The 117772-nt window shown below is 40.1% G+C and overlaps 5 protein-coding genes across 7 annotated transcripts; 3 read left to right on the top strand and 2 right to left on the bottom strand.

The window, feature by feature from the left end:
• Positions 1-1494: 1494 nt before the first annotated feature.
• Positions 1495-54660, top strand: LOC128736436 (tyrosine-protein kinase receptor torso-like). Its single transcript, XM_053830919.1, has 15 exons — positions 1495-1668; positions 1768-2196; positions 41082-41319; positions 41385-41458; positions 41533-41704; positions 41770-41960; positions 42161-42250; positions 52555-52701; positions 52768-53020; positions 53086-53257; positions 53326-53869; positions 53927-54021; positions 54084-54341; positions 54405-54554; positions 54609-54660. The coding sequence occupies exons 1-15, from the start codon at positions 1495-1497 to the stop codon at positions 54658-54660; spliced, it is 3039 nt and encodes a 1012-aa protein (XP_053686894.1).
• On the top strand, positions 7648-13307 carry LOC128738581 (heparan-alpha-glucosaminide N-acetyltransferase). Its single transcript, XM_053833827.1, has 6 exons — positions 7648-8041; positions 8100-8230; positions 8319-8443; positions 11757-12148; positions 12204-12487; positions 12546-13307. Exons 1-6 carry the CDS (start codon positions 7907-7909, stop codon positions 13195-13197), a joined length of 1719 nt encoding a protein of 572 aa, XP_053689802.1. The 5' UTR covers positions 7648-7906; the 3' UTR covers positions 13198-13307.
• LOC128738582 (uncharacterized) lies at positions 13281-32971 on the bottom strand. The gene is made up of 4 exons (XM_053833828.1): positions 32728-32971; positions 32425-32619; positions 23011-23263; positions 13281-13968 (listed from the first exon to the last, which is right to left on the bottom strand). Exons 2-4 carry the CDS (start codon positions 32613-32615, stop codon positions 13513-13515), a joined length of 900 nt encoding a protein of 299 aa, XP_053689803.1. The 5' UTR covers positions 32616-32619; positions 32728-32971; the 3' UTR covers positions 13281-13512.
• A 5411-nt stretch (positions 54661-60071) lies between the features above and the next one.
• LOC128733598 (uncharacterized) lies at positions 60072-100672 on the top strand. Of its 3 annotated transcripts, XM_053827308.1 has the most exons (9): positions 60072-60520; positions 69534-69878; positions 84683-88034; positions 88087-88212; positions 88471-88868; positions 88922-89113; positions 89179-90370; positions 97062-98247; positions 98396-100672. In XM_053827308.1, exons 3-8 carry the CDS (start codon positions 84818-84820, stop codon positions 98180-98182), a joined length of 6246 nt encoding a protein of 2081 aa, XP_053683283.1. In that variant the 5' UTR covers positions 60072-60520; positions 69534-69878; positions 84683-84817; the 3' UTR covers positions 98183-98247; positions 98396-100672. The 3 variants fall into 3 exon arrangements, with proteins under 3 accessions (XP_053683283.1, XP_053683282.1, XP_053683284.1); XM_053827307.1 differs by lacking the exon at positions 69534-69878; XM_053827309.1 differs by lacking the exon at positions 69534-69878 and having other exon boundaries at positions 60072-60531.
• Positions 100673-111512: 10840 nt separating this feature from the next.
• On the bottom strand, positions 111513-113732 carry LOC128736991 (hexamerin-1.1-like). The gene is made up of 3 exons (XM_053831515.1): positions 113639-113732; positions 113436-113563; positions 111513-113375 (listed from the first exon to the last, which is right to left on the bottom strand). The coding sequence occupies exons 1-3, from the start codon at positions 113730-113732 to the stop codon at positions 111513-111515; spliced, it is 2085 nt and encodes a 694-aa protein (XP_053687490.1).
• Positions 113733-117772: the final 4040 nt, after the last annotated feature.

Raw genomic sequence — 117772 nt, 5'->3', positions numbered from 1 at the left:
ACAAAGGTCGATTTCTAGTTAATTTTTTAACTAACAATACTGATTCCCAATACACTCTGAAACATTTCTATAGATTCGAACATGAGTAAGGAGGAGACGTATGTATTGAGTAAACGAAAAAATGGTTTTGTTTTTGACGGTATTGCCCACAAGACAAAACATTCCCATCGTTGTTCTATATCTACTAGACAAAATATGCGTAGTCAAACTATACCAATCGTTCCTACAATTATCCTACACAAGACAATTTTTGGGCGCGAACCTAGAACAGACTCATACCTATATGCAGCTATTATGACGCGCAAACACAATACCGACAATTGTCGCATTCGGCGCAAAAAAGAACAGTGAACAATATACCACACCGCCGCCCGATCGCACCGAGCCAATCTACATATCATCAGAACCGGATACTTGTCTATTGACCGTCTAGTGTGATGACTCCGAACAACAACGGCTCGGTTCGTCAGTCTTGAGCGCGTAATCGAACAGTCCGGGTCAAAAGGAGCAAAGCGGACGCCTAGGCGGTCCAACGTGTGCGGGTTTTGGTGTGACACCTTTCGAAATTAAGGTACTTGAAAGCAGAGCTCGATTAATTATTAGGGGTTTTTTGTACGACAGTAGATTGGCAGGATAAAAGGATCAAATTAGGGTTTAGTTCACTGATCGATATTTAATAACTGAACAGGACAAAAGAGACTGGCAACGTGTGTGGATTGAACTCGAACAAAAGAATGGTGACGGGAGACAAATAAAAGGTGAATTTAAATTTCTGAATTAATTCAGTTGGAATAAATAAGTTGCGTAGGTACTGATAGTTTGGAAAAAATGTAAACCCATCGAATTGCGTCTGTCGTGAATGGGCTAGTTTCGATCGATGTAAATGCTACAAACTGCCCAATGCTAGCATATCGAAGAAGATTGAAAATGATAAACTATTCTCCAGTGGCCTTCAGTTTAGGGTAGCGATAGGTCCAACGGCTAAAAAGAGTTGTAAAACAGTTCGATGTAAATGATTGTAAGCTGTGATTGAAGTAAGGTCCGTTTATTAGGAACTAGAACCGTGATGGCGGAGGATGCCATCGAACGCGCGAGTGTTTTGACCGTTTCCTTCGCCTGAAATACTACTATAACCATAGACGGTGCGGTGCAGACAGACAACACGCTGTATAGTGAAATTAGGAATCAATTAACCTCTGGTGATAGATCAAACGTGTGTATTTTGATAGCAGCAATCATTTACCGAGCTTCGAGTAACGCTCTTGAAAAGTGATACATATTCAATAGTTTGTACGATCGCGAAAACAGGACTAGTCGTATTTGAGCGGAAAATTTTCCCCTAATGATCCAAATAATGTTGAAAACTTTTTTCCTTTTCACGTTTTTAATAAAATAATTTTTTTTTGCTTTTTGGGAAGGTAGAACAAGTGCTATCGAATTTAAGGCACATTCTGTAAATTTTTAACGTTGAGTAAAAGTGAATTACCAAACACGATGCACGTGATTATTCTCAAATACGTGCAAGTTCTTTGCATAACGGTTTTCTTCTCCAACAACGTCAACTGTGACAAATTGTTGCTTCACAACAATCAAGAAGATCAGCACCTATATCGAATCGGTTCCTGTGCAGCGCAATGTATGGCAAAACAAAATGCTTCCACAGAGCAGGTTAGTACTCATATTTTTCGATTGTAACGTAACAAATCACAAAAGATAATGTAAATGTTAACTGTTCAATCATTGCTTTCCTATCCTCTCAACTTCCAGTCCCTGGAGTCCTGCTACAAGCTCTGCTCGGAGGGCGCTGCGGAACAAGAATCAACGCTTGTGCAAGGTTCCGATCAGGATTTCAACATTAACCTGATTTGTCGCGATAGTACTAGTATGGTAGTTGGAATTGAACAGCCCCAGGATGGCACTGTTGAAGGAAAGCCAAATTCACGCGTTCTTCAGCGCGATCCGAAAACAAGACCACACACTGCGATCAATCGGCTGGCGGATATTCCCATACGCCGTTGGACCCAGGAAGACGCAGAAAGATTCTCGACTAAAGTTCGAAGAAGCATTTCGAACAGTAAAGGTCAGCTCAATAACCGCAACGACAGTGATGTGAGCCACAAGGGAGCCAAACATTACATATATCTAATCAAAGTTCAAGAGAGCGGAACAGATCTAGGCGATAGGATCGTTTATATGGTGAGTGCTTTTACTTTTATACTTTGTACTGGATAAAAATGAAACTAAAACTCATTTAGGGGGTTATGGACCAAGACAATTACTACTGAATAATTTTCTGATCGAACGTTTTCATTCATTGACGTAAAAACATTGCAATTGAATTTTCTATTAGGCGACCCAAGGCATTGGATGGTATTTTCCTCTGAGTTCTAACTCTAATGACTTGGCACCCTCTTCTATTGCTGTGTTTCATTAAATTGGAAAACTGATTTACAACCATGCAACGGATGTGCACACAAAGTAGTAATTATTAGCAAAAAAAATGGTATTTCCTTCAGGATAAGGGTAGGTTGGGCCTCGTAGCCTAATCAACTCTACCTACATTCCCGAATCTCTGTTTCTATCGAATGCTGGTGATTCCGCAGTTCTGAATTGGAGATCCACTTTTTAGGCCATGCCATCCATGCCCAAATAATATATCGCAGGCAACGGTCAAGTTCGTGTTTTGTTCGGTAAGGCGATCTGATTTTAGTGCCAAGCATTCCGAAGATCTAGAAAGATATCCCTGACCTTTCTTATCCGTGCTGGTCCGTTATCCTCTTTATCATATTGTTCTGCAATTGCAGGAATTTGTGGTTCGAATCGTTAGGGTTCATTTCCATCGGCTTGTTCTATCATTAACTTGTATCATTGTTTTGCAGAACTGGATTAATTCCTAATTTTTAAAAAATAATTTTGCACTAGTGTCCGTAAATCAAGACTGAAATAGAACAATTTTTCTAAAAAATTAAGTTCAATAATCAAGATGGCAATTCAACCAGGAAAACTATGAAATGGCCAGGATTTATTTTTGCAACAGGAAAAGCCGTGGTTCGCATCAATAGCCTGAATATAGTTGGCTAGACTACGCTGCCACTAGCCTCTAGATCTGCCTCTTCTGTGTTGTCCATGCTGATTCCAGTGAAGTGTCTTTCTACAGATTTCATTCCCTCTTCTCATCAAAATATGCCAGATCCACGACGAAGACCTGAAGTTGTCTCCACCGATACGTACTACGTCTTGCAGGCAATAGAACAGATTTCACGTTTGAATTGAAAATTCATGTTATGGTCGGTAAGGTGATTTGATTTGAGTGCCGATCATTTCGTAAATCCATAACAGACCTGCTATCTGGAGCTGTCGCAAAGATTATCAAGCGTGCTGCGTGATCAGATTGACGTTGGCAATAGAATAAGCAAAAGAAGAGCAAAAGAATATCGTCGGCCAGGTCGAGGTCAATTAACTGCTCCATTGTCAAAGGACTCCAAGGTAATTCTTGGTTTGGTTTACTATCAATAGGTCCATCTTCGTTATTTAAATCCATAAGTCGTTATTTAAATCCATTCTCCGATACTTCGTTGATTCCCAGTGCTTACCACCGGCAAGGAACTGTTTTCTAGAGAGCGACCATCCGTTATCGATCCTGTGTCGAACGAATTATGGTCCTACAGTACTGTCGCTCATCCATCGGGTGGGGTGTCTGCCCCGATGTCTGCGGCCTTTTCTTGGTTCTCTGCTGAAATGGGCACATTGCCAACCCACCGTAACCTGCCACATTGCACAACCTTTATTATATTACCATATCTGTATACTTGATACAGCTCGTGGTTCATGCGTCTGCGTCACAATGCATTTTCCATTTTGCCACTAAGTATCGATCGCAGGATTTAACGCTCCAAAACGCCAAGCACTCGTCGATCAGTTTCATTTAGCGTCCATGATTCATGTCCGTACAGGGCTACCGGGAGGATTAGTGTTTTGTAGAGGACCAGTTTTGTACGGCACTTCAACTGGCTATATAATCCGTAGAAAAAGCCCGATTCACAGTTGCAATTCATCGTTTAATTGCGCGACTTACATCGTTTTCACCTGGTATATAAATTCCTCAACTACTTCATATCATTCTCCATCCGACTTCACCTTGGCACCTACACCATTTGGATTCCCACGTTTCCTGCCAGCAACCATGTACTTCGTTTTGGCGATGTTAATGCCTATTCCATTGCTCTACACTTGATTCCGATGATATTAATGTCATCCGCAAAACCAAAAAACATGTGAGATTTCGTATTGCACCTTACAAGGCAATGTTGAATAGCAGGTTAAAGATGACAGCGACTGAGGTCTCACCCGCTATTCTGACGATTGATTTTGATCCATGCAGCGTCGTACGAATCAGCATAACATCTAGCATCATCTACCGCAGCTCATTTCATTTGACTGAATCATACACCGTCTTACAATCCACAAACAGATGATGAGCCTGCAAGTTGTCCTTTTGGAAATTGTCTAGTAACTGACACAAGGTAAACATCTGAGCCGTCGTAGAGCGACTCTCACGAAAACCAGTTTGGTACTCGCTGACTAAGGTCTCCGCTAACGATCTCATTCTCTATAGAACAGGATACGGGAAAGCACCTAATAGTCAGAATTGAGCAATGCAATGCTTCGATAGTTTTTACACTCGAGTCGATGTCCTTTTTTGATAGTATAATATGTTGGTCATTAACCCATTATGACCCAGCGTATGATATATCATACCTCGTCTTCAAAACCTGTTTACTGCTGAATTTCAATAGTTAGCATTATTAATATATCACTACAAGAGAGATAAGACATCAATCTGATGTGTGTGTGATATAATTTGTCAGTTTTTGTCATTTCATCTGTATTTTCAACAGTGCAAAGTTGTGACAAATGGCGGAAAAAAAGTTGAAAAAATGGCGAAAAAATTTTTGTCTCCAAAACGCATGAAAAAGTCTACATTTAGTGACGAAACATTACCTGACATGTAAATTAGTATTTATATGTAAAGTCTATTACAAAATTCGGTAAGAAATCTGTAAAAAACTTTGTAATTTGTTTGTTTGAAACTGAGCCTATAAAATATTTAACCTTCGATATTTTGGACTTGAAAGCATTCCAAATGACGATTTTGCGTTTCCCGACACATTCGAGCCATAATATAATAGATTACAGAGTTTCACTTCATTTGGTCCAAATTTAGGTATACCCGGGTCATAATGGGTTAATCTACGGCGAAAGTTATTTAGGTAATCAAAAGAGACGCATATCCGTGAGTGTTTTTAAACCTGATTAACCTGAGTTTGTGTACTGTACCAAAAAAAAACTAGCTGATTCCCCGACCTTACTTGGGGCTCTTTTGTCTTTCAGCTCCTTGTAACGAGAATTCTCGGAATGCAAGAAACAAAACCCTTTTTCTTCATTTGAATGTGTCTACTCCCTTTGTCAGGCCTTCCTCTTGTTATCCACTAGCTACTTGTAAATATGTCTTCTTTTCGGTAATCCCTATAAAGCGGCACAAAGCCTTTTTTATCCTTTATCATCTCCCCCTAGTTAATGACCACCCTATCTAGCCCCAAAACCCTCTTCTTGTCATCCAGCCACTTGTACTACTGCTATCGGTTCAAATGCAAGAGAAACGGTCCCTTTTCTCATTTTAAACTTACCCGCCCCCCTTATATATTTAGACGGCTCAACTTGATCCTAGTTTTTTCGCAATAGACAAACAAGACACAACACTTATGGTTCTTACAAAACATTGAAAATACCTTTCACGCTAACTGGTTTCGGGTCGTTCGGGAGAAATCAAATTATAAGTTGAGAGAGTAGAGTTTTTCTAAAAATCTCGTCATCCACCGCCGATGATCCATAAGGCCTGGAAGGATGAGTGGGTTCGAATCCGGTTATGATTGGCTCCAATTATAGCTTGGTTCGATTCGCGGACTTCCCAGCTTGGATTAAATGGAGTGGTACACAACTTCTTAAACTTTGCCCCAATGGCCCTAATTTTCCGCGCTTTCCCCTTTACGCCTCGCCTTATTCTGTTGGGTCCTATAAACATCTTTGTTTCATTACTGTCTTCTAACATCCCCTACGTTAATTGTAAAAAAAAACTACCGTTATAAAGATTCAACCGAATATTTTCAATTTTTTGTAGCCATTAAAAGTGCTATGCCTCTGTATTTTTTTTCTAAAATGCTTATTAAAATAGCTCTCATTTGCAACCAAAATCAATCAAAATTGATCAGTAGTTGAAAAGTCATGCATTTTTAAAGAAAAAAGGGACGACAAAAATGATACTTTTTGCGAATTTCCTTTCTCAAAGCAGCACCCTAAGTAGCAAAGCGAAAAATAAGAGTCAAATTGTTCCAAAAAGGAACAAGTATATCAAATTTGAAAAAAAATTTTAAACGTCAATAATACTTTTTCATGGAATTGCTAATTTGTTGTAGATGAATATACAGACAAGAAAGTTTCAAACGAGTGAAATAACAATAAATATCGATGTAACCAGCATCACTGCTCATGACTTCACACACTTCGATATGCGTTCACTGGACTACTGGAGGAAAGTTCATTTCTGCAATTTGTTAGACTGTGTCATTATTAAAATTTTCTTTACTTCAAAAATAGTCTGGTTTCGTCGGTTTGGTTAAAGTTGTAGTACTAAGATTTCTGTTTATTTACGCGCTAATAAAAACTCGAGTAAAAACTATATAAATACAAAGAGAAGCGTGTTAGTATAGGGCAATTTTCGATTAAAATAAATAAATTTAATTAGCGTTATGACAGCACGGATTTTTGTCGAAAAATACTAGAATGGAGACCAAGGTTGCAGCCCTCAGTTTGGCTTACTTGCGGCCATTGGACTGTACTGCCTCATAGAAGCAGAATCTGTAAATGCTGTGCATTTAACGTTTGAAGAGCTGAGTGTAATCTATAATCTTCCTGGGTGGAGTACTTCATTATTTAATCAATTTCTGCTGCTAAAGGTCTGTAAACTTCATGATTGATAAATGAACGCTCGTTTGCCAATGAAAAAAATACAGCCTTACTACAGCGTAAATACACAAAATTATACAGTACTTTATTTAGAAAGATTGTAGATTACACCCAACTGTACAAATGTTACATAAATGATTTTTACAAATTCTTGCATTTGTTCAAAGACTATTATATTACCTTAAATTTAACAAGTACAATAATTCTTTTGTAAACCTATGAACCGCACAGTGAAGTTACTTGAGAAGTTCCATGCGCGAAACATCATATGTAATAGTTAATCAAGATATAACATTAAAACTATTACACAAGCTTTATAATGCTTATAAAGCGTATAATTTATAATGTGAATATCACACGCTAGTTTCAACTATCTTGACATTTTTGCAAGAGCTTGAATAAAAAGATATAAAAATATGGATTGTTTTAGGCCTTAGCGAATTTGAGTTTAGGCGACGCATTTTTCCTCGTCTTGCTCTATTCTATAGTAGTTGCAAACGTTTGTACCTAACTGAATCACGTTTCCATTCAATTTCTGACCCGTCCTAATGCTGATGAGTGGTGCTGACGGAACATATTTAACAGGGACAAGGCAGACAGGTAGACCGTCCGTCCGGCTGCTCAAGAGGAGATTTGTTTTGGTTGTGTTATCGCTCGCAGTTTAAGCTCAAGCACCGTCACATACTTTCGCCCAATAGGCTGATTGAACTTGAACGTATTGTATTGAACGTACAGTATCTGATCTGCCTGCTGGCTATAGATTGTGCTGTGCTGTGCCAGAAAGTTTTGGGTGTATTGTGTGGGTGAAATGGTTTCAATGCCGCCTTGAAAGTGGTAAGATTTCAGCTCAACTCAGTCGCATCCATCCAGGCAGCAGCGCAGGATGATTGAATATACCGAGCGATATTTTCGTGGGCTTGACCTGTGGTCACTGTCGGTAGATCAGGCTTTCGTCAATGCCAGCATCGAAGGATTAAAGAATTACTATTTGTATTCACTGTCCGAGGAATGTGAAAAGGTATTAGGTTGAGGTATCGTACAAAAAGTTTGTGTTTTAATCGTTTTGATGATTGCAGTGTCCCTATACTAGGCTACATGAAATTAAAAGTGAAACGGACAGTGGTAACATACTCAAACTAGACGTATCAAGAAGGCTGAATTTCAAAGTTTTTGAGCGCAATCTCGGAAAATATGCATTTGATAATGAGTATGTTCGGATTTGAATAACAATTCATTCTCTTATCAATCCATTCGATTTCATTTAACGAATGTTTTTATCGTCTGCATTATTCAAGATCTTTTGTATGTCAATTAAGCGGAGATTTGGGAGAATTTGGTGTGTATGATTTGCGTGTCGAAGATGGAAGCACAACATCTTGTACGATTGAAACTGCTAAAGAACCCGTCAACATTTATCTGTGTAAGTCCATTTCGATAATTCTAGCATATTAGCGTATTTCATGTCGTTAGAAATTAACGCTGCTTTCACTTTCGATTCACTTTGGCGATAACACTGCATACTAAGATTCTGGGTTTCCACTAATTTCTCTAAACTCTCACATTGGATTAAGCATTATAACAGCAATTAGGAAATTAGAGAAACGGGAACAAGATAATAATGAAGTATTTGATTCGTCAAACCGAGGTTAAGATCAATGAAGGCAAAAAACAGATATTTTGAAAGTAACATATTTTTTGTATTGAGAAGATCAATACCTAATACGAACACAGTTATCTATCCTCGACTATATTTAGTTTGATCTATTTGAGAGTATTTTCGAATATTTATTTCGTTAAATTTTGCTACAAGATTAGTAGGCAGTAAGAAATCCCATTCAATTCTACTACTATTGAAGCAGAGTTCAATATAATGATAAAAAGCCCCATAAAATTCACCCATAAATAATATCATTCTTATAGAAGTTTGGTATCTTAAGCATTTCATAGGAGCAAAGTTTCAATGACTCTCTTCTGAAGCCTGTTTATTGTGCTTCATGAGTTTTAATATATACATTTTTATGCAATCGTATAATTTCATCTAAGATGTGTTTATTCTGATAAACAAAAATCGAACAGAGGCGAACACCATGCAGAATACATTTGGAATTTCACGTATGAGATCATTCTGCGTCTATATTGCTGAATATGAAGTTGCGAGGTGTGAAAATTGCGTTGTAGTCTTGCTTTTTCAGGTGCGTACAGCAAAGCTACGCCTGTGGTTTAGAACAGCGTTTCGCAAAGGAGGGTTCATAAATTTAGCTCGCAGCAAAATAGTAGGTATACGGAATTCCGCCAAAGGGTTCGCGAATCAAAAAAAGGTTGAGAACAATTGATATAGAACATTTAATGTTAATGAACGATGTTGTAGTGCTCAACGTACTCAAAAAATGAGCCTATTTCATTCGTACTCGGTTGTCGAAACAATCAGTTTCGTCATAACAATCAGTTTCGTCATAACCAAAAATAAGCAGCCAAGCTACAAGAACAACCATGCTTATGCCTATCACATTCAGAAAAAGTCTTGTGAATTTCACTTTCGAAAATGAATTATTTTTCTTAGTCATGGCTACTACAGCGCACAATACATGTCTAGATTATACAAATTTTAATTACCATGACCAACTGACGGCTCGGAGAGAGAAAGTTCGGTTCACAAAGCGGAAAATTTCTATTTAGAAATAAATAGTTCGTATTCAGCCATGGATAAAATAAAAGTAAAATGGGTTTCGTCGTTGCTTACGCTATCACTGCAGTAATTTAAAACAGTTCTGCAGCTCTACTCTTCTTTTCCGCAGTAGTGGCCGGTTTCCACTCCGTGGGAACGGTAGTGACGACATTGTCGTTATACCGTTTTATTTGAAAAAGTTCATTTATCTCGAAATATTGAGAATGCCGCCGAGCTAAATTCAATCTTGTTCTCCTGTAGCAGCTTAGATGCGGGGTGACTCGCATTGTATCAAGATCCTGTGCTAGTCTTGCAGCATCCTTATAACGTGGTATGCTTCCAGCTCGAATGCGTCGTTGAATTATTGTCGTATTATTGTCGGCGGTGATCCAGGCGATACGAAATATATGAACTCCAATTCCGTCAGAGGCGAACGTTCTTCTCTCTGGATCCTGTCCCTACCATATATTTGATTTTTAATTTGTAGCTCAATGCTGCTAGCCCCCTTTTTTAGTCTGGGGTAGATCTGCTCCGCCGTTCTAAAGTTTCTAGTAATAATAAGTCGTCTGCAAAGGCTAGGAGTTGGCTAATTTTGCTGAAGATCGTTCCTCTCGTTTCGATGTCCACTTGCCGGATCACACCTTTAATTGCTACGTTAAGTAACATACAGTACAGCAAATCCGGTTCCGGCAACCCTCTTCGCACTTTGAAGTGCCCACGAAACACACACGTAGCACATCACTCTCTCCAGGGTAGCTTTGATAAGCCGCATTAGTTTGTCTGTATCATGCTGTCATGCTTTCGTTAAATCATCAAAAATATGAATCGTGGGCGCGTTGTATTCTCGACAAAGCCCGCCTCTAGCTACTGGGGATAGACGACGTAAAATCTGAAAGAACCCCTAGTATGCAGCGTTGATCAGCTTAATGCCATGGTAATTACAGCAATCGAGACGACCGCCCTTTTGTAGATGGGACAAACCACACCTTTCATGCAGTCCTCTGGTAGTTCTCCTTCTCCCAAATCATTGAAATTATCCAGTGAAGTACCATTGCTAGTGGTTTTTTGCTCCTTGTCCCTATACACATGTCAGGCTTAAAAGATTGTTTCACATTCTCAAAGAACTTCCGCGTTTCGTTAGCCCGGAATACCTAGTTGTTTTAGTGCTTCACGATCTCTGCTCTCGTTCTGGCGTTTTTTCCGCCTCAGGATCGTGGTCAACTCATTCCGCGCTCACCGGCATTTGGCTTAACTTTTTCGTTGTGGTAATGCTTAGATAATCTTTCCTAGGTATATTTTTCTTCTCCCTCGTATCAAGAGTTTTTAGTTCGTCAAAATTTGCATTTTTCATTCCGTGCGGCCGCACGGTAATTGGCCGAAACCTTGGCGGATAATCGGCATGTACTTCAGCCCTTACATGACATTGGCGATCTGCTGTTTCATCGTTATGACAAAAAAATTACTGGAGTAGATCCTCCGGTCGAAATTCTTCCGAAAATGTTTTATCGATCGCATTATTTTGGCATAATGGGCCGAGGCCCGATCCCGCTGAAAAGACTCCGTCAAATGATTCTCCGCTAAATAATACTTTCCGCCAAACGGGTTCCCACAAAATAGTGCTTTCCGCAAAAAAAAAAAAATAATCTTCTGGGCCACCCTACTAACGAAGCCTAGGCTATTGTAAATAACACAATGAAAATTTTTTGGGTTTAAGGCGCCATGTTTTCCCATTATTTCGGAATATACACTGCAGGGCAGAGCTAACCTTTCTGATTATTGAATCATAGTGTGTGTTTAAAGTTAGATCAGCATATAGGAATAAATTCAAATATTTATCTGCGACATTGTAGTAGCGAGTATTTCAGGCACCACTCAAATGATTCGTTTATTTATTGGATTAGGAATTACAAACTTTGAACTCTGCTTTTTACCTTCATAATCATAGTTCAGGTCTAACCTTGGGTGGGGCAAATCAAATACTATATTATTTTTCACCCGATGAGTATGAAATGACAAACATGAAAGAAACAAGTTTTTTGGATCTTACCAATCTGATTCCTTCCGGCAGCTTTTGTCACGATTGCACTGATCGGCCTTTGCTTTCTGTTGTTAATCGTATGCGGCAGAAAACTATTCCAACGGTTTCGCCAAACCGCCGTCGATACCGAACTGGATCCAGCCAGTCCGACGGAGAGCACCAAAACGCTCACGAATCCAGCCAAACCGCGTCTTCGCAGTTTGGATACCTTTCGCGGGATCGCAATCATGCTGATGATCTTCGTCAACAGTGGCGGTGGCCATTACTGGTGGATCGAACATGCCACCTGGAACGGGTTGCACGTAGCAGATTTGGTTTTTCCCTGGTTTCTGTTCATAATGGGCGTGTGCATTCCGATCTCGCTACGCTCGCAACTCAATCGGAACGTCCCTAAGACTGCAATTCTCAAAAATATTACCATTGTGAGTAGAAAGATGGACTACTTTTGCATGCGGATCTTAACAAGCTTGGTTTTAGAGATCGATTAAATTGTTCCTTATTGGATTGTGTCTTAACTCCATGAACGGACCCACATTCTCAGAACTGCGTATCTTTGGAGTTCTGCAAAGATTTGGCATAGCGTACTTTGCTGTATCAGCTATTCATCTATATTGTTATCAGGAAAACGCGCAGTTTGAACATCCCTTGGTGAAACGCAACATCGACATTGCTCGACTTTGGAAGCATTATCTTGTTATCGGATCACTTATACTGGTCTATCTGTTGATAGTTTTCTTAGTACCAGCACCAGGTTGTCCGAGGTATACCTAAATACCCTAGTGTTAGTATTTCCGAAACAAAATTTTTATTTGTTTTTAGTGGTTACTTCGGACCAGGAGGAAAACACCTAATGGTTGCCTATCAGAACTGTACAGGTGGCATTACTGGCTACATAGATAGAGCGATTCTCGGTGATAGTCACTTGTACCAACATCCAACGGCTCGTTACATGTACGACGCTCTATCATTCGATCCAGAAGGACCGTTTGGATGTTTGCCAACAATTATCCAAGTTTTCCTCGGACTGCAGTGCGGAGTTCTCATCCTTACGCATACGGAACCGTTGCCGCGAATACGGAGATTGATTGTGTGGGCCACGGTACTAGGCTTACTCGGTGGGATCCTGTGCGGATTCAGCAAAAATGACGGATGGATTCCGGTTAATAAAAATCTCTGGTCACTGTCGTACGTTTTAGCAACGGCGTCGTTGGCTTTCCTCTTGCTCTTAATCTGCTACGTTCTCGTCGATGTGAAAGGATTCTGGAATGGAGCTCCTTTCTTGGTTGCCGGAATGAACGCCATCATTTTGTATGTTGGACACACCATTTTCCACAAGATGCTGCCTTGGCACTGGAGGATTGGTAGAATGAATACTCACTTTATGCTAACACTGGAATCCCTCTGGAATGCTGCACTGTGGAACGTCATTGCGTTCGTACTTTATAGGAAAAAAATATTCTACAGTTTGTAACCATTGTACCAGAGTCGAGAATATATACAAACTTTATCTTAATTACAGTATTTGTGGTGTTTCACAAGTCCTTAAAAACTCCGTTCAAAGTGTATCATGTATATAATTTATCTTACGCCCTAACAGTGGATTTTGCTTTACCACTAAAAATATTAATGGCTGCATTTTTATATTAATATTCTCCAATTGTAAAAAGATCGATAAAAAATACTGTGAGCTCAATACGGTTCACGTAAAAAACCCGGCAACAACTAAGTAGAGTAGTCTTTTTTTAGTAGCTAAAGTGCGTTTCGTTCCAGCTTCTTTCTGAGCTTCCTATGAAATGCTACAATCCCAGCAAACAAGCGAATAGTACAGACAGGTTACCAATTTATCGTCCTTCTTAGATTCCTCTTCGTCATCCATTTGTTTTTGACCGGGCTGGTACTGCTTTTTGTAGCTTTTCTTCTTCGATCGAAACGTGTCCAAGCGAGTGCCATCCGCGGTTGGGTGCAGTTTAACCGCATCGGGCACGTCACTATCGTTGATGTGATCGATGGAGTCAATGTTTTCGCAGCTGTTCTTCTTGGAATTGTTGTAGCTATTGCGGCGCAGCCGTCGTCTGCTCTCGCCGATGGCCAACGTTGCCGAATTGTGCATGAAGTCAGCGGATCGGCTATCGTTGTTCGAGGACAGCAGCGAAGAGGATGACTCCGCGTTGGAGTAGTTTCGGTCCTTCTCCTCGTCGATCAGTTCCAGCGTCTCGAACTGATTGTTGCTTGGAATGTCTTTCTGCGAAACGAAATTAGTAAGCAAAAAAATTTGTTTATTATTTTGGTTTGTATGAATCATTGGGCAATTGTATTCGAAGGTTTGGTTGATTTTTTTTCGGTGACGAATTCGTAAACATAATTTATGGTTTTCTGCGTTACACGCTACACCCAACCACGAATTGTGTTTAATTTTTGACGGAAAACAAATCCAATATGCTTATACTGAGAACATAATTTCAAACATTCAAACAGAAAAAAACCATTGGCTTATTTTTTACCGCAAATGCTATTATTACGAATGGTTCGTATGTGGTACGAGTACACATTCGTAGAACATTTTGCACCAGAAAACTTTTATTGGACGGGCATCATCTGGCATCGTTATTCACGAGATCGGGTTGCAAATATTGTATGAAAGAGAATATATACTTGTTCAATTATGACCTGCTTAGTATGCACTCAACGTGATTCTGTGGTTTGCAGTGTCGTCGATCTTTTTTACGGTGATATGACAAACGAGCTCAACCTCAATTCCCGATTGTAGAAGTTTTCTTTTTGAAAAAAAAAAAAGATTTCACTGTTTCTCGATAGGAGCCAGCTTTTAATATTTAGGACAACTTCGGGTTTGCGATTCTATCGAGTCTGTCGCTTTCTGTCGTGTTTCAAATATATGACGACTGGTTTGTTTTAAGGTGAAATGAGTTGCCATTGATTTTGTACATTTCAAAAGCAGTTTTCTTGTTTGAAAAAAAAAAAATCTGTTCATGAAAATATATTCGCTGTGTTCAGATTTACAAGGAGAATGCAGTGAATACATTGTTAAATATAGAACCCCTGTTTTGTGCCCAAAAACTGCTTCCGAAATTGGACTTTCCGACGAAAAGTTAATGACTGCTACTTTCCCGTTAAACCAGTCAGGATTTTAACTAAATCAGGACTTCAAAACAGAAATGGTCTCTCCTCCGAAAACGTGTCACGATATCAGAACAAAAATTGAAATACGCTTTCCAGCCATTTCCGGCTAAATATCGCAACGAATTTTCAAAGTTGAACTTTGGTTCAATTCGATTCGTCTTCGTTCCGGTTACAAATTTGGACAATTTTTGACACGGTGCTGGTTATCATGGCACACCAAACAAGCCGGTCCACCTGTAGGGGATATCTTCCAATGTTTTCACACTTCTTCGAGGTTTTGATAATGCTCCCACTGCTTCATCTCTTATCAGGTTCATAGTCGAATCGTCTGCGGCGTGTGTCTCACAAAATTCCTTGCCTTTGGTGCTTCGTTCCTTCGTCTCGGCTCGACTTTCATGAATTTTGATATCTATGGCCACACAGATTATGACAAACCTCATATCAGATCATGTTCGTTGTTTGATTGCGATGAGAAATATAACAGATACAGCCGATCGGTTGTGTACAATGCGTGAATCTCAAAGCAAACAACATGTAGGATATCATTTTTTTCTCGCAGCTCGCAGCTAAAATCTAACACTGTGATCGACTGCTGAGAATTGGTAAGAGAACAAAATCTTGCGGTTAACGCTAAAACTGTTTGTCGTGAACTGTACAAATCATGATCTGTGCATGTGGTGATAACTCACAGATTTGATCAAAATTCCCGATTTTCTATCTGTGCTCCAGAGTAATTCCAAGAAATTAGAAGTCCGTACTACTATAATTATATCCAAAAACATAAAAACCGGAATTCCGAATTCAAGGAAAACAAATGAATCGGAAGCGGGTCTGTTGTCACCACAGCGGGAGTAAATAAGTTTTTGAATCTTTGCGTACTGAAAGAATCCAAATTGATCAAAAATAGTTAAAATTACAAGGATTTTAATTTATTTGGGTACCCGGCTAGCCTGATTGAGGTCTTAAAGGTGTTTTTTTGTCGAACACATAATGGTTAAAGAAGGTAATACAATCTGGAATGCGTTTACGTCCGAAATTTGAATTAACGTCCTCTTTTTTTACGACCGATTTTTTAAGTCCCCCCAATAGTAAACGTAAAACGAAATTTGAGTGTACCAACAGCCTTGAAATTGAAAATATGGCCCTTTTCGTATTTCGAAGTAAATCTGTTCCTGTTTCTGTTTGCAGCACGAGGTGGGGCACTTAGAGCCAAGTCTGTCCAATGCTGAGAGAAGGTGATTGTGATAATGATAAAAGAGTCCGTGCGGACAACGCTAGCGCCATAATGTGTTGATGATGATGAATTAATGAGTAGGAAAAAGAGATGACAGAACTTGACTCTTTGCAGATCCGCTACAATTGTATAAGCAATAACAATGAATGTACTTATCTTGATCTTCTCCTTCCTTTTGTTTATCCGCTTCTCTGTATGTGTCAGACTTGTTCGTACATTCGTAATAACTTAGGGCATACGTTGACTTCACGTCGTCCGCTCCAACGTATTCAACCTATAGCTGATCCCTCGTTGCCCCCCACGACAACGTTAGGCTCGCCGTGAAGAACAACGACCGAAATCAGACAACGAACAAGAGAACAAAAAGAAAACGGGGAAAATTTTAATCAACATGTTGATTGCAATTTTCGGGTTAGTAATATCACGAGAATTCTATGTCTGTCCATCATCTATGCTACTACCGACTAACTACTCGCTAGGATGGACGCTACTCATCTCTCCAACTACCCATGTCATCACGGTCGGCAACCCAGCGCTGTTCAACCACCTATGCTCATTACAAGCCAGAGCCGCTTCTTTACCTACCATCTTTGCAGTATTGTAGGTGTTGCTGTTAATCTTCGAATATTTTGTGCGGAATAACTATCTAAAAACTACTTAAACTTCCGAAAAATAGTGCCGATGCGATATAATGGGGCTGGTACTCGCTCGTATTATTCCCGGTGGCAGTAATTGCCTATTTGTAGCGGTAGTCAACCGATTTGTCGGTATGTTCTTCAGACCGTGGTCAAATTGAACCAATTCTGTTACTAAGAAAGGATGAGGTAGATCATGTAGAACTTCACTTGGAGATATGTATATATGCCGTGTTAAGTCTTAAGTGCAAGCTGTCACTGAAGCAAGACTTAATAAGATGTTAACGAAGTTGATAATTCTGTGAGGATGGTATTGAATCGAAAAAATCCTCATACCATGGTCATATATTATGTACTATGACCATATTTTAGGAAGTGGGAATGATAGTATATTGAGGACAGCCCTTCGCTATCGCTTGAATCAGCCAGAGAATCGAATACCTGTTTTTACTTGAAGAGCTATACTCTATAAAGATTTAGTTAGAAGTAGAATTCCAGTTGAAGTCTGCCAGGATTGGGCAATGGACAGAACAAAATGTATATCGAGGCTATAAAGCTTTTCGAGAGATCCACTAAGTCCGACCGCGACGACAGCAGCAAGAATGGAGAGGAGCAGACCGCCGGTGAGTTGCCACCGTCCGACTTGATGGACTCTCCGACAGAGGCTCATCAGCATTAGGAGAGTCCTTGGGAGACAAACAGCGTCATTCATGATCATTTTATATTGTTAGTTGAATACCGTTAACGCGTTTAGTCACAAGACATGCAAATCATTCTAAGGAGGGAAATAAGAAAATAACAATAATAATTATAATTAATTACATCCAAAACAATACAATAGAGGTGACAGTAACAACAACGATAGCAATATTAGTAGTAATAGTAATAACATAGGAAACTGATACAGCAAACACAGCTACTGACTATAACTTCCTGTCCATTATCAATTGTAGTTTGGCAGCATAGGTATAAGAAAAAATTCCGACTCATCATAGAGCACTCAAACATATATTCATTCATACCTATACACCCATGCACACTCATACATGCATACACATGTATACATGTACGTGTGTGTATATTTTTCAGTGCTGTGCTGTCCATAATCGCATAACAGCCACAAATTCTATGGCAATCTCATAGAAAATGTCTCAATTACGCAAATAAAGACATCACATCATTTTTGAACACTCGTTCGTTCTAACTAGCGATATTTTAAAATTTTCATGAGTAAGTCAAAATCTCATGAATCGTGGGTAGGATTTGGTTTCAGTATCCTAGAGAAATTTCTGTGCATACCAGCATTTCATCTAGGGAACTGAGTAAGCCCTCCCGGTGCTTCGGCCTAAACGGATTGAATTTAAAATCAAATCCGTTCAATTCCGCTCCATTCCGCTTTACGAGACACATGCTACACATATATCTAACTTAAACTATATTATATTCTACATGCGGAACTAAGCTTAGGAGTGTGCCGAAGTGCGCGACAAACCACCTTCCCATGGGAGGGCTTTTCGTATTTCGAAGTAAATCAGACTTTTAAAATCGGATTCACTGTTTCGGAATCGGCTCTCTTAGGTTCATGGATAGTCCACAGGGAACTTAATATCATATTAAAATCTAATGAATAAAAATTCAAAACATTTCGAAACGTTAAAGGATGGCCCGCTGAACCCATTCTCAGAACTTTGGTATCCATACTGTTAGATTTAATGTTAATCCTGAAGCGCCGTCATTGACCCCTAGATCCAGAATGGTCAAACCGCTTCATCTCTTTATAGGTATGTGAGAAGTCCACTGTACTGTTCAACAGTATTAAGGGAAGGTGAACGACCAAAAATTTGGAAAAAAAATTATTTTTTAATTTCATATTTTGATTCTGCAGTCTTTTCCGCTTATTTTGATACTAAATTTGTAATAATCCGATTACGGAAAGTGACCGAAAAACGATCATAGACATAAGCATTCCAGTGCGGCGTGGAACAAATTCGGTGAAATAAAACGCCGCTCCTGGAAAACTATGATTTTCAAACTTTATGTACCTTTTTCTCAGAAACTACACAACAAATAAAAAAATAATGATTTTTTCAAAATTTTTAGTCGTTTATGTCCCCTTAATACTCACATGACTGATATTTTTGCGAATTAAAAAATAACTCAGTCTATCTCATATCAGATATTCCTTAGGAATTTTGATTTTCCAGCCACCGTATTTCGTTTATTGGCCAAAAGGTTTAATGGATCAAAACTAGAAAAAATAACGAATCAAATGTCACTGGTTTCGTGAAAATTGGTTCAATAATTGACAACAAATTTCAATAACTCGGGACTGAGACTGGTGTGCGAGTATATTTTAAGCTTAGGTAACAAGTACCCACATATGAGTCCCATTTATTTCAGTCATTGTTTACTGCAACAAAATATTAAGACAGACTTCTAATTTTAGTTGCAATGATTAACAAAGGTGGGACGTATAACTACGCGCAATACGGAATAAATAACAAGTAATCATAGTAATTTCAATCGTCTTCTTCTCAGTATAGTAATTTTCGTTATAGGACTGATATGTGGATACCGGTAGTATAGCAAAAATCAATCCAGAAATTGAAAAATCCGTTAAAGATGATAGCCAGTGATGAATGTCTCATCTCTCAAGATCAAAAGACACATTCCAGCGTTACGAGACACCATGAGCAACCGTTTATTTTTAAGCAAATTTGTTCATATTTTACCAACAGTCTGACGAATATCAAAATAGGTGTTTTGAGCTGCTATTTAGTAGTACTTTCTCAATACGTGGGCGAAATATTTATTATAATAAGCATCATTGAATAGTGGCGGAATACTTTTCGTTACGGGACACCATCGCAGAAAATGCGTATTCTGAACATGATTCAAACATTTACAAAACTCTGCACTGTTTCAAGTTTTTCAAAGTCGATATGTTCCGAAAATTTTTAGCTGAAGGCAGCCTGAAACTCAAAATGTAAAAGTATTTTCAGGTTTTGTGTTTAGTTTCTAAGATATAATAAAAACCATTTCGTTACGGGACACCATGCGTTGGGCAAACGGTATTCTGCAAATGGTGTCCCGTAACGAAAAAAGTAAACTGCAATATATGGTTTATTTTCTCTAGATTTCTGTTCAGGCCGTCATATTTTCTATATCTTGTCTATATTCACTATATTTTGTAACAATAATGTACTGATTTGGTGTATTATAGACTGGTAATAAGACATACGTAACGAAGTATATGTAAGGTAAAGTTTACTTCCAGGTAAAGAGAAATACCCATGGGAGAACTATACTGAAGTATCATAATGAAATGCTCGAAACCCTAATCTTAGAGTTTGGAGACATTAGTTATTAAAATGTAGGGGCTGTGCATTAATTATTTAACAAGTTTTCCCCATTGTTCACTAATCGCCCCCTCCCCCTATGTAAGATTTTGCATGATTTTGGCCAAAATAACCAAATTCAAAAATTTTATTTAAAAAAATTTAAAACGGTAAAAAAGGTTCTTCTTGATGCGAAAGGTATGATTTATTTGCGCTGCACGCCAAAATGAGTTTAAATAGCAATTATTCGAAAATTAGGTATTTTGTTTTACTTCAGACGTATCAGTTAACGTATCATAACTCATAAATTTAAAAGTTTTTATGCAACATTAGCAACTCATGTTGCGAACTATAACTATAACATAAGTTGCTACAAAAGACGAACACATAAATTTGAAACTAATTTTTCCTATTCATTAAAATAACTCTGTTGATAACTTGCAAATTATTCTAAAGTTATAAAACAGTTATATAAAATATAAAAAAATAAAACAGTTGAGAAAGGTCAAGAAAACTTTCAAAAAAGAAACGCCAGAAAAAGTAGCTGAAAATGATGCCGTTCGAAGTATGAACGTACACTTACTATGCATCTTGCAAGCTAAAAACCCGAATTAATCCACCTAGCGGCGTGACCTAGCCTTTCTACTGCCACAATAATCATTATTTAATTTCTAAGGAACTTAATTGTAGATGTATAGATGTTATATTAGACTATATTTTTAAATATTTAAATATATTTAAATTTTAAAAATCCTTATTTGCCAGTAAAATTCACAACGTATTGTGTAGAATAATTATATTTTCTTTCCTTGGGTGCGTAAATACATGTAAGCGTCATTTATGTTACTTGATGAACACCTTATAATATTTATAGAAAAATAATGTAAACACAAAAGATAATTTTTACAGACATGAATGAATATGTATAGAAAATTGGAAATTAACCCTCTAACGGGTCTACAGACGGCCTTAACTTTCGGGCTTCAGAGCCACATACGAAACTTGTTTTGAATTGACAATATGAAGTATTTGTTCATAGCAGATTTTTTGATATTTTGATATTAATACCATGCATTCAAAAGTTAGCATCTTTGAAAAACAAGAGTTCAGAAAAATTATTATTATATTTCACTTATGAAGAAAAAGGATATCTACAACAAAATGATTGATCTCAAAATTTTACTATTAGTTTGCTTGGCTTCAATTTTGCAATATATCTGAATTAGACAAAAATTACTGAATAGAGCATTAGATATGAAAACGAGAAATGGAACTATTTCTTAGCTAGCGCTCCTTCAGATAATTATTTTTGCATGAAAATCAAAACTTAAGCTTCTTTTGAATGTACTTTCATGAAAAGATAGTCATTAGCTTGATCGCTTCGTTTTTACAATGTTAGAGGGTTAGGAAAACAAGACGAGGTCGAAAAATAGTGCCAAAGCTGCGCCATAAACATGCTTGAGAATGGGAAATACGATCGATATGATTCCCAGTGCTTGTTTTTTTTGATTTATTTATTAAAACATGATACATGACATAAGACATCTGTCCTTTAAAATATCACTAACGAAAACAAATCTTACAAAATTTCTACCGTGCAACGTTTACTTCCTATTTTTCATATAATTCTAAGCTCTCGTGATTGAAAAGAGCATCTATTGATGTGCAGAATTTGTTTGGAATTTGTACAAATTTATTTGGAAAAATCAACTAACTTGTATTTTTGATTCAATACACCACTATACCTACATGCTTAAATAAACTGCTTTTCTTCGCTTTTTGCTTTTCTTGTACAATTGTGAGTAACAGCAAGTGAAGAAAATGACAATTGAAATCTGAAATCAAAGAAAAGAAAAAACTTTTCGATTGAATCCCACTACTACAATTTACTACTTTCAAAATTTGCTCTCATGGGATAGATGCGCGTGGAATGTGTCAAACGCAGGCACGGCAACGCACAGTTTGATTCAATTTCGCTCTTTTTTACTGTAGGTACCACCTCAGCCAAGTAGAATTTACAAAAGTTGTTTATGGGTCAGTTGTAGAGTTAGTTATAATCTGCAATATTGCTGAATTAAGCATTGCATCGAGAGCAAATATTTTCGTGAATCATCGTTAAAAAATTATCTACGAAACGTTCCTCTTGTTAGTCATAATGGATTCTCAAAAAATAACTACATTAGTTTTAACGGGCTGCCGATTAAACCTTATCGAGTATGAGAAGCAGTGCTTTTTGACTTGTTTTGGCTCGAAGACTATTCGGAACAACTAACACTACGATAACATCTTTCGATATTAGTGCTTTTCTCTTCCAGTTCTCCTAGTGCCAGGTAAGACACAGGTGGTCAAATTTGAACTGGGACTCAATAGAGACGCAATTGTCTCGTGCTCTAACAACTGCCTGCAACAACCGAAAATTGTCGAAAAACAAAAACCGAAAGTGAAGTTCCGAAAACGGTATGCACCTGGGTTTCGCTTTGTTGCTTATCTCAAAGCAAAAAGGCACATGCGGGAATGGAATGCAAAGTGAACTCTATTCGACAAAAGTTGAACAAAAGATGGAAGTTTGAATTTGGAAGTTTATATATGGTACTCTATTGTGGTAATGTTGACGTAGTATATAGAGACAGTATATAGGTACAACTGTAAACCAAGTTCGCAGTAGAATGCCCAATTCTGTGCTTTATTCGAAAAGTCCAAGACAGGGCCCATCAAATGACTAAACTTGGATATTGTTGTTTACATTACTGAACGTTTGAGGTCACAATCTCATAAGTTTCTAGTGAGACTTGTAGGGTGTTAACAAATTTCTTCGAAAAGCGCGGTATAAGGCGCTGCACGGTATTAGAGCATGGCACGGCACCTATTGCTTATAATTAAGACCAATTAAAAAGTAAACTAAAGTTCAAATAAAACGAAGAAAGCGGAATTCTACGTACCTTGTTATTATCACCATTCAAGTCGTTGAGAACGACCAATTCCACAGACTGTGCGCCTCCTTCGCCACCATTGCACATTATATCATTGTCTGCTGCTGATGCTGCTGCTCCTACTAACGGTGGTGCTGGTGGTAATGGATCACCTAAATGATTGCTGCCACTAGTTTCGCCCACTTTATTGGATGCTATCGTGGCCAAACTCATGGTGCCCGTTGCAGTGGCCATTCCAACGTCCAGGTTCGAATGAAGATCCCTGAAAAATATATTCCGGTGAAGTAAAATTCCTTACAATGCACCGTACACTACACACAAGGGAATCGAACGACGTTTGACTTCAGCTGAAGCTAATCACGACATTCTAACGCGAACTCGAGCGAGGGCGCGAGTGACCGGAATGACCCACTTGCTGTGCAGTAAACAATTTAGTAAACTATCTCGAAAGTCACAACACAAACTACTGGTACGACCGCGGTATGCGATTAGCTTCTAGATGTCAGTGGCGCTGGCGCTGACAATGGGTCATTTCAGCGATCCCAACAATGCGATAGGAATTAATTTTCGGTCTGACGACAACGATGTGGTTCAAGGTCCCACTAGTCCAATATGGGCAATGGGCACACGCAAACCAAACTAAGTTTTTGTTTTTCGATTGGTATGCAAATTCTTTTGCACTCTCTTGCACTAATACAAATCGCGTACTTTGCCGATTCGTCGAAACTGTCAATATCTCTGCACGACGGCACGCAGCAGCAGCAATTGATGATGACGGCAGTGAAAACTGAGCAATGAACGAGCGATGTACGGCACGGGCACCCGGCACAGGGCATCGTCGCGCCGGGTTTGGGGAAAAATGAAATGTAAATGGTCCACGCAATGGCCCTTTTGGACAGCGGGAGCTGTGCGTGCGAACGAGGGTTTACAGTGGATGATATTGAATTGATTCGAGCCTCAAAAATTTTCATTAACGTAATAATTTCTCTCTAATCAGAATCGGTGGTTAGTCGAACAGTTTGCTTATAGTTCCATAAATTTCTACAAAGTGAGTCGACTTGCTTTAAAGTAAACAAAATTTTCGCTTATGTAATAAATCAGTGCCTTCTGTTTACTAATATAACCTTTGATATTTGAAAACAAAAGTACAAAATATTGATCTGGAGCCAAAAGCCCCACTTTTTGCCTAGCACCCAATGCAGTTCGACCAATGTGTTTATTAATGTCCGCATGCAATAAAATAATTATCACTTGTTTTGTCGCACCCGGTTGAACTGATTTGCACGCTCTTAGTCTCTTCTGAAAGATGCTAAAGTTGACAGTTGCGTACTATCAATTTTTTTAGGTGGAAGTTTCATTAAAAAGTTACCATTTGTAGTGCCGTAATGAAAAGAATATTGAGTGACATAAAAAAGTTCTACCATGTTTAATAGAAGAATTAAATAGGAAAAAATTCTTCAATTCATATTTGAGATTCTCAAAAATATCTTTTGATTATAGAAGAGTGATCAAAAAATTATTAGAAAATTGCAAATTAAATACCAAATAATACGATAACTTGGAGTTGTAATGAGAAATTGGGTCAAAAGTGTCAAAAAAGTTTGAACAGGTTTTTAGAGGTTTAGAACACTACTCGACCTTAAAGTAAATTTTAATTATAATTAAAAAATTTCTGATTTTTTAAAATACGCAATACTCAACAAATTCGCAACAAATTGTGAAAATTTAAATCATATGAAAATTCCCGTCAAGATGGAAAAACTTCAACGAATGTAAATAACTGGAACGAAAGCGTAAAAAACGGAGATTTTTTCGAAATATTTTGAATGTACAATCGCAATTTATATCTTACCGATGACCCGCGCCTATGCGGTTAGCATTGACAGTGGGATATCTGAATTAACTTTAAAGCGTAGTAACACATTAAGTATTATTTCTATTATTCTCTGTTATCACACTTCTAAAAAAATTCCGACACTCCCAGCAGTGACCTAATCAATTTGTCACCATAAGAGGGATTTTACAATTTAAATTTTCACTGCATTTTGAAGTACCTGAACGGATTGTTATCCACCATAAACCACGTGTCAGTTTCTATCCTTGATGATATCATGACGAAACTCTCCAGTAACACTCGCTGCCAGTAAGTCATTGAAATGCACTTTCCTCCACCAGGAGCAATCACACTCGATTCAGCAAGACGTATTTCCCTAGCAAAACTGAACGAGGTTAAAACGCTTTACAGACGTTAATCGTGTCGATATCTAAATCTTATCATACGGGCTTCCTAAAAAAGATATATACCTGCTTATATCTTTGGTTTATCGTCATGTGTCAATTTTTTTCTATTTATTCCTTTGTTTCATCGAGTCACTTAGTGGATCTTTTTTTACATCGGTACGATAAAAGTTAATTGACCAATAAAAAGTAAACAAGACTGCACAGATAATTTTGTGCATCCAAAATTTGTTTTTATTATGGTGTGCATCAAACTTGCGTTTCTAGAATTTTTAAACTTAACATTTATTGAGAAAACGTCTGAATTTTGGCCTTTTTCTTGCTGAGTAATTGATTTCTGAACTCGACGTATGATTCATACAACAATAAAGACGACTGATTCATTTATCCCTAATTAGTGTTCTACTTGTCTGACAATGTCGAATGTCTGTCTTAAGTAACAGGGTATTTTTCAAAATTATGGTATAAAATGGACCGAAAGGTCTCAACATTTCATGAAGTTTCGCATACGAGCAAAGTTTATGGACTCATTAATAATGAAAACAATATTTAAAAAATTCTAGAGCTTCTAGGTATTTTCCCAGCAAAGTCAAAGGGAAATTTTTCAATTTTCTCTGACATCGCTCATTTTAAAAGTTCATAACTGTTGAACTCTTGAACCATATTTTTTTAAAGATACAAGAAAATTTTCTCAGCAACCTAGGAAACATATTAGTTGGAAAAACATGTTTTAATTCTTAGAAAATTAACAAAATATATTTAATTCATTATTTTTTATGTTTATCACTATAGCGTTTTTGGTATTCTAGAGTTATTGCCGGAAAACTCAAATTCGCTAAACATATATTTCTTTTAAACAACATCTCAAGAACCAAACATGATAGGTAGGCTTGGCACGCTCTTTTCGCTTCGATTTTGCTCTTTTGATTACTTTTGATACTTTTTGATTACCTTTTTTGATTATTGATAATATTGTTGAAGGAAGCATTCTATATCTTTTGTATTTATGACCCGATAAGGCTTATACCAATTGCCCTATAGCCCCGTAAATCAAAAGATAAAACTTTCTTTCTTCAGCAAAATTGTAGATAATTACTACTACTTCTTCAAATGCCCCTTACAAAACTTTTTCATTTTCTGCTTAGTTGAGGTGCAGCAATCAAAGAGCAAAATCAATGCGAAATGAGCATGTCAAGCCTGGCCACATCATACATAATGCTACAATTTCATTTTTTGAGTATTCTTCGATTGTGGAACATTTCGTGGAAAACATTTTCCTGATAATATTTTTTCCGAAAGAGGAAATTTGCTGACATTTTCTTGAAACAATGTTTGTTTTACGATGCTTGGTTCATTTTAACGAGGTCCATGTAAATCGTAAAATTTTCATTAAAGTTTTCTCAGAAAATAGGAAACATCGAATTTTTTAATTATAAGTCAATGACTATACCTGTGATACAGAGCACTGGCACTGGCATGCATGTGATTCACCTTTTCTCAAAAATTTATTTCAAAACAAAAAAAACTGAAGGAGAAACTCAAAATTCTGGAATTTTTAATTAGTTAATAGGGGATTGAATGGTATTTTTAGCATGCTTCTAATTTTTCGGCCTGCTCTGTTTTCGTGTTACTTGTACCTGAAGAACCTATTTATCTCCACGAAACGAATGTGTAACCAAAATAGTGTATATTGGTAAAAATCAGTGATGATTTTCCCCCTAGGCTGTGGAGAACAGACGGTAGCCCGAAAGAGAAACATTGAATGGTAGAATGTTATTTATTTAAATATTAGCTGAGTGCCCGATCTTACTCGGGGAGCCTTTGTCTTACAGCCACTTGTACATCGGTTATTGTAACCGAAATGCTTATAATGCAAAAATACAACGCTTGTTTCACTTTCGGACGTTCCTCCCCATTTGTCAGCTCCCCCTCTTTTGTCTACCCGGCCACTTGCACATCTGTTTTCTTTACGGAAATCCCTATAAAACCCTATAAAGAAAGAAAAACAAAGCCATTTTTCCTATTTGCACCTTCCGCTTTTAACAATGGCCACCCCTCCCATAGGAAATGAATAGTTTTGTTATTGTATTTTTCTAAACACAGCTTTTTATTTTTTATTAGTTTAGTATTACTTGCTATCCTAATAAAAAAAGTAGAAGGTGCAACAGTGTTTCTTCCATGGATACAAAAAACCTGTCATTCCTTTCATCTCACTTCAAGACAAAACTTCCCGGTCAACACTGAATGTAACACAATGTTGCTGTTATGTAACACAGAAGCAACATTGTAATGTAACAAAGTTATCAAAATTTGACGTAACATTTAAATAAAAAAATGGTAGCATTGTTACGTTAAAAGGTTACCTGTAGGTTATGTAACAATAACATTAAGTTTGTTACATTACAAACTTAATGTTCTTGTAACATAACCTACAGGTAACATTTTAACGTAACAATGCTACCAGTTTTTCATTTAAATGTAACGTCAAATTTTGATAAAAGTTGTAATGTTACACATTTAATGTTATTGCTACATAACCTACAGGTAACATTTTAATGTAACAATGCTACCATTTTTTTATTTAAATGTTACGTCAAATTTTGATAACTTTGTAACATTACAATGTTACTTAACAGCAACATTGTGTTACTTTCAGTGTTGACCGGGTAATTACTATATATAGTTTCCTTGTGAAATGTTACAAAGTTATCAAAAATTTGACGTAACATTTAAATAAAAAAAATGGTAGATTTGTTACATTAAAATGTTACCTGTAGGTTATGTAGCAATAACATTAAATATGTAACATTACAACTTTTATCAAAATTTGACGTAACATTTAAATGAAAAAATGGTAGCATTGTTACGTTAAAATGTTACCTGTAGGTTATGTTACAAGAACATTAAGTTTGTAATGTAACAAACTTAATGTTATTGTTACATAACCTACAGGTAACATTTTAACGTAACAATGCTACCATTTTTTTATTTAAATGTTACGTCAAATTTTGATAACCTTGTAACATTACATTGTTACTTCTGTGTTACTAAACAGCAACATTGTGTTACTTTCAGTGTTGAACACCGTGTGTTCACCACAGAGGTGCTAGACAAAATAAACTGCAAACCCCCCTTATTAAGCTAGCGACATGGGTTGGGTTATTTTTAGACACAAACTGTGCCTCTTCCTTCGTCTACTGTAGAACCACCGACCGAGAAGTTTAATCTAACTTTGTTTTTACTGGCGGGACGACGACACTATGCAGGCCCTTGCGACTTACAAGGCACTGCGTGTGACGTTTGATACTTGCCAAATGAAACTTGTACTGGTATATCGATACTTGTCAAACTGTACCAAAATCTGTAAAAATAACGGAATATTTAAAGTTTCCACCACTATAGGTACTACCACAACTACTCGAGCATCTACTCTACATGAATTAAAAGGAATCGAATAATATTGTACCTTGCAGAAATTTTACGAGTCCTACGCAAATACGTTTTTTAATAATAATTATCCTGTACCTACTTAATACACTGAAATTATGCTTGTCAAGCAAGGAGGGGTGCAGTGGGGAGGCAATAACGACCAACTGATGGTTTAAATTGCTAAATTGCAAATATATGTGGTAAACGCAGAAAATAACCACGCTAATAATTTTCGCGTGGGACTCTAAATAGGTGGAAACTCCGCAATAAATGATTTGGAATCTAAATGTACTTTTTATTTGTCGATTATTTAAGGAACAAAGATTGGTGACGGAGGCCTGAATATATGTAAAGTCTCGAAAATACTAGGTGAATTGACTATGTAGCTGCTAGTAAATGCGCTTGCAAGCTAATCGTAAGCTGCGTGAGTTTACGATCAGCTTTTAAGTGCACTTGCTAGCAGTTAGTTAATTCGCATAGTATTTTCGAGGCTGTACATACATTCTGGTGGCAAGTATTATTGAGGTGTCACAGTTAAGTATTTTTTGTGACGTTACAAAAACATTTATATTGTTACATAACAGAAATAATAGGATTGTTACATAACAATGGCAATAATGTAACGCAACGTTACATTGCTTTAATGTTATTGCAATGTTACATAAACATTATCGCAATGTTACATTGTAATATAACAATGTTATGTAAAAAAGTGGGAAATTTCAACCATCCTGTTACCCTCAGGCTACGTAACTACAACCTCACATCATAAACATTACCGCAATGTTACATTGTAATGTAACAATGTTATGTAAAAAAGTGGGAAATTTCAACCATCATGTTACTCTCAGGTTACGTAACTTCAACGTCACATCATAACACAGTTACGTAACAATCTGGTTAATGTTATGTAACAATGTTGACCGGGTTGTTTGTAAACAATGTTTTTAGTGTCACCACCAGGAGCAAGTATGCACAAATTATTGCCTGAGTCCACTCTGCAGTATGCCACATAAAGTTTACCAAGGAAAAACATGGTGTTCTCAGATGAACTCCACGCTATCTGAATGATTGCCCCTGGGACTCAAACAGAGTCGGCCAACAGCAATTAGCACTAATGATCGAACACTTTTTATACCGGTCACTTTGATTCGGTGCATAATTACACTTGACAAATCTACAGCTGCGAGCATTGCAGTTTAGTGTTTCGTATTTTGATTTTTTCTGTTGTACGGATAAATTGTTATAGTCATGTGGGCGTTACTCCCCCCTTCTCGTCAGCAACCTCCGGTCATCAGGTCCTCCTTCTGTCCTGTCCTTATGGGAGAACCGTCTAAACATTTCCCTGTTGCCAACCCCTTCAGCGCTGATTCTCTTATGTCAAGGAACATGTGTGCCAAGTTTGGTGAAGAACGGTCAAGCCGTGTCGGAGTTATGACCTCCCCCTATTAGGGACCCTCCCCCACCTATTAGGGAACCTCCTCCCCTTTCTGTTGACCCCCCTGTGCTGATTCTCTTATGTCAAGGAACATGTGTGCCAAGTTTGATGAAAAACGGTCAAGGCGTTTCGGAGTTAAGGGCTCCCCCTGTTATGGACCCCCATTTTTTTGTCAACCCCCCAGTGCTGATTCTCTTATATCAAGGAACATGTGTGCCAAGTTTGGTGGAGATCGGTCAAGGCGTTCTGGAGTTATGGTGGAACATACAAACAAACATACAAACATACTCACGCTCACTTTTATATAAGATTTCACTGATTTCCAACAAACTACTGCGAACAATCAGGAATTTGGAACGTTTTCTTTCTCGAAGTATTCCGATTTATTCATGCTTTACAACCGCAATCGCCTAATAAGCCATGAGAGAGTAAATTTATCCGGTTGGGAGTCTCATGACAAAAAAGGTGGATCAAATCCAAGATGAACGTCAAAAATGTTTTTACTCCATTTGAAAGTTCTGTAGTAAAGAAGACTTTACTCGGTAACCTTGCGGCTACAGGGCCCCCTGTAGCTACAGTCTTTGATGATCTGATGTAGTCCTACGTCACCCATTCGTTCAACCCTTAAGGCTGTATACCTTGTAGTTTTATCTTTTGAATTTCGTCTTTCGATTTTTGACTTTTAATTTTGACTTCTGATTTTTAGTCTGCTACTTTTGAGTTTCATCTTTTCATTTTTCACATTGAAGTAAAAATGATTTTTGACTTTTGGCTTTCAATTTTCAGTATTTAACTTTTGATTTTTGAATTTATTGTTGACTTTTTGTCTTGATTTTTGACATTTTACTTCTGATTTTTGACTTTTAGTCTTCAAACTTTGATTCAGTCTGTTGATTTTTAATTTTTGGTTATCGAGATTTAACTCTTTTAATTTCGGACATTCGACTTTTAAACTTTTCATATTCAACATTTGACTTTTGACTCTGCTTGTGAATTTTCACTTTTCACTTTCAACTTAAATTATGACTTTTGAGCAGGCCTTCAATTTATTCTCTCAATTGCGCGATAATTGGTGAAACGAGAATGTTTTATACGCATTAAATATCGCTCGTGAGCGTAGGCTAGCTATACCTACTTTCATCAATCCAAAGAAACAAACGATCATGGTTTCTTGCGTAACTTTTTAAAAGGACCTAAGTGTCTATAAATAAATATACATGAATTCCATTAACAAGCATAGGATAATAATAATCCTGTTCCATTGGTATGTTCTGACAATGCTGCCAATGCATGCCAATGCAAAATATAGTCCAATACGGCAACTGCTCGTCAATTGGAAAATATGCTGCCGAGTGATACTATATAAGCAGAAGCCCGCCGAACAGATGCTCATTCTTGTGACGGATTTCGGAGAGGAAGGATCTCACCCTCATGGACCAGCAGCAGAAGCAGAAGCGGCAACAGCAGCAGGCAGCGAAACCAGTGGCCCCTTTAAGGGTAAGACCACTGCTCAACCGAAGGAGGTAGAACCACACCGGCGGCGAGGTACTCTGGAGTGGACAACAGCAAATCTGTCTCGGAGCACGACACTAAGTAACATTGAGAGACTCTCTTTGGTTCTTTTTGGTGGTCTTTCCTTTCTTCCGTCTATTACGCTAATATAAATGCATTTCAACGACAATTTGCTTAACGTTTAGCTAAATAGTGACGCTAGTAACCGATTAATGCAAAGCTGATGATGAGCCATATGACATTCTTCCCGTTTCTTAACTTAGCTTTTTTTATAAAAGTTAAAATAAATCGCGCATTTTTACTGCAAATCATTACTATTACGAGTTATACTGTTATGCATGACTCTTGGATGTATTTCAGGCAGACATTTCAGATTCACAATCTCCTATTTCAACAGTTTTGTCACAAAGTGCCAACCAACCCAGCACAGAAAACAAAGACATAGTCCTACGTCAAAATATTCCTCTCCATCCCTTTCTCACATAAAATTCGCACGAAAACATTAGCAACGACGTCAACATGAATCGGCACATCCCTCGATTATTATTTTTGTCATTTGACAGCGTTCAGCCCCACTAGCGCGACAGACTTTCACTGTGCTACGTTCACAGCCAAACCAGCGGGATTTTCGTTACATTTTGTTGCAACAATTCTGTTTTTCGCAGATCTGCGTTCATTGGGAAATGATTTACAAACGTCGAAATACTATTTGAGACTAATTTGTACACGAAAAATGACATAGAATTGCTATGCTGAAAGCGACAGCATAACATCCCACCCATTGGCTGCTAAGCTACTGCACTTACGCGTTAATGATCTTAGCATGGGTGCTGGTGCCTCCCATTGTCCAGGGTTCGGTTTTACGCTGCTGATTGGCGTGATACTGTGGAATGTTGTTTTTGGTCGGATTGTATACACCCTTACGGTTGTGCTTTTTTCTGCCTGGAATCCACAAAATCCGCAAGCCGCTGGACGTTTTGCCTTTGCTCGACGACATTATACTGTTCGATGAGGAATAGAGTCATAGAACAATAGTCGTCTGGTGAGTTGCACGAATTTAACTGTAGTTGAAGTGTGAGACCGTTTTTATTAAAAAAAACTCAGTATACCTTTTAGTTTAAAACTATTAAATTCGATGAAATCAATATTAGATATTTCATTCACTTTTTGCTATTCATCATTTTTTTCGTGTACTACGTAGCAATAATCACATTCATTTCACAACTTCTTTATCAACCAACGAAGAACAGGATAACACAGTAATGAACTCAAACAATATAATATCGAGATTACAAACCAAATTCGACAAAAAAATAATAATAAAACAATCACAGATTAATTCAACTGAACCGTGTCACCATATTCCATTTTATGCTGCAGCAGCATGCAGCGCTGGCAAACGTCAAACTACGTAATAGATATGTTTGGCAGCATGACTTCATTCATTCAGCCCTCGAGCGAGGCTCGAGCAAAGATGCCAGATATGACGGTATTTGTGCATGGATAGAAATTTGGGGCCTGTTGATATACTGAATGAGGCGTTCATATTAGGTTAAAGGCAAAGGTTGTGTTAACAATTTCAATGTTTGGGATAAAATTACGTCGCCTAAATTTACGTTTGCATAAATACGGCAGCGCGTAATTGCGTGTAGAGAAGCTCGTAATTGCAGGTGATGTCATGGAAGGTGTTACGCAGCATACAGCGGCTCATTGAAATTCAACGTTTCGTTGTTATTTATTCCGCATCGTTATTCATTTACAGTTTTTTTCTCAATGATATTTTTCATTTGAATGTGTTTCATATATTCTCAATTGTTCTTGAAAAACTGAAAATTTTTATCAGAGAAACCGTCCGTTATATTTTTCTAGTTGGTTTTAATGTTTATGACGTAGGACTTAGTTTAATGGGATGGCATGCTGCGAAAACAAAAATTATGGTGACACTAAAAAATGAAAGACTGACCAATATTAGCTCAGTCGATTCTGAACAAATTTTGCTGGTATGCATACCAATCGATTCATAATAGATGTGCCTTTTGAATCTTTCTTATAGGTAACTAGTAGAATTTTCACAAAAAGTTGAACAATTATAGCAAATTTACATAAGGTTTCAGTCAATCACGGATGAGCATTTTCAGTAGAGAAACTGCTACTTCAATTGCACTTGCCAGATACATGTAGAATGACAACCATCCTGTATATTGCCCGAAAAACCGGGTAGAAGCATAATAACAACAACAATATCATAAAACGTCTTTCAATAATACCAACATAGTCATACTTATTTACTTAGTTGGACCTACCGGGAACTTTCGTTGTAGCTCCTCGTCATACATGACGTTCCACAACACCGGGCCCAGTATGGAACCTTGCGGAACCCCTGCGAGGATTGGAACGCACTTCTCGCCCTCCGCCGTATTGTAGCATAGCACACCAATCTGGAAATAATTTTCCAGAATCCTATACAGCGACACCAGCACTTGAACGTTCCGAAGCGAATTGGCTATGGAGTCCCAACTAGCACTGTTAAATGCATTTCTCACGTCGAGCGTGACAACTGCGCAATAGCGGATACCCGTCCTCTTGCGCTGGATTGCCACCTCGGCTGTCTTAGTGACAGACAAGATGGCATCCACCGTAGATTTGCCTTTACGGAGGCCGAATTGGTTCCTTGACAGACCGTTTGTTCCCTCCGTGTCCCGGCTTCGGCAACAGGACCAGTTTCTGTCGCTTCCATCTGTCCGGAAAGTGGCTATCTTTTAGGCATCTACTCATTACTGCCCCGAATAATTCGAGAGTCTCTCAAATAGCCGCTTTAGCGGCCGAATTCGGGATTCGGTTTAGTCTCGGTGCCTTGCTTACCTTTATGGATTTAGCGATCTCAATGAGTTCCTCGCTCGTAACCGTCGCTTCCTCCCCGACCTCTGAACCGCCGTCGTCCACGTTACTTTGGATGTTCGGCAGGGAGGCCGACCATCTTACGCCATGGTCTGAGATGCTGGAACGACTTAGGGGCCAGAGGCCAGGGTCTTGGCTCATGGCGCGGAAAGAGGCCCTCGATGATCCGCTCCAGCATCTCTGGCGATCGCTCTGCGGACGCCATCACACCCTTGGTCTTTGCCATTACAATCCATTCATCACCCCATGGGTTCACATTGACACTAACACATAACCTTTCAAAGCAGGCTCGTTTACTAAATTTTATCCCACCCCTAAGCGCTGCGCGTGCAGCAACAAGTGCTACTCGACATTCAGCCCTGCCTTCGTCCGAACGAGCTCTTTGCATAATTCTTCTCGCACGAAAGCAGGTTCCGCGGAGTTCCACAATTTCATCTGTCCACCAGTAAGCCGGTGACCTCCCATACCTAGGTCGGCCTTTCCTAGGCATGGTGGCATCACACTCTCGCGACAGTACCTCAACCAAATGATCAGCGTTTGGATCGGACTTACCGCGATCACCGCACTCTCTTCGGATCGCTTCCACAAATACTTCGGGATCGAGGCATGATGTCTTCCATCCACGGGTGGTTGGAGTGTCGGTTCTACCCGCCGGCTGGCGTCTCGTTATCTGACCGACACCATAGCGGACCGCCTGACGGTCACTATGAGTGAAGCCATTAGGCCGTATGAATAAAACAGTTTGCTCTACTTTTCCAATTTAAATCTTATGGGAGAGTTTGCTTCAACGCTTTTATTCATATGGCCTACTGTCTACCCTCCAGTCTTCTATCAGACTAGGACTGCCGAGTGTCACGTCAATGGTAGACTCCGCACCACTCCTACTGATGGTACTTATGGTGCCGACGTTGGCCAGATCTACGTTGAGCTTTGCCAGAGCCTCAAGCAGAATCCGACCCCTATGTTTCGTGCGACGACTTCCCCATTCTACCGCTCAAGCGTTAAAGGCGTCCGCCACAAGCACCGGCCTTAGACCAGTCAGCACAACTGATACTCAGTCTACCATCCACGTGAACTGCTCGATAGACCAACTCGGCGGAGCATAACAGCTGCAGTAGAACACTTCACCCACTTTGGCAACCGCATATCCCTCGTCTGCGGTTGACACAACCTCTTGAACCGGGAACATGCTTGTCGTCCATATAGCTGCTGTCCCGAACTTATCCGAGACCCGGTTACCGTTTTCGGCAGGGACGCGATATGGGTTCGAGATGACGGAAATTTTCCGGGACAGATCGAGCACTTGGGAGGCTCCGCGCAGTCCCTCGCTTTATGGCCAGCACTGCCACATCTCCTGCACAAATGGGTCCTATCTGGCCCCTTGCAGATCCAGGCTTTATGTCCGGCCTCGAAGCACTGGAAGCAAGCTTCCGACTGCTTGAGCATGCTCAGTGGGCATACCGACCACTCCACTTTTAGACTAGCAGCTTTCAGGGCTTCGTTTCCGTCCGCCAGTCGTATGATGGCTACCTGGGTCCCGGCCGGACCCGGCGAACCACCTCAATTGCCTCGTCCACTCCACTTTGATCTTTGAGATACGTACGTACGTATCACGAGCACGTACCTGCACTCCCTCCCCGAGCACTCCTTCCGCTATCGACTTGTATGCGGAACTCTTCTTGGTGGCGTCCTTCTTTAACTCAAGGATCATATCGTCCCTGCGTGAGCGGCGGATACTCCTTTAAAATCCTCGAAAATACGATGTGTACTCGGTGTGGGCATATTGCACTCCCGATATTTCTGAAGGATTTGTCATATAAGCAATAAACCATCAACTCATCCGGTACTTTATCTTCCTCCTAAGTTCTGAAAATTATCCAGTGAAATGCCGTTGTTAATGATTCCTTACCGTTTTTGCAAAGTTCTACCGGAGGTCGGTCCTTTTCGACGGCACTATTAGCCTTCAGTTGTCCAATTTCTCGCCGGATCTGTTCGAGATCGGGAGCAGGGACACTGTTTTCTAGGTTAATTTCCATTTTGTCTCCTTCTGTTATATCGCCATTGACCGTTGACCGTCTTTATTTCCCCTCAATCGCTTACTGGCATTTTCCGTCAAACCAGTTATTTCATGCAATCGGAGTTTCTTCACCTAGTAGTACGGTTGCAGTCTCATTGACCTGCTCTATCTGTCTTCCTTCGATGATCGAAGCACCTAGCTCCACAGAGAAAGGGGAAGCTTTATTCAGTAGTCGCGCGTAGTTCTCGGCAGCTTACGGGTTATCTAATTGCCGACTGTTTAACCGTGTAGGACGACTTTACCGTCGATAGTTTTGCGCCCACACCTAAGGGTAAACGGGGTAACAACGCCCGCCGGGGTAAAACCGCCCACCATGGTTTTACAGGGCCTTGCTCAAATTGGTGTTAAATGTTGATGACAGTCATATTACTGAATGCGTACGCAATATTTTACAATACCTTGTACAGCAATATCGTATAAACTATCGGAGAAATAAATAAAAATAGATTTTTCGTTGTAATCGTTTCGTTTTTTATAACTTTGTTCCCGCAGAACTTAGGGTTTATTTTATTCAAAACGTTAAAACTTTCAGTAAATCCAACCCACATCGCTTCTCTGATCCTGTCTTCATCCGACAGTACCTAAATTAGGTAACTGTTCATGCAGTTTTGTTGAAATAAATAGTGAAATGTGTAAATCGGTCATTTGGGGGTAAAACCGCCCACAACGAACGGCGCAAGACCGTCGTGTATAATGCTAGTGCGATAAGGAGATTTTTAAAATAATTGCATAGTTTGGACCAAAGGATCTCAGATTTACATAAAACAATATAAATGTGCTTAGTTTATAGCTGGTGGACTGTTTGGAAAAATCTAAATCGCCAATTTTTCCTGGGGGCGTTATGGACATTTTCTTGTTTTCTCGGATAGAGCTTTTTTTAATAATTCCTCCCTCTTGGGACAAATAACATAGAATAAACACATAGAAAAAACATAGAAGACCCGGCAAACTTCGTACTGCCACAAATTGGGCTAAATATACGATATGTAAACTTCAGATGAACTCCTGCTGCGTTTTAGAAAAAGGGATATTTTCTAGGTATAAGTCAAGTTTTGCCGTTGTCTAAGGAGTTCTGCGTTTGGTTTATTAAACGGTGGGATTTCAGAGAATGTCTAAATTTAACAACTGTATTAAGTCATTAGTACACTCAAAATATTCTGCACATAACTAATGGTAAATTTCCATATGAAATTCTAGATGATTATCATGTGCCGCATATAAACACAATCCGCCTAGAAATACACATAGAAATTATACGGATATGAATAGTATGTGCAATTATACACATAAAAAATATACGCATATGAATAGTATGTGCAAAAGTTTCGCGTACCCATAAATTATAACTGTGTGGCATATAAAGTTCATTGACTAGGCACATTGCAAAAATCTATGTGTGGGACACATAGAAACTATATGAAAAGTTTTCTCAGTGTAAGAAATGCATATCGGTGTAAAAGTTGGTTTGCCAATCCCAGGAATATCAACAGTCGTGTTTGTGGTAGTTGCATTGAGTCTTGTTTTATAAACTCTGCTGGTTAAAAATAGTAATACTGGATGTTAATATATTTGTTGTAAAATTTGGAACGACGGCTAATATCGTCGGCTGCAACTTTGGAATTTCTCGATAATTTAAGGGCCAATTTTGTATTCTGATATGTATTCAATATCAATAGTCATCAGATTTTTTTTTTTTTTGATTCATAAATCTATTGATAAGAATTACCCAAAGGAATTGTATCGCTGAATCTCGATAACTGTTATTCTCAATTCTCAAAACAAACTAAATTTTATTATTCCACAAAATCAATTGATCGCTGTATTGTTCCTTTGGTAATTCACGCACTAAAACAATTTAACATAAAAGTGTCATTTTATAAACCTTTTTACACTTCTAAAGAGTCTAATACGAAATGAAATCGACTGAGAGTTAAATACGATTGTTTTTTGTTTTGATTATAGTCACTTTAACCAGCTTGGGTCATTCGTGACTTCTGCGGGGTTGGGATTTGAACCCGGGTCCTCGGCGTGAAAGGCGTGAATGACAACCACTACGCCGGGACTGATCCCTTAAATACGATGTATAATAGTTGCTTCGTTCACTATTTTTTTAAAATTCTAAATCATATGCTCTTACTGTTGATTTATTAGCTTGATATTCAGTTAAACCGAATATGCTCATAATCCGTTAACATATGCAAAATGTATTCTTCATTTGACGATTGGGAAGTGGCAATTCAGTGAATTTAGTGCTTAAACCTTTTGTTAACCTGCATCTTCTGGCTACGCATCCGATGTAAAAAGGAATGAAAATGATTCGTGTTTGTTTCATAAATTTGATAAATGAATGAACGAATGAATGAAATCAACGAATTTTACTGCTGACACTTTAGGCTTGAGTTTAGGTTGATTAATAAGTTGGACCTATTGATTGGTTATTTTCTGAAATTGTAAACCCCCAAAATGTTTAATAGCATTGTTAGATGTGGCGATTCCAATGAAGGTAACCACGTGTTTGTTTGAATACGACAACGGTGCTGCAAAAAATCGTACGATGATCATAGCAGCCAACGACATGGCGCATACAATGCGTGGCGGGTTTTATATGGAAAACTAATTTTTGGAGTTTTCCTATCTTCCGAGTAAATTTTTCAACTTTTCTCGCCCTAAAAACATAGCAGTGGTGGAAACGAACACAATAAAGAAAAGACGGCTCAAATCGGACGCTCCGTTCTCAAGTGATGCGCGGTCGAACTTTTTCACTTCCATTTTTATATATAAGAAGATTATCTTAGCAATGGAAAAGTAATATGTATCTGCTTTATCAATCAGAACAATTTGAAATGTCAAAAAATGACCTACCGGATCAATTGCAGGAACTTTAATACCCATATTGTTATATTTTATCTTAGATCCTCTCTAGTCCTTAAAGATTGACTCCAGGATGCCTAACCCGATCCATCTTGTTGTCTAAGGAAACTACACGGTATCAATTTCAAGACTGTCGGTACCTATATTACTGATATTCTTCCAATACGAGTGGTTGCCGGACACTCTTTCGAACTTGCGAATCTCGGGGAACTATGTATTGTTTGATAGCAAACTGATTCAATTTGTTTAAATTAGATAAATTCATGAATCCAATGCCACCAGTTTCATTCAAATCGGTTGAATATTGTTAAAGTTATATGCTATGGCGGTTTTACCCCGTTAGTGGGCGTGTTTCACCCCGCATGGAAAAAATACTCTATTTTTTGGACGTGTTTCCAAATCGCAATAAAAAATAGAAAATCATTACAGATATTTATGATTTTATTTTTATATATGTAGGTAATAGATCAATTGTTCATTTAAAGCAGATAAATTAGAAATTGAGCTACAACTTTTTTTTATACAGGTGGTTTTGCTTAGGCGGGCGGTCTTGCCCCGCTTACCCTTACTGCTACGAGATAATGTTTCGAACTGATATCCGCAATCCGTAGCGAGTGTATGCTAGTGATGCTCGAAAAAGAGCGGCCAGCGATCGATTTGGTTCAATGCTCGTTGGTCAGGCAATCTCCAGGTGGCTTTGTGGATATCTTAACGGGGAAAGAAAGTGCTGATCACCAGGCCTTGGGAAGCTACAAAGATGATGCATCGTTGACCGTTATCGTTCGTATAAGTGTGCAGGCTATGGGACTCGATCACCAGTCTTTACATTGCTTTCCCGCCGACCGGAGTGTTCATATCCCTGTTGACGATCTTGATGTTCCCTGGTGTACAGCTGTCGTACGTTGCCTCCAGTTGAACACAGAACACTTCCGATGGTGTAGTTAAAGAAACAGCCTTTTATCATCCTCAGGCACATCCTCTTGTTGACCGGCTACCAATCTATGATGCGACAGTGCATTCTGCCCATCACTACAACGCCCGTTCCCAGCTCGTTGGTCGGTTCACCACTCTGCTAAAATTGGGCCTTGCCGCCACGGATCCTCCACACCTTCTCGATGCCAAACTTCCGGGGTTCTAGCTGTATCCTGTCACCTCCCACGCAATTCAGTCATCTGCGGTTGCCGGTATGTTCCGAATCGAATTGTCCTGATTGTTCGTAGTAACTTTGTTTCGGTAAGGCCACACGCTATCGAGCCTCGTGATGGGGTCGCCATTTTAGCTTGCATGCCAAGATAACACATTTCTTAATCCAACCACCCGCTCCGAATCAAACGCTCTCGTGCGCCGCTCCCAACGTTGTCAAGCCATCCCAAAGTCGTTGCTGACATGGGAGCAGAGGCTCAAGACTGACAAGATTATCGTTAGTCCTATTATTAGCTGACCAGTTGTTTACGAGCGTGAGGCTCTGAAAGCTTATGTGGCAAATAAAAATTTTCAATTGCTATGTATTCCATTTGTTGATGTAAAGATGAAGTAAAAATTGCTATTAAAACTTTCTAACAGCCAGAAGCCTGTAGCTGGGTATAATTTCTAACAAGTTTTTTCTCTCACTTGCAGAGTAACGCCTCAATCATCAGAGTCGAGGATCTAGCTCCGAACAAACAGTACAACATAACCGCAACGGTGCTTAGCTCCAGCGGTGAGTACTTCTACGTGGACAGCAAGCAACAGTTCAAAACTTTGCCTATGGCCTACACTCCGGGTTCAGTTACGGAACTTAAAATCAGTGATTTCAACACAAGCCGGCGAAATAGCAGTCTGCTAGAAGCAGTTGTTTCTTGGAAGCCAGCAGTTGGTGAGTGTTTATAAAAAGCTATTATTTAAACAGAAAACCTTTCAAGCAGCAAATTTTATTTTTAGATAAAACATGTGCTGTCCGGTTGGTGTTTTTCTTCGGACTTGACTATGAACTACATGAAATCGATCTACGAAAGGTCAGGATGTGAAGATCATGCAAGGAAACTGATATGCTGTTCAATCAACAACTAATATTCTTTTTTCTTTGTAGCCTGAAGAGCGCAATCGTTTCACTTTACCCACGCTAGAACTAAACAAAGAGTTCGCGGTAGGTATCATGACAAAGAATACCCAATACTTTGATCTGGAAAGCGACACCGTGTGGACCAAATTCTACACACCCGATTGCGCCGAATGGTACAATAAAAGCCAGGTGATGTGTGGTAAGCGTAACCGATTTCGCATTGCTCGAGACAAATATTTCCGAAACTACGATTTATTGTTACAGCACCAGAAGACATCGTAGGTTTACGCGTGAAACCCAAAAATCTATCGGGCGATCGCTTTCGATTCAACATCTCCTGGCGTAAGCCCGAGGTCCTACCAGAGTACTACATCCTGACACTGTTCGATCTTAGTCCGGAACGGGCGCATCTTTCGGATGATGAGGCGCATTCCGTTTTGCAGAAGCTCGACGGTGTAAGTATTTGTATGAACTATACTATTTTCCTCATAATTCTAAACGAGAAAATTTTGTGATTAATAATTGTGGTTAGAAAACTACTTGAAACTTGAGTTTGTACAGTTTATAAGCATTCTAAGTACTTTTAACCAAATTTCAGCTAGTTTTGTATGAAAATATGGAAAAATGCCCCAATCGTGATGTCGTTTTTTTTCAGGATAAAACATCCTTCGTAATCGACAGTGTCCCAATTACTGGACCGGAAGTTCAAATTCATCTAGAGGCCCATGCCAACAACCGAACTACAGTGCAGTACAGCTTGCTAACTTTACGCAGACGGCGCAATCCGGCAAAGTCAAAAACCGGTGAGAAACCAGCTTAACTAGTATCGAAAATATTCTTGGTAGGGGTTTACCCAACGCGATCGACAATCCCGGACGGAGACCGGACAAACACGCACAAACGACCGGATTACTCGACGGAATATGAAAGATACTTGGATATGTTTTATTACTTTTTGTTGTTGTTATTCAAATCGTTTTATTTTAATCGTTCATATGTGTCACAACATACTTAAAATGTGACAATTTAAATCATCGATTCATTTATCATTAAATGTTAAAACACTGTTCATTGAAGTTACATAAGTTTGCTAAATATAAGCAATGTTAATAATTAATCAGGTGGGCCGTTAAGCCGTGTTGCTATCATCTTTACTGACATACATAAGACATAACCTGACCTTATTGAGTTCACTCAACGAAAATGTCGAATTATTGACCCAGGACTGTGTCTTAAGGAAAGTATATCTAAAATGCACTTGTCACGAAAACTGATACGGCTCTGAACGCTAACATCTCAGTGATTTTCTGATCGATTTTCAATATTTTGGACCCCACACGATCGACAATTTTTCCACGCATCGACTCGAATAAAGAAAACTATTGACTGTTTTGTTGTGCCCATTGAAAAATTACCAAATGTCATGCGTATTTGTCATATTTTTATCATTTTCAGTACATTTGCCAAGAATACGAAATGCTTTACTTACTAGCACAGGCATAAGTTTGATGATTGTCAGTGTGGCTGCAGACAAACGGTTTCTTATTCCAGGTTTTATGGTAGAAACCTGCCTAACCTAGACTTAGTCTTATGTCACCCATGCGGAATGATCGAAAGAAGGGTCCTAGTTCTAAAGTTTTGTTTCAAATTATTTAAAAATTCAATTAGTATTTAGTACAAGGAAAAACATTCCGCTGAGTTAACTAGTGCCATCTGTCCACCCGTCCACTTTGTTTATGCAAAACTCCGGTTAGCATAGGCGTGCCCGGGCATAAACAGAAAGTGGGACACGCGGCCTTTCGGAAGCATGATTTGACTTGAAATAATTGAGTCATCGTAGGATGAATTTTACTTATCACAAAAATACTAGTCGATTAGACTTACAATTTGACTTAAACTAGACTTGACATTGGACATTAAATTATACTTGAATTTGGACAGAGGCTTAACTTCAAATTTGGAACTGGAAATTGCATTTGAAATTGGACGTCATCATTGAACTTGCATTTGAAATAATTTGGACTCGAAGTTTTGCATTAGATCGGGCACAAAATTAGACACAAAGTTTTCCTTAAAATTAAACTTGAAATTGAACTTGAAATCGAGTTTAAAATCAGAATTGGCATTGGACATTAAATTGCTGGCGTTCCCAGACGAAAACAGAAGGTGGGGCACCGGCTTATCAAAAGCATATTTTGGTTTGAAAAAATCAAATTCTCAAGTAGGAAGGCGGATCTATTTTGACGCATAATCTTTCGAGTTACATCCCGAGAATTTTTCTACATTAAACATTATAAAGAGGTAGGATATGGATTCCAGCCTGGGCTCATTACTTAACTCGAAATTAAATAAAAATTGGGGCTTGACTTTGAATATAAACTCAAACTTGAACTTAAAGTTTTGTTTGAAATTGCACTTTAATAAGAAAACAAGCTTATTGGATGTAAAATTAGGCTTGGATAACCATAAAAACTTCAAATTCAAAAGTCAAATCTCGAAGTTAAAGACAAAAGTTATAATCCAGAAATCAAAGTAAAAAAAATAAACGTCAAATACCAAAAGCTAAAATTAGAAGTCAAAAGTCAAAGGCCGAAACCAAAGGATAAAAATTAACAATCAGAGTCCAAATTTGACAGCCAACAGATAATAATCGAAAGTTGAATGCTGAAAGTCGAAAGTCCAAAAACCCAGAAGTCAGAAGTCAAATCAAAGTTTTAATCAAACATTAGAAAATAAATATCAAAAGGCAAAAGTCCAAAGTCGAAGGTTGAATGTCAAAAATCAAAAGTCAAAAAGCAAACAAAAAAAAATTAAATTTAAAAGCCAATTTAAATCAGAAGTCAAATCAAAATTTTACATTTGAAATTCAAAAGTTAAAAGACGTAATTAGACACGAAAGCAAAGCAAAGCCTAGGTGCTACATTCCTTTAACGAAACTAGATCTTCTGTTTTTATACGACAGACTTAGCAGCCAGCTGTCAGAGTGCAGGACAATTGCAGGGCCAGTTGCTACGATCCTATTGACTCTAACAGCCTCTCCCAGTGGAGCTTCGAACATACGACGACTGGCTTATTAGGTCAGCGTTATACCTCGAAGCCAACTGGGAGGCGAATTAGACACGAAAGTTTACTTAAAATTAGACGTGAACTCGGACTAAATAAAAATTAAAACTTTAGTTGAAACTTTAACTGAATTGCAAATCGAATATAATAAAAGTGGATTTAAAATTGGAGTTTAAAATGGCTTTGAAATCTAACTGAAATTTGACATGAAATTAGATTTGAAATGGTGTTTAAATTGGACTTGAAACAGGATTCATTTTTACGTAATTAATTTACATTTTCAAAAATAACGGATGAACGAATTCAATTCTCCGGACTTCTCCGGATAACACCTTGATTTTTTTTTGTTTTCAAATAAATGTTATAGAGAAGAAGGTGCAAGAAGTTGTATTCGAAGTTAGACTTAGAAATAGACTTGAAACTAGACTCGAAATGACTTGAAATTGAAGTTAAAATAGGAAATCTTGGGATAAAATTGTGCTTGCAAATGTTCTTGATTTGAGATATTTAACTGAAGTTGAAATTCAGCTTAAAATTAGAATTGAACATAAATTGAACTTGATATTAGACTTGGAACGCGATTTAACTTGGAGACTTGACATGAGAGCTGAAATTGAGGTTAAAATTTTACTTTATCGGGAAACTAGCAGTCATTAACTTTTCGTCGGAGAGCACAATTTCGGGAGCAGTTTTTGGGCCCAAAAGCAGGGCTTTGTTTATAGAAATGTTTTCCCTGCATTCTTCTTGCCAATCTGAACATAGCAAATATATTTTCATGAACAAAATTTTTGTTCCAAACAAAAAACTGAATCGATGACCACTAATTTCATCTTAAGTGGGATTTAAAATTGAGGTCCACTTTTGGAAATACAAATAGACTTAAATTGGACTTGATATGTTACTTCATGTATGAGTTTAGAATAATTTCAATTCAAAGTTTTACGTCAAATTGAACTTAAAATTAAATTGAAATTTGGACTTGAAACTGAAACTATTTTTACGTGGCGGTCGATTAAAAAAATGGCGGTCGGTTAAACTAGAAATTGCGGACCTCCGGATTAGGTTAGGTAGAAGGTGGGGCAAGTACTCTAGTGGAAAAAAACTCTAGTGCACCCTTTTAAGTACTTTAAACTACTTTCTGCTTCCAGCAGTTTTTAGGTCTTCGAGGGCTTTCTAAGGAGTGAGGATTGAGCGGACCTCTAGCGTGTTAAGATGTCTCTTGTTATTGGGCATTGTTTTATGTTGTTGACAGTTCCTACCGAATTTCGACATTTTCATATGCTTGAAAATATTTTCTATCTTTCCCTTTACGGTGATCGTTTATGACGCCTAGCCAGAAAGCTGTTTGAAGTCTGCCTTAACCTGTGTTTCGTCGTCTATCCCCGCGCAATCGAACTACGTCAGCATCGTCGTCGTGTACAGCTTCCGAGATCGTGGCCGTCTTGTTTGGTTGATGATCGCCATTTGGAACCGCTGCCTTCTTATAAGCCGACTTTCCGGTTCGTTTTTTTAGCTTGATGCATGATTCGCAAATTAAATTGAATGTGGTGGATTTAGTGAATATAAGATGCCCGAAAATGCCCGAGAGTGTACAAACTTAAATAAACAAGTCTAAAGTTTGACTTTCAGAATGAAGACTGAAAAATTACCTTAGGAGAGTTTGACCCACAAAACCCTTTTTGTCGCTACGCTCTTGCTGTACTGCCAGGATACATAAAAGGGTGACTAATACGACTTTGTAGTGCAATGCTATGGTGATTTTATAATGATCTGAAAGTAAGCCCGCAATTAGAAATTTCTTTCGAGGTGGGCTGCAAAAGCAAAACAAAGCAAAGCCTGGATGCTAATTCCGTTATCGAAATTTGACCTTCTGTTTTTATTCGACAGACTTCGCAACCAGCTGTTAGAATACAGGACAGTGCGGGGTCAGTGCTACGATCCTATTGACTCTAACAGCCTCTCCCAGCCGAGGTTCGAACATACGACGACTGGCTTATTAGACCAGCGTCCTGCCTCGAGGCCAAGTGGGAGGCGAGGTGGGCTGCGGCCCTGACTGAAGAGTAGTTTTAGAAAAACGTCTTATAAAATTAGCTTTAATCAAACGCATGTGATAGCAAGTTACCCATAACCCTTATATGGTTATAGTTTTTGCACCCCACCGCAAACTCCATCAGCACTCTCCATCAGCTTTTCAAAGATGTCATTAGTATTTGCATTTCTTACACTTGTAGGAGCTGATGATCCAAGTGATGAGCCTTCATCATTAGGAGTGGAGACTGTCGTTCAAGGTATGTATGGATAGGTGACACCGGATTGGCATTTTGATGGCAATGAGCGCGCGAAGAGAACCATCGCTAGCCAGCATAGCCAATGACTTCGTGTCACATTCCAGATTATTATTTTGTTTTGTATTTTGCCAGTTTGATAAATTTGATTTACGAACGTCAACATTAGGGTTAATCCGGGTATAACCGACACTGTGGGTAAAATCGACATCCCATGAGTTTTTAAGTTATAAGCTGTTTTTCGCAAATTTTCCAAAACATCTAGTTTACACTTGTCATTTCTTACAATTCGAGTCTTTTAGCAACGGCCGAAGTTCCATAGTTGTCAAATCAAAAAATCAAACTTAGCCGATCAACATTGAAAAAACAGTCCTTGTAAAATGTCGCACGTGGAATTTAAGCAGTTTAGTAGTAAAAATCTGTAAAATTCTATGCTTTTTGCATGCCTGATTTCTCACAGATTATTCTTTAGTCCACTTTTCAAACAAGAAGGCAATTTTTTCGTTTATTGAATCTCTAAAATGTTGTTTTGAAATTCTATGTCAATTCAGGGTAAAATCGAAACTTTCAGTCAGCGTAAAACCGACACTGCTTCTAGATAGTAAGGGTTTTAAGTTTTATGCTTTTATTTTCATGTTTCGATATGAAACCCACACCCACAGTTCCCCTACATTTTTTTGGACACTGGAAAGGTGTAAAAGTGTAATTTCTACAGCCCGAATTTTACTCAGTCTAAAGCTTATTTTTACTTGGGTAGTTCGGGAAACGAAGCTTTATGAGCATATCCTTTATCGATAGCTGACAAAAAATTGACACAAATCTCCCACGCGATTGTGAGGAACGTGCTGCTCGAGCCACAAACATCAGTTCTTGACTTGTGTTAGCATCGGGTTAACTACATGAGCAGTAATCCTGTAGTTTGCTGATGATCGGTGAGTAGTTAAATCACCACACCGGATTAGTTGAAACTTGCTAGTCGTTTCGCTTTAAGCAGCATTGTTTGTTGAGCCTTTGTAAACAGTACATTGTGCAACTGTTTTGGACGACCGAGTAATATACGAAAAGTTCCAATTATTTTCGGAACTACCGTAAGCAACAGGATTCTAGCTTCTTCTAACTGCTTTCATTGCTTGCCGCTTTAAAAATTCTTACAAACGTGCCAAATTCCCTACGATTGAGAAGCCGCAGCACCACTCCTCAACCTTGCTGGCGAATTCTACCTGTCGAGCTGAAAGCTACGTTTTTGTTTGCCCTTAACTTTGTCGCTGCTCGAGCAACTCTTTGCTCTTTGAATTATCTTCCGTATCTGCGTCGTTGTCACTAGCCTTTCACCCATCTATCTATCTATCTATTTATTTATATAAGAGGCTTATGTCTGTACCGAAAACCAAATCTCTGAAAGGCTTATCGGTAACTAAAAACAGGTCCCTGACAGGACGTCATGCTTTCGTAGCAATGGGTTGTATTCTCAGTCACGTCACTGGTCGACTGCTGGACTGCTCGATTGCTCAACTGGTTGACTAGACTGCTCGACTGGACTGGTCGATTAGACTGCTCGATTTGATTGCTTGACTGGACTGCTTAACTGAACTGCTCGACTGAACTGTTCGATTCGACTGCTCGACGCAACTGCTTGATTGGACAGGTTGTCTTGACTGGTTGACTGAACAGCTCGATTTAACCTCTCGAGTGGACTACTCGACTTAACTACTCAATTCGACTGCTTGACACATTTGCTTGATTTACTACTCGACTCGACTTAACTGCACGATTGAACTGCTCGACTGCACTGTTCGATTCGACTGCTTGACTGGATTTATCTGCTCGACGACTGCTCGACTCAACTGTTCGATTCGATTCAACTGCTTGATTCCACTGCTCGACCACTCGACTCAACTGCTCGACTCGACCACTCGATTCAACTGCTCGACTCAACTGGTCGACCGAACTGCTTGACTGAACAGCTCAATTTAACTGCTCTATTTGACTGCTCGACTTGACTGTTCGACTCGGCTGCTCGACCCAACTGCTATTGCTTAATGCGACTGCTCGACTCGCCTGCTCAACTCGATTGCCTGCGATATCATATGGTCGGTGTTAAATTAAACCGGACCAAGTCGCAAACTTTTAAAAAATGAGTAAATGAGCAAACGATTAAGAATTTTCTAAGCAACATTTTACTCTATTCAGACTACATAAATGTTGCAAACAGCCAGAAGTTTTTATTCAGTTAAATAAAATCCAATACGACCTTAAAAACTATTTGTTTCAGTTTCCGGCTATGACTTTTTTATGTACAACATCTTAGAGCTATATTATGCAATATAAGAACTCAAAGAACTAATACAAAGATTAAACATCTTCGCAAACACTGGCCAATGGAATGTATCCGCAGTTTTCGGAATTCTGAACAGACATTTATATTTTCCGGATCGTAAGATTCGGGCTCAACTAGTATTCTATATTTCGTTCGACTTGTTTCGAACTACAGTCAACCAAAAAAGTATTCGGACAGCAGCGCATAAATTTTTCTTTTAGTAATTTTGCGCAGTATTTTTGTAAAGAATGGTAACACATATTTTTTAAAACAATGTTTAACTAAAGCATATTTAGATGCACTACAAAAATTCGGGAAAAAGCTTTCCGTTTTGAAGATAGAGTACATATAGTTTGAATTGGCTAAAAATGCAGCCAAAAAAGTATTCGGACAGTTAACTATTAATTGAAACAAATGTCCTTTCTCGCTCAACTACTACCTTGTAGGACCATTTACATTCTTGATGACCTGTTTTAATCAGTTTGGGATAAAATTAACAATTTTTCAAATATCCCTCTGTGAATTGCTGACCATTTTTTTACAAGAGCTCGGTTTAAGACATTTTAATATGAAATCGAATGATTTTTCATTATAGAAATGAAATTATCTAAAAAGATGTTCAAAAGGGTTCAAATCTAGACTGAATACTGATGTTTCGATAGCGCTAGGACAATTGTATGGTGCTTACCGCTTACAATTATCGATAGTATGTTTAGATTCAGCATCCCGGTACAATATGTATGTACCACACAATTACAGTTTTGCTTTAATTTCGCCTAAAATTGTTCAGATAATTAAGTTTACACTTAGTTCTATCCAAAAATATATATCTTTGCTACCTCGGAGCTTTCCATGCACCCCAACAAGGTATGACACCAACAACCCTTATGCAGGAATAACTAAAAGAGAAGGGCTACAAGAGGAAAATCACTCGTCAGCAAGTAAACAAGCAATGCGGTTAGTGTCATACCTGGCCGGTCATAGTGGATACCTGGCCGAATTCTCTCTCGGGGTAATACCTATAGTGAATTCATAAATGAACCTAGTGCTAACTCTAAGCTGAAATTTTTTAACGGCATACAAAGTTTTTACAGTTCGACCCGCAAACCGTGTGTAGCTCTCAGTAGCTTGCGGACAATGGTTTTGAGCGCATAGGTACTGCTACTAGGCATCCCGTAGGAAACGAATATTGGTGATGTTCGAGCTATGTTCGACCTATGCGTAAAAAGAAAGTGTTTCTGACCACCAGGCCTTGGGAAGCCGCGAAGCTGATGTTCCATTGGCCGATTGTCCGTGTCGGTGCTTGGGGTATCGTACGTTTCTCCTAGCTGCGCGTAGAGCGTTTACTTTGTACAGACAGTGACGGTGTAATTGAAGAAACGGACTTTTTTTCAAGAGATACTTTCTCTCTCCGCAAGACGCTTCTATCAAGGAGCATACACCACCGCACAAATTTTATGATGTACAAAACGCCAATCAGACCGGTAGTCCTCTACGGATTTGAGGCAGTAACTTAATCTACGGAGGGCATACCTGAACTTGCCGTATTTGATCAAAAGGTGTTGCGGACTATTTTTTGGCGGAGTACAAACGGATAATGACGAGTGGCGTATGCGTATGAACCACGAGTTTCAGGCACTACTTGGAGAGATTCCTGTCGTACACATGGCGAAAGTAGGGAGACTATGATAGGCCGGTCACGTCGCAAGGGTACCGAACGACAGTGCAGTGAAATACGTTCTCCTCGACAACCCCACCGGCACTAGGAATAGAGGGGCCCAACGTGCTAGATGGCTCGACCAGGTTGAAGCCGACTTGCGTGTGTCGGGACGCACAACGAATTGGCGACGAGTAGCCCAGGACCCAGCACAGTGGAGAGGAATTCTTGATACAGCAAGACCTACCCCGGCTCTCGGCTGGTAGAAGAAGAACGTTTTCTCTTAAAATTAGGCCTTGCTGCTACGGGTCCGGGCACGGATTGCGACAGATATCCTGTGTCCATGTCCACTTATGTGTCCATGTCCGCAGGTACGGCAGAACAAAGGGATAAAATCAGAGAACTCCACTACTGACGGTATCCCGCTATGGCTTTTACCTGTCGCCAGGACAGGTTCCCGTCTACAACCCGGATATCGTTGGCTAAGCTGTGTCACCATGAGCCTCTGGGTTTGCTTCTCCTACGCTGTTTTTGTGAATTCCAGTCGAGTGCTTCTCTGCAGACCTCGTTCGCTCCTTTCCTCAAAGGAAGGGTTCGATCCACTTCCACCTACCTTCACGAATTTCTGTGGCTATCGGCCGTTGATGACACCGACGATTCCTCATTGGATATCCAGTTGTCAGGTGGACCAGGCACGAATGATATATCGCAGGCACCGGTTAATGAATACCTGTAGTTTTTGCGTTGTCTCCGCTGAGACGCACCACGTTTCGCAGGCATACATCAGCACGGATTTAACGTTTGAATTAAAGATTCGGGTTTTCGTAAGTAGGATGATCTAGTTTGAGCGTCAAATGTTTTGCAGACCTGCAAGGCACCCCTGGCCTTCCTGATCCGTGTGGCTGTATCAGTCCTGGTACCACCATCGGGCGTTGTCTGGCAACCAAGATATTGAAAGACGTTTATCTGCTCAACTTGTTGTCCCGCTACTGTGAAGTTGGTGGAATTGTCAGTGTTCACTTCTATAGACTCAGGTTTTGCTACTTTGACTGTGAGACCTGCAAGCCGAATCTCCGCAGTTCTCCTAATTGATCGAGCAGCACCCTATCGTCACCTTCAAATTCAACCATCTGCAATTCCAGGTACCAAGCTCCCATGCCCTCATTTCATTATCAAGATAAGCCAAAAACTGCTTCGAGTAAAATTTTCTTGATTGTTCGCTATATTTTGTTTTGTGGATAGGCCACGCTACCAAGTTTCGTGATAGTCGTGATAGTGATGCCACCTTGGTTTTAGTCCCAAGACAAATGGTATATATGACTATCGTCGCAAGCTTGGAAACAGGGAATTCAAATAAAACTTTCAGTTTTCATCAATTTCAATTCATAGAAAAGCAAAATGACTGGACGTTTCTCCATCTAACAACATATTGCCGGTTGAATTCCATACGGCGAATAAAAATAACTAACATTTGAAATCTTTCATTTCAACGTTACAGGTTCCCAGTCGGCTTCAGGCGATCCTACGCCGTATTTGAGTAAACAAATAAAGTGCTGAAATGTTGGACTCTATTCTCACAGTCGCCTCACCTAAATCCTTTAGGCGTGGCTGTGAAAGTCACCTGAGGGTACTGATAAGGCAAGGTGAGGTGACTGTGAGTATAGGGCCCGCTAAGCGAAGCGAAGTAAGGAGAGGTGACTGTGAGAATAGGGTCCTCTATTTCAGAGATTGTGGACAACTTGACGATATGGCGATATGTGATTATAGTTGCGGTGCCCATTTTGACGCTTTGTTTTATAAAGATTTTTATAATAATCCTATGTCGCCGGAGGGCGAAAAAGAAACGCCAGGAGCAACGAAGTGAATATTTCAAAGTAAGTATATACTGTGTTTAAAATTATTGTACTCCAACTGCAAGGAATCTATTTTTCGTACACTAGGATTTGGAGCAAAAAGCTCCTGTGGATCCAACGACTGACGTCGACATCCAAGTTAAGAATATCCAGGACATGATTCTACCCATGGGCTTTCCAACCGATATGATAGCTCCAATTGATGACGAAATGGAAATTGGGTTGGATCAAATTGAATTACACGACGTACTGGGTGAGGGTGCCTTTGGCCTGGTACGGAAAGGTTTCCTTATTCGGACGCTGGAAACATACGTTCCTGTTGCTGTGAAGATGTTAAAAGGTAGGGTCGCCGATAAAACTGTATACATATGAGAACTAAATCGATACCTTGTGCTGCAATTGTAGAATGCCCAAGTTTGGAGGATATCAAAGAGTTTCGCCGGGAAATAGAGGTCATGAAATCGGTTGGAACTCACCCGAATGTAGTGTGCATAGTAGGGCACTACACTAAGAACGTTAATCAGATGATGCTGTTGACGGAGTATTGCTCCGAGGGCAATCTTTTGGATTATCTCCGGTAATTTCTCTAAAATGTAATCTTTGTTTTATAATGGCATTAGTTTTATTATTTTGTCAATTATTCAGATGCGAATGGCACAAAATATTACGCAAAAGAAACCGCATAGGACGTCATCTTAACCAACGGTCCACTGTAAAACCCAATACAGTAATACTCAATGCTGATTGTTCGAACCCACCGCAAGACGACTGTCTAGTGCCGAGTTTGCAAAGTAGCAAAAAGCCCGAATATGCCATTAATCTGGACAACGCTACGGTAAACGACAAGAAAGCTTTGGTCTACAAGGAAATTCCTGAACATACCGGTTCTCCAACGACTGTAATCGAGAATCGTCTCTACCCTGTGATTAACGAGGATAAACATGACGGTTTGGGACTTTGCACGAACGCCTGCAAATGTCGGGTGGAAATTTTAGACTTGCAAGAAGACATTTGCCGAAATAAAAAGAGTTGTAATGTTAAAATCAAAGGATGTGACTGCAATCAAAAATTTCCTGATTTAGTTGTAAATCAGTGCTACTACGACAGTATCTGCGACGGTAAGGATATAAACAGTGATTTTACAAGTGCTCAACTAGTTGAATTTGCCCGGCAAATCGCAGTTGGAATGGTAAACATAAATGATAGGTCCTCCAAGAGTGAGCAATTTACTGTCTTTTTGTTTCAGGAATTTTTGGCACGTAATAAAGTAGTTCATCGTGATTTGGCTGCTAGGAACGTGTTGGTGTGTGAGAATAAAAATGTTAAAATTTCAGACTTTGGGTAAATCATATTCAAAAAACGAAATATTTGAATTTCATACTCAACTAGTTTTAAATTTACAGCCTTAGCCGAGATATTTATCAGGATAATTTATACCGGAAAACTGGTACTGGAAAGCTCCCCATCAAATGGCTTGCGCTGGAAGCGCTCACCCATCAAGTGTATACATCGCAAAGTGACGTGTGGGCGTACGGTATTCTGCTGTACGAAATTTGTACTCTTGGTGGAAGTCCATACCCTCTACTGTCGACGAGCGATTTAATTATCGAACTCAAGAGAGGCTACCGGATGGAAATTCCTGCGGGTTGCAGTAGAGAACTGTACATTTTAGAATTCAAATAGAATTTTTTCCAAAAGTGCTTAACTTGTGTACATTATTTCAGATACGACATGATGTTGTCCTGCTGGAATGCGTTACCCGTTGATCGTCCCACGTTTCCCGGCATTCAGTCGCGACTGGAAGAGCTGATAGGGCAGAGTAAAGAAACCGACACACCGTTGATTGATCTAAATGCTATAATTGACTCGCAAAAGTAAGTTATCGTAATATTTTTTCTTGTAATACTGATTACGATTCTATTTTGTAGTGCTCAGCAAACTTCCAGGGAAAATTCCTACCTAAAGCCTGTGGAGTATTAGGAGGATCAAACGTGGCAGAAGATTTTGGTGGCCAATAGATTCCTATTTTGTGTCAATAAAATTATAGTGGTTAACCGTTATATCCTTAGACATTCGAATTGTACGTTGAACTGAATATAGCGCGAACAGTTTTTTTTTAAATGCAAAAAGGTTATTCAATATTAGGTAATAAATGAAAGAAATTTTCACATTCTCTTACTTCACAATGTTTGATTTTACATTTAAAAGACTTTGTGTATTAAAGACATTGGTTTTTTACTCACGCAAATCACTGTTTTCTTTAACTTAGAAAGCAAAGGCTTAAAAGCTAAACCGTTCCACTAAACGCCTACAGTCGATGCGGGAACAAAATGCATTATTGATTCTACCGCACCTAGAGAGCGCTAGTAGAAACCTTCGGACCTTCATTTATGTTTCGACGTACCGGCGGTCCTGTATGATAGGAAAAAAATCGGAATTTCATTAATGGAAGAAACGGAAACAATTGCAAAACCGGTTAAGACCTAGGACTCTAGACCGGCATGCTCTTACCTGCCCATGTTAGCGTTTATGTAGTGGTATCCGACCACTAGCAGAAACAGAAATACGCCCAGAACATTGCAAAACACGGCCAGTTGAACGTCGGAAATCATTGTCAGCTGAAGACATGAAATTAATCGAAAAAATTAATAAATACAACTTGATTGTTTGCATTTTGCTACCGAAAATTACACGTCATGCACTTGTCATGAAGCAAACAGTACTCCATTGTACTGTATATATTTATTCCTAAAACAAACAACTGTGGATACTTACCTTTGAAAGTGTTCAGAAGTTGAATTATTATCAATTGTTCAATGAAAATTGAAAATCGAAATAGTGTAATTCTAAAACTTACTAAATTATCCAATCTCCGGCCTAAAACGCGACTTGCAGCAAGTTGAACTCACCAATCAAAAAAACATTGAAACGTCATCAAAATTTTTGTTCAGTGGTGTGTGCACTATGCAGAACAAGCTACACTGAAACAAAAGTATCCCGAATTACACCTTCAGTGAATGAGCACATGCCGCCCAGTTGGCTTCGAGGTACGATGCTGGTCTAACAAACCAGTCGTCGTATGTTCGAATCGTCTAGGCGGTGCTGCTAGGTAGAGTCAGTAGGATTGTTGCACTAGCCCCGTAACTGTCCTGTACTCTAACAGCCGGCTGCGAAGTCTGTCGATAAAGAAGGGTAATGTCTAAAGACGGTTTATGCCCAAGGCTTTGGTTTGTGAATGAGCACATGAACATGAATAAAGTTTGAGGCTGGAATAATGGGAATAACATGCACGTTCCCCACGTCACCACACATAAGTTTTAAAAATTTGAGTGAAGAAGTCAAACAAACGAAGGTCCATGGCATTTATTTAAGGAATAAATAAATTATAAAGTGTAAAGTACCGTGGACCCCCGTTCGTTTGACCATTTTTAATCTGAACACTTTTTAATTTGAACTCCGTTGGTTTGCACGACGTGCAAATTAAAAATGGTTCAAATGTCATTCTCAACATGACATTATTTGTTCGATTCGTTTGTACAGTGGACCCCCGTTCGTTTGAACGATTCCTCATGCAAACTAACGGGGTTACTTTTTAATTTGAACAACTGGTAACCCGAAATATGCTGAAACCTGTGTGAACTGGTCGCCCTGCTCTTTGTTATTGTTTTGTTGGATTGTTTTAGTTGGCAGTTGCAAGCGCGAATATTGCATTTTCCGATCGGATTTCTATCTTAATCGTTAGGAAAACGAAATGTGAAACCGATTAAACACGCTAGGTCAGTACAAACAAATTGTGTTTATGTGCATTGTCTTCATAAACAAATGATGTCATGTTGAGAATGACGTTTGAACCATTTTTAATTTGCACGTCGTGCAAACCAACGGGGTTCAAATTAAAAAGTGTTCAGATTAAAAATGGTCAAACGAACGGGGGTCCACGGTACTGACCTAGCGTGTTTAATCGGTTTCACATTTCGTTTTCCTAACGATTAAGAGAGAAATCCGATCGGAAAATGCAATATTCGCACTTGCAACTGCCAACTAAAACAAACCACCAAAACAATAACAAAGATCAGGGCGGCCAGTTCACACAGGTTTCAGCATATTTCGGGTTACCAGTTGTTCAAATTAAAAAGTAACCCCGTTCGTTTGCATGAGGAATCGTTCAAACGAACGGGGGTCCACTGTATAAAGTGTCATTAAAGTTATTGATGTTATTGGCTGATATGTATCACGTACCTTTTATTCCACACATGCTCTCAGTGGTGCTACTGATACGTTTGTACGACGATTATTCGGCTCGTATTCCACTTTTCCTCTTAGCAATGTAGCTGATGCGTTTGGGAAACTTTCATTCCACACTTATTCCGCTTTTATTCCACACTTGCTCTCAACAATAATGCTGATACCGAGGCAGATACGTTTGCGCAACGCTCATTCCACACTTATTCCACACTTGTGAAAGGTGAAAGGTGAAAGTCATGGCGAGTAACCGTCGGCATCATCTCTGATTTCATCCCTTTGTTTTGTCGGCCCGGCAGATATAGACCAATAAGTAAGTAAGTTTTGGCCCGGAACAGGGATGATTCCTCCTCAGAATAAAAAAAGAGTAGAGAAAAACTCACACTTTACTCAGTCGCGATTTATGTTGCTACGTTTTGTTTGAACTTTTCTCTTTTTACTGTTCGCGATTGCTCAGCAACCTGCTCATTGTTCTTCTCATTGAGGAATAAACTGAGCAACAAAGTGTCAATACACTTTTTTACTGCCCACTTTTTTACAGTGCAAAAAATGTTGCATATGACGATGGTGGATGATTAGATATGGGCATATGGCAACAAATACCGTGACCCCCGTTCGTTTGACCGTTTTTAATCTGAACACTTTTTAATTTGAACCCCGTTGGTTTGCACGACGTGCAAACTAAAAATGGTTCAAATGTCATTCTCAATATGACACCTTTTGCTTATGCAGACAATGCACATAAACACGATTTGTTTGTACTGATCGAGCGTGTTTAATCTGTTTCACATTTTGTTTTCCCAACGATTATGGTAGAAATCCGATAGGAAAATGAAATATTCGCTGCTCGCAGCTGCCAACTGAATCAAACCACCAAAACAATAACAAAGAGCAGGGCAGCCAGTCCACACGAACTTCAGCATATTTAGGGTTACTAGTTGTTCAAATTAAAAACTAACCCCGTTAGTTTGCATAAGGAATCGTTCAAACGAACGGGGGTCCACTGTATTGCAAATTATCGTATCAAAGAGTACTCACGATCCAGTTGCCTACGATAATATTCATGCTTTAGTTTTCCCGCTAGTCTCTCTGAACAATAAAAAACGCACAACAACCTAGATAGTTTGATTCGATTCAGTTCATGAATGGAGAAGTCCTGAGAATATTGTCGTTTGATTTAGCATACTCTCACTCGGGCAACGAATCGAGTTGTCGTTTCGAAGCACGGTTATCACTCGGCAACCGATCCAAACTGTGTGGATCGTTAGGTATATTTTTTAATTTTTTCTGCTTACTGCTCATGTGCTACCGCAGCACAGAATACTATGATATTTTTGTTTCAATTGCAGACCCGAATGCTTTCAACGAAGCACGAGGTTAGATTTAAATTTCCTCATGCCTATGGTTCTAAAAAGCGCGCGGTTTCAAAAATTTATTGGTAACCCTCACTAAGAACATTTTCTGGCGGGAACAATGTGAACAGTGTGTACATTTACTCAACGAATTAACATGATTAATAAAGATTCGGATGTATCGGAAAAGTTGCTTTCAGGATAACACGATCCCTATCTTCTGATGCCATGTTGTTAGGTTATAGTTCGTTATATAATTTGAAACTGAAGGTAATTGTTCGAATAATACGGCCATTTTATGGGCGATAGATTATCATTTTTCGCATGCAGCGATGTAAATTTGAAAATTTGGTCCTTGATTAATTTTGGCATAACCCCGAACAAATGCTTTGCTATGCTTTGAACGGAGTACGTTTTGTTTTAAATTTCCCTACGTATCACATCTCTAGGATAAAAGGCGTGTATTTTCCATTGACAAATCCAATGTATGCTACTATGCTTACGCTGTGACCCGCGTTGTTTTGAGTCCAACCAGCAAAGTTTCAGCCATTCTAGCTCGTTCTCTGATCAAAACTTATTTGTACTCGCGAACGACTGGCGAGTGACGCCAGCCGAGCTTCAAAGCCACCCGAACCACATAGTATTTTTCGTTGAGTGAATTCGCAATGTAGGACTAGCAAATCATTCTTTTAAGAATCGATGGTAGAGTTGATCGCTATTTAGCATATGGCAAATTTTCCATTGGTTTCTTACTCGCTTGCTGATTGTTATCGGTGCTGTATCACGCTTTTTTCGAAAACTCGCAACAATGTAATTCCCCCTGCCGTTGCTTGCTGCAGTTTATATTTATATTTCTTTTTATTTTTGGTCTGTTTCTCATTGCGTGGATGTAGTTCTCATTTGTGGTAGCAGTTCTGCTCATTGTGTTAAATGAAAAAAGTTGCACTTTTTGCACAATGAGTGAGGAAATGGCAAGCCTGGCGCGGACGGTGCTCTCCCGAGCTTGCTTTTTGTTTACAACTTGTCTAGCTGGATTACGGTGACCGAATTTAATGCTTGATTCGAGTATATTCTGCACCACTCATGTCCAACTGGGTGATTCTCCGATGCTCCGCCTGTATGATGGACACAACTCGTATACCAAGAATTCATCCTTTCTTGAGCGAGTGCTACGTGACTGTTGTGACTTTACCCTACCAGTGCAGCCATAAGCTTCAGCCTAATGACGTACACACTTAAAAAAAAGTGCCGTAGTCAGCAAAATTTGCCGAGATTTGGACAGCCGAGCGTTCGGTGAAAATTTCAGGAGGCACTGATAACTGTTTCTTTCGAAAGCAGCCGTAGGCTACCTTAACGCAAATCTTGATAAAGGATATGCACCTTAAGGAAATCACAATCAGTAAGCTATTTGGATTTGTATAGAGGCAAATGGCCCAAAGATTCGTTTTTAAAGACAATGATTTCGCCCCTGCTGATGTTACGAATATTCTCTTAGACTCTGATGTAATTCCAGACACCCTTTAATTAAGTTTTAGAATAACGAACTTACGTTTGGTACTTACTTATTCTATTTTAAGGAGCTCAGCCATTAAAGCAATGAAATTGTTACCGAATTTTCAGTTTGCGCCCACTGTACCCAGCGGTGTAAGCCTAGCTGAATATTTTTGTTTCCTCCCGTCATCAACGCGCAGTCCGCAAGACATTTTTTTGTCTTCACGCCCGCAATCGAGATATGCAATCTGTCAGAGTTTTTCGAATAATCGATTTCTGGCTCTCTTCGTGCGAAGTGTAATATTTCTGTGCGGTGCGATTTGTCCCTTAAAAATAGCGAGATATTCTAGTTGGTATCGGATTATAAACTAACGCAGTGACCTTGGGACAAAATTTCGAATATTTTGCTAGTTTTTATTTCCTTCGGTAGACAATCTGCTGAAGAAAGGGTGACGGAAAAGAAAAAGTTTATCTTTGAATGATTTATCTGCCGTCTTGAAAACCTGCTGCTTTGTAGAGTCGGTGGTAATAGTATTTGGTGTGAGTGCGTAATGGAAAAAGCCAAACTACAACCTGAAGTGAGTGCGGTATCAAGAGAAAAGTGAAATCATTCCGGAGGCGATTTTCTGCTGATTTTCGATAAACCATCGCCAAAGGAAATCTGCAACGGTGCAGGTGTCAACTGCGACGGAATAGCGACGGAGATTTATTATCGATTGGAGCTGACGCATTGTTCTCCGTTCTCAGACAGGCAGGTGAATATTGTGTAAGAATAACATTGCATTATAGTGGCAAGCGCATAGTATCACATCACACAAGACTTGGCTTAGCTAGATAGGAGGATTATCGATTCGTCAGCTCGCTATCTCGCACAATTGAAGGGGGTGGGATCGGTTTGATCATTGTGATTTTGAGCTATTGATTGATCGGATGAGTTGTCCGTATTGAGGTCAATAATACTTTTCGTTGCTCGTGCCGGGCGCTATGCAGTGTGTTTAAAATAAATAGCGTTTACTTTTGCGGTGTTGGCAAAATAGCGACCGACTCAACCGATGAATTGAAAACAGTAAAAACCTGCGAGACATTAGGAATACAATAAAAAGGCAGTCAAGTTAATTTGGTGCTTATCTGGTTTTAACAAATCGTTGAGCATTTCAACGCAATTGATCGTTTCCTTTTTCAATATTTATAGTTAGTATCGATTTCCGAAGCTAATCGTTACAATAAATTCGAGCAGTGAATGGCTACGACTTGACGGTTTGCCAGGCACTTAATTAGAAAAGTAACCAGTTACCTGGATGTAATAAGGAAGCCGCAAGTTTTTTTAAGATACGAAAATTTATTTTAAAGCTGGTATGAATAATTCAAATTGATTAATATTATGTTGAATCAATATTGTGTGCGGTGTACTAAATTGAAACCATTGGCAAAGTATTTCATTATGATTCCGAGCACAAACATTGTTCGCTTTCGCCGCCGTTCCCAATTTCATACGTTTGAAGTCGTTTTTGTTTTATCGAATTTCGGTTTTGACCTATCGAAATGATAATTGGACAGACTAATCTGTACTATTTTCTGCCAAACTAATTAACCAGCGATGTGTTTTGATTTGCACGCATCGTTGGTCCTGTTTTCCTTTCCTTTCTTGTGTACTCGCGCTTCTCCGAGTTAAAAATACGGATGGTGGCCCCCAAAAACACAACACCTTGAATGTGTGTCGCAAACTTGTCCGCGTCTTCATCAGACATGTGTATACTATCTTGACCGGCGCAATACGCGACCGAAACGATCGGATCGGTCGTTCAACATCCATGAGCAAGCAATCATCGGTTGTCAGCTAGCTGGTTCACGCGATTCGGTGTTGCCCATCCCATCGGATGAGCAATGACTGCAAGCACATGGATGGTGCTAAAGCCGAAGGTATAATCCTCTATGTTTTCTGTCTGCTTCGCGGAGGGATGGATGATGTCATGCTTTTTGCTTCTTGGAACTCATCGATGCTGCTAAGTTTTTCTTTTACCATATTTGTATGCTTAATGAGGGAGAGAGGAAGAAAAAAGTTTGGATCCGCTGAAGGGATTCGCAAACAGGTTCCATGTTTGACTGTTCACTCTATTTGATGCTTTATTCTTTTGGTTTGGATGAATGATGTTCAATATGTACAGCCTCTTTTCAACCCACGCGTTCTGGGCAACGATTGAAAAGATTTTAACTTTTTTAGAATTAGGCTGTAATTACAGATCACAATTATAATTTCTGATATCCGATTTAGGATTATCATAAATTTATATTTATTGAGACGCCCTTGGTATATTATTGTTGTGTATAATGGAAGGTTGTTGTTTATTTTTGTCCAGACAAAAATTTCCTAAACATGAAAATTTACATTCTTTATAAGAAAAATGTCAAACTTTCTTTTTGAAAAAAACCCCTTTTCAATAATCATTAAAATTGTTGATATAAATAATTGACCTATTTTAGACCCAATTAATGATGAATTTTTGAAATACAGTTGAGGCACCTACAATCTAATTCCAATTAATGAGCCCCGCATTTGACCTTCCAAAAAAAAAGAAATAAATAAATAAAAAAACGATTTTATTTTGAATTATTCTTTGGATTGTAACGATTGGTGTTTAGCTTGTGAAGCACTTAACCCTCTAACGGGTAAGACCGTCTGTAGACGGCCTTCGCTTTTGGTGCTCCAGAGTTGCATACGAAATTTGTTTTGAATTGACAATACGCAAAATGTGTTCAGAACAGATTTCTTGGCATTTTGATATTAATTTCACAACATTCTGACTATGCATTCAAAAGATATCATCTTTCAAAAACAAAAATTCCGAAAAATTTCGAAAATAATTAATGCGCGAATATTCCCCTTTTTACTTTTGGAGAAAAAGGATATCTAGAACAAAATGATTGACCTTATAATTTTTCTATGAGTAAATTTCATGCTTTATTTCAATTTTGTAACGTATTTGAATTGAAAAAATATCTGGGTAGAGCGTTAGACATGAAAAACGAAACAGAGAAATTGGACTTTTTGTAACCTAGCGCTTATCCAGATAATTATTTTTGCATGAAAATCAGAACTTAAGGTTCTTTTGAGTGCACTTTCATGATAAAACAGTCATTAGCTTGATCGCATAGTTTTTACGATGTTGCCCGTTAGAGGGTTAAATTCGATTGGCGGAAGAAGCAATGGTAGCTTTCAGATCAAGACAAAATGTTTAATTTTCTTAACCGTGGCTTTAATTAAACGCCAGCAATGAGGCAGTGAACTCGATGGGTAATCGTCTATGACATTATTGGGTTCGAGAAGATATAACATGATAAATGGCAGCTAAAAGTTAATGAGTCGTATCAAACATCTTCGCAAGTTAGTAGGTGGTCGGGATTCGTTCAAGGCAAAATCCGACAAATTCTCCGTGCAATCTGTTTAGTGTAAATTAAATGCCGTGATTGCTGTTAACGCAATGCGGGTTATCCGCAAGTTTGTTAGTCAGTTATTCAAAGTATTTCAAAATTATTACGGAGTATTACCGTATGCAACCAGCCAATCTTGTGGAATAATACCTAGATTCAATTTTTTCTTAAATGCAACAAGCATCTCTTAGCAACAGGTCACGATTAACCTGAAACCTATTTAAAAGAAATTTAACATGTTCCTATCCATGCTTGCCGATTTTGCAAATTTTAACACTGTCCTCCCTATCTACATCAAAACATAGCATTTCACCGGTAACTTAAGGTTTCTGCTAATCGCTTCGTATTCTTGGCGCTTGGTAAGGATATGTTCCATCGAGAGCTGTGTTCCACAGTGCTGGCACGCATTATCCTCCCATTTTTCAATCAGCCAACCGTGATTCATCCGGGTATGCCACTTCCGGGTTACATTTCTATTTGAGCCGCTCGGATCTAAGGATGGTTGGTGATATTTCCTTGAATTGCTGAGTCGCAGCTTGCTGAATCCGCAAAGGCGACTGTTCTGTTCCGGCTTAAACCTGACGTCAGAGTCAGAGCTGAAATACAAGGATTTATAGAATGTACGACTGTGTGCTTGCGCAGGAACTATAGACGTTCAAATATATGCATCATGTCCGACAGCCAAGCAGCTCTAAACGCTCTAAAGTCGGCGACATGCACATCAAAACTTGTTTGGGAATGTATTCAATCACTCCAAAAATTGTCTTGTCGTAACCAAGTCAACCTGTACTGCGTCCCAGGTCACTGTGGAATCGATGGAAATGAAAGAGCTGATGCGCTTGCAAGACTCGGATCATCTCATCAATGTGTAGGACCTGAGCCCTTCCTGAGCAAAATCCAGGAGCTTTCGAAGAAAGATCTTAGCATTTATAATGGTCTTATAACAGGACATTGTCCGAGTCGATAGCATCTGAAGCTAATGGGAAAACTTCAAGATGATATATGTCGCTTCTGTGGCATAGAAAAAGAAGACTCGGAACACCTGTTATACCGATGTCCGGCAATTCTCAATAAAAGATTAAGGTTCTTCGAAAGAGGGCTGTAAGAACCCTCTGATATTTGGAGAACATCTCTCAGCGCAGTAGTGCACTTCATCCGAAGTGCATCACCGCGCTGGACAAATGCTATTAGTCAAACTTATCACTTTTGATAGTGGTACGTCATCTTGACAACATAGCTATAATAAAACGGGGGATATATCACAATAGATCAAACAAATGGTCGCAGTGATTAACACGGAAAAAAGTACAATCGCTTTAGATTCGTCAGTAAGAGAGGACAACCATACAACATATAAAGCAAATTCGTCGACATTGATTGTTGATTCTATCAATTATGGCAAAATCCGCACACTATCTTAATCCAGAGAGCCATCCGTGAATACGTGGGTAAAATCCTTCTATTTTCCTCGTTCTAAAGTCGTGAAGAGCACCCTCCCTTACTTGGTGCTTTACCGACTGAATTGACCTTTAATCGATCAGTCTGCTGTTGGCACTGCAGAGTTCCAGTTCCTCCTGATTGGCACTGGAAAGGGTTTCACCGGAGGTAACTCTATGTCAGTAAGCTTCGCAAAAAAAAATTTCAGCTCATCTGGTTATCTGGTTATGGTTCTCCAGCGAAATTGGATAGTGCTGTTTGTTTCTCTAGCTTGGATGATTTGTCGACAAGTTTCTGCATCTGGAAAGGAAGTTCTCCGGATTCAGCACATATTGCTAACACCGGACTGGTTCGGAAGGCTCTGGAAGCTATTCCGGGTTATTCAGGATGTCATTGTAGGTTGGTTCTATTATTTTGCGGACACCATTCTCGCTTCTGCTGACATTGTCCCATCCATGGAAAATGACCGGAAGGATTGTAGCCCTGGCAATGTACATCAACGTCTTTCTCGTTCCTCCTGGAATCCTCCCTAGAATTCCTAGTCCTAGAATTCGCAGCCGTTGTATTCGGCTTTTGCACCTCGATCTTGACGTGGGTTTCGAATCGGAAAGTTTTAGTTAGCGTTACTCCTAAAACTTTCACGCTTTTCACTTCGGTTTCGGTGATACTCTTCCCGTCTAGAAGAATTTCCTGAAGTTTTTCGTGCTTCTGTTTTCGACAAATATGCAGGCTATAAAAAACCCCATTTCGACCGGCCATATGGATACATATTTCATGGGCTTTTGGAGCACCCACTAACAGCTTTGATATTTAGTTCGGATATGAGTAGAATTATGTCACCGGCGTAGATGAAGATTTTCGCTCCATTTGGAATCCCGTTGAAGATAGGGTTCGTACCGATAACGGAGAGAGTCAGTCGAACCTTGTGGAACGTCGTTAGACGGTCACTCGGAAGAAGCTACGTACATAGTATAACATGCGCCCAGAGATGCCCTATCGTTCAAGCTGTCGAATAATCGCCTTGTCGCATTCTGTCGTACACTTTGCTTATGTCCAGAGCAACCAGTTCACTATGTTTCTTCCTCGGCCTTAGTATGGGTTCCGCCTCAATGCTCCATACCGGGCAATGAATAGATTGACTCATTTGCTAAGGTAAATGTGTTTGAAAGTGTGTGTTATTCATGATAGCCTACATTGAATTTTCTCTTGATGGCTAACTTCTTGGCCAGGGATGGTTCGATCACTTTGACTCAATTTTGATTCATTTGAGAATACCGTCTCAGCCGAGCAAAATTTGACAAAGTTATATATAAGACATTTATAGAACAAGTTATTATCTACAATTTTGTTGAATAAAGTTTTGCTGTATCTTTTTTAGTTACGGCGCTACAATGCTAGTAACTCTTTAGTGACTAAATGAACATTCACTTAGTCAATAAAGAGGGGTGCACGACGTTAGGCATACGGATGATAGGCATGCGGACATTAAGCATAATGGACGTTAGGCATAACGGGCGGTAGGCATAATGGATGATAGGCATAATGGACGATAGGCATAATGGATGATAGGCATAATGGACCATAGGCATAATTTAAAAAAAAAATCGCTTTCCTGCGAATACGCACTTGAGTCAATCATCACAATATAATAAGAACCGGAACCACCCATTCAACATAAAGTCAATTAGCATAATGCTGCTTGGTATTACGTCGTTTGTCATAAAAACATCCGTGGGACCATTTGGCAGAAAAACATATAGCGTAACGGCTTTTAGTATAATCCCGTGAAAAATGTTTTACGACTTTTCACAGACGATTCAAACGAGATGGGCGCAAACCGCGAAGGTTACCGGCGAGCCACCGTCGAAAGTGACGGCCACTGCGGAGGCGGCTTCCACAGAAATCAAGTTCTAGGTTTATTCGCTTTCCTAGGTCTACCGACTTTATTAGTTTTCCCTACCCCTCGCATCGACTCACGAAGCTGGTATCGAATGGTCGAATAACAAATAACCGAAATGTCCGAATTTCAACAACTGCCACCGAAGGCCGAAATTGTATTTGACCCTTATTTGACCGAATCATAAAAGGTCGAAACACGAAGGCCAAGCCCCTACTTGATTAAAACTTGTCGATAACTTTTATTTAGAGAAATATCAAATGAAGGTAAAATAGCATTTCGTAAAACACTGGCACCTTAGTCTAAACACTCTGTACCTTATATTTTATTTTGGTAATTATTGGTAGTACTGTTTCTTTCTCTTAGGCGCAAATGAGTTACACAGCAGAGATACAAAGCTGAAACTTTCAGGAAAGTTTTGTTTTGGATCAACTAAGAAAATAACCGCAGAGATGCATTTTCATAATGCATAATTTTTTCCCTACGTCCCGCAACGCTACGCCGAAAAATGCAAACGCGGCAAAAACAAGGCGATCTGATTTTTTCCCAATCTTTCTTTGTTTCTAAAGGTCTAAAGGCAGCGCTCCTGCAGAAATCACCTCTATTTAGGGGCATGCGTTTTCCTAGGTTTACTGACTAGTAGGGGTTATCACTTAGTTGAGTCCGAACGAGCGTTAGCGAGTAAGGACAGTATATAGGGCTTTGCACACTAACCCATTCGCGTCTTCTGGGGGCACGCGTTGCATCAAAACAGCTGGGATTCAATAGCAATTATTACAGAAACTATAGTTTAACTACGGTTTTCATTGCTATTATCATTTATTTTGTACGAACAGTGAATAAACCTATTCATTAATTGTAGTTAGAAAAATGGGTCAGAAAAATATTATTGAATATCAGAATATTGTCAATCACATTCGTCCCTTCGTGATTCGGCCATATGTGTTTCGGCAATTTGTGACTCGGCTATTCGTATATCAGTCATTTTTATTCTGCCAATAAATATACATCATTTGTTATTCCGTCTAGTTTCGAGTTCCGGCCATACGTGAAACGCCATTTGTGTTTCAGTCACTCGTATGCAATTTGACTATACCATATGCAATGCACTTTTAAACTGAGTTGATTAGACCGCTTACAAGCTGACGGCAGATTGTCTAACGTCCGTTATGCCTTCCGCAGGTACATTTCTATTACCCGTGTAGATCTACCGCAATAGATCTAAGTGCAGAGGTCTCGTATCCTATAAACAAAAAAATTGTCCATTATGCCTATCGTACATTATGCCTATCGTCCATTAAGCCTAACGTTCATTATGCCTAACGTATTTATGCCTAACGTCTATTATGCTTATCGTCCGTATACCTAGCGTCCGTATGCCTATCGTGTAGCACCGTAATACAAAAGATACAGCAAAACTTTATTCAGCAAAATTGTAGATAATAACTTATAACTTGTTCTATAAATGATTTATATATCACATTGTCAAATTTTGCTCCGCTGAGACGGTACTGTCAAATGAATCAAAATTAAGTCAAAGTGCCTCGATGAGATGGACTAGTTTATCTGGAACTCTTGTACGCCTAAGTGCGCCCCAGATGTTTTCGTGGTTGAGTCGGTCGAACGCCTTTCGAAGTCAACGAACACCAGCAGAAGAGAGTCCTGGAATTCGTTGGTCTGCTCCAATATATGCGGAGCGTTGTGATATGGTCTACACATGATCGGCCAGCACGGAATCCAACTTGCTGCCGCCGGAGAGTAGCGTCGATCTTCTCCTGAATCCGGTTGAGAATTACCTTACAGAGTTCTTTGAGAGTAATAGAGAGCAACGTGATGCCACGCCAGTTATCGCATTCAGTTAGGTCTCCTTTCTTAGGGACTTTGACCAATATGCCCTGCATCCTGTCTACCGGAATAGTTGCGGTTTCTCATATATTGCTGAAAAGCTGATGCATCATCTGGGCTGACGAAGATGGGTCGGCATTGAGCATTTCGGCTGAAATACAGTCTATCCCTGGCGCTCTATTGGATTTCATACTCTTGATGGCTGCTACAATTTCATCCAGCAATGGTACTTCCGCTCCGAGTTAACGCGATTAATTCGACGAACTGTAGGCGTCATACGTTGCTACTTTTTAATTTTTTTATTTTATTTTGTCGTCAATCCATAGTAGACGTTTTACATTAGTTATGCTAATATGTTATACATAATTGTAATATTTCTACACTGCCGCTATTCGCATTACAGTCCCATTTATATAGGAAACTCCATAGAAAGTGTGACGGTTATGCGAATAGCGGCAGTACAGTACAATCTACAGAGAAACTTGAACAATGTAATTTTTAATTACATATTATTGTTTACATTTTTTTCTTTTAACGCATAGAAATAATGTATTGTTTTAATTTTGATTCAGACATGGTAAAGTCTCTATTTTCTCAATGTTGTAGGCAAATTTGTAGGCAATCATCATCTCTCAATGATGAATGACAATGAGAGATTTTCTTCTTGCTTATATAGCTGATTTTATTCAACCTGTGGCTGAACTATGGTTTAGTTTTAGAAATAAAATCCCTTTTTCACCTCTTAAACATCTAAACCTGGTAATTTTATCAAGCCTCGGGCTTGTTAATAGCTGCTTTCAAAGCTGCAATGAAATTTAATAAAGGGTTTTACTTTACGCGCTTTAAATTCTGATCCATAGGTACTCACTGTATGATCCGTCCCATCTGCTTCTGCAGGACAGACAGTGAAAATATCTTCACACCTTAAGCAGTCGATAAATTCGATAACTGAAATATATTTTTGCTGCAAATCGAATGGCAAAATTCTATGATCTGACAATACGTGTGCTGTGAGCCGAATTAAATCTTGGTGGTAGTTTGTAAAGCCACTTGAACGAATACGGGCATTGTCATGCTACGTGCTAGATGGTTTAATTCACATGCAATGCATGAATCTGTCCAAAAATTAACCCCGTCTAACACGTCGTTCTATATTTCAGTTCAAGATAAGTGATAAACGAAAAAGCTCGCATCCGTGTACCCTGGTGGATAACAATTTTTCCGACTTACATTCGAAATAAAATGGCATCACCGGTAGATGGACTAACATCTACTCTTCCTAACCTCAATGCTCGTATGGCACATCTTTACGAAACAAAAATGTGGGCTGATGTAGAATTCTTGGTTGGAACTCAACCGAATGCAGTGAAATTCAGCGCACATAAATGCATACTTTCTGCATCGTCACCGGTTTTCGAGGCCATGTTCAAAAGTACGTTTGTCGAGAACAATGGCCTGGTTAATATATCGGATGTTAACCCAGTGGAGTTCGAGAAATTTCTGAGGTATGTTAGGTTTTACGATTTAAATATGCCAGTAGTAGAAAAAATTGATTTCCGTTGTCTTGTTTTATAGATTCATTTATACTGACACTCATGGTATAAACTCAGTGAATGAAGCTTTTATACTATTTAATGTCGGGAAGAAGTACATGATGAATAGTCTTGCGGAGCAATGCATTGCGTTCATGGAGTCTGCTATCAATCCGCAAAATGTTTGTGAAGTTTATGAATTCGGCAAATTTCACGAGCAACCTGGATTAACGGCTTCATGCTGGAAAATGATGACAACTCGCACAACAGAAGTGATCCAATCAGAATCATTCATGAATTGCAATCTTGAAACACTGATTGAACTCTTTGAACAAAAGCGACTAGGAATTAATTCTGAATTGGACCTTTTTCATGCTCTAGAAAAATATGCTACAATCAATGCAGAAAAGGTTGATTTGGAGCCAGGGTGTAGTGATTCACCTGCTGTATCCGTGGTCGATTCTGAACCGATGGACAATAATGCTGCATTCGAAACCACTATTGAGACTCCGGTGGATGCCGTTGGCACATCGATTCCTCAGAAGAAACCTCATACAATTCACGATGCTGTTAAACTTATTCGTTGGTTAACTTTGCAGCCAGCTGAAGTTGCTCCTTTGATGTCGGGAACCAAGTTATTGACGAGGGATGAAAAATTAGATATTTTACTAAATATTTCTTCACCAAATGCGAACTGTGCTATGCCGATGGGATTTGTTACAACGCGCCAGAGTAGAAAAGCTTTAACCCTCCCCAACCACGCTTCATTCGGAACTTCCATTTTCGGTGAACCCCGGACTCCCCCCGGCACGTTTTCATTTGGTCGGTGTTAAGTCAGACCGAACCAAGTGACAAAACTCTGATTTCGAGAAAAACGCGTTCAAAGTTTGCTGTTCTGTATGGTTTATAAGTATCAATCTTTCGAAATCATCTCATAACTCTGGCTGTTTGCAACATTTATGTTGTCTGATTAGAGCAAAATATAGCTTCGAAAATTCTTGATCGTTTGCTGCTATTAACTCATTTTTTTTTAAATTTTGCGACTTGGTCCAGTCGGATTTAACACCGACCATTTATCTGTAACTGAATCTGAGACGCCAAAAACACTGGGTGGGAAATCATTCCATAGAAAATCAATGGGACGGCCATTGTTGTTTGGGGTACACTATCGAGGGGTTCGCCTTAATGGGGGTACTGTCAAACCCTGAGACCAAGATAGAGATGTCCAGGAGGTGGTAATTGGTGACTTCTAATTGAACTAATGCATTTACTGTTGATTTCTATATCTTTGAGTGTTTATTTTATTTTATAACTAAGGTCTATTTTTTATAACTAAAGTGTGGCTTCAGCAGAGAGGCTGGAGTCGTATCGAGAACTTTTTCGGACTCTACGCGTTCCTTGAGAAGTCAGCTTCAACCTTAACGAGCCGTCTAATACATTGGGCTCCTCTGTTCTTAGCGTCACGTCGATGGCTTGAAGAGAACAGATTTCGCTACACTGTCGTTCGGTATCGTCGTAACTTCCAGGCTTTTGTTAGGCACACTATTAGAATTAGGTAGGACGGGGCAAAGTGTGTCAATGAAGCTTTCTGAGTCCTATGACATTATTCCAAGTTTGAAATATTTTTCTTTCTAACATCTTATCAGTACCTTTTTCTACCAGGGATAAATAATAACCAGCAAGTTATGAGTTTCTATTTAAAAATCATTGAAACTTTTGGCACCGTCGCTTATGCGATACTTCAAAATGGAAAACTAATTATCATTTAAAAATTCAATGTATTTACCCCATATTATAGATAAATTATTTATTTAGGTTTAACGACTGCATAGAAAAGTGTTTTACAGGCTATTTATTTGCAAGCAAGCGTTAATTTTCATGTTTGTTCAAATAACATGCTTCGGGGCAAAGTGTGTCACAGTAGTCTGGGGTGAGGGGTGTAAATGTAAAGCTAGGAAAATATTGCTTTGAAAACGTTTTAAACATCTACTGTTTAATCTAGATTACCTATATGGCACAAGTGTGCATAAAAGAACAACGATTGGAAAAAGAACGTATGAGCTGCTAAATGGACCAAGCGATAAAATGCTTAAAACAACGTGCCGAAAATATTGAATACACGTTGCGGGAATCTGCAAAACTTGCCACTGATTGACTTGAACATGCAGCTACAAGTGTTTTTCACTATTTTTAACTTTACTGGGTCCTACAAATTTAAACCATCCTATTTAAGAACGTGACACTCTGCCCCATTGATTGACACACTTTGCCCCGGTGGTTCTCCACTACTAGAAAAAAAGGCTCTTTTTCAAAGCTCTTGGAAAAATAAAAAAGACATTTTCCAATGCTCATTATTTCCAGGATTGTTTAGAAAATATCCTAAAATGTTAGGTACATAGCGCATTGCGGTAGAAATCCGTATTTTTTAATCTAGCATAGTTTGAGCTTAGGCGACACTCTCTGGCCCGTCTTACCCTACTTATTACATTTACGATTTTGCAAAATATGTAATCATTCGTTATATCAAGTTTTGTATCACATCTGTTACAATATTTGTAATAAAAAGTGAAAATAGAATTGTAAACACTCAAGTCTTTTTACATAGTTTATTTTTACGATTTTTGAATTAATGCGGGTTTTTACATGATTTTTCGAATTAGGTTTTTCGACGATTTTTCGATTTTAAATAGCTTTTCGGTGATTTTTTAATTAATGCGATTCAAAACGATTTTAAAATTAACGGAGATTTACTATGACGTTTTAAGTAAACCTGTGAAAAAAAAGCGTGCGCCATAGCTCCCTTCATCCAATGTGGTTTAAAGGGGTGTGGAAGAAGAAGACATTTCATGATGATTATAATGATTGCGCCACATACCTTCACATACCCCATACATTGCTTTGAGCAAGACGACATAGCTATAAGATAATTGATATTCCAACTAGTTATTCCAACAAAAAAAACGATCTGGCTTCACATACAGATATAGGTAATGAAAATTAAAAAAAAAATCGTTATATCTGTACCCCGCGCGCGAGGTTCAAACTTTGGTAGACTGCTCTTGTATTATTTTTTAATAACTATGAAACAAAATCCACATCACCACCATCGTGGTGAACAGTAATTAAAGTGTTAAGACAGAAATGAAAATAATACCTAAATTTAAAAATATAAATAGAATTTCTAACACAATCGGATAATTTATACAATACTTCGTCAATTACAATCTTCTGTTAATTAGGCAAAATAAATAAATAAGTAAATAAACTCATATGTGTGTGAATTCACAATATAAGTGACATCTTCTTCTATTCTATCTATATCTATACCTATAAAAATGGATTTCTGTCTGTCTGTCTGTCTGTATGTTCCTTATAGAATCGAAAACTGCTAAACCGATCGGCGTGAAAATTTGCATGTAGGGGTTTTAGGGGCCAGGGAAGGTTCTTGTGATGGTTAGAAAGCCCTCCCCCCACTGAGAGGGACAAATACAAATGAAACACAAAGTTCTGCATAACTCGAGAACTAATCAAGCAAACGGAACAAAATTTGGCATGGGGGTTTTTTTGGAGACAAGATTTTTTTCTATGGTGAATGGAAACCCCTCTCCTCTTTACGAGGGAAATTATGACCCCTCTCCCCTTTAAGAGGCGGGGCTCTCATATAAATGAAATACAATTTTTTTCATAACTCGAGAACTAATCAAGTAAATGGAACCAAATTTGGCAGGTGGGTGTTCTTGGAGGCAAGCATTTTTTCAATGGTGAATTAGGACCCCTCCCCACTTTACAAGGGGAGGCTCTCATACAAATGAAATACAAATTTCCTCATAACTCGAGAACTAATCAATCAAAAGGAACCAAATTTGGCATGTGGGTGATTTTGGAGGCAAGAATTTTTTCTATGATGAATTAGGAAACCTTTCCTTTTTAGGAAGGGGGGGCTCCCATACAAATGAAACACAAATTTCCTCATAACTCTAGAACTAATCAACCAAAGGGAACCAAATTTGGCATGTGGAGGGTTTTGGCGGCAGGATTTTTTTTATGATAGTCTGAGACCCCTCACCCCTGTGGTAGGGGGATAAGGACTCTCATGGAAATCAAACATAAATTTTTGCTTAACTCAAAAACTATTCGAACTCGAGGAACTTTTGACTCTTCCATATAACATTAGTCAATAACAAGACCACCAAAAACTATCAATAGTAACGCTAGATGATTCAGGGCGAGACCGCCGCATGCCAGGAGTGTCGCCGGCGACGCGCCGTCGGAAGCGCCGGCCACTGCGAGGGGGTAGTCAGCCCGCAGATTTCCCCTTTAACTAGGTTTATTTATTTTCCTAGGTCTACTGACCTCTATTACTTTCTTTCAATTGGGTCCGAACGAGCGACAGCGAGTAAGGAGAGGATCACCCCTGCGAAATGGTAATTTCCACGAAAAGATTTTCCGTAAAATGGTACATCCCGCGTAAGGTTTTTTTTGCAAAATGGTATTCTGCGAACTCTATATTCCGCGTTATGGTCAACTGAGAAGTGGTGTTCCGCAAAATGGTATTCAGCGAAATGTTAGGTTTATAATCATGGCGAATATTTAAATGATAACCGCTTTATTTTATAACACTAAGCAATGGGAAGAGTTGTTTTCTACTTTACTGTGAGGAGAATTTGTATATTAAACCACCCATGAACTCGAGATTGTGACAAATGTCATCCGAGATTCACGATTTATGTACAACACATAATTTGTGGCAATATGAAGTTTGTCGGGTCAGCTAGTATATATATATAAAAGTGAACGTGAGTATGTAGTAAGCTACCATACCTTACCATAGCTGTCCGATTGCTCGCAGCCCTGCGGCGACAGAAAAGACATCAAGGAATGACAGATTGCGAAAACAAATGTTTAATAAAGATCGATAGATGTCTAGTTCGATTTTTTTCTAAAACGTGGAACTTAATGCTAAAGAAAAATTACTGCTACTATATTCAACGTTAAAGTACTTAAAAACTTATCTAGTGTTCTAAAGCTAAATTAATACTTATTATCTATACTTATCTAGTGAACAATCTGCGTCAAACCTGCTCAATAATTTGCTAACCTAAATTAAGATTTCGTCGATAGAGTGGTAAGGTTAACGATAATGCCAAGAACGAGAATAGTAAATAGCTCACACTTATAATTCAATAAATGAATCTTAAAAAACAGCTTTGACGTGTGAAATAAATAGTCTTTTAAACTCCGCAAATGTTGATGCATGTTTAATGTGTCTTAGCATCGAATTGAAAGCATTTGTTCCTTTGTAAAGTAGTGCATTCTTTGAGCCACATTACAAGAAATTCGAAGTTCTTATTTTATACGCGTTTCTTATATTTGTTCTTTGAAAGTCTCTTCCTCTTTCAATTTGATTACACAAATATTGAGTCTATTGATTGCTTTAAAAATAAACACCACAGTCTAATGAACAACTCGCTGCTTCACTGATAACTAATGCAAAGCGTCCAGCATATAATTCGAGGTAGGAAATTTGTCACATCCTAAAATTAAACGCATTATTTTATACTGCAAGCGCTTAATTTCGCTATTTGTGTTTCATTGGTCAAAACTAAAGTGGAAGGGCAAACTGCAACTGTAGGTGAGCAGAGATGATTGATTTGTATAGCTGCACACTTAAAAAAAGCACCGAAGTCGGCAAAATTTGGCCGAGATTTGGACAGCCGAGCGTTCGGTAAATTTTTTTATGATACCAAATGTTAGTAAAGATCCGTACACGTTGATATGCACCACCGAAATTTTTACCGAACTCCGGCTGTCCAAATCTCGGAAAATTTTGCCGAGTTTTTTTAAGTGTGTGCATTTTACTCCAAATAGTTTATTAGTTTTTCAATGGGCATAGAATTCAATACTGTTTGACTCTGAGACGAACCAGCCCACGGTTGAAAGTCTCATAAATTAAAAAAACGCAAATCTTCATCCAAATGTAAAACGGTTTCGTGCAAATCCCTAGCTGCAATGATATGAACAACGCAGTGTCTTCTGCAAAAAGATTAATATCGCAAAAATGTGAAACGTTACGCATGTCATTAATCATAATAAACAAAAGGGACCCTAATACACTTCCTTGGGGCACACCAAGATTGCTTCCCACCACATTAGCTACAAAATCATTAAAAGCAGTTCTGAATGTTCTCAACAATAAGGGCCTAGATGTTGTTTCACATCCAAGAAAACAGCAACTATTGTGTCCTTCTGGTCTAAGTAGTCTTTCCATTTTTTTATTCGTGTCTTCTTTTCATGCTAAAAGTCGTTGCCAATAATCCGGATCCATTTCTGTTTTAATTTTCTGTAACGTTTTTAGTTTGCGGCTACAGTAGGTTGTTAGCCTAACCTAAGGTCCCTATCCCGCTGACGGGGCTGTCAACTTAAAGGGGGCGGGACAACCAGGGTTGCGTGCCCCAGCCAGCATCACGTGGAGGTAGGGATGGGAGTTTGTGAACAGCGGTGGTTTGCACATGTTCTAATTTTCGACGATCTCTGTCCTCCTTCGGCCGCTCCTCACAACATTTCTTCATACAATTAAAAAAAACTAGAAAACGATTATCAGATTTTAACCAGCTGGTTTAAATTGATAGGTTTAAATACGATACAAAAAACAACTAGAACAATTCACCGTGTGGCCTAGATTTGTACTATTCATTCGTAAGCTAATATACATTCCGTGAAATGTGTCATGAATCCTAACATTGTCAGGGCCCATTTGGGCGATTCCTTAAGCAGTCGAAAACATTAAATGGACCTCTAATTAATATTGATACATCGTAGGTAGGATGAACCTACCGTTTCTAATAATGCAGCGTGAAATAAATATTTTCATATCGCGTCATCAGCGCGTGTTCAATAGATTTAGGCGAATGGTTAGCATTCTAGTAATTTATTCAACACACATGCACCCGTCGAATATACGCTGTTGTTGCCCGTAAATAGTTATTCGTGATGCAGATAGATAAAATATTGCAATCAGTACGAATAAGCGCCATACCGGCTCCAAGTTTGGTTTCACGTTCGCTCGGATGTCGCTGTTTGCATTCTAGCCTCGGTCATTTACTAATAAATTCAAGAAACGGTATTGTGACAGCGAAAAAAATCGAATTTTTTATGAACTCGAATTGACATGGATTTAATGTGCTAATGTTCTTCTCCAAGTAATGATTAATTGTCCGTGCGTCGAACATTAAATAATTGCGCCGGTTAATTTGATGGTTTCGCATTGATTATTATGCGCTGCAGGTAATTATTTTGCGTGGTGGCACTTCATGCATTACGATTTTTGTTGTGCTTTCCCTAAATTACTACCTAAAATCACGACTGATATATATTGCAAATACATACTTCATTTGTGCATTTTCTAGTTTTTGGTACTATTTGTTACAAACTAAACAGAACTTGTCTTGTCATGACAAAACCACAGGTTTTTGAAGATAATCACTATTTTCTTAAATTACCCCCTCGTACAGAGGTGCCGAGTTGCGCGAATATCATCTAATGCTAGGTTTTTTTTCATTCTCCGTATACCTATAGGTACGCATAATGCGATGTTGCGGATGAAGAATTGGAAATAGAAGCGCGTGACTGTCGCCGTGTTGCCCAAAATTTTTGGTTCGAATGTAATTGCGCTGACCTACAAATAAATATTTGATAATTGGCGCATTATTCAATTTCTCTTGCTATTTTCCGGTGCCGGGCATGGCAGGTCTTTTTTTTTGTGGAAACCGAAAAATCAAATGTAATTAGCGCCATTCGGTTTCGCGCTGCCGTAAGTCAAATCGTTAATGATCACCGATTAGGTCGTGTTAACGCGAACACAAACCCTGAAATTTATTAGCAGCAGATGTTGGACAATGTGAGTCATAAGGGCGGCCTATTTATACGAGTGGGTGATTGCTATATAGAGAACATGTGTTTTGTTATGGCCAGACTGATCAACACAGATCAGCGAGTACTACGGTGCATTTGAATAAAAATTATCTCCGGGCTTTTTGTTTTTCAGTATTGTCAATTGCAAGGAAAATTGTACCATCCAAAGTGCGATATCGTTCATAAAAGTGCTATTTTGCATTAAATCGTTTCGGTATGTTCGGCGCACTTATTGCTTGGAAGATAACGAAAAAGTGCGCCGAAGATACCGAAACGATTTAATGCAAAATAGCACTTTTATGAGCGATATCGCACTTTGGATGGTACAATTTTCCTTGCAATTGACAATATCTATCCGTTAACGTTTTTGTACCTAATCTGTGCAATTATCAAATGATCGAGATCGTTACACACAGCTACAGGCAGAGGACGGATAACGGTGACAAATAACAATGATTAATATCAAATAATTTTGTGCGTGTCAAATGTTTCTGAAATTTTCTGATGATGGCCGAAATAAGTAGGCAGAAACGTGAACTTTAAATATATTTCTTTAAACGATTTTCACCGAAAAGCACCAATCAAGCAAGTCATGCAGTGACATGAAACAATTATCAACAGTTTAGTGAAATATTTTAAAGTAATTTTAAATATTTTTCAAATAACTGAACGAGTCTGCCAAATCATAAATATCTCATCACATACGATAAAACTTCTTGGGTGAAATTTTATTGTAATACTAGAGGACCCGGCGCGTGTTGCTGCGCCATTCTAAAAAGGGGGTAGATGCATAATGCTGAAGATAATTGTAATCTTGCAACCAACAGCTTTCTTTTTGACAAACCAAGATATTTCCAAATCATACTGCAAATTTCTAAGACCACGTAGCAATTTTAGTTTTATTACTAACCCTTAAAATAGCAAGGTTGTCAAAATCGCAATAAATATCAGTTCGTTTGCTGAAATGAAGTTCGTTTGAAAACAGTTGAAAACTGGTCAAAAACCATAGACTTAGAGTAATTTCAACATTTTTTTTCTTTATATTTTCATTTCAATAATGTATTTTTTCTTCAATTTTGTTTTTCAAAAAATTATTACCTTTTCTCACATTTATTTAATTTGACTCATTATCTAGGCTTCACGGATTTATTATTAACAATTTTGTTCCAAATTTATTCCATCTTTTCGTATGGACGGAATCATCTAGTTTTTGGTGGTATTGTTACTGACTAATGTTTTATGGAAGAATCCAAAATTTCTCGAGCTCGATTACTTTTAGAATTATGCAAAAATTTCTGGTTTAATTTGTATGAGAGCCACCCCCACCCTTCCAGAGGGGGAAGGGGTCACAAACTACCGTAGAAAAAAACTTGCGTCCAAAAACCCCCATATGCCACATGCGGTTCCATTTGCTTGATTAACAGTCGAGTTATGCAGAAATTTATGTTTCTTTTGTATGGTATCCCCCCCTGGCAGAGGGGAGAAGGGTCTTAATCCGCCTTAGAAAAAAATCCTGTCTCTAGAAACCCCCACATGTTAAATTTGGTTCCATTTGCTTGATTAACAGTTGAATTATGAGGAAATTTTTGTTTCATTTGTATGGGAGCCCCCCCCCCCCTTCTAAAAGGGGAGGGGTCTCAAACCACCATAGAAAAAATCCTGTCTCTAGAAAGCCCCACATGTCAAATTTGGTGCCATTTGCTTGATTAACAGTTGGTTTATGCAGAAATTTTTGTTTCATTTGTATGGGAGCCCCCCTTCTAAAAGGGGAGGGGTCTCAAATCACTGCAGAAAAAAATTCTGTCTCTAGAAAGTCCAACATGTCAAATTTGGTGCCATTTTGTTGTTTAACAGTCGAGTTATGCAGAAATTTGTGTTTCATTTGTATGGGAGCTCCCCCTCTTAAAAGACAGAGGGGTCTCAATCTACCATAGACAAAGTTTCTGCCTCCAAAAACCTTCACATGTCAAATTTGGTGCCATTTGCTTGATTAGTTCCCGAGTTATGCAGAAATTTTTGTTTCATTTGTATGGGAGCCCCCCCTTCTAGAGGGGGGAGGGGTCTCAAACCCTGCTAACAACATTCCTCACATCAGACGTAATGCGTATGCCAAGTTTCATCAAAATCCGTCGAGCGGTTTGCGAGTCTATACCGGACACACGAACAGCATTTCATTTTTATATATATAGATTATGACACATCGTTTTTAAATAAACTCATAAAAATTTAATGTCGAGGAGTATCCATATATTATAGGTAGTTATACATGAGAAAAACTGACAGTCTTTCATCGCCTGTCCAAGTGCTAGTTTTCTGCGCCATTCATCAAATAAAGTACATGCATTTCAGCAGATATTCTGCAGATCACACAGCCAAAAGTTTATTATTGCTTTTTCCTTTCTACCAGCTTCCACCAACATCCATGATGGAATCTGCCTTTTCGCCAGGATGTCACCAATTTCCAGTTTGTCTATCCTATGCTGGTTATTGTACTTTTTCCAGATTAGATACCAGCTTGCTGTTGGAGAATCCATCGGTTTGTTCCATGTTTACATTTTCAGTTCATTTTTATTTAGGCAATATTCTGCTGATTTAAAGCTGATCTCGAGTTTGTTTTGACAGTATTAGATTCCTTCATTTTAGAAGCATCGATATAGACGTCTATTTGTCCACAATACATTGTTCAATAATTTCGTTGATAATTCGATACATGCTAACTAGTTAAATTCATATTATTTTTATCGATTGGCATTCAGATGATATTCTTTCTCGCTTTTTTTTTTGAAGCACAGATAAATATCTGTATTAGTTCTACATTTTCAAGAAATATTTTCTCAATGAAAGTCCATCTAAGACCTTGACTCGGACTATATATAATCCCATTCTAGGTGTTTATGTGATTTTTCTATTCCTTTGGTCAGATTTTGAGGCCAAGCGCCTTGTTTACCAGTTTTCATTGTTTAAAATTAACCTAAGTTGGAGCTGCATGACAGCTTGATTTTCAAGGCTTGGCTCTCATTGTTAGCTTCAACCTTTTCGCAGTGGTGCGATGTAAACACTCGCATTTAGGTATATATTTATAAACTTACTTGATTTTATAGACATATATACATGCTCATTTATTACAAATATTAAACAATCAACATTTAAAATTGGATCTAATTCACGGTCGTTCTATGAGAAGAATTTTATGAGTTTACATTTGACTTTCAATTAAGGTATCCCGGGGCAATTGGGACCTAAAGATTGCATAGTCCGGGTTTATTCGGCTGTGTGATATACACCAATGATTATTTTAAAATTCTTACAGTACAGAAACTCTTCAGTGGAATCACTTCGAAAATTGTATGTAGAGGTTTTTGGGGCCAGGAAAGATTTTAGTGATGGTTAGAGACCCCTCCCCCCACTAAGAGGGGGGGAGGGCTCCCATACAAATGAAACACAAATTACTGTATAACTCGAGAACTAATCAAGCAAATAGAACAAAATTTGGCATGTGGGTGTTTTTGGTGACAAGAATTTATTCTATGGTAAATTGGGACCCCTTCCCTCTTTAGAAAGGGAATTATGACTTTAAGAGAGATTATGACTCCCCATTAAGAGGGGGGGGGGGGGTTTCCATACAAATGATATACATATTTCCTCATAACTCGAGAACTAATCAAGCAAATGGAACCATATTTGGCATGTGAAAGTTTTCAAGGGCAAGAATATTTTCTATGGTGAGTTGGGAGCCCTACTCACTTCAAGAGGGGGGGCTCCTATACAAACGAAATACAAATTTCCTCATAACTAGAGAACTGATCAAGCAAATGGAACCAAATTTGTGAAGGTTTTTGGAGGCAAAAAGGTAAAAGACAAAAAGAGGCGATATTGATTGGCCACCCAGATCACCTGATTTAACCCCCCCCCCCCCCCGGACTTATTTTGGTGGGGTTATCTGAAAAGCAAGGTTTACGCCAACCAGCCACAAACTATTGACGAGCTCAAGGCAAATATTCGTACGGAAATCGACGTTATAACACCCGAGAAGCTGCAAAAGGTAATGGAAAACGCGGAAAAAAGGAGTCAATTTGTAATTTCTAATAAAGGGGGTCACTTAATTGATATTGTTTTCAAAAACTAAACCAAGAAAATTTTAAGGAACCAAACCAAATAAAAATGCATTACTAATAGAAATCGGTTGTTTTTTCTTAAAGTTATTCAATGTTTTCATATCGACATAAAAGCTGGAGCACCCTGTATATTCATAATATTCGTCCGATTACCCTCTTCTGAAAATGAACATCATTTTGATGTCAAACGATTGCACCATTGCCACCTGTCATCAAATTTTTGGAAGTGGCAGAGTGGCCGACTTGTCTAGATACTCTTGACCGGAGGGGATGCACTGTGCTATCCCTTGCTATGTGTTTGACAGAGGATAACATCACGCTTCCACAACTGTCAGCGTTTCTAAAAGAAAAGTGTCAAATTCCAATGCATGTTACTGCATTGAACCGTGAAAAAAAAGAAAAAAGTAGAACATCAAGTTTGACCATTCGACGTCGTTTTTGTTTATTTGTCTTAACCATATTTTCTTCCATAAATCTTCCATTTCTTCCATGTAATAAATCTTCTAGGCACTCTCGGAAACTGCAAACTTAGCGGTGGTAAATTCTTTTCCCATTATTTGTCTGGGGCCGCCTTGATGTATGTCTCTTTGGATGACGCTTGAATTGGTTAACTATACCATCGTTCGCTTCTTCGGATCTGCGTTGCCACGTTTCCTACCGCTACCATCCTTTCGCTTGGTAGTCTAATGCTCCTTGAACGTTTTAATCATTTGGGGTATGGTTTGTGATATGGATTCAAAGGGGACTCCATAGTCGTAAGGTTACCGAGTCTGCATTGACAACCGAGTGGTTGTGGGCTCTAATTTTCGTAGACTTAGGACGTTCGATGACATGTGGCTTTGGCTTTCCAGGCCCTTCGTTACCCTTCCTTCATGCTGAATTTTATATTACCCCGATGAAGCCTCTTGTCAGTGCAAAAGTCTCTCTGATAGTTAAGGGATGGCTGCAATATGAGACAGTACTGGCATTGTGGAGCGGGTTTAGTAAAGTAGTAGAACCAGTATGGTAGGTAGTAGTAGGGGAAAGCCACCATCACTTGAAGGACTTGCCAGTTTATGTAGGTAGAATTACAGTAGATCCAAATTTGATTATCAAATGAATTTCACACTAATGCTGTCACAGAAGGGCCAAAGGAATTGGGCGGCCCCACAAGCAGAGGCACTTGTGCGCATTCTGGGGTCATAAGAGTCGCCTACCAGCATTAGGATCCTTCCATGTAATAAACAATTTCGCTGTACCAACTTTGGCCCACATGGTGATTTGTTTGTGAGAATTTCTTCAGACCTTAAGGATTCAGGTTGATAATCCATTTCATCATCCAGCCTTCCACATATATGATATCAATAATAATATTATTAATAATATGATATTAAGATGAAATGTGGTATATATGGGCAAAAATAGAGCAATCTCACCAGCAGTCCTTCGAATAGAATAGAGTTGCGTCCTTTGAGGTTCCAAAAGTGTTTCTAATAATTAGTTTATTTTTTTCGTCTGGTATCTATGTGCAGCATTAAAACTCGTTTTGCCCAAAGTTTTTACTATATAGCAGGAGATGCTTCATAAGCTAAAAAGAAAAAAAAATTAAAATAACTTATATTAGGCTTACCTATTAGCAAGGCCGTATGGCTCCGCCGTCTGCCCAAAACCGCGGTTTTGAGATCAGGCAGCCGGGAACCATCCAGCATCGCACCTCCTAGCTTGGCTACTCAATAGAACATTACCAGGTATGGCCACGTGGAGGCACTAGGTAGGGGCTTGTGGTAGGGGCTAGAGCTATATTGGACGCTCCTCATTTGCCTTCCCCATTTCTTTTATACCCAGGAGTAGAACTAGTATTGTTGGATAGGTAAACGCCAAATAAGCACGCATACAATTATACAATGCTTATCGCTCACTCAATAGCGATTATAGCAAAAAAATGCAATGCAAGTTACAGTAAACACCCGGGCGATATTACAATAGATCAACAGCACTGGTCGCAGTGATGGCTCCAAACAAGAAAAAATGTAGGGTAAGACGGGGCAAAGAGTGTCACGTAAGCTCAAACTGTGCTAGAATTAAAAAAAATATCAGTATTTTAAATGTCAATCCATGGGGCAAAGCGTGTCACGTTCTTAAACAGGATGGTTTAAATTTGTAGGATTCAGCAAAATTATTTAAAATAATGAAAAACAATTGTAGTTGCATGTTCAAGTCAATCAGTGCAAATTTTGCAGTTTTTCCAACGTGTATATAATATTTTCGACGCATTGTTTTGAGCATTTTATCGCTTGGTCTATTTAGCAGCTCATGCGTTCTTTTCTCAATCGTTGTTATTTTATGCGCGCTTATGTCCTATAGGTAATCTATATTAAACGGTAGATGTTTAAAATGTATTCAAAGCAATATTTTTCTAACTTTACATTTAAACCCCTCGCCCAGACTACTGTGACACACTTTGCCCCGAGGCATGTTATTTGAATAAACATGAAAATTGGTTATTATTTATCCCTGGTAGAAAAAAGTACTGATAAGATGTTTTAAAGAAAAATATTTCAAACTTGGATTAATATCATAGGACAGCGTTTCTCAAATAGGGGTGCGAATTCTGTCTTTCCTGTCACACTTTTTGGAAATATATGAATATTAATAAAATATTACTAAAGGGTATTAAGGGTAAACGTTCAATTATAACCGTCACAACTATCACAGAAAACAAACCGAATTTCTCGAACTAATGTATTCTGTTACTATCTTCTCTTTCCTCAGATCGAACAACTAGATGTCTATAACGCCCATCGGACGGTTTTTGCTCTCTAGCGACAACTAGACAACGACGCAGAAGTAAAATGCACCGACACACTTTTTAAATATTTTCGCATACGTCGTGACCGAAGGAGCCCAATGGACAGTCAACCGTATCCAGGCTCATCACCTCCGTCGGTACGTGACCAGAACCATGAAGAAGAACGATCGCACGACGATCTCGGTGCTGCGTTGCGACGGGAGGACAGCGGGCTGTTCTCCCCCGAGGCGATGCGCAACGGCGGCTCCAACCGAATGTCGACGGATTCTACTTCGACGTACGAAATAGTCGACTGCCAGTCACCCGAATCTAACGACGAGCTGTGGAGCAATGTCGTTAAAATAACGCGAGCCACCAGTGCGACCGTGGCAGCAATGGTCAGTGGTTCGGCAGAGCTCGATGAGGATCGCGATCGAAATGAGGACGAATACGACATAGAGGAAGCTGCTGAAGGAGAAATGGTTCAGCAGCACCGAAAGTACGAACTGGCACGGTCTTCTACGAAGGAGGAAAAACAACGACATAATGAGGAGATTTTAATTATGAAATCGAATTCGATCTCGTCGGAAAATAATTCCTGGGAGGCACTTTCGCCATCGAAGCCGGCGGCTGAGAATGAACCCGATACGAGAACTAATTGTGAAGCGACTGAATTTCCTGCGTTGGTGCGAAGTAAGCCTGGAACATCGAAAGCGTGCTTTATTGATGCTTCGTCGTTGTACGACGATGATGAAGTCCCTTATCCTTCTTTCGTGGATACTAGTCTTCAGCGTCAGCAGGAGCGAGCGCCTGTTTCATTGTCGGCTATCCTTAGTGATGATGAGAAGTTGCAAAGTTCCAATGCTGCCGCGGCACCAGTGGAAGTGAAGGATCAATATTCGTTGCCGAATAGTGATTTTTTGTCTGGTAAACTGAATATAAAGGAACGCGAGAGTGCGGATTGTAGTGAAGAGGCTATTGCTCGGCAGGAATCAGAACGTAAGCAGGGTACTTTTCTGTTTCAAAATTCTATTCAGCAGTACTCTGGCCATCTGATCGATCCTAATCTACAATTTCCGGATGAAAGTTATAGTGATATTTCTCTGCCGAGCGTATACTCATCGAGTAGTGATCCAAATTATGAATACACTTCCAATGCTATGGATAGTAATCCATCGCGTTTTATTACCACCAGCGGTGGTATCAATACAAGTGGATACAATTCTGGTTCTGCGGATTATTCTTCCAGGATTGCTCATGCGTTGGACAGCGATAACCCTCAGTATCCTGATACACCATTTAATTCGATCGTGCACGTTAATTCGGCTGTTAGTATTCCGCCGGTGGCACACAGAATCTCGGAGGACAGTCGTGAAAGTTCCGTCGATAGAGAGTCACATTCAACGCCAATCAGAATTCCCAAGCGGGTGCAGAAACATGACGAATCGGCTCCGATTGTGTCCGGTGGAGCATCGATTGAGGATTTTACCCCCAAGCAGTGTGAAAGTCCTTCGGTTCGTAGAAGAACCGATACTTGTCCGATTGTCTCGGGAGGGATGAGTTTTGAGGATAGTTTTAAGCCGGAAATTCGTACACGAAGGCTTAGCAATTCGGCGAAATCGTGGGTTGTGGATTTGAAAAATTGTCCCGATGATGAAAAATCTGCAGCAATGTCCTCTATCGAGCACAACCGTAGTGGTATGGGTTTTTATGTGGATTTAGGGAGTATTAAAACTCCGGAAGAGGAGAAAGCCATTGTGATGCATGCGAGGCCACAGAATCGAGCTCATCAGGATCTTATGAAGAAATCTACCGGCTTCTATATTGATTTGTCTGATGGGGAGAACTCACGAAGTAACACACCAAAATTGCCGAAAGCAAGCACTCCTCCGGTAGTAGCCGCTAGCTCTGGCAGCAGTTCGCGTGCTGAATCGGTTGATAAGGATTCTGCAAAGAAAAATATATTTTCAATGTTTATCGATATCGGGAATGATGCATCCCCTAAATCGTCGTCAGTTCTCAAGAAGAGCGTTACCGGTTTTGCTAGAGCTAAAGATGAAGAACCTGCTGCAGTTACAACAACTGCTGCACAACCGATTAGACCGGTCAACCTAGCTGCTGACGACAAGAACAACTGTTACATGTTTATTGAATCTACACCTACGGTAATCGTACGTAGAAGTAACGCTTCTTCGGCCCCTAAATCGGAATCAAAACGACATTCTTGGAACCCAACGAGTACTGAAGGTACTTTCCATGAGCGACGTATTATGAGTCGAGAGTATCAGCGTTCGACAAGCGTAACCAGTGATAAAGGCATTATGAACATTTTGGAAAAGATTCCACTACTTTCCAAGACCAGTAGTATGTCGATTGACTCCTCCGTTTCTCCCTATGAAGATTTTACCTGCTCCAAGTCCGAACTAAGCACCTACTCCAATCAGTCCATTTCCTCTAACTCTGCACAGTCAAGCAATGAGTCCAAAATTTCCCCGAAAGGTGTCCAGAATGGCGCACCGGAAGGGGAAATGACAGCATCGACCAAAAAGAAACGACGCGATGTAAAAATAAATGAAACCTTCGATAAGAGCAGCCAAGGTTCGGTTACCGATGGCGTCCTTTCATCTAATGAAGATACTTCTCCGGTTTCCACAACAACGGACACCGATGACGTGACATTCCAAAACAATCCAGCTGACGAACCGGAGCTCACCCAATCAGTGGAAGAAACAGAGGAAAGTAGACTGTCAACTGCTGGCGCTTCAGTCAGCAAGCAGATGGAAACGATTGTCGAAGCCGTCGAAAGCTCACCGAAACACGTTAACAATAGCTCTCGAGCAACAAAGTCACAGCACACGATGGAAACATTGCATGCCACCATCGAAAAACAGAAACAGCTGCTTGAGACCGTGTCAGAAAATGTCGAGTCACAAAATACTTCCTTCGTAAAGTTGTCCGATATGGACAAGCCTGTTCCTCCTGTGAAGTTTGAACTTCACTCGAGCAACGGGAATACAAACAGAAGCGCTTCCTCGGGTGGTGGAACCACCGGTGGCTACATGTCAACATCTGCCGGTTCAAACCGCGTGGCACGACTCTTCGGAGATAACCACAGTAAATATAATACCATAGGCACATCGCACCAGACACAGCACCAGCTGCAGCAGCAGCAACAGCAGCAAACGTCAAGTCATGGATACTATGGAAATGGAACTGCTTCCATCGAACGACATTCCTGGAATATGTCCCGATCAACGGGAAACAATTTTATGAATCTAGTATCGTCGGTGGAGAATTCTCGCAGTCTCAGTCGATTGTTTCCGCATCTATCGAAAGGTGGGTAACGGTTTTGAAGTTGTGGCGGATTTTACAGACATTTTATTTGCAGCCTTCAGTAGCAGCTTGCCGTCGGATATGGGGATGAATTCCGTCAATCGTGGCACAGAGTTGCACGAATTTCTGACGTCGGATTTTTCGTGTACTTCTAGTATAACTTCTAGTCGATCCGGTATTGGTAAGAAACTTGCTTGAATTTTAAGATCTATTCAACTGTTAGAAACGACCGTATTCTGTCGGACGGAGTGCCCCTACTTGTATGTGCGCTCCGAACGACGCCGAACTCTCTAGTGACTTTCGCTTTTAAGTCGTCAGTAGAATGTTACACACGACATTTTAGTTAGCAATAAAGATACCTATTTGTTGAAATAAAAAAAAAATTTCCCAAACACTTCGTCAAATACAAAATTAAAATTCGCCTTTGTTCGAATTTCAGAATCCATTGATGAGTCCATATCTAGTCGCCAACCCCGTCGGTTGGGGGAAGATTTGCTGAAAATGTTCCTCCAGGAGATAGCCACTGACGTGACGATCGAAGCCGAGTCGAAAAAGATGCGTGCCCATAAGTGCATTCTGCGATCTCGCTGTCAGTACTTTGCCGCTATATTGGCCGGTGGTTGGATTCAGAACGCCGGTAATGTGATCAGCCTGCCCGGCTACTCGTACGCTGCGGTACACTTCGCTCTCTGTCACATCTATTCCGGTGCCTCGCACCCACCGGAGGGTATCAGTTTGATGGAACTGGCAGCGTTGTCCGATTTGCTTGGCTTGGAAGGACTGAAGGAAGTGACAGCATATGCTCTGAAGACTAACTACTGTCACAATTTCCACAAGGTATGATGCTCGTATTTGGAGTGTTTTATTTTATTCTTAATTTGTAATTTTAGCCTTGCTCCGGCTGCACTGATGGGGTGCTTCAAGTTCTTCCGGTAACTTTAAACCATGGATTGGATGAACTTTATCGCAAATGTCTTAAATGGGTCTGCAAACATTACGTGAAAATTTGGTCCAACAAGCAGTTCTCTCTCCTTCCTGCGGATGTTGTAAATCGCTGCAGACAGCAAATTGTGGCTCATTTGGTGAGTTTCACTAGTTTCGTTCGTTTTTTACCACTTATAATTAATTGCCGATATCACCCTTTTAGACTTCCGAAACGGTGCTCAACACTATTCTGGACAGTGAACAGTTGCTGACGATTTTGCACCCATACAAGTGGTCGGTTGAGGTGGAAAATGTGGTTCGAGACATTCTGGATGCTGCCTACGATTACATTCAGGACCACTTTGCTTCGCTGCTGGCCAGTGACTGCTTTCTTTCGCTCGGCCATAACTACAGCTGGGCCATATTGCATGTGGAACCAATATTGCTTCGTGCAGCTACTAGTTTGAGTCCGGACCAGGCATGCAAGAGCTATCCTCGTGCGACGCGACTTCATAAATTGCTACAGGCCAAGGTGCTCACAATGACCGCAACTCCGCTATCATCCGGCGATAATTTGAACATCGTAAATGTGTACGAAAAGAAAAGCAAACTGGACATCGAGTTTGGCAGAGAGGAAGAGGAAATGGACTGGTGCGACGAATTTGTCGGGATGGTGAATGCGATTCTCTCGGCCGTAGAGCAGTGTTTGATCAGACAGTGCGCCCGAGCAATGCGAGTCAATTCATGGCAGAGAATGGACGTCGAGTTGAGAAATAAAATACAGAAGCTTGCTTGTCTGATGGAACCGACAGAGGAGCGAAAGTCACGGTCGAGATACTCCTATTCCTCTCAAACATCTTCGTCGTCATCAATTCATTCCAGAACGAATGATTTACGGCAAGTTCGGTTGGCCATTCAAGCACACACAAAACGATCTTACGAAAATCAAAACAACCACAACATTAATAATCGCACCAATACTCAGCACACACAGACCATTGTACACCACAACGACTTTAACAGCGTGACGAAGTCTCACAAATCTCACGAAAACGTCGAACGAACCAACATTCGACCGGAGTTGTCCATTGAAAATGGTAAGCTGTCAAAAACCGCATCCAAAAGTAACGTTCCGGAAACGAAAGTGCTAACCAAAGCGAACGTGAAGGTGGGACTGCTTAGCAAGAACAACCTGTCCAGCCACAAGCGGTCCCAATCGGAAGACATGGGCTCGAAGGTGGCAAAGACTGAACCGTTGAATAATCTGAAAACTAAACTTAGCAACGTGAAACCACGCTATCTCGAGCCGAAAAAGCCGAAAAATGCCACCAACCTGCAAGTGCAAAATGCCTCCTCAAGCGGCAGCTCGACCAGAACTTCCAGTCCGGCTACGGGGCGCAAAAAGGGACCCATGGGTATGTACTAAGACTTAGCCCTCTCTATCCCATGGTAGCACTGGTGTTCCATGACTTCCGATACTAAAATTGACCGTTAAAATTTTTGAGGCGTTCAAATATGGATATTTTGATTTTATAACGTAGTAAAACATTGTTTTACAAGCTGTGTTATAGTAGCGTTTGACGAATTGAACAGCTTTTTTACATGATCAAATACTGTAAACCACCAAAACACCCCTGGGACAGAGAAGGTTAAAGCTTAATTCATATACAGATTTTCCTTTTATTACGATTTTATTTACCTGCGTTTGTGCAACGCAGGGTTAGGTGCCCTGCGTTGCACAAATGTAGATCATTCCATTCATTCGATAGGGGTTTTTACTAAATTTAAAAACGTCATTCTTTGAACTGTAGACAATTTTTCCAATATTGATTCTCTTCAGTAGCGATTGAATCGTCGCGTAGAGCACACATTACTGGATCGATTGCAGTCTGCCCCAAACTAGTTTTTTCTGTGAATTCAATTTTCCTTTGTTCGCTGGTTGTTAGTCTTTCAATGGTGAAATTAAGTTTTACGATAGCGTTATTTTTGTTCTCAAGTTATGACCGAAAAATTAACGATGGCACATGATTAGTTTCGGCTAAGTTTCGGAATGTTACCTCTCTTTTGATGCAAAAACAATTTTGTACCAATTTAAAGGCCCAAACAGAATGCTGCTCCAACGCATCCGTCAGCGTCAATTTAATAGTTAACCCATGGAAATACTGTCAGAATAACGCTGACGGACGCGTTGGTACAGCATTCTGTCTGGCCCTTAGGGCCGCCTAGGTGCTTAAACTGTGTCGGGCTTCTGTAAGATATAAAGAGGGACAAGAGCTGCTTTTGAAGGCATTCGTCGTTTTAGATTGGCCGTTTACGGTCTCTTATAAGATGAATGGCTGGCACATTTTGCCGTATGCGCAGATCACGTTTTTTTTGCGAATTTCGACAGCTTCTCTCGTACATTCTCGGGAATCGCAAATTTAAAGATGTCAGGACAATATATAGCTGTCGACTATTGACTTGTCCAGAGGTGGGGTACCACCATCTCCAACCTCCGTGTTCCGATTGTCAGCCCCCAAATTGCATACGCGTGTGGGATACGCAGAAAATAAACACGCTAATAATTTTCGCGTGGGAGTCTAAATAGGTGGAATCTCCGAAATATTTATTAGATTTTAATTCGTTGGTGATGGTGACAGTTCTATTTATTGTTTTGTTTTATATACAGGGTGCGTGACGAGTTTTTGCAATAAATTTCAAATTAATAGCAATTTCTCATGCTTGCAAAACAATATTCAGATATATCTGGCAGCACTGAATAGCTTACACTGTTGGGTGTCTGTTGTAAACAAAGAGTGTTGAGTAAACTGAAAGATGTCGAAACAAAAAAATAATCGGTTAGCCGTCGTCGCTTTATTGCGCGCCGGAGCAAGCACAAAAAAGATAGTTCGGTCGGTAAAAGTATCGGAAAGAACAGTGTACTATATAGAGAAGGTAATATATGCTAAGAATTTGGAAAAAGCTTCAGCAACTCAATATCTTACTTAAAAATATAGTAAAAAGTATTCAATAGTAAATAAATAAGATTTGAAGTGCTTAAGAATATCGTTTTCAAAATAAATTCAATAACCAAACTTAGTGATTTCGATTTAGTGTGTACATACATGCCTAGTTTCGAGTTTAAGAAAGAAAGAGATAAGCTATTTTACTGTGTGAAATAAAAAAAGGGGAAAGAGAAGGTAAAGGGTAAGGTTAAGGGTAAAGAGAAGAGAAAAACATTATGCTTTGTAGAAAACTAAAAATGAGAGGGAAGCTTCTGAAGCGCTTGAACTGAAATCAGATTTGAAACTGAAATGAAATTTGAAACTGACGTGAATAAGAGTAGTCCGATAAAGCACGCGGAGTGAAAAAATAAATGTGAAAATATGAAGAAATCCGACAATAAGCTACCTACCCAGAAGGCGTACAAGGGCCGTTCCATTACCGCTAAACGGAACAGGGTCAAAAAAGTGGAAAGAATAATTAAAAAGAATCCATCGAGGCCAATGAGGTCCATGGCTCGGAAAATCGAATGTTCGGATTTCTCAGTGCGCTGAATAATGGCCAAAAACCGTCGTAAGCGCTACGTAGAGATCAATTTATGAATGCTACGACCAAATCAAGGCGATTGGAGAAAGCTAAAAAGCTTCTGAGTCGGTTGAAGCATCCGCATCATAATAATTCTGTCATCTTTTTATCTGATGAAAAGACTTTAATCACAAAAAAATGGCTTGCTGAAAATGTTCAGAGCTTTTGGGAGAAGGGTATTTGGTCCCCTATCAGTCCCAATATCAATCCTTTGGATTATATTGTGTGGGGGGTCGTCGAGTGGGATACCAATAGGACGCCTAACACCACGCTTAGGTCACTCAAAGCTAAGATCAGCGAGGTGATGATGTCTGTGGGTCGAAACATAGTAAAACGTGCATGCGGCAGTTTCCAGAAGCGTTGACAGTCATTGAAAAGGAAGAGGATTTTTTAAATGAAATAATTTACAATTCCCATATGTTACGAAAGAAAATAAACCACAAAACATTCCTCGCATATATGACTAACTGGTATTAATTTTCTAAAACATGTCATTTACATGTTGCACTCACAAAGGCACTGCAGACGAGGAAGTATAAATATCTCGCTGTTCTTTTTACATGCTTCATCACGTAAAAGAGTAATCACTAACAAAGTGACATGACACTGATTGTTCTACTCTTCGCACGCTTTACCAATAATTTCAAATTTGGTTATGATTGAGCATGTCTCCGTACCTGCCATGATAATGCATGACCCATAACTTAATATTGGGGAATGCCAATCGTATAGGTGAGGCCAGCGTGCACGTAAAGCACGCGTGATGATATTTTCTGTAGAATCTTCTTCAAAAAGTTATGTCTTGCTGAGCACCAATTGGTCGCAGGATCTTACGCTCAAAAATAACCACAGCTCTTCGGTCGCTCTCCTTAAACGTCCACGGTTTATTACCTTTGAGTACTACCGGAAATATAAGTGTCTTATAGAGCGTGAGTTTCGTATGAAACGTAAACGATTTCATCGAGTACTTCAAAGATATCTTTACCAATCATAACCGCACAACCGCAAACACCCCCAGGGCTACTTCGCTCTGAAACCAGCAATCATGTACTTCATTTTGGCACAGTTTGTGATATGCCCTATTTTCACAGCTTCCTCCTTAAGATACCCATATTACGTCACACACGAGTGCAACTTGGTGATAGTTGGCTTTGAAGTATCAGGGGTCAAATCAGTTTTGAAGGAAAGTCATTTTCTACCATAATCTGCCATAACTTATTTCGCTTAACTGAACCGTACGCTGCCTTGAAATCTATAAACAAGTTCAATTCTCGAAATTTGTCGAGGATCTCGCAATTTGTAGCACCGTAAATACAAAACATACAGCAAAACTTTATTCAGCAATATTGTAGATTATAAGTACATAACTTTGTCAAATTCTGCTTAGCTGAAGTGGTACGCGTACAGTCAGTTGAATCAAAATTGAATCAAATTGATCGTACCATCCTTGCTGGTGGTCACCAATAAAGGTTTGCAGTAAAGACTTTAGTCTATGACACAAAATGCAGGAATGAATTTGGTATGCATAATGAAGGAGAGTTATGCTCCGCGAATTACTGTATTAGAATCGATGGCCTGTTTTGTAGATAGGGCATATGAGACCTTCCAACCAGTTCACAGGTTCCTCCTCAGTCCTTGTCTTCCGATGGTGAAGATTCTTCTCGGCAGCAGATCCACAACAGCTGCATCGCATCGTCGATGTGCTTCTAGTGTCTGTTCGGGTTCTCTCCAACTAGTTCACCGATTCGCTTATCAGATTTCCAAGAGGCAACTTCTTCCACTGATAACCACTGAATTAGCTTTATCTTGCTCGTAGATTTCGATCTGATTACATTGGACAGGCGAGCGCGAACTTTGCTTGCTTGAAGGCAGTGGTTCGAGCCGACGTTTGGTCCATAGAAGAACCGCACGTCTACGACATCCGAAAAGTGCTGACCACTAATCAGGACTTGGTCGCTCCTTGAGCAGACCTCTCCGTGTATTTTAAACCTACTCATGGGGATTGCTGTATTTAGGCAAAAAGAGCTTATATGAAGATGTGGGCACAATTTTTTTGAGGGATCAGAAAATGAGGGATATGCATATACATTTTCAGAAATTACATAAAGTAATAAGAAGGCAGAGAAGTCGCAATCAATATGAAAATTTAGTGAAAATTCAAATACGAATTAATCACGGGGAACTTTGAATCAAGAGACAACAATGATTATCTCGTTTCGGAAATGTATTAGCAAGTATCAGATTAAGAAATCAACCCGTCACATTTTGCATCCTGCTGCAAAGGATTAGTTGTAAAAATATGACTGTAGAGCAGTGGTGCCCAGGCATAAGCGTGGTGCGGGCCAAATCCGGTCGTCCCATGAGTCCGCGGGCCGAAATGACCTCTGGCCATTCTTTTGCATACCAAAATGTAAAATAGGCGGCAGCAAAAACCGATTTTTAGCGATCACCACAAAATTTAAACCGCAGAGCAATTAGATCTACAATATTTACGAAGCACTACGACTGAACTGAGTGACCCCTGTGTCATCAAAAAAATTATTCATTAGTCTGCCATCCCTCAAATTAGCCCGCGGACCGCACGAATTATCACGAAGGGCCGCGCTTTGGCCATTACTGTTGTAGAGCATTGGCGGAATTAGCGCTCATTTCTAGGGGGGGCTATAGCCCCCGGCATTTTTTTTGACCATTTTATTTGCTCGGTCAGCTATATTTTTTAGGCAGGGGGGACTAAATCTCTATGGGTGGCGCAACCCCTCTAGCCCTTCCTTAGTTTCGCCAATGCTGCAGAGTGTAAACTGGATCAGTAAAACAAGTTTTGATGGTTTCAAGCAACACCCCAGTAAACACTTTGGTTTGTATATTTTGATTGTAACTGAGAAATACAAATTCATTTTGCTTTTTAGAACAAGCAACTTAATACTCCCGAATATATGATTAAGATATAACTTAATATTGCAATCTGCTGCTTTATAATTCACAGTCATGAGTTGTATATAAGGACACGCATGACTGCTAAACAACTTATAGTTCACTTTGTTTTGACATCCTTTAATCAATATACAATTCCAATGCAAAATATTCATGCATACGATTTAATGTAAACTTTCTATTACGATGTTGTGTTATCTGGGACGATTACCGGTGTGCAATCAATCAGTTTAGTTTGATCTTTTTAAAAGTGGTAGGTACGTCGATCACAATCTTACTAATTAGGTGGCTTGCCGTCAAAGACAAAGCCTGTTGAACGAAGTTTCTCCATGTAACTCGGTTGAGGGCTACCGCCCTCCAATTCCTCGGACACCGAGTACTCTCTGCCAGATCTCGCTCCACCTGGTCTAACCATCTTGCTCGCTGCGCTCCTGGTCGTCTTGTTCCTACCGGATTTGAGGCGAACACCATCTTTGCTGGGTAGTTGTCCGGCATTCTTGCAACATGCCCCGCCCATCGTATCCGTCCAGCTTTAGCCACCTTCTGGATACTGGGTTCGCCATAGAGCTGTGCGAGTTCATGGTTTATCCTCCGCCTCCATACTCCGTTCTCCTGTACGCCGCCGAAGATCGTTCTTAGCACTCGTCGTTCGAAAACTCCGAGCACTCGCAGGTCCTCCTCGAGCATTGTCCATGTTTCATGCCCGTAGAGAACAACCGGTCTAATAAGCGTCTTATACAGGGTGCACTTTGTACGGGGACTTAGACTGCTCGACCGCAATTGCTTATGGAGCCCATAGTAAGCACGACTTCCGCTGATAATACGCTTCCGAATCTCACGGCTGGTATCATTGTCCGGTATCATCCGATCACAATCACGATCACGAATAGACGAATCTGTACGAATTGACCGTCATTAGGTATATAGATTTTTATGAACTCAAAACGCAGTGGCCGCATTTGGAAGACATCGAAAAGTTGTCAATTTTGATCTAATCTCTTCGAACGCTCGGGTAGTATAACCAAGATTATAATCAAATTTACTACGTAAGAATCGTTTCTCCAGCTTTCTCACATGAGTCAATAAAAATTTGACTATTTGATTTACATAACATTGGAATGTGAAAGCTCAAAAACGCGATCATTTGCTATAACGTAAAAAATGCGTAGTTTTCCATATTAGGTTGTGGACGATTCCATTAATTTCGGAAGTTTAATTCTTTGTGATAATAATCCTTTTATACCGTGAAAGCACCAGTCACGGCGCATGTTCAAATCGCCGCGCACTAGGTGATATTTTCATCGATATTTGCAAATTGAGATTAATACATTCAAATGAATGCATGTCGTTTTGTTGTGACAACAGGAATGTATGCACAGAATTAAGAGTTTTGATCTAAAATTTGATGAAATTGGTGAAAATATCACCTAGTGTGAGGCGACTTAAACATGCACAGCGACCGGTGCTTTCACGGTACCTGATCAACCTCAAATCCGTTTTTAGAACATGAACTTTGACGAACTGAAGCCATCCCGTCTTTTTTACTTTGTGAAAAGTCTGTTTTAGAAGTATATTAATAAACCTTTTATTTTCTGTCCGTTGTTACAGGAAATGTCACCAAGCACAGTCGGGACTCAAACATTTCGCTAGACAGCCTCTCTTCGCCAGCGAAGACCGGAAAAAATCTCAAATCACATCAACCCACTATCAACGACATGGACGTGTCAATCGATTCATTGGCCGAGTCGTTAAAATCTAGCTCGTTCAAGACAAACAGCAACACAATTTCACACGAATCTCTCATATACCACGAGTACTTTAAAACCAAAAATACGAATGTTGATAAGCCTTCACCGGTGTACTCTAAATCAAATCCAATCATATTTAATGATCGGCCAAACGGACCGAAATCAATCGACTCCTCAGCGGCCAATAAAAATTCTTTGGTGACTAAGAATAACCTCAAACCGAGTGGACCCAGTAGCGCAAAGCTTGGTCCAGTTATTAAATCGACCTCTAGCGGTATTAATCGTACCGCTTCAACGGCGAGCGTAAGCTCGAATTCATCATCCTCGTTTGTAAAGAAAAGCTTTCTATCGCAGCGCTCGAGAGAAATTCTTGCTCGTCGTTCTCTAGATACTAAAACAAACTCGACTAATTCTAGTAACAAATCGGCTGCTTCATCACCGAGTCTACTCTCACGGGATAAATCCACAGCGAGCGATGTAACCAAATCAGGCTCACCGGCACCACAGCATGTTATGAATGGTGCAGGTGGAAGAAAAATTTTTCACACAACTCTACACCTTCGCAAAACAGCCAAATTGCAACAGGAACCTCCAGCGGCGCACGTTAAACATTCGGGTGATGGACCGAAAGCCGTAAAACAGAGTTCTATTCCGATTGCTGGCAATCATCAAGGGCGAAAGTCTTCATCATCGGTGGTCAGTCGAGCAAACGGTACCGGCAACAGCAACAGCAGTCGCCTAGTAAAGCCGACGAACACCACGGTCGTGATCCCGACCCATGCCAGGCTATCGGATGTCAGCGGTAATCTGTTGCTCGACGAAAACACCTCTACACCGTCGTCCTCGTCATCTTCCGATAACGTTAACGCTGGCGGTGGCAATGCACCACCACCAGCCAGGATGGAATCGAAACTCGAACGATCGAACACATTCTGCATGGAGGCATCCGATAATCCGGTCGTGCTGCAGATAATTGAATAAGCGCAGCAGCCCAACATCAGTAGTCAACAAACAGTCTGATTATGCTATCAAGTTTTTTGCATAAGGTAAGTGGTTGCACCTCGAAACATCAGCTGATAATACTGTGTTGATGTGCGAACGCAGCAAACGGTACGCGGACAGTACATTGGTTTTCTAAATTCCTAAATGCTCTCAAATTAGGTTGTCAAAAATATCTCTCTTTTCTTCCCTCAGATTCAGCCTGATTCAATTTTCAAAGCGTACTGATAATGCTACTACTATCATCAACAATTGCGATTCGAAATTACGTTCGCATTAAGGTAAGTTTGTATGCTGCAAGTCGGTCGGTCTGTCGATCAGGCCAGACCAATTCGATTGGAACAATTTTTTACTCATTCGATAGTGATAAACCAGTGTGAGGTTAAACATACACTTATTTATTTATACTTTGGCACAAGTAATTCCAGATTAAGATTAATAATCAATACGAACGGTAAAAAAGCCAAGCACAGCTGATATATATTCTTCATCGTGTTACTTGTCTAGTCATTAATAATCTCAGATACAGTTTGTTTGCTTATTTTCGAAGTGATTGAACCAATTTTTTTCTCACTGTTGAGCATCGTATAAGATGAAAGACAATCCGAGAGTTTATCCGGATTGTGGGTTTGTTAGGACAAGTTAATCAGTATTTTTGAGATGCATTTAAAAGGGCAAGAAAATAGTAATCATTACCAACAAAACCAGCTCTAACCATCCGAACAGCAAAATTAGTACTTGACAGTAAAATTAGTAAAACACTGAACAATGAATAATACACCTTTCTTAATCAGAGCTAAAATTATAGGTATTTTTAGGCATGGATGGCTTAAATCAGAGAACACATGCAAAAACCTTGCTGCAATATGCTTCTCAAAAAAAAAAAAAAAAAAATAATCCACAAAGAAAAAAGGAAGTGAACGAAACTTCATGAACAATTTAAGTGTTTAGTTTGGATATATGTATACTTATATTATTATAGTCTATTGCTGCTTTTCTTACGCGTGTGTAACAGAGCAAAGAAAGAAAAAACGAATAACGATTTATTTCTTGATTCGTTGATGCTAGTAAATTTTAATAATGCGTTGGGATCAATAGCGAGCAGAATTATACAAAACTATTGCGATTTTTTTGAATCATCGAATTGTCAAAAAAAAAAACAATACACAATTTATATGATAAACCTTTACACGGCGCTGTTGCTGCTTACGATGGGAAACAACAAACAATTTACTTTGAATTGTACTTCGCGTAGAGTAACGCACCTTTTCGGACATAGAGAATGATAGTGTGTAATGTCTACGAGGGCAATGTTTGCAATTGTACCCCTGGAAAACTTTTGGTTTTAAATTGTTCAATGATTTCGATTATTTCTTCAGTGCAGTTGGTTAGTTTGCAATTTTGGTGCATGTAAAAGAAGACATGTTCATTCGATATTCTATCCTTAACTTTTCATCTCAAAAAATTAACTTTAAATAGTATTTTTAGTGATTAGGTTGATACGCTTGTTATTGTATAGTTTCATTTGTTTCGAAAATATATTTTCCGATAAGCATTCATACCGCTTTCATTTGAAATGTTACTTACTATTCGTCCTGTATATTTTAGAATTATGTAAAAAGCACATTCCCTCCAAATATACGCTTGAATTACTTCCCACTGAATATTTAGTGTTTTTAAAATACAGTATACAACAGTTGAAAATCTACTTACAATCAATCAAGCAAAAGTAAATTGAAATAGATGTCATAACACAAACACAGAAAATAGATTGGATTTTGTCTTTGGCCTCTGCTCACTACAACAAAAATAATATAGACACAATAGAGAACAAGCATTAACAAGCAAAACAACATTGCAGCAAAATATGTAACAAAAAATATTTAAACTCTAAATTATAATAAACAGGCAATTAGTTATTCTGTTCCGTCAATAGGACAACTAGTCATTTGTACAAAGTTAAGCAGAACAGAAATAGATCGCAGCAGTGAACAGATCCAGAGCGTTCGGTTATTAGCTATTACTCTATTAGAAAAGCAAATAGCAAAACGATAGTGTTGTGTAGGTAGTTGTGCACTAATTTTCGGAATTTGTTTTGATCAAAGAAAAATAACCCCTTCGATTGAATTCAGCCTCACGGTAGCAAACAATTGGTTCACCGGGATTTGTTCAACGTTCTTAAGTAACACTTAATTAGCGTATTAAGAAAATGCAATATGTGATTTTTAGACGTAAGAAAGATACTTTTGTCGCTGTCTATTTAGCTTGTGATATTTGTTTGAATTTGGTTCTCTATCACGGTTCGTGATCGTAATTTTTCGAATCGATTTATTTTTTTTATTTACAACTTTGTTAAAATATTTCTACATGTACTGCGGATTGTTTGAATTGTCAACTTAATTTCGTCCTTTTTCCGTCTTGAACACCGCCACCTATCGAAATGGTCTAATAAAATGGATTGCATAATGATGAGAATAAAAACTATGTTACTTATTGCTAGAGAAACATCATACAAACTTGCAGCAGTTTACTCGGGATACGTGATTGTTGAAAAAAATAGGAGCCAACAATTGGATTGATTTAAATAAAGGTTGCACGTTGAAATTCGGACACACGTAAAATGCTGTTTTTCAACCTTGCACTCAATTACGTTTGGAACGCGTTGCGAATCGTTCCTGCCAGCAGCTTGCAATGAAAATTCCGGACTATTGGCTCGTTGGTTGGAAGACTACTAAATAAAAAGAGATTAAAGTTCCCGACAAAGCTTCTGGTTTCGTTTCGAACTGAAGAAATTTATCAAAAGGAATGCCTTTAGCAGAGCAAGAGGTTGAAGCTTTTTCAGGAGAAGCATGAGATTGATTTCCTGTTCTGGGCCGACTTGGAAAGCTATCATTGAATTTCTGTCAAACAGTGAATAGTGAGTTTCTTCGAACAAAAAGGCGTTTTTCCCCAAAATTTTTTGGTGAGGATTCGGATAGTATACAAGTCATGGCTATTTTATAATTTTCTTGGTGTAACGAGATGTAAAGTTCAATATCTCAGAAATCTGTAAGGTTTTTCAAAGAATGGAATCTGATGATCTGAATCGTTTGATGATGATTGCGGTGAGAAAATTACGATAACATGAATTCTTGCTCGTTCACTGTACTGCACAAAAATGGGCACCGCGAGCAAACACCAAAACGTTGGAATACGGAACTGAAGAATATTAGTTTGTATACATGGAGAAGATTAGGATAAAAAGCCCTTAATTCGGTCGAAACATCAAGAATCAAGCGTGTACCGTAAAAATCACCCTGTAATGAGATTCCACAATGAAATGCAATATCTTTTACGCAGTGAAAAGCGATCAATTTTATCCCAGCAAAATCCAGATATTGACTACTTTTGACTTGATATTGACTAGACGTTAAACGATTGAATTGAACCCAACTTTGTCTGGAGATACTGAGATAAACGGATTTTTTTCAAAAATTTTCACTGTTACAATGACAATGGTGTTACTGTGGTTTCCAAGAAGCAGAGTCCGTCCAACACCCCGGAGCAGATTGATGAATACTGGTCGATTGTGAAGGGCAAATTGTAGAAGAAAAGCGCAAGGCGCAACTGAAAGCGACGAGAAGGGTTAGTTATTGGTTCATGTCCATCCGTCCGACAGCTCCATTTTGGTTCCATTTGCTTGATTAGTTCTCGAGTTATGAGGAAATTTGTTTTTCATTTGTATAGGACCCCCCCCCCTCTTAAAGTGGGGAAATCCATAGAAAATATACCATAGAAAATATTCTTGCATACAAAAACATCCACATGATAAATTTGGTTCCATTTGCTTGATTAGTTCTAGAGTTATGAGGAAATTTGTATTTCGTTTGTATGAGAGCCCCCCCTCTTAAAAAGGTAAGTGGTCCTAATTCATCATAGAAAAAATGGTTGCCTCCAAAAACACCCACATGCCAAATATGGTTCCATTTGCTTGATTAGTTCTCGAATTATGAGGAAATTTGTATTTCATTTGTGTAGAAGCACCCCCTCTTAAAGTTGGGAGGGGTCCTAATTCACCATAGAAAATATTTTTGCCTCCAGAAACCTCCACATGCCAAATTTGGTTCTATTTGCTTGATTAGTTCTCGAGTTATGAGGAAATTTGAATTTCATTTGTATAGGAGCCCCCCTCCTAAAGTGAGGAGGGGTCCCAGTTCATCATAGAAAAAAATTTTGTCTCCAAAAACACCCACGTGTCAAATTTGGTTCCATTTGCTTGATTAGTTCTCGAGTTATGAGGAAATTTGTATTTCGTTTGTATAGGAGCCCCCCCTCTTAAAGTGGGGAGGGGTTCTAATTCACCATAGAAAATATTCATGCCCTAGAAAACTTTCACATGCCAAATTTGGTTCCATTTGCTTGATTAGTTCTCGAGTTATGAGGAAATTTGCATTTCATTTGTATAGGAGCCCCCCTTCCTAAAGTGGGGAGGGGTCCCAATTTATCATAGAAAAAAATTTTGTCTCCAAAAACACCCACGTGCCAAATTTTGTTCCATTTGCTTGATTAGTTCTCGAGTTATGAGGAAATTTGTGTTTCGTTTGTATAGGAGCCCCCCCTCTTAAAGTGGGGAGTGGTCCTAATTTACAATAGAAAATATTCTTGCCCTCGAAAACCTTCACATGCCAAATTTGGTTCCATTTGCTTGATTAGTTCTCGAGTTATGAGGAAATTTGTATGGAAGCCCCCCCTTTTAAAGAGGAGAGGAGTTATAATTCCCCTTATAAAGAGGGAGGGGTCTCAATTTACCATAGAATAAATTCTTGTCACCGAAAACACCCACATGCCAAATTTTGTTCTATTTGCTTGATTAGTTGTCGAGTTATGCAGAAATTTGTGTTTCATTTGTATGGGAGCCCCCCCTCTTAATGGGGGGAGGGGTTTCTAACCATCACTAAAACCTTTTCTGGTCCCAAAAAACCTCTACATGCATATTTTCATGCCGATTGGTTCAGTAGTTTTCGATTCTATAAGGAACATAAGGACAGACAGACAGACAGACAGACAGACAGACAGACAGACAGACAGACAGACAGACAGACAGACAGACAGACAGACAGACAGACAGACAGACAGACAGACAGACAGACAGACAGACAGACAGACAGACAGACAGACAGACAGACAGACAGACAGACAGACAGACAGACAGACAGACAGACAGACAGACAGACAGACAGACAGACAGACAGACAGACAGACAGACAGACAGACAGACAGACAGACAGACAGACAGACAGACAGACAGACAGACAGACAGACAGACAGACAGACAGACAGACAGACAGACAGACAGACAGACAGACAGACAGACAGACAGACAGACAGACAGACAGACAGACAGACAGACAGACAGACAGACAGACAGACAGACAGACAGACAGACAGACAGACAGACAGACAGACAGACAGACAGACAGACAGACAGACAGACAGACAGACAGACAGACAGACAGACAGACAGACAGACAGACAGACAGACAGACAGACAGACAGACAGACAGACAGACAGACAGACAGACAGACAGACAGACAGACAGACAGACAGACAGACAGACAGACAGACAGACAGACAGACAGACAGACAGACAGACAGACAGACAGACAGACAGACAGACAGACAGACAGACAGACAGACAGACAGACAGACAGACAGACAGACAGACAGACAGACAGACAGACAGACAGACAGACAGACAGACAGACAGACAGACAGACAGACAGACAGACAGACAGACAGACAGACAGACAGACAGACAGACAGACAGACAGACAGACAGACAGACAGACAGACAGACAGACAGACAGACAGACAGACAGACAGACAGACAGACAGACAGACAGACAGACAGACAGACAGACAGACAGACAGACAGACAGACAGACAGACAGACAGACAGACAGACAGACAGACAGACAGACAGACAGACAGACAGACAGACAGACAGACAGACAGACAGACAGACAGACAGACAGACAGACAGACAGACAGACAGACAGACAGACAGACAGACAGACAGACAGACAGACAGACAGACAGACAGACAGACAGACAGACAGACAGACAGACAGACAGACAGACAGACAGACAGACAGACAGACAGACAGACAGACAGACAGACAGACAGACAGACAGACAGACAGACAGACAGACAGACAGACAGACAGACAGACAGACAGACAGACAGACAGACAGACAGACAGACAGACAGACAGACAGACAGACAGACAGACAGACAGACAGACAGACAGACAGACAGACAGACAGACAGACAGACAGACAGACAGACAGACAGACAGACAGACAGACAGACAGACAGACAGACAGACAGACAGACAGACAGACAGACAGACAGACAGACAGACAGACAGACAGACAGACAGACAGACAGACAGACAGACAGACAGACAGACAGACAGACAGACAGACAGACAGACAGACAGACAGACAGACAGACAGACAGACAGACAGACAGACAGACAGACAGACAGACAGACAGACAGACAGACAGACAGACAGACAGACAGACAGACAGACAGACAGACAGACAGACAGACAGACAGACAGACAGACAGACAGACAGACAGACAGACAGACAGACAGACAGACAGACAGACAGACAGACAGACAGACAGACAGACAGACAGACAGACAGACAGACAGACAGACAGACAGACAGACAGACAGACAGACAGACAGACAGACAGACAGACAGACAGACAGACAGACAGACAGACAGACAGACAGACAGACAGACAGACAGACAGACAGACAGACAGACAGACAGACAGACAGACAGACAGACAGACAGACAGACAGACAGACAGACAGACAGACAGACAGACAGACAGACAGACAGACAGACAGACAGACAGACAGACAGACAGACAGACAGACAGACAGACAGACAGACAGACAGACAGACAGACAGACAGACAGACAGACAGACAGACAGACAGACAGACAGACAGACAGACAGACAGACAGACAGACAGACAGACAGACAGACAGACAGACAGACAGACAGACAGACAGACAGACAGACAGACAGACAGACAGACAGACAGACAGACAGACAGACAGACAGACAGACAGACAGACAGACAGACAGACAGACAGACAGACAGACAGACAGACAGACAGACAGACAGACAGACAGACAGACAGACAGACAGACAGACAGACAGACAGACAGACAGACAGACAGACAGACAGACAGACAGACAGACAGACAGACAGACAGACAGACAGACAGACAGACAGACAGACAGACAGACAGACAGACAGACAGACAGACAGACAGACAGACAGACAGACAGACAGACAGACAGACAGACAGACAGACAGACAGACAGACAGACAGACAGACAGACAGACAGACAGACAGACAGACAGACAGACAGACAGACAGACAGACAGACAGACAGACAGACAGACAGACAGACAGACAGACAGACAGACAGACAGACAGACAGACAGACAGACAGACAGACAGACAGACAGACAGACAGACAGACAGACAGACAGACAGACAGACAGACAGACAGACAGACAGACAGACAGACAGACAGACAGACAGACAGACAGACAGACAGACAGACAGACAGACAGACAGACAGACAGACAGACAGACAGACAGACAGACAGACAGACAGACAGACAGACAGACAGACAGACAGACAGACAGACAGACAGACAGACAGACAGACAGACAGACAGACAGACAGACAGACAGACAGACAGACAGACAGACAGACAGACAGACAGACAGACAGACAGACAGACAGACAGACAGACAGACAGACAGACAGACAGACAGACAGACAGACAGACAGACAGACAGACAGACAGACAGACAGACAGACAGACAGACAGACAGACAGACAGACAGACAGACAGACAGACAGACAGACAGACAGACAGACAGACAGACAGACAGACAGACAGACAGACAGACAGACAGACAGACAGACAGACAGACAGACAGACAGACAGACAGACAGACAGACAGACAGACAGACAGACAGACAGACAGACAGACAGACAGACAGACAGACAGACAGACAGACAGACAGACAGACAGACAGACAGACAGACAGACAGACAGACAGACAGACAGACAGACAGACAGACAGACAGACAGACAGACAGACAGACAGACAGACAGACAGACAGACAGACAGACAGACAGACAGACAGACAGACAGACAGACAGACAGACAGACAGACAGACAGACAGACAGACAGACAGACAGACAGACAGACAGACAGACAGACAGACAGACAGACAGACAGACAGACAGACAGACAGACAGACAGACAGACAGACAGACAGACAGACAGACAGACAGACAGACAGACAGACAGACAGACAGACAGACAGACAGACAGACAGACAGACAGACAGACAGACAGACAGACAGACAGACAGACAGACAGACAGACAGACAGACAGACAGACAGACAGACAGACAGACAGACAGACAGACAGACAGACAGACAGACAGACAGACAGACAGACAGACAGACAGACAGACAGACAGACAGACAGACAGACAGACAGACAGACAGACAGACAGACAGACAGACAGACAGACAGACAGACAGACAGACAGACAGACAGACAGACAGACAGACAGACAGACAGACAGACAGACAGACAGACAGACAGACAGACAGACAGACAGACAGACAGACAGACAGACAGACAGACAGACAGACAGACAGACAGACAGACAGACAGACAGACAGACAGACAGACAGACAGACAGACAGACAGACAGACAGACAGACAGACAGACAGACAGACAGACAGACAGACAGACAGACAGACAGACAGACAGACAGACAGACAGACAGACAGACAGACAGACAGACAGACAGACAGACAGACAGACAGACAGACAGACAGACAGACAGACAGACAGACAGACAGACAGACAGACAGACAGACAGACAGACAGACAGACAGACAGACAGACAGACAGACAGACAGACAGACAGACAGACAGACAGACAGACAGACAGACAGACAGACAGACAGACAGACAGACAGACAGACAGACAGACAGACAGACAGACAGACAGACAGACAGACAGACAGACAGACAGACAGACAGACAGACAGACAGACAGACAGACAGACAGACAGACAGACAGACAGACAGACAGACAGACAGACAGACAGACAGACAGACAGACAGACAGACAGACAGACAGACAGACAGACAGACAGACAGACAGACAGACAGACAGACAGACAGACAGACAGACAGACAGACAGACAGACAGACAGACAGACAGACAGACAGACAGACAGACAGACAGACAGACAGACAGACAGACAGACAGACAGACAGACAGACAGACAGACAGACAGACAGACAGACAGACAGACAGACAGACAGACAGACAGACAGACAGACAGACAGACAGACAGACAGACAGACAGACAGACAGACAGACAGACAGACAGACAGACAGACAGACAGACAGACAGACAGACAGACAGACAGACAGACAGACAGACAGACAGACAGACAGACAGACAGACAGACAGACAGACAGACAGACAGACAGACAGACAGACAGACAGACAGACAGACAGACAGACAGACAGACAGACAGACAGACAGACAGACAGACAGACAGACAGACAGACAGACAGACAGACAGACAGACAGACAGACAGACAGACAGACAGACAGACAGACAGACAGACAGACAGACAGACAGACAGACAGACAGACAGACAGACAGACAGACAGACAGACAGACAGACAGACAGACAGACAGACAGACAGACAGACAGACAGACAGACAGACAGACAGACAGACAGACAGACAGACAGACAGACAGACAGACAGACAGACAGACAGACAGACAGACAGACAGACAGACAGACAGACAGACAGACAGACAGACAGACAGACAGACAGACAGACAGACAGACAGACAGACAGACAGACAGACAGACAGACAGACAGACAGACAGACAGACAGACAGACAGACAGACAGACAGACAGACAGACAGACAGACAGACAGACAGACAGACAGACAGACAGACAGACAGACAGACAGACAGACAGACAGACAGACAGACAGACAGACAGACAGACAGACAGACAGACAGACAGACAGACAGACAGACAGACAGACAGACAGACAGACAGACAGACAGACAGACAGACAGACAGACAGACAGACAGACAGACAGACAGACAGACAGACAGACAGACAGACAGACAGACAGACAGACAGACAGACAGACAGACAGACAGACAGACAGACAGACAGACAGACAGACAGACAGACAGACAGACAGACAGACAGACAGACAGACAGACAGACAGACAGACAGACAGACAGACAGACAGACAGACAGACAGACAGACAGACAGACAGACAGACAGACAGACAGACAGACAGACAGACAGACAGACAGACAGACAGACAGACAGACAGACAGACAGACAGACAGACAGACAGACAGACAGACAGACAGACAGACAGACAGACAGACAGACAGACAGACAGACAGACAGACAGACAGACAGACAGACAGACAGACAGACAGACAGACAGACAGACAGACAGACAGACAGACAGACAGACAGACAGACAGACAGACAGACAGACAGACAGACAGACAGACAGACAGACAGACAGACAGACAGACAGACAGACAGACAGACAGACAGACAGACAGACAGACAGACAGACAGACAGACAGACAGACAGACAGACAGACAGACAGACAGACAGACAGACAGACAGACAGACAGACAGACAGACAGACAGACAGACAGACAGACAGACAGACAGACAGACAGACAGACAGACAGACAGACAGACAGACAGACAGACAGACAGACAGACAGACAGACAGACAGACAGACAGACAGACAGACAGACAGACAGACAGACAGACAGACAGACAGACAGACAGACAGACAGACAGACAGACAGACAGACAGACAGACAGACAGACAGACAGACAGACAGACAGACAGACAGACAGACAGACAGACAGACAGACAGACAGACAGACAGACAGACAGACAGACAGACAGACAGACAGACAGACAGACAGACAGACAGACAGACAGACAGACAGACAGACAGACAGACAGACAGACAGACAGACAGACAGACAGACAGACAGACAGACAGACAGACAGACAGACAGACAGACAGACAGACAGACAGACAGACAGACAGACAGACAGACAGACAGACAGACAGACAGACAGACAGACAGACAGACAGACAGACAGACAGACAGACAGACAGACAGACAGACAGACAGACAGACAGACAGACAGACAGACAGACAGACAGACAGACAGACAGACAGACAGACAGACAGACAGACAGACAGACAGACAGACAGACAGACAGACAGACAGACAGACAGACAGACAGACAGACAGACAGACAGACAGACAGACAGACAGACAGACAGACAGACAGACAGACAGACAGACAGACAGACAGACAGACAGACAGACAGACAGACAGACAGACAGACAGACAGACAGACAGACAGACAGACAGACAGACAGACAGACAGACAGACAGACAGACAGACAGACAGACAGACAGACAGACAGACAGACAGACAGACAGACAGACAGACAGACAGACAGACAGACAGACAGACAGACAGACAGACAGACAGACAGACAGACAGACAGACAGACAGACAGACAGACAGACAGACAGACAGACAGACAGACAGACAGACAGACAGACAGACAGACAGACAGACAGACAGACAGACAGACAGACAGACAGACAGACAGACAGAAATCCTTCTTTATAGGTATAGATATACTCCGGTTAACTGTTAACTGTTTTATTAGGTATTTTATTAATCAGAGAGATACCGTATTTCGCCTACGACTTACCGGCTTCATCAGTGTCTGTTTTGAATTTGATTTGTTTTGTTTGCCGAGTCAGCTAGTATAATAGAATACAAATCGATGGCCTTAAATCAGCGCATTATTACGTTAGCTACAGTTGATGGTCTAGTAATATAAGGTACCCAGAGCAAGTGGCCCACTCGAAGTGGGACCTAAAAATTGCGTAGTTAGAATTTATTCGACTGTGTAATCTACATGTATGATAATTTTAAAACTCTTGCGGCACAGAAACTCTTCAGTGGTATCACTTCGAAGGTTTAATTACAAAGAAGGACTATCGATTTACGTAAAATCAATCTGAGGAGAATTTCTGAAGTCGCGGGAAGAACAGTCACGACCAATAAAGTGAAGGGGGCTTCCCGTCCCAGTAGCTGATATAGTATAACCTTTCGAACCTTAACTAATTTGATGTCTTGAAAGTAAAATGCGTCCGTAAAAGTGCCCAACCGTCGCATTATTGTTTGCATGCACAATCGTTTTTGCTGTGTGAATTGGTGACTTCTACTTTCCGCAGAGAGCTAGAAAGAGACCGTAGACTCCGTGGTAAATCCCGCATTCGATGGATGTGTACTATCGAGGACGATGCACGTTCGGCTGGTGCTCGAGGGGATTGTAGAACGGTAGCCCAGGGCCGACAGTACGCAGGATCGATAACGGACCGTTGCCTCGAACTCAAAGTAAGTACATATATTGTAACATATAATAAATTTAAATATTTAGGTAAATACACATCAATCGAAAGGGCTATAAAAAGAGACACTTTTAAGAAGAGTTCTTAGTTTATAATAAAACGTGTAAACTGACGAGCGATCTTCAAATAACCTGGAGATAAGAAGGGCGTGGCTAATAATTAATACGTCGAAAGTTAAATATACGAAAGGCAGAGACTTGAAAATAACTGAAAATAATAACTCATATTCGTGGCCTAGTTCTTCATTAAGTTGTGATCACATACGTTTCCGTGCCGTTTTTAGGAGGAATGCGTTGCAGAGAAAGCGGATAGTGGCACTTACCAGCATCTGGAATAGAGGCCTGTTGTGATAAGTGATACCATAGTCAACTTGTGTCTGCGACGAATAGAAAACAATATCGCTACAATGGGGTTTTAACGGAGTTCTAATAAAACCCAACAAAATAATAATAAAACAAATGTTAATATTTATAAGTATGCATAGCGCTTCTCGAGGATAGCATAAGTATTTAGTAGAAAACCCTGAATGAATAGATTTCAAGGTTAGGAATAAGGTTTTCACTTCAACGTTTATTTAAATCATTGTAAAGCATATTAAAAGTAGAACCACTACCAGTTCTCTTCCTAAAATCGATTTGGCATCTAACTTAACCACTAGTACGTCTTGTTCAAATCGTCCTTGTGGTAGATCATCACGTCCTTGAAAAGCATATTCTTGGTGTACCAGTAGCTGTAGTTGATTTCGCGATCGAACGGGAAGCCCATCGGCAGTGTGTCGACATACTTGAAACCACCGCACATGTACGCCTTGTCGAACACCATGCTGTCCTCGGATTTCATCATCGTGTACGGGGTGATGATAAAGTAGAACTGCATCTTCATACCGCTGGACCAGCCCATCGGTAGAATCATTCGATCTGGGAATCCACAGTGAGCCTCCGACATGTCCAGCATGAATTCTTCCTTTCCGCCGATGGCCATCATCATCTTCTTGTATAGTTCAACGTACGAGGTGCGGTCCTTAATGCTCCAGAAGAAATCACGAGAGTTGCGCACGAATGTGTTCTTACCGACGACCATGTCCACCACGTATTGGTCCATCTCAACGAAGAACTTCTTGTAGTAATCGAGCTCCATCATTTTGTCAAACTTTGGTCCTAGGAAGACACGGATTACACCTTTTCCGGCGTAATCAGACATTACATCCAAACTGTAACTGAACGGCTTGTGGTTAAGACGCATAGTGCGGCCAAAGACTGAGAAATCCCAATATTTTTCCACGTTGCTCATTGGTACAACGTTGGAGATATCCGAATCAAAATACTCGAAGTAGGTAACCAGTTTATCGAAAACGACATCCTTGATGACAACTCCCTTGAAGTTAAGTTCATCAAAAGTGTAGTACGGTAGGTAGCTCTTGAACAGATAGTAGAAGTCCAGTAAACGATTCCACATGGAGTAGAACATAGGATCACGCAGCGACGTTTCGAAGTGCATCATGGCCGAAGGCCACGATTTCATGGACATGAAGTCCATTCCACTCAGCAGAGTACGCGACATCATTTCGATGAAACCAAATTTGCACATCTTGTAGTCCATATGCATGTCCATACAGTTCATCATTCTACCGAGGAAATCGATGTTGTACCATTTGCGCATGTCGATCTTGGTGCCGTCATCCATCATGTAATAGCCGTCGTCGATCATCTTCCGCATTCGCATCTCCCAATCCTTGATCCAGTCCAGCTTGTAGTAGTCTTCATCACTGATCATGTAGTTGTAGTCTCTACTCTTGAACGGCATACCGTTCCAATAGCTCAGCAGTGAGAAGTATCCCAGTTTAAGTGGGAATTTCCACGTCAAACCCATGATCGGGTACATATAGTTTGAGAATCGTTCCAAATTGTAGCGGGCCAACAGTTGTTGATGCATATACAGATAGAGCTCACCGCTACGTTCCTTCATGAAGTCGAACTTATCGTTGTTCAAGAAGAATGGATAGTCCATCATGAAGTAGTAGTAGAACGAGTTAAGGCCAACATCCTCGTAGTAGTAGTCCATCTTCTTGTAATCCATCATGTAGCTATGTTTGACGACGGAAACTTCCCAAGGATAGGTCATAGTGTAGTTTGAGTAGACAACATTATACTTTCCACTGCCGTAGAATCCGAATTTGGGATCGTACATCTTGCGGTAGTTCGCCGATCGGATCATGTCGGTGTTGAAGAAGTAGTACGGATAGATTTCGTAGACGGCCGGTAGAACCATTCCCTGTAGATCCATGCGGTGCATGACACTGAGCGTAACAGCATAGATGAACATACCTTCGTTGATGTGCTCTCGAGCCCATATCACGTTTTTGTAGTATGTGTCCCAGTTTAGCGAGTTGTACAGGAAGGTGAAGAGCATGTAGGTTTGCTTCATGAAGTATTTGTTGTAGATGGTGAAAACTTCGCCCTTATCCAGGAACAGGCCCATTTTGTACATGTCGAAGAATTCTTCGACAAAGTCGTAATTCTGTTAACAAAACGAAGAGGATTGTAGATTGTTAAGCAAAATTGTAACTGGAAAACGTACCTGGTACATGGTCTTATCCTCCACCCAGGACTTGGTGTACATCATGTATTCTTCATATTGCAGCGGCATATGAATGTTTCGTAGAACTTCGAAGAAGAACTTCTGCTTCATGAGGAAATCCTTATCGGCTACCGAGAATGATGATTTCATAGTAACATTCTTCGAAGCATATGTCAATGGTTTTGCTGTTTTGATGGACTTACCGACATATTTGACAGCCTTCTCACCGCCGGATACCCACGATCCGCTAACCAAAGCGGCCAGACTGAGTGCGATCGCTGCTAGGATCAACTTCATGCTGAACGGTTATATCTCCCGACTAGGGAACGACACAAACTGGAGTATGGGTCTCCGCTGGGGTGCTTTTTATAGGCTAAAATTGATGCCGAAAGCTATCTATGTTGTGCGTTCAGGTTATCGGTTTGCAATAAACACTTTTTTTTGCCTTCATTTGAACGATCTCCAGCTGTGGCATAAAAGTTCAATAAGGGCTTCGTCCGGCTCATCATGTCAGAGTTATTAATAAAGTGTATCACATAGGCATATTTGTTACAGTGTAAATCAAAACGAATAAAAATATTGATAAAGCGCCTCGAGAAAAATTCATCGTAAATATTTTATGTACAAAATTTTCAAACCTGCAAAAATAGAAGTCATTGCATTCTTATTTTTATGTGAATCCACACGGCTTGGAAAGGGATCTGTTTATTACATTGCGAACCACGGCAAACGATTACGTTTTGCAACAATGTAGCCCAGCCCCTAGAATACTTGCTGATAGTGAACGAATTGAATACATTGTTGCATAACTTTTTCCAAAAATAAAAAATTGGTGCGGTTATGTTACTTCTTATCGCACATACAGCGAAGACAATAGGCCGTACGAAAAAAAATAGATTACTTTGCTTTTCGCGCATAACCCTAAGCCCTATGGCAGAAGTAAAACCAACTCTTGTATTCACACGGTCTGAAAACACTACTCGACAACATTGGATTTGCTCCTTTTTGCTGAATCAAATTTGAAGATTGAAGACATAATTTGGGATTATGACATTTATTAGCTGTTAGTTCTTGTACAGTTTACACAAGGAATTGTTAAGAATGCTTGACAATAACAATGCGTCAACTTTTCGTTGGAATTGATAGAGCAAACTTAATGTATCGACATGAATCGGTCTCCTTTCATAGAATCAGTATAAGAGCAATTTTTATTATGACTGCAGCGACAAACTTAAGTCTAACAGTTTAGCTCTGTGGACTTCGAGATACTTAATTAGTGTATTAATTAGTCCATCTAATACCTAATAACAGATTCACACGTTTTTGTTGCAACATCACTAGTTGATAGTAAATTCATTATTGGTGGAACTAGAGTGGGTCAGGTATAAATTGGTCGCCACCCTCAGAAAACAGAAAGCTAGGAAGCAACATTTAAAATTTTAAAAATAATATAATTAGTTTTACGAGCAGTTGTTGCTCGAGTGTCTCGATACTCGCAAGTCTGCTTCAATAAATAAATAAATAAACAAATAAACAAATAAGGACTCCTCGCTACGTGGTCGGCCCGTCGCCACTTCCCGACTTTCGCCAAGTAGACAAGGGAAATTTCTCCAAATAGTACCTGCAGCTCGTGGTTTATAGACATATGCCACTTTCTACCGAATTATAGATCTAATCAGTATTTTGTACATCGCCCGCATTTTCTGCGGGTCCCTTGCCTTAAACGTCTTGAAGAGAACAAAGTAGGCCCAGGCTTGGCATGCTCATTTTAATTAGATATTACTCATTGACCCTACTGCCAATCAGCCAACCAAATTTTGAAAAAAAATATATATGGGTCAATTGAAGAGTTTCTTCTTCTTCTTCTTCTTCAGCATAGAGCCGGGGTGGCTCGTGCTGTTTCAAGCCATCGTCTCCATTCAAATCGGTCTTGGGCCACTCGTCGCCAATGTCCTAGTCGTCTCAGAAGTTGCAAATCGCTTTCGACCTGGTCGAGCCATCGTGCACGTTGGGCCCCCCTGTTCCTGGTGCCAGTGCGGTTGTTGACTATTTTCGTCGCACTGTCGTCCGGCATCCTTACGACGTGTCCGGCCCACCGTAGCCTGCTAACTTTCGCTAGATGTACGATGGGAGTCTCCCCAAGCAGTGCCAGTCTGTAGCTCGTGATTCATATGCCTCCGCCACTCTGCGCTTTCAGTTTCTACTCCGCCAAATATCGTCCGCAGCACTTTCCGCTCGAACACGGCAAGGGCGCGTATGTCCTCCGTGAGCAGCGTCACGGCTTCAAGTCCATGAAGAACTACCATTCTAATAAAGGTCTTGTACATTGTTAGCTTCGTGTGGTGGCGTATGCTTCTTGACCGTAGCGTTTTACGAAGGGCAAAGTAGGCCCTATTTCCAGCTTGGATGCGCTGCTGGATCTCCTTATTAGTGTTGTTGCCCGCGGTCACCAGCGATCCCAAATGTACGAACTCGTCTACCATTTCTAGTTCGTCGCCGTCAACGGTTACCGTCCGTGGGAGACGCGCGTTTGTTGCATTTGAGCCTCTTCCTTTCATGTATTTTGTGTTCGACGCATTTATTTTTAGCCCAATTCTCCTAGACTCCGCTTTCAGTCTGGCGTAGATTGCCTTCGCCGTCGCAAAGTTCCTGGCTATGATATCGAAACCATCTGCAAAGCCTAGAAGTTGGCTACCCTTGGTAAAAATCGTGCCTCTCCCCAGGTAACCAATAAGCATTAAAATAAGCATTAAATCAGTCGTTTATTAGCATCCCTGGCGTTTTATACTGCAGGTTGTTGTTTATCAGCTTTTTGACTGCATAACTGTTGCAAATTGGCATCCAAAATTCTATTTAAATTCTTCTTGTTGATAACTAGCTGCAAATAAGCATTGTCAGCACTATAAGAGGGCTAGCAGTAAAGTAGCCGCATATTTTGCCAAAATAGCATTTAAGTAGCATTTAAGGCAACTTAAATGCTTATTGGCTTGCTTTTAAATTGCATTGGAAATGCTTATTGGTTACCTGGGTCGTTTCGATGCCCGCTCGTCGGATCACCCTGTCAAGAGCGACGTTGAACAGCATGCAGGATAAACCGTCACCTTGTCTCAACCTTGTCTCTCCCGCAAAGGCCTTGTGCCGCGGGCTAAAATGTGTCGGGATAAGACTGCCAGTACTCTGACGGACGATCGTGAGGTGAGGTGGAAGCATCACTTCGACGAACACCTGAATGGCGCCCAGGCGGAGAATCATGGCGGCGGGGAAAGCGATTTCGACGGTGCTACAAATGGGGAAGAAGTGCCAGCCCCGATAGGCCGATAAGTTAGGGAGGCCATCATGCAGCTAAAGAACAACAAGTAAGCTGGAAAAGATGGCATCGGAGCGGAGCTTATTAAAATGGGACCAGAAAAGCTGGCCATTTGTCTACACCGAATAATTGTTATAATTTGGGATACGGAACAGCTACCGGAGGAGTGAAAAGATGGGTTATCTCCCCGATCTATAAAAAGGGTGACAAGTTGGACCGTGAGAACTATCGAGCGATCACCGTTCTCAATCCCCGTCTATAAAGTGCTGTCCCAAACCATTTTCCGCCGGCTAGCACCAATTGCGAACAGATTTGGGGGAACTTATCAAGTCGGCTTCGTCGAAGGTCGGTCTACAACGGATCAAATATTTACACTGCGGCAAATTCTCCAAAAGGGCCGTGAATACAGAATTCCCACGCATAATTTGTTCGTTGACTTCAAAGCCGCATATGATACCATCGACCGGAAAGAGGTATGGAAAATCATGAACGAGAACAGCTTCCCCAGAAAGCTCATCAAACTGATTAAATCTACGATGGATGGTACATAGTGCTGTGTTTGGATTTCGGGTGGATTGTCAAGTTCATTCGAATCCCACAGAGGGCTTCGTCAAGGTGATGGTCTTTCATGCCTGTTGTTCAACATAGCGCTACAAGGTGTTATGAACGGGTATCAACACGCGAAGCACGATTTTCAACAAATCTGGTCAATTCGTCTGCTTTGCCGATGACATGGATATTATCGGCAGAACATCTGTGGCGGTGGCTGAATAGTACACCAGACTAAAGCGCGAAGCAGAAAAGATTGGGTTAAAGGTAAATACGTCTAAAACAAAGTACATGCTGGCCAGCGGAACCGAGGCCGAACGACACCGCTTGGGCAGTAGTATACTGATCGACGGCGATGAGTTTGAGGTGGTCGATGAATTTGTCTACCTTGGCTCACGGGTAACGGCGGACGATGATACCAGGCGTGAGATTCGGAGGCATATTATCAGCGGAAGTCGTGCTTACTATGGGCTCAACAACC

This window comes from Sabethes cyaneus, chromosome 2 (assembly GCF_943734655.1).
Source record: "Sabethes cyaneus chromosome 2, idSabCyanKW18_F2, whole genome shotgun sequence".
In the NCBI taxonomy this organism is placed as follows: domain Eukaryota; kingdom Metazoa; phylum Arthropoda; class Insecta; order Diptera; family Culicidae; genus Sabethes; species Sabethes cyaneus.
The sequence above is the reverse complement of the archived record's forward strand: the minus strand, read 5'-3'. Positions and strand labels throughout refer to the sequence as shown.

Excerpts from the sequence above, each read along its gene's own strand:
- LOC128736436 (XM_053830919.1), top strand. The coding sequence starts at position 1,495 with ATGCACGTGATTATTCTCAAATACGTGCAAGTTCTTTGCATAACGGTT. Across the intron at positions 41,320-41,384 it reads TTCTTGGAAGCCAGCAGTTG|ATAAAACATGTGCTGTCCGG; the intron begins GTGAGTGTTTAT and ends TTTTATTTTTAG. Across the intron at positions 41,705-41,769 it reads TAAAAGCCAGGTGATGTGTG|CACCAGAAGACATCGTAGGT; the intron begins GTAAGCGTAACC and ends TTATTGTTACAG.
- LOC128738581 (XM_053833827.1), top strand. The coding sequence starts at position 7,907 with ATGATTGAATATACCGAGCGATATTTTCGTGGGCTTGACCTGTGGTCA. Across the intron at positions 8,231-8,318 it reads AAATATGCATTTGATAATGA|ATCTTTTGTATGTCAATTAA; the intron begins GTATGTTCGGAT and ends GCATTATTCAAG. Across the intron at positions 12,488-12,545 it reads CCAGCACCAGGTTGTCCGAG|TGGTTACTTCGGACCAGGAG; the intron begins GTATACCTAAAT and ends ATTTGTTTTTAG.
- LOC128738582 (XM_053833828.1), bottom strand. The coding sequence starts at position 32,615 with ATGTCGTCGAGCAAAGGCAAAACGTCCAGCGGCTTGCGGATTTTGTGG. Across the intron at positions 23,264-32,424 it reads CATGCTAAGATCATTAACGC|GGATCTTCATTCGAACCTGG; the intron begins GTAAGTGCAGTA and ends TATATTTTTCAG. Across the intron at positions 13,969-23,010 it reads TGAATGGTGATAATAACAAG|AAAGACATTCCAAGCAACAA; the intron begins GTACGTAGAATT and ends TTCGTTTCGCAG.
- LOC128733598 (XM_053827307.1), top strand. The coding sequence starts at position 84,818 with ATGGACAGTCAACCGTATCCAGGCTCATCACCTCCGTCGGTACGTGAC. Across the intron at positions 88,035-88,086 it reads GTTTCCGCATCTATCGAAAG|CCTTCAGTAGCAGCTTGCCG; the intron begins GTGGGTAACGGT and ends TTTTATTTGCAG. Across the intron at positions 88,213-88,470 it reads TTCTAGTCGATCCGGTATTG|AATCCATTGATGAGTCCATA; the intron begins GTAAGAAACTTG and ends TTCGAATTTCAG.
- LOC128736991 (XM_053831515.1), bottom strand. The coding sequence starts at position 113,732 with ATGAAGTTGATCCTAGCAGCGATCGCACTCAGTCTGGCCGCTTTGGTT. Across the intron at positions 113,564-113,638 it reads GAAGGCTGTCAAATATGTCG|CCGATAAGGATTTCCTCATG; the intron begins GTAAGTCCATCA and ends CATTCTCGGTAG. Across the intron at positions 113,376-113,435 it reads AGGATAAGACCATGTACCAG|AATTACGACTTTGTCGAAGA; the intron begins GTACGTTTTCCA and ends TTTTGTTAACAG.